This window comes from Schistocerca cancellata, chromosome 5, assembly GCF_023864275.1.
Source record: "Schistocerca cancellata isolate TAMUIC-IGC-003103 chromosome 5, iqSchCanc2.1, whole genome shotgun sequence".
NCBI lineage: Eukaryota > Metazoa > Arthropoda > Insecta > Orthoptera > Acrididae > Schistocerca > Schistocerca cancellata.
In genome coordinates, this window is record NC_064630.1 from 600,934,248 (window position 1) to 601,078,426 (window position 144,179).

A 144,179-nucleotide genomic window follows, 5' to 3' on the forward strand; every position below is an offset into this window, starting at 1 on the left:
ACAAGTTATTTTCGGCCAGGTATCCGGATACTTTTGATCACATAGTGTATATTAATTTTGATATTTTGTGGTCCCTGTAACTCCTGTATTCCTTAATTTGTTCATTTCAACTTTTCGCTCCCATTTCTTTTCTGATATCAGCATTCCTCCTATTGTCCAGCAGTGTGTACCGAGCTACTCAGGAATAACATCTCCCATACTTGTAAGTAGGGCAGCAAGAAGAGCTCTGGTTCAAAATTCTGATTCAGCATCTCTCAGCACTTTTCTTGCAGTGTCATACAACAGCTGAATCAATTGCACATGTCATAATTTTCTGACATCAACATCAGCATTTCCTTATCTCCGAGAGATATGATCTACCATGTGCCAAGATCAAGTAGAAGAGGGCAGAGGAGGGCACTTCCACACTCCCTTCACTTCCTGTACTCCTGAAATTACCATTAGCGCCTCTACTCTGTACCCAAAAGCAGTAAAAGCTCTGAGTTCCTGAAAAATTTGTCAACCATGTTTGCATTACTGACTTCCAAGTAATTCGTTTAAGGATTGGCTCACCAGTCACAGTGATGACTTTGACTTACAGCTATATATAATTCACCTTAGCATACCAGGACGAGTATACAGCATATTTCTCTTTATATAATCAAAACCCAACTTTTTCTTATAAAACGTAAATAATAAAACAGGAATTTGAATTTGTTGAAAATGAGAATTACCTTAAATACTATTTCACAAACACAGAATTCACGAAAAAACAGCTGATCCTCTTCCACCTCTTAAGTTCCTTCTGTCACCAGCAGTTGAGTGCACTGAAAAATCGAGTATAATTCGATCTTTGCAGCATATCAGTAGATGGATGCACTGTTAAAATCACCCTTAGTTTGTTGTTTGCACCACGTGTACTTAGTTCCCATGTTACCCGAAGAAAGCTGTACAGTAAAGAACGCAACAGAGTCGTAAATTTGTTATTTTCCCAGCTAAGTTGTTTCTGTATTCTAAAATCTCTGAAAAAATGCCTTGGCAGCACAAAAAGTCGATGTTTAGAGTCTTGACTGAGGCTACTACATGAAAAAATGCTGTAAGACACAAATAATGTAACTCGTGGTAACAACATTGAAAAAATATGTCTGTAATAGGAAATGTAAGTTAATTTCCACATATACGTGTATCTGCCGAATTAGTGCCCAAAATTCTAAATTAAGTATCCTCAATGCTGGAGTTCAACTACCTGATAACAGTTACCATATGAGAATGTAGGTCTAATAACTTTATTTTGTAAACTAACCTGACCAGGCTTGTAACTGCAGAAAAACAAGTGTTAGCTAAAAAATACTGCCATAAGCAGGCAAATAGACAGACTGTAACGACGCAGACCTACTCTTGATGCAAGTCACAACACACCCTCAAATTAATTATTTTGACATTTAAATTGTTCTGAAGCACCATTTTAGTATGAGAAAAGATAATGCATCATATTACTCACGAGAAATAACATAAAGGACGCTGCTGATTGCCACTTATTGCTGTTACGACAAATGACAGAAGCCTTCTGAAGGCTATTTACAATAACAGTAGTTGGCCATCAGACCTGTGGTGGTAAAGGACAATAGATCGTAAATCAACTACTACCCTCATCTAATACGTTGAGAAATAGTAGACAATCTGCAAAATTCGTAGTCAACACAAAAAGTGTGATGTTTACATTCCTAGTTGAGGTTAATTCGTGAAAAAACCACAGTAAAACTCAAATCAATTAATGTGATGTGCAGTGCAGAAGGGAGTGCGAGCTAATTTCCTTACATACATATGTGCACCAAATTAGTGCACAAAATTTTCAAATATGTATTCCCCTGTTTGACTTCATATCTAACTACAGCTGACATTACAGTAGAAGTTAGGCCTAATAATTACGTGTCATAAAACTATCCCGATCAGGCTTAAAACCATAGAAAAATACGAGTACGTGTTAGCGAAGTAGGAAATAGACTTAACGTAAGTAATTAGGCCTACTCTTGATGTAAGTCACCACACATCCTTAGGGAATATATTCCCACATTAAAATTGTTCTCAGGCATCATTTTAAAAGGGACAAAGATAATGCATCATGTTACTCATTAGAAAACCTATACAGGGTGTTATTTATTGCCAATTATTGCTATTATTACATATGACACAGGCCTACTGGAGGCTATGCGTAATAACAGATATCTGCTGTCAGAAGCCACCTAAAAGATTTATAGACTATTTGTTATCTTTAACATTTCTCAAAATATTCTAAAAATTCGTCAGCAGTGCGAAACGTGACATGTTCACATTGGAGCAGTAGATATACAGGGTGGTCAGAAAATGTGTGAAATTCTTGTAGGGATGCTACAGGGCAGGTTGTACTGAGACATAAATGTTAAAAAATAAATTCGATACGTTGCTCCGTTTCCGAGTTATTTAGCACTGAAGTTAGCCAATCGGGGCGTCGCGCGTGTAAATTCACGTTTCAGCTGACGAGACAAAGCACTCGTTGGACAACACCGCCCCTGGCAGGCCGCTTGATGTGAGCGCGCAATGCCCCGATTGGCTAACTTCAATGCTAAATAAATCGGAAACGGAGCAAAGTATCGAATTTCTTTTTTAACATTTATGTCTCAGTACAACCTGCTCTGTAACATCCCTACAAGCATTTCACACATTTTCTGACCACCCTGTATACGTAAACTGCGTTTCCAATCTGTGAAGTTGTATTTCCAGAAACTATGGCTCACGAAAATAAAAACCTGTAACCAACTGCAGCACCCCATACATAAAAACAACACGATTGTCTTACTCGGGAAGGCAGGAATCAGGTTTTTTTTATTTCAAAAATATCATGTAAACTGCAAAGAGACATTGATTGCTTGTAGGTTAAACACCCAATCAACGACAGTAACAATGAGAGATGTGACATTTACAAATACGATGTCAGAGTCGACATCTCAGAAAACAAATAAAGCTACGTACAATATATTATGAGCTATCTCACACTTTTCAAGCATAAATTAAAATTTTGCCTCATCTAAATTGTCCATATAATTCATTATAACAAATTTTTTTCATATTATGAGCAAAATCGCTGCAAAAATTCATTTTTGCATCCCTTGCAAGGACAATGAGCCATCGACATACGCCTAACAGCTAATGAAAGACATTGTATGACCAGCCTCTATTGCTATGAATGCTAAACAAATGCCTAAGACATATTAAAGTGAGTTATTATCTATAATGTATAGATATATATGTATAGATGTTGAAGTTGATGGCATCTAAAAATTAGCGGATCACAACCAGAAATTTCGTTAGAGATTCTGCCAACCCAAGATTCTAACTCCGCTGAAATATAGGCTTAATATCAAATCATTCATGCTAGGACTTCCAACAAGCAGCGCTTAAACATAATGGCAGCAGGTGTTATGAGGCATGACACCTCAACATTACAGTGTGGCAGTATAACAGTGCCAGTCTGCAGAGAAGAAGTTATCGACGTCGCAGTACATGGGAAACAGTGACAGTATAATGTCATGAAAGCACCAACAGGTATGGAGAATTACCAATAATTCCCAAAGTGAAGTAATTATATTACATAACAGATCAGTTGAAAAGAAAGGTACAAGGCATTGTGTACATACCTAAACAGTCTTGGACAGATATCAAACACACAATCCAGCTTAATTTTTAACTTTTAATTTAAATCTATATTGGCGTCTCCTAATCATTTCTCCAACCCGCATTTGGCCAGGTACACGGAAAGTATATTCTCTGAATCCAATGCATATCTAAGTTCTTTACTGCAAACTATTTCTTTAATTGTTTTGACAGTCAGCTCCGTTACTTCCAACTGTTCTTCCAGGCAAGAGTTTTCAGGGATTTTAAGTTTATCTCTTATTTCCTGCGTCAAACTATGGATATAACATTCCACATCTTCCTGAGTGTACGCTAGCAGCTCTTCTGTTGCTCATTATTGCGGAATTTCCGTATAGCACTTTATGTTTGCCACTTTTACAGAAGAGTGGTAGATAAATCTTGTTATTCCGGTGTTTTTCAACTCTGCAAACGGTTGCTCTGTTGCTAGTGCACAATATCCAGTCCACCACATTTGTATATAATGTACCATCCTTTCTAAGCAGATCCAACTGGATATGGAGCTTCGAAAACACCATTTTTTGTGTGTTCTTTAATGTAGCAAACACGCTCCAATCTATTTTCTTAGGACTTGTGGATTAACATAATCTGTGGGTACCAGTCCCAGTTCGGCGATACCTATATCTGGTGGTATTGTGGAGAACAATGTCCTGGGGGAGAATATTTCCCCTGCTTTGATACAGTACTTTTTTGTAGTACTTCTGTTGCCGTTATTGAACTCAGTGTTAAGAATCTCCAATTAGTTTACAGGTAGGTTATTGAAACTGTACGCAGACAGAACACTATTTATAAGTTTCTTCGTCTTGAGTATCAGGAATGGTTATTTGTACACCACTCAGTTTTCGTCTTTTCTTATTACTCTAATGACAAAATGCAGAACGTTGTTAAACGCCACACAGTACGTATTCGTTAACTGGCACCAAATGTGCGTGATTGGAACAGAGTACTGTGGAGCACATTGTAAATACTGTTTGTTAGAGTTTAAAACACCTGAACAGTCTTACACAGGGTCAAACAGACGATCCACTCTGTTGTTGTCCATTGTAGCCTCGAGCATGGTAATATCACGTTCTTCAGCTAAGGTGGACGTGAAATGTCCTCGAAGGTGCTTGAATGAACGCGTTATAAAATCTGTAAGGTGATTACCAGTAACTTCATTCATGCCTGGGCTTGCGATTTGAGACAGAAAATAATTACGTATCTTTATAATCGCAAGTCATCCACATTAAACAGTCAGACCCAACTGTCTTACCATTGTCCACAATCACATCGCTGTTTCCCTAGCAGTCTCCTTCATGCAGAAGTCTTGGTTTGATATTAGGTTGTCACAAATCTCCATTTATTAGAAATTTCAGCAAAATCTTGAGTAATGTCCAAATTCAAAAGGTAATAGTAATCCACATGTAGCTCTTGGAATATTCCTAACAACTCTTTCATTAGAACATACAATTTAACGTGGTATAGCCATAGCATGTTTATATTTCCACACAATGGTTTCCAGTGCTACCTTGCCGATTTTTCCAGTATTGGTCTCGCTGTCACACTGTTGTTCCCGTGTAAGAGAAAAAGTAGCTTCGCCTGGCATCATGTATCATAGTGACGAACTTGGCGAATTTACTACGTAGATAATAGTTAACTGATCCACCCATCACCTTTTTTTTTCGTTATAGACCGCCCCTTCTCTACATGCTCCTGACGGCCCAGCAACCATAGATTTTGACATTTGACAACCATTATGTTATATCAAAACGGTTCTGCAATCGTTCTAAGCACACTTGAATTCTTCCTGCTACGAAGTGTGCCATTTTTTGTATATCCATAACATTATTGTCCAGGTTCTCCAGTAATAACCACAAACCAAAGCATTCGTTGGTTGGTCCCGTCTTCCTCACTAATAGTTGAAGAATGTTACACAGAAGGCTATTCCGCTGCGACCAATAAGCTACCTTTAATGCTCTAAAGATCAAAGATGTCGGAACTTCTGATCACATGATCTTCCACTCATTCCTTCCAAATTTACTTGTGCTTGCAGTGTAACTGTAAACTCCTAGTTCAATTGCACTATCGTGTGTGCGCATGTGTCAGTTCCTCGCAGAGCTGTCAGGCATCGGGTGTTGGGCATCATGTATTATGCGTCAGGCGTCGTTCTTCATGTGTCAGACATTTGGTGTTAGGCAGTCAGCACACCCGATCGAATCTATTTTCTGTTAATGGCAGACAGTGAGGCAACACTTCATCCTAGCATGGTGGTACAGCACGTTATGACCAATGGTGCAGCAACATAGGCGTAAAGTGGCCAGATAGGGAAAGCATCTGACGTCACTCACCGGTAGGCAGAGCCACCTAGGGAATTTGAAGTTAATGACAGCGTGATTAGCTTAGTGTTAGATACATTCCAGTTTGTAAGGTTCGGGTTATAGAAGAAGGCATCTATCTGTAACATACGTTTCTAGCTCTAATTATGAGAACAGATCAAAACACAAGTGTACTTACAAAAATTAAAATGTATTAAACAACATGACGGGATTCAATCACTATCATTGTTTATTTAGTGTTGTTTTGATACGCACCCGATGATGTTGCCATAAATCACAAAACTGCTAGTAAGATTGGTTCAAGATACAGCTGTTGACGCAGTTCTTCCTGTAAAATGTACTACCACAACTGCAGATGTCTCGACCATCCAGTCGTTCCTGATTTGTCTTCGGAAGGAACATGGACGCAAAACCTGAGATCTGGACGAACTGCAAAAAAAGTTGCTTGTTAAATCCTATATCCGCCTCGATAGCTGGGTGGTCAGCGCGGCAGGATGCCATGCAAAAAGGGGCCCGGGTTCGATTCCCGGCTGGGTCGGAGGTTTTCTCCGCTCGGGGACTGGGTGTTGTGTTGTCTTCATCATTATATCATCCCCGTCGACAAGCAAGTCTTCGAACTAGCATCAACTAAAAAGACTTACACCAGGTGACGGGACGCCCTTGCCACACAACATTTCATTTCGGTACCCCATAAGAAGGTAGTAAGTTCGATATACCGCGAGCAATTACCTTCTGTTCTGCTGGACGGTATTTTAGCCAAGTATCAGAGATAGTGAAAAACTTGGGTGAAGAATTTTGGATGAGTATCCCTAACAAAGCAGAAATTACAGTTGCTATGTGGCCCGCAGCTCGTGGTCTATAGGCTAGCGTTGCTGCCTCTAGATCACGAGGTCCCGGGGTAGATTCCCGGCCAGGTCGGGAATTTTGTCCGTCCGGGGACTGGGTGTTTGTGTTGTCCTCATTTCGTCATCATCGTCATTTGTGAGAGTGACTAGGTTGTGATTGTGAAAAGAAAGTGGACTGTGTAAAAACTGGGACTTCGTAGGGGCGCTGATGACCGCGCAGTTGAGCACCCCACAAACCAAACATCATCGTCACTGCTGCTATGTGCAAGAAGACTTCCATTTGCCTCTGTACCCTCAAAACGTTTCAGAACATATTTCAGCAGGACGTGAATGTAAACTTGTGCAATCACTCGTTCTACCGAAGATTCAGTATTGCGGTGTTATTCAACGCGACGTTAGCAGTGAAAACAGTAGGTGGTTTGAACTAACCAGGAATGCTTGTGTGCTGGACAACATTCGTCTGTATACGAGATCAGTACCTCATACGCACAATTGGGATCGCTGCGGACGGACAAGTTACGTAACTACTATACGCTGTATCTACAGAGATTGGAATATATCCAGCAATAAATGAGGACGTAGGTCTACTCTGGGAGAAAGAGATTGGCACAGGTGAGGAATTCAGACAGAAGAGTGATGACTAAAAATAAAAATCTTCTTCATCGACTCCTCAATGCTCAAAAGCCTAGTACCTCGCACCAGAGATTAAATAAAATACCTGTCAGCTCGTTATAAACGAAACACAAACTTACGTAGTGTGCTAGCTTTTCCCTTTCATAAAACATCCCTGTTACAGGATGATCAGTTTGATTTTACGAAAGATAAAGGCACCAAAAAGGCAGCCCTGACTCTACCTTGGTAATGGAAGCAAGACTGAGGAAAATCTAGATGCGTTTATAACATATGTGGAATAGAAAAAGCTTTCGACAGTGTGGAATGGTACACGATGCTCGTAATTCTGAGAAAAAATGGGAGTAACCCGCAGGGAAAGACGGATGATATACAGTATGTACATGAACCGAGACGGGGCAATAAGACTGGAAAACAAAGAACGAATTTCTCAGATTAAAAAGGGGGTAAGACAGGAATGTAGTATTTCACCCTTACTGTCCAATCCATACATCCAATAAGTACTGACAGAAATAAAACAAAGGTTCAGGAGTGGAAATAAAAATCGGGGTGACAGGATATCAGTGATGGGATTCGCTGAACACACTGCTGTCATAAGTGAATGGAATGAACGTTCTAGTGAGTGTAAAATGTGCACTATGACAGGAAAAAGACAGCAATAATGAGAAGTAGCAGTAACGAGAGAAACAAAGTAGACGAAGTTAGGGAAGTCAGCTAACAAAGGAGCAAAACACCCAATGATGGACGAACTAGGAGGTTGTAAGAAGAGTAGCACGGGCAAAGAGGGCAAACATAGGCCTTAAATTGAGAGAGAAACTTCTGAGAACGTACGTTTGCAGCACATAATTGTGTAGTAGAGTACTACGTATATTGGAAAAGCCGATACAGAAGAGAATCGAAGTGTACGGGATAGGGTGCTGCAGGAAAACGTTGAAAAATCAAGTGGACAAATAAGGGATGAGGGAGTTCTCTGCAGACTCGGCGAAGAAAGGAGCGTAAGGAAAACACTGACAAGGCAAAGGGACAGGATGACACGAAATGAGGTGAGGCATCAATTCGCTGTAAGAAGGAGCTGTTTCTTTCGCTACTATCATTATCCCATCATTACCAAGAGCTTTTCACTTCTCCATGTCCAAATACTTATATAAAATCGTTTGGTAATGTGTTCTCCTGGTAACGTGTCGTTTGCGTTTTCCTTTAAATGGTGAACTATGTGTACAATTCAGCACTGTATTCTGTGGACGTAATGATGTCATCCGATTCCCTGGTTAGTGGAATGTTACGCTAACCCAGAGTAAAAGCCAGTTTAGTTTTCACACTTTTCCAGTTTCGTCGTCATGATTTATGATTTTCAAAGGTTTCTGAATAATTTTGTTTGGTTCGTATATTCTGTATTAGTTTATTGTGCGAAAGAATACAAACTTCAAATGTCTCTGAGCACTATGCGAGTTAACTTCTGAGGTCATCAGTTGCCTAGAACTTTGAATTAATTAAACCTAAGTAACCTAAGGACATCACACACATCCATGCCCGAGGCAGGATTCGAACCTGCGACCGTAGCGGTCGCTCGGATCCAGAATGTAGCGCCTAGAACCGCACGGCCACCACGGCTGACTTAGAAATTTCCTCAGGCTGCACTTTACTGTTATTGATTAATAAAACAACATATATGATCCGCTTGGGAACAAACATTCCGTCATCAGAAGTATCTGAGACACTAATCACATCTATGTCCGCTAAGTTCGTCCTTGTGTAGATAGTAGATAACCACCGGTATCCTGACGTACCACTTCACTTATAAAACTATGTTTGCTGGCAAGCTACACGGTCTGGTTTCTCTTAGATTTCTTATCTGTCGTAAAAATATTAAAAAACTTTCCTCAAAATTTTAATGATTCTACCTACTGGTCAAAGTGGCATGGCTGGATACTAGTGATTATAGGCTATCCACGCAAGGAAGCACTTCGTTGGCTCTGCCACAATCCCTGACAAAAAAACAAACTAAACCACCCAAAGAGGCTATGAAAACGAAATTTATCTTTACAGGTTGAGAGACTAAGTAATATTATTTCAGTGATTAGAAAAAGGCTTCAAATTTACAAAGAACTTGGCAGTATGATCCTGCCTATTAAAAAGCGTTGCACCTCCTCTGGCCGGGTGCATCCACTGAATCGGTTGGGAAGGGTGTCACGAAGATGTTTTATCTGCTCCTGAGGCAACTTAAAAAGGGATATGGATAGGTTAAAGTTAGATATAGCGGGAATCAGTGAAGTTCGGTGGCAGGAGGAACAAGACTTTTGGTCATGTGAATACAGGGTTATAAATACAAAACGAAATAGGGGTAATGCAGGAGTAGGTTTAATAATGAATAAAAAATTGGAGTGCCGGTAAGCTACTACAAACAGAATAGTGAACGCATTATTGTGGCCAAGATAGACCCGAAGCCCATACCTACTACAGTAGTACAAGTTTATATGCCAACTACCTCTGCAGATGATGAAGAAATTGATGAAATGTATGAAGAGATAAAAGAAATTATTCAGGTAGTGAAGGGAGACGAAAATTTAATAGTCATGGGTGACTGGAATTCGAGAGTAGGAAAAGGGAGAGAAGGAAACATAGTAGGTGAATATGGATTGGGGGAAAGAAATGAAAGAGAAAGCCGTCTGGTAGAATTTTGCACAGAGCATAACTTAATCATAGGTAACACTTGGATCAAGAATCATAAAAGAAGGTTGTACACATGTAAGAATCCTGGAAATACTAGAAGGTATCAGGTAGATTATATAATGGTAAGACAGAGAGTTAGGAACCAGGTATTAAAATGTAAGACATTTCCAGGAGCAGATGTGGACTGTGACCACAATCTATTGGTTATGAGCTGTAGATTAAAAATGAAGAAACTGCAAAAAGGTGGGAATTTAAGGAGATGGTACCTGGATAAACTGACTGAACCAGGGATTGTACAGAGTTTTAGGGAGAGCATAAGGGAACAACTTGACAGAAATGGGGGAAAGAAACACAGTAGAAGAAGAATGGGTAGCTCTGAGGGATGAAGTAGTGAAGGCAGCAGAGGGTTCAGTAGGTAAAAAGATCAGGGCTAGTAGAAATCCTTGGGTAACATAAGATAGATTAGATTTAATTAATGAAAAGAGAAAACATAAAAATGCAGTAAATGAAGCAGGCAAAAAGGAATTCAAACGTCTCAAAAATGAGATCAACAGGAAGTGCAAAATGGCTAAGCAGGGATGGCTAGAGGACAAATCTAAGGATGTAGAGGCTTATCTCACTAGGGGTAAAAATTAAAGAGACCTTTGGAGAAAAGAGAACCACTTGTACAAATATCAAGAGCTCAGATGGAAACCCAGTTCTAAGCAAAGAAGGGAAAGCAGAAAGGTGGAAGGGGTATATAGAGGGTCTATTTAAGGGCGACGTACTTGAAGACAATATTCTGGAAATGGGAGAGAATGTAGATGAAGATGAAATGGGAGATACAATACTGCGTGAAGAGTTTGACAGAGCACTGAGAGACCTGAGTCGAAACAAGGCCCTGGGAGTAGACAACATTCCTTTAGAACTACTGACGGCCTTGGGAGAACCAGTTCTGACAAAACTCTACAATCTGGTGAGCAAAATGTATGAGACAGGCGAAATACCCTCAGACTTCAAGAAGAAGATAATAATTGCATTCCAAAGAAATCAGGTGTTGACAGATTTGAAAATTACCGAACAATCAGTTTAATAAGCCACAGATGCAAAATACTAACGCGAATTCTTTACAGACGAATGGAAAACTAGTAGAAGCCAACATTTGGGAAGATCAGTTTTGATTCCGTAGAAATATTGGAACACGTGAGGCAATACTGACCCTACGACTTATCTTAGAAGAAAGATTAAGGAAAGGCAAACCTACATTTCTAGCATTTGTAGACTTAGAGAAAGCTTTTGACAATGGTGACTGGAATACTCTCTTTCAAATTCTAAAGGTGGCAGGGGTAAAACATAGGGAGCGAAAGATTATTTACAATTTGTACAGAAACCAGATGGCAGTTATAAGAGTCGAGGGGCATGAAAGGCAAGCAGCGGTTGGGAAGGGAGTGAGACAGAGTTGTAGCCTCTCCCCGATGTTATTCAATCTGTATATTGAGCAAGCAGTAAAGGAAACAAAAGAAAAATTCGGAGTAGGTATTAAAATCCATGGAGAAGAAATAAAAATTTGAGGTTCGCCGATGACATTGTAATTCTGTCAGAGACAGCAAATGACTTGGAAGAGCAGTTGAACAGAATGGACAGTGTCTTGAAAGGAGGATATAAGATGAACATCAACAAAAGCAAAACGAGGATAATGGAATGTAGTCGAATTAAGTCGGGTGATGCTGAGGGACTTAGATTAGGAAATGATACACTTAAAGTAGTAAAGGAGGTTTGTTATTTGGGGAGCAAAATAACTGGTGATGATGGTCGAAGTAGAGAGGATATAAAATGTAGACTGGCAATGGCAAGGAAAGCGTTTCTGGAGAAGAGAAATTTGTTAACATTGAGTATAGATTTAAGTGTCAGGAAGTAGTTTCTGAAAGTATTTGTATGGAGTGTAGCCATGTATGGGAATGAAACATGGACGATAAATAGTTTGGACAAGAAGAGAATAGAAGCTTTCGAAATGTGGTGCTACAGAAGAATGCTGAAGATAAGATGGGTAGATCACATAACAATGAGGAGGTATTGAATAGAATTGGGGAGAAGCGGAGTTTGTGGCACAACTTGACAAGAAGAAAGGACCGGTTGGTAGGACGTGTTCTGAGGCATCAAGGGATCACAAATTTAATATTGGAGGGAAGCGTGGAGGGTAAAATTTCTAGAGGGAGACCAAGAGATGAATACATTAAGCAGATTCAGAAGGATGTAGGTTGCAGTAAGTACTGGGAGACGAAGAAGCTTGCACAGGATAGAGTAGCATGAAGAGCTGCATCAAACCAGTCTCAGGACTGAAGACCACAACAACAACTGACTTTTTGATCACCTAGTAACTAAGATTCTACAAATATTATGCTAAGGAACTTGCTCCCTTTTTCCAGTATTTTCCTGTCGAGCGCTTGGGCAAAAAGGGTACCTAGCGACTGGAAGAAAGTTCAGGTCTAAAAATGGTTCTGAGCACAATGGGACTTAACATCTGAGGTCATCAGTTCTCTAGATCAGAACTACTTAAATCTAACTAACTTAGGGACATCACAGACAAGTGCCCGAAGCAGGATTCGAACCTGCCACCGTAGCAGCAGCGCGGTTCCGGACTGAAGCGCCTAGAACCGGTCGGCCACAGCGGCCGACAAAGCGCAGATCTCTCCCGTTTTTAAGAAGGGCCGTAGGACAGACGCACACAATTACATACCTACACCGTTGACGTCAATTTGTTGTAGGATTATGAAACATGTATATGATATTCATGGAGAAGGAAAATCTGGACTATAAAAATCAGCATGGTTTCCGCAAACAGAGATCCTGGGTAAGTCAGCTCGCTCTGTTCCTTCATGAGATCCACAGCGCCGTAGATGACGGCGCTGAGATTGATGTCGTGTTCCTTGACTTCAGGAAGTCATTTGACACCGTCCAGTACTGCCGTTTAGCTGACAGAACACGAGCCTATTGAGTATCGGAGCAGATTTGCGACTGGATTCAAGACTTCCTTGAAGACAGAAATCAACACGTCGCCGTTAACGGAACCAAATCTACAGGTATAAAGGTAACTTTCGGAGTGCCCCAAAGAAGTGTGACACAACCATTTTATAAATGATCTAGTAAAACGCGTCAGATGCTCTCTAAGGATGCTCGCAGATGATGAGGTTGTCTATAAGAAGTAGCAAACCCCAGAAGATAGTAACGATTTGCAGAACGACCTCGAGAGTATTCATGAATGGTGCAGGCACTGGCAGTTGACGGAAATTTTTGAAATTTGCGGTAAGGTCTTATGGGACCATCCTGCTGATTTCATCGGTCCCCAAGCCTGCACACAACTTAATCTAACTTAAACTAACTTACGCTATGGACAACACATACACCCAAGCCCGACGAAGGACTCGAACCTTCGACGGGGGAGCCTAATGGACTGTGACAAGGCTGGCAGTTGACCTGAACGTAAATAAATGTAACATATTGCTCATACGTAGGAAAAGAAATTCACTACTGTATACCTACGTCATTGATAACAAATCGCTGGAAATAGTATCTCCCGTAACATAACTAGGAGTTACTATTCGGAGCAACCTTAAGTGGAATGACCATACAAAACAAATAGTGTAAAAAGCAGATGCCAGATTCATAGGAAGAGTCTTCAGGAAATGTAACTCATTCAGGAAATATGTGGCTTATAAGGTGCTTGTTCAGCCGATTCTCGAGTATTGTTCATCTGTGTGGGATCCCTATCAGATAGGAATGATAGAAGAGATAGAGAAGATCCAACGACGAGCGGCACGTTTCGTCACGGGAGCGTTACACAGAAGCTCAAGAAACATCATTAATAGACGAGGCGTTGAGCATCACGGAAAGATTTACTACTGAAATACCAAGAGTGCAATTTCCGGTTAGGATTGTACGGCGTATTACTTCCCTCACATACGTCTCGTGTAAAGACCATGATAAGACAATTCGTGAAATTAGAACCAATACAAATCATTCTTCCTAAGCGCTATTCGCGAGTGGAACAGGGTTGGAGGGCTCAGTTAGTGGTTGCAAAAAGTCCCCTCCACCACACACCATTATGTGGTTCGGAGTATGTAGTAGATGTAAATGTAGATAAAATCTGGATATTGCTTAATTCGACCAGCCGGTCAGATGGGAATACACAACGACGCCCTTTTCCAACATTTATGAGATTCTCATATCGCTGTCTTACACAAGCACAACGCGATCACCCAACATGTAACATCGTTCACGTCCGTTATATACCCTACAACACTGAACACAAATAGTACTAATGCACACTGGTGATCCTTCTACCTATCACACAGAAATGCAAATCTAACCATTTATATCCCACCATTTCTCTGTATAAGTACGAAGTTATTTTGAGATCCGACTGTATCTTTTCTAGTCAGAGTATATAAACTTGATTATATTAATAATCACCATCAGTAGTGTGTAGTGAAGAAGTCTGTAAAATGTCACGTGCCTCCAAATTCCATCGTCAAAAACGATCGACAGGAAAAAAAACTACAGAACTACTCTTTACATGTAATCCTCGTCCTTTTCTCTGATTCGCCACTTGCCGACTTTGCTCGAAAAATTGTATTTGTTTGTTGGATGTAAGGACCGAAAGTTATGCAAAACACCATTTTTTCCAAGTGCCCCAAACATTTTTCAGCACCTCTGTGCCATCATCAGTGGGTTTCTGTTTCATTTAATCTATAATGTGAAAATTTTTAATAAATGATTACAAAATTATGTGAATATTTAGTTCAAACACCAATTCGTTTCTTTTTGTTAATAGCTTTACACTCGGTTGGCATGGTTTTTCAGGACCACTTGTGTATTATTTGTTATATTTAGCTTGTCATCTGCAACCAAACGATGTTCATGAGAAATTTTCTTGGGAATTAACCTTTCATTTTATGTTCGAAACGTAGTTTGTCGGGATATTTCGCGCCTATGTTCGTTTTTACTTACGTTTTTGTGTGGCAAGCCCTTTTATGCTCAGGATCATGGTGAGGTGTTGTATTTTCACAAATAAAGTCGTAAAAGCAATTTGCACTTCACCAAAACACGCTGATGCTGAGAACAAAAGGGCTTGCCACACATAAACGTAAGTAAAAACCGACATAGGCGCCAAATATCGCGACAAACTAAATTACGTTTAGAGCATAAAGGATAGGTTAACTCCCAACAAAATGTCTCATCAGCATCGTTTGATTGCAGATGACCAGATACATGTAATAAATAATACAAAAGTGGTACTGTAAAACCATGCCAACCAAATCTAAAGATACTAACAGAAAGAAACGAATTGTTGTTTGAACTATATATCAACATAATTTTGTAATCATTTAGTAAAAATGGCAACATTACAGATTAAATAATACAGAAACCCACTGATGATGACACAGAGCTGCTGGAACATGTTTGGGAACTTGGAAAAACCGGTGTTTTGCGTAACTGGCGGACCTTACATCCAACAATTTTAACTGCAAACAAGGTAAACACAAGGAGCTGCATATCCATTTTTTTTCTTTATTGAGTTTCGATTCCCCCTAAAGGGGGCGGGCTGGCAGCAGCTTATTACGCCGCTCTTCAGCCTACAGAATTTGGTTTAAAAAGATGAAGATAATAAAAAATAATAACAGTTGGCGATAAAATCGGTGACTTAAAGGTAAAATGGCAGAAAATTCTGGAGCTTAAAACATAAAACACAGGGTTGATGATGCTAATAAAATACACAGGAAGCAGAAAAATAATAGACAGACAATTAAAAAAACACGGCGACAGTCTGGGTTCTGTTCGCAAGAGATATAAAATGCACACCCAGCGACAGCATGATTTCTGTTCGCAACACTGTGGAAAGACGCACAACACTGAACACTCACTTAAACACTGCACTAAAAAGTTGGCACAAATATGACATACCACACCCGAGAGCAGGTGGGGGGAAACTGGTCAGATGACAGGAAAAAAAGGGGAGAAGGAGAGGAAAAGTGAAGGGGGAGGGGGGAAAGGAGCCAATGGAAGATGAGGATCCATAAGAGGGGTGCGGGGTGCTGAGCAGACGTGCCAGGGAGTGGGGAAGGCAGAGGAGGGGAGCACAAAAGGAGTTGGGGGGGGAGGGGAGAAAGGAGATAGGGAGGGTGTAGGCGGGGAGAAAACACAGGATGGAAGGGAGGAGGAAGAGGGAGCCCAGGGAAAGGACGGAGGAATGGAGGGGGGTGAGAATCAGAGTTGATAGGAGGGAAAAATGGAGGGAGAGAGGTCACCATCCGGGAGGGGGAGTTGATGGAAGCCACCTTGGGAAAGGAGATGTAGGGTGTAGAGATGGAGGGTAGGGGGGATACAACAGTGAAGACGTGGCAGGGGGCAGGGATGGGAGAGGAGAGGAGCAACCAGGGGGTGAGGGGGTTCAAGGCGGCGGGAGGTGTAGAGGATGCGGATATGTTCGAGGAAGAGGAGCAGATGGGGGAAAGGAATGAGATCATAGAGGATCCGCGTGAGGGACGGGAGGCATATACGGAAGGCGAGGCGGAGTGCATGACGCTCAAGGATCTGGAGGGACTTATAGAATTGGGGTGGGGGGGGCAGATATTCAGGCAGGACTGGCATAACAGAGGATGGGACAGATTAAAGATCTGTAGGTGTGGAGGATGGTAGAGGGGTGCAATCCCCATGTCCGGCCAGAGAGGAGTTTGAGGAGTCGGAGGCGGTTGTGGGCTTTCAATTGGATGGAGTGGAGATGAGGGATCCAGGTGAGGTGACGGTCAATGGTGAGACCAAGGTAGGTGAGGGTGGGGGTGAGGCGGACAGGACGGGCGCAGACAGTAAGGGAGAAATCCAGAAGCCGGAAGGAGCGAGTGGTACGACCTATGATGATTGCCTGGGTCTTGGAAGGATTGATTTTCAGGAGCCACTGGTTACACCATGCAGCAAAAAGGTCAAGGTGATTCTGGAGAAGGCGTTGGGACCATTGGAGGGTAGGAGCGAGGGCAAGGAATGCGGTGTCATCAGCATATTACAAGAGGTGTACTAAAGGGGGGGGGGGCGTTGGGGCATATCTGCCGTGTACAGGAGGTAGAGGAGAGGGGAGAGGGGAGAGCCCTGGGGCACACCCGCAGAGGGGTAGGTGTGGGAATTAGTATTATGGATGGTAACATAGGAGGGGCGGTGGGAAAGGAAGGAGGCCATCAGATGGATGTAGTTGATAGGAACGGCGTAGGTTTGGAGTTTAAACAGGAGAGCGTGATGCCAGACACTGTCGTAGGCCTTTTCGAGGTCAAGGGAGACAAAAATGGTGGAGCGACGGGAGTTAAGCTGGAGGGAGAGGAGATGAGTGAGGCGGAGGAGTTGGTCATCAGCAGAGAAGCCACATTGGGTGTTGGGGAGGAGGTGGTTTTGGTGGAGGTGGTGATGGATGCGCCGGGAAAGGATGGATTCCAAGAGCTTGCTGAACACCGATGTGAGACAGATAGGACGATAGGAAGAGGCATCAGATGGAGGCTTGTTGGGTTTGGAGAACATCAGGATACGGGAGGTTTTCCACACGTCAGGACAGAAGCCAGTGGCAAGGAAGACATTGTAGAGGGTGGCAAGGATTGAAAGGAAGGAGGGAGAGCAGTGTCTGAGGTGGCGGTAGGTAAGGCAGTCGTGGCCGGGAGCAGTGTTGCGTTTAGTGCCTGCATATCCAAATGATGAATATGTATTTGTTTGATTTACGTTGAAGTCCAGAACAGAGAAATGGTAGGCACAAAATTCTTGGAATAATTTATACAGGGTGTCTCACCTAACGCTGCCACCTCAAGTATCTCTGGAGCAACAATACAGGGTGGTCCATTGAAAGTGTTCGGGCCAAAAATCTCACGAAATAAGCGTCAAACGAAAAAATTACAAAGAACGAAACTTATCTAGCTTGAAGGGGGAAACCATATAGCGCTATGGTTGGCCCGCTAGATGGCACTGCCATAGGTAACATGGGTATCAACTGCGTTTTTTTTGATAGGAACCTCCATTTTTTATTACATATTCGTGTAGTACGTAAAGAAATATGAATGTTTTAGTTGGATGACTTTTTTCGCTTTGTGATAGATGGCGCTGTAATAGTCACAAACATATGGCTCACAATTTAGACGAACAGTTGGTAACAGGTAGATTTTTTAAATTAAAATACAGAATGTAGGTACGTTTGAACATTTTATTTCGGTTTTTCCAATAAGATACATGTACCTTTGTGAACTTATCATTTCTGAGAACGCATGCTGTTACTGCGTGATTACCTGCAAATACCACATTAATGCAATAAATGCTCAAAATGATGTCCGTCAACCTCAATGCATTTGGCAATTCGTGTAACGACATTCCTCTCAAAAGCGAGTAGTTCGCCTTCCATAATGTTCCCACATGCATTGACAATGCGCTGAAGCATGTTGTCAGGCGTTGTCGTTGGATTACGATAGCAAATATCTTTCAACTTTCCCCACAGAAAGAAATCCGGGGACGTCATATCCGGTGAACGTGCGGGCCATGGTATGGTGCTTCGACGACCAATGCACCTGTCATGAAATATGCTATTCAATACCGCTTCAACCGCACGCGAGCTGTGTGCCGGACAGCCATTATGTTGCAAGTACATGGCCATTCTGTCATGCAGTGAAACATATTGAAATAACATCGGTAGATCATTACTTACGAAATCAGCATACAATGAACCGTTTAGATTGCCATCGATAAAATGGGTGCCAATTATCCTTCCTCCCATAATGCCGTACCATAAATTAACCCACCAAGGTCGCTGATGTTCCACTTGTCGCAGCCATCGTGGATTTTCCGTTGCCAAATAGCCGGTTTACGTTGCCGCTGTTGGTGAATGACGCTTCGTCGCTAAATAGAACGCGTGCAAAAAATCTGTCATCGTCCCGTAATTTCTCTTGTGCCCAGTGGCAGAACTGTACACGACGTTCAAAGTCGTCGCCATGCAATTCCTGGTGCATAGAAAGATGGTATGGGTGCAATCGATGCTGATGTAGCGTTCTCAACACGACGTTTTTGAGATTCCCGATTCTCGCGCAATTTGTCTGCTACTGATGTACGGATTAGCCGCGGCAGCAGCTAAAACACCTACTTGGGCATCATCATTTGTTGCAGGTCGTGGTTGACGTTTTACATGTAGCTGAACACTTTCTGTTTCCTTAAATAACGTTACTATCCGGCGAACGGACCGGACACTTGGATGATGTCGTCCAGGATACCGAGCAGCATACATAGCAAACGCCCGTTGGGCATTTTGATCACAATAGCCATACATCAACACGATATCTACCTTTTTTGCAATTGGTAAACGGTCGATTTTAACACGGGTAATGTATTATGAAGCAAATACCGTCCGCACTGCCGGAATGTTACGTGATACAAACTTATACGTTTGTGACTATTACAGCGCCATCTATCACAAAGCGAAAAAAAGTGGTCCATCAAAAACATTCATATTTCTTTCGTACTACACGAATATGTAATTAAAATGGGGTTCCTATTTTTAAAAAACTCAGTTGATATCCGTTTTACCTATGGCAGCGCCATGTAGGGGGCCAACCATAGCGCCATCTGGTTTCCCCCTTCAAGCTAGATGAGTTTCGTTCTTTGTAGTTTTTTCGTTTGATACTTATTTCGGGAGATATTTGGCCCGGTCACTATCTATGGCTATGGAGCACACTCTATATATTAAAAAACGATTTTCACCATCGTATTATTGTGACGCGTGCGGCAATATCTGTAGAAACTCTGCAGTCTATGAAACACTCTCTCATTACCCGTCTGCAAACGTTTATTGATGCAAACGGAGGGCACTTCGAACATATGTTGACATGACACAGTTTCATTCGTCAACATGTGGGTGTATTTTCTATGCCGGATGTAATACACAAAAATACAGTTTCTGTGGGCGACAAGGCAATATTAAATGGGTTTAGCAAAGTGAATTCAAGTGTTTTATCTCTAATTATGGCTCTAGTTGCCATTTCGCTAGAATAAACATACATTTACATTTTGAAAAACGTAACTTTGCACTGGACGTGTCACTTGTTTATTTTTGTGGATTGTGCATACTTTCCCATTGTGTGAGTCTCTGACACAGGCAGCGTGAGGTGCACGCTTGAGTTTCAGAACGTGCACTAGCTGTGAGCTTCATTTATTTCAAGCGTCAACTTCGCTTCGCATTTCCTTGGGATGTAATTGACGTATTGCGATTCAACCAACGACATTATTTTTGTGATTTTTCATGCAACTGATTGCATACGAATAATAGGGGATGTCCACTGAAAAATACACAGGTTCGTGTTGAAAATAGTATTTCTTTACGTTTTAAAATGTTGCATAGTATTTCGTTTCCCGCCGTGCGTTCACGCTGGTGAAAACAGTTTTTGAATATCTATTGTAGATATGTTTGAGGTGGCAGACATAGGTGAGACCGCCTGTATATTAGCCTCAGATGAATTCGTGAGCCTGCTGGTGTGGCCAAGCGTTTCTAGGTGCTTCAGTGAGGAACCGCGCCACCGTTACGGTCACAGGTTCGAATCCTGCCTCGAGTATGGATGTGTGTTATGTCTTTAGGTTAGTTAGTTTTAAGTAGTTATAGGTTTTAGTGGACTGATGACCTCATATTAAGTCTCATAGTGCTCAGAGCCATTTGAACCATTTTTGAAGTCGTCAGTAGATAGGATATCTCATACGGTTTCCAGGGCCAAAGACCGTAGAATCGGAGCACACTCCAAAAGGCCAAAACTGTAGCAGTCAGTACAGACTGTATTATAAAGAGCACGCTCTCGGAGACATTCTGTGCAGCTGTGATGACTTGAAATGAGCACGCCACTGCAAGAGGCGAGGAACACCGTCAAATCAACCAAAAAACTGAAAAATAGTGTTCCGTTAATCAGGAACGATAGCAAAATGCTTAACGACCTTATTGAGCAACATAGCTCACATCAACCATAACTGTCTCTCTTTGTGTTCTACTATTGGATGAGCAGATTCTGCATATTTTATGAAGGAATAGTATACCACAATAATCACTAATGAACTAGCCAATTGTTAGATAGTTCTTCCTTTTCTGGGTTCATATTTTTTTTCCTTTTTTCTTTTAATGTTCGGAGCTTACCGGTGGATACTTCATATGAAACTGTTCGGCAACCTTTAGGCATTCTGGAGCAAATTTCTTATAAAAAAAAAAATTCTTCCATTTGCTTAATGGCCGCTGATAACATCCATTTGATTTCATGTAATTTATGTAGAAAGCTTCTCTAAACTTTTTTTATAAGAGAAACTACGGTAGCCATTCGCACATTTGAACACTGACCTGTCGCAATGAACGTCCCTTACAATAGGACCTGACGTTCATCCCATCAATGATACATCGAATTGTATAATTTCCGCGACACTTTTCAGAATCCACGCAGGTACGTAAATGCTTCACAGACTGTGTCGTCTTCCACTGTTTGCAACTTCTCCCCTCCCTTCTATTTGTATTTCCGCAAAAGAAGACAATCGTCCCTTCACGTGATTGGAATAAATTATTTTCTTCCATTTATCGCAGGATGACAGTCGCCTTACATAGGCAGTAGATAACATGTGCTATAACATGTCGATAACAGTTCTGTGAGGTGGTTATAACAGTTTTGATTGGAAAAGTGTTGTTTATTATTATGATCTCGCCTGTATCAAGAGTGTAGGTCAGAACGAACTGACGGAGGCTACGAAACCCATTATGGAGCGAAATATTGGTCTTTGACTTCAACTGTGTTTTATCATAAAGGCAAAAAAACTTCCAATTTTGCAAATTAAATTTATACTTGTTGAGGGTCAGGCATATTTCGCTTAATTATGTCAAACATCTTCAGTGGACTACAATACACATAAAATTACTTTATTATTCGTATTCTGATGTGACGTTTGTAGTAATCCTTTGGAAGAGTGTTTCGATCTGGCTATTTCTGTTTCGAATGATATGTTTCTGTTTTTTACTTACATTCATTTTTGTGTCCTGTTCAGGCAGCCATGTGTCGTTCTATATGTGAAAACTGCACATGGGTCGATGTCTTTCAGTAAATATTTCTTAGCAAACAATCTATATTGTAGACAACTGCACATGCTTACAAACACACATTCACCCTCCCCCCCATCCCCCCCACACACACACACACTCATTCACTAACGCATCACCCACCATTCCTCCAACCCTCAGTCCAACAACCCGCTCGACATTCCCACGATCCCTCAGTCTGTTCCAAAACAAGTGACCAAAGGATGTGCAACCATGTGCAATTTTCTACACTGTAGGTTATTTGCAAAGAAATATTTACTGGAAGAAACAAATATTTTCTGGAAGAAAACGATAGCTTGTGAATTTAGCACATATAGAGGAACGAATGGCTGCATGAACAAGACACAAAAATGAATGTAACTAAAAAACACAAGCATATAATTGTAAACAGAAGCAGCTAAATCCAAACAAACTCCCGAAGAACCACAGCTAGTCTCACTTCAAAAAATGTATAATTAAGTAAACGTACTCTACCATGAAAGATGCTTACCTTGATTAGGCGAAACTGGTCTTGTACTCAAAAATAAATTTTAGTTTCAAAAGACATAAGTTTTCTTATTTTTATGATGAAACATAATTGAACTTATTACTAGCAACTAACAAAAATGGCTGTAAATATTAATAATAATACAGGTCATTGGTTGGTACGTGTGCCATGTGAGACCAGAGATACACATTTTTATACTCTAAAAGAGCATTATAGATGTAGATGGGGTGGTCATACAGATTTCACACACTGCTTTTAGGGGCATTATTATTGTGGCCAAAGTGCAATCCTAGGAAACCTCTGCGTGAGAGCCACACTTGCATTAAATATTAGTGCGTGAGATTAGCGACTCCTAGATTAGTGCCGTACCTCCAGGAAAGCGCCCTTGTTGAAATATGTATACAGATTGTTATGAAACTCATTACGGCAACATCAACAAATTACAGGGTAATCCCCGTGATCCTCTCACCGGCCGCCTCTGGCTCACGCAACGCCACGCGTCCGCGGCCCACCACCAGAGCGCAGCACCGTATCCGCAGCACACGTCGCATCCACGTGCGGCGCAGTCTGCAAAGCAAGAAAAACTTCACGTGGCACAAAAGTGACCGTGTAACGCCCGAAGAAGGATAACATTGGAAGAAATATAAAATTGAAAGTACAGCGACGAACGCCAAACTATTTACTATTTTAGTTTTATGTGTTGTTCATACGACACATTGTATTTCTGCCCAAACCACATCTTCCTGCTGGCCGGAGTGGCCGAGCGGTTCTAGGCGCTTTAGTCTGGAACCGCGCGACCGCTACGGTCGCAGGTTCGAATCCTGCCTCGGGCATGGATGTGTGTGATGTCCTTAGGTTAGTCCGGTTTAAGTAGTTCTAAGTTCTAGGGGATTGATGACCTCCGATGTTAAGTCCCATAGTGCTCATCAATTATTTGGTGGATATATTCCAAGCTCTGCCTTCTTCTACAGTTTTTATCCTCTAAAACTTGCTCTAGTACCATGAAAGTTATTCCATGATGTCTTATCGGATGTTCTACCACCCTGTCCCTTCTTCTTCTCGGTGTTTTCGGTATATTTCTTTCCATGCAGACTCTGCAGAGAACTCTTATTTCTTACCTTATCAGTCCACCCAAGTTTCAATGTTTGTCCTTAACATCGCGTCTCAAATGTTAGATTCTTTTCTGTTCCCATTTTCCCACAGCCCATGTTTCATTACCATACAATGCAATGCTCCAAACGTACATTCTCAGAAATCTCTTCCTCAAATTAAGGCCTACGTTTGTCGCTTGTGGACTCCCATTTGCCACGAAAGCCCTCTTGGCCAGTGCTAGTCTGCCTCTTACGTCCTCTTTGCTTCGTTCGTCATTGATTATTTTGGTTCGAAGGCAGCAACATTCATTAACTTCGTCTACTTCGTGACTATCCATTTTCATGCTAAGCTTCTCGCTGTTCTCATTTCTGCTACTTCTCAATACTTTCGTCTTTCTTCGATTTACGCTTAATCCATTTTGTCTGTTCATTTTGTCTACCCATTCCCTTCAACAGGTCCTGGGATTCTTCTTTACTTCCCTGGAGACAGCAGTGTATCACCACATCCTGTCATTCATATCCTTTCATCGCAAATGTTACTTTCATTTTTTTACATTTTACCCTCATTCTTTGACATTTCTTTTATTTCTGTCATTGCTTCTTCGGTGTGCAGATTGAACAGTATCGGCAAAAGACTGCATCCTCGTCTTACACCCTTTTTTAATCCCACCACTCTCATTGTCCCCTCTTGGCTCTTTCACATACTGAATATTACCAGTCTTTCCCTATAGCTTACCCCTATTGTTCCCAGAATTTCGAACATCTTGCACCATTTTATGTTGTCGAACGCTATTTCCATGTATACAAGTCCTACGAAAGTGTCTTGATTTTTCTTTAGTCTTGCTTCCATTATCCAACGCACCGTCACAACGGCCTCTCTGGTGCCTTTACCTTTCCTAAAGCTAAACTGATGGGCGTCTAACAGATCCTCAATTTTCTTTTTCATTCTTCTTTATACTATTCTTGTCAGCAACTTGGATGCTCTTGCAGTCTCGAGAATTGTGTGGATGATGTTTTTCCGAAAAACAGATGTTATATCGCATGACGGACTCGCATTTGGGAAGACGACGGTTCAAGAGCGCGTCCGGCCATTCTGATATAGGTTTCAGGCAAATGCCTGGATGGTTCCTTTGAAAGTACACGGCCGACTTCCTTCCCCGTCCTTTCCTAATCCGATGGGACCGTTGACTCGCTGTGTGGTTCCTTCCCCCAAATCAGCCAACTAACCAACGATCTTACACATCAACGTGAAGTCGCTCTGTTGCCACTCCCCCAATGGTATTAGAAATTCTGATGAAATGTTATCTATCCCTTCCGCCTTATTTGCTCTTAAGTCTTCGAAAGCTCTTTTAATCCTGTTTTTTTCTTCTGTCACGTCATCAGACAAGTCTTCCCCCTCACAGAAGCCTTCAGTGTACTCTTTCCGTCTAACTGCTAGGAACTCTGCATTTAACAAAGGAACTCCCATTACGCTCTTAACGTTATCCGCTTCCTTTTAATTTCACCAAAGGTTGTTTTGACATTCTGTATGCTGCGTCTGTCCTTCCGGCAACCATATCTTTTTCGATTTCTTCACATTTTACATACAGCCATGTCGCCTTAGCTTCCCTCCACTTCCGATTTATTTCATTACTAAGTGACTTGTATTTCTGTATTCCTGAATTCCCCTGAGCATTTTCATACTTCCTTCTTTCGTCAATCAACTGAAGTATTTCTTATGTTACCTTCTTAGTCCCTATGTTCTATTTCCAATTTATGTGACTGCCCTTTTTAGAGATGTGGATTGCCCTTCAGCTGAACTACCTACTGAGCTATTCCTTACCATAGTATCTATAGCCTTAGCGTGGTACGCCACGAATCAACTATTTGTTCGATGTATTTAGATCTCTGTCTTCCCCAACACTTTTTACCCACTACAGTTCCCCCTGGTACCAAGTAAGTTATTGCCTGATATCTTCAGACATGTCCTACCATCTTGTTCCTTCTTCTTGTCACTGTTTTCATATTTTACTTTAATCGTCGATTCTATGGAGAATCTACTCATTTCTTACCAGCCCACCAAATTTTCAACGTCTTTCTTTAGCACCACACTCCAGTCGCTTCCATTATCTTCTTTTCCAGTTTTCCCACAACGAGAATTCACTACCACGCTGTGCTACAAACATATGCTCTCATAAATTTCTTGCTGAAATTAAAGCCGAAGTTTAATGGTAGTAGACTTATTTTAGCCAGAAATGCCCTCTTAGCATGATACCATCCGTTTTATGTGCTTGTTGCTTCTTTGCTTCGCCCATTACGTGTCATTTCACTTCCAAAGGACGACTCGTCGTTCACTTAATCTATTTCTAGTCACTACTTTTGATGTCAAGTTTATTGCTAATATCCTTTATGCTACCCCTCTTAACTTTCGTCATCTCCGGTTTACCTGCAATACATATCCTGTACTCATCAGACTGTTCAATCCATTCAACAGGTCCCGTACTTCTTCTGAAGTTTCATCTCACTTAAGAACATTTCTTCTATTTCCGTCACTCCTATTTAGACATATAGAGTGAACAGTAGTGGTGCAAGATTGTAACATTTTGTGAATAAAACCGTCTTGATCGCTACTTAAATTTTCTTTATTTGATATGTCGTTTCCGCTACTGCCATCTTCAGTATCTGCAGTTAGGATTACAGGAATATTAAGAGCGACAGGAGTCTAATATACAACAAACGATTAACAGTTTTAAAAGATTAATGAACTCTAGAGGGGCAAACTGGTGCCATCTCAAAAGCTAATTTCATGAGTAAGTAGATATACTCATATAAATTGTGTTTTATATTTTTACGTTGAATATTGAAATTTTTAAGGCCAGCTGTGTTTTTATAAGTATGAAAATAGACAAAAATATGAATAATATAATGAAATTTGAAGATAACGTCCACTACACTGGCGCCACAGATTTTTGAGCCAACTGTTGGTTGACACCTTGATTAAGAACAGATTTTAAAACCGTAACTTTGTTCTGCAACTTTCAAGGTTTTCACGTGAGTGTCCTTTTAAAACGCTTCTTTTTTTAATTTTTTAATTTTCATCTTTTACAGTTTTTGTTGCATAGCAAAGGCTTGGCTTGATTGCAGACATTTGTTGATGACAAGTGCCGAAAGATCACGGACTCATACAGGAAATTCATTTCCCCTATTAATTAGCCAGCATCCTCGTCCTACTCCCATTTAAATACGAAACAAAGAAGACAGTGATAGTCATTCCTATATTTATCAATCGTATCATCTCTGACGCTTTTCTTCCTATCCCACCGCGCGTCAAGGCTCCTCTTTCCATCTGTATCTCCTCTTTACCATACGGCCTGACTGTTACTTCAGTCTCCTACTGCATCACTATTACTTACCATCCACCCATATACCCAGCCTCGTCTCCACAGCCGGCCGGAGTGGCCGAGCGGTTCTAGGCGCTACAGTCTGGAACCGCAGGACCGCTACGGTCGCAGGTTCGAATCCTGCCTCGGGCATGGATGTGTGTGATGTCCTTAGGTTAGTTAGGTTTAAGTAGTTCTAAGTTCTAGGGGACTGATGACCACAGCAGTTGAGTCCCATAGTGCTCAGAGCCATTTGAACCATTTTTTTTCGTCTCCACATTTACACTCCACCGGAGTACCTTGTTTCTGCGAATACTCATCGACCCTACATAAAGTATAACATATCCCATTCTCAGCTATCCTTTTCCAGTGCAGGTCATTAGGCTTCTGCTGCCTATTTAAGGCATCGCTTTAATATCTTATACAATACATCTATATGTTTTACTTAATTAAAATGATGGAAATTCCAGTCTAAACTGTTTTTAGTGCCATCTATGAAAGTCATTCCTTTAACAATTTGAAAAGAAAAACATATGTAAATATTTTTGACTTTGTGTCTATTTAAACCTACTGGCTGAAGATTGAGATTATGTTTCGCTAAAGCCCACAGGCGGCGAAGTTAATAAAACAAAGATGAAAAATAAAAATTGTATTTACGCCCCTGTCAATAGCTACACATGTTGAAATTCCCTCCTTACATGTGGCGAATCGTAAGTAGGGCACATTGCAGACTTAGTTTATCTGGGAACATACAGTCACTCTGCAAAAGGAGTCTGTTGACAAATTAATTGTGCATCTTACCTTACAATATTGTTCAAGATTGTGGGACCCATGGTATATAGGACTAAAAATAGAGAAGGTATTTAAGGAAGGGAGGCGCGAAAAGTCGCAGGTTTATTTGGTGCGACAGAGAGCGCCACAGAAAGGAAAAACCTGAAAACCACTACAAGACAGATGACGATCATCCCATGGCATATTTACTAATTCAAAAAAACGGTATTGCATGAAGGATATAGAGACCTATTGGGAAGAACCTGTAGTCTAGGGGTGAGCTGGCACGGTAGCTCAGCGTGTTCAGTCAGAGATCTGGCTGGTGTCTGTAATAAAAAAATTGATTGAAGGGATCAACAACTAACTTCAACGGATGTCATGTGACGGCCACTACGAATAAATTAAAAAAAAGGTCAGATCATTGATCAGTGATCAAAATGATGTCGGCCCTGGGTTCGAAGTCCGCCACCGCTTCAATTTTGATTATTAATCGGGACTGTCGGACGAAGACTTCTGGCATAAGAAATCGCCCTTATTTTGTCAACGGCCTTGTAAAAGAGGGCAGAGAATGGGAAAGATGTCTTGTTCTTGGGGTGGAAAACTGCCCCTAAGGCGGAAGAATCAGCAATGATAAACGGCATGAGGATGTTGAATGCAATGGAAACCACTGCATTAAAAGCACATAACGTTCATCCACAGAACATGTGACCTGTAACTGAAAAATGTCATGAGGATCTCTTCATCGGTAAAAGATTCCTGAATAATCCCCCATTCGGATCTCCGGGAGGGGACTGCCAATGGGGGAGGTGAGCGTAAGAAAAAAATTGCAAAACCAGAAGAAGGATAACATACCACGAATAAGGACGTGGAATGTCAGAAGCTTGAATGTGGTATGGAAGCTAGAAAATCCGTAAAGGGAATTGCGAAACCTCAATCTAGATGCAGTAGGAGTCAGTGAAGTCAAACGGAAAGAGGTCAAGGACTGCGAAGAAACCAAGGGTAACAGAATAAATACTTCAGTTGATCAATGAAAGGAGAAGGTAAAAAAATATTCAGGGAAATCCAAAAGTACATAAATACACGTCGTTGAGCAATGAAATAAATAGGAAGTGTAGGGAAGGTAAGACGGAATGGCTGAAGGAAAAATGTGAAGAAATCGAAAAAAAAGAAATGATTGTCGGAAGACAGCTCAGCATATAGGAAAGTGAAATCAACCTTCTGTGGAATTAAAAGCAAGGATGGTAACATTAAGAGTGCAATGGAAATGCCACTGTTAAATGCAGAGGAGAGAACGGTTTGGACGAATGTGTACATTGAAGGCATTTATGAGACGGGAGATTCTTCTGATGTGATAGAAGAAGAAACAGGAATCGAGTTAGAAGAGATAGGGGATCCAGTATTAGGATCAGAATTCGAGAGAACTTTGGAGGTCTTCAGATGAAATCAAGAAGAAGGGATAGATAACATACCATCAGAACTTTTAAAATCATTAGGGGAAACAAAACGACTACTCACGTTGATGAGTAGAATGTATCAGTGTGGCGACACATCATCTTACTTCCGGAAAAGTATCATCCACACAATTCCGAAGACTGCAAGAGCTGAGAAATGCAAGAATTATCGCACAGACAGCTTAACATCTCATGCATCAAAGTTACTTACAGGAATAATATACAGAAGAATGGAAAAGAAAATTGAGAATGTGTTAGATGATGATCAGTTTGCCTTTAGGAAAGGTGAAGACACAAGAATTTCAATTCTTACGTTGAAGTTGATAATGGAAGCATGATTGAAAAAAATATCAAGACATGTTCATAGGATTATCGACCTGGAAAAAGGGTAATGTCAAGTGGTGCAAGATGTTCGAAATTCTGAGAAAAGTTGGGATAAGCTATAGGGAGAGACGGGCAATACATAATACGCATAAGAGCCAAGAGGGAATAATAAGAGTTGACGACCAAGAACGAAGCGCTCGGATTAAAAAGGTGTAAGACAGGGATGTAGCCTTTCGCCCCTAATGTTCAATCTATACATTGAAGAAGTAATGTTGAAAATAAAAGAAAGGTTCAGGGATGGAATTAAACTTCAAGGTCGACGGGGATACGATTCACAGCAGTATCCTTTCTCCCGTCAAAACCTGCAGCTTCCCGAAAAATCCCATCAATTACAACCTAATAATTTCACTACTATCTAGCAGTACTATATATCTCGGAGTAACATTCGACTAAATAACCACCCACACGAAAGCCGTACTAGGTTAAAACTATGAAATATACTAACTCGCGGAACATGGGTCTACACCCTTCAAGTACATCTAAATATGCTTCATCCGAACTGGTCTTACCGTTGGATGTTTTTGGATTTCCATTAAACATTACAGAACTTGTGAAAATTATTAAGCGTTTACCTCTCTCAAATTCTTGGAACGCTTCCCAAAATCATATACCACATTCGAGTTGAGCGTGTAATTCCAACACAATAGGTCGTAAAAAAATGAACAGGCCACATACAACTACAACGAAAAATTAAATATATGGCGAGGCAGAAACTCAGAATTTTCGGGAACAATGCGGTCGCCATCCCAATAGGCAAAAAGTGCGTGGTAGCAGAGAAACAGCACAAAGCACTATCTTCATTAGATGCAGTAATTTTAATTTAAGGGAAATCCATTTCACATTCAAAAAATTACTGTAAACTATGTAGTAATTAAGCACTGTACAGGTCAGTAATGCTAAATGCGGCGTCGTAGCTACGCTAATTCTTTTAGCAACACCCTTAGACGAATCACATCACAGATTATCTCAGCCAGGCAGTTGAAACATGAAAATAGTCAATATTCGGTAGGGTAAGTACCAGGTGTATACCATGCATTCCTATCCTGCATTGAGCCACCGTGAGTTGTATGAATAACATTAGTAGAGAGCTGTTTTTGTAATCTAATGAATTTTGTAGTCTTTTCAACGTACGAAATAAAAGTCCAGAAACTAGTCGTGTATATGTGTATGGATAGTAAGATCTGTTTCTTAATGAAAACAGATGGTTTGGTTCGCATAACTTTACATTTCAGCGCTTTCATGTAGAAAATTTAGCTATCATTTTTAGATATTTAATGAGAACACAGTTCGTACAAGTGCAAAATTTTACCTTAAAATTTCCTTGAAACGTGTTTTTTTTCTTCATTTCAATCTTCAAAATATTGCAGTAACAAGACAGCGGGAGGCCATTAGTATTTAAATATGAAAATAGTAAACGCCACGAGTTCCTTCCTGTGACAACCTCTTCATTTCAGACTAGAGACAGCAACCAGCGTCCTCAATTATTTGGTGGATGTATTCCACTCTCTGTCTTGCTCTACTGTTTTTGCCCTCTACAGATCCCTTCAGCACCATGGAGGTTGTGCCCTAATGTTAGAACGGATGTTCTATCATCCTGACCCTTCCGCTTGTCAGTGTTTTCCATATATTCCTTTCCTCAGCAACACTTGCAGACTCTTCATACCTTACCTTATCAGTCAACCTAATTTCCAACATTCGTCTCTAGCACATCTCAAATGCCTCAGTTTTCTTCTGTTCTTGTTTTCACAGTCCATGTTTCACTACCATACAATTCTGTGCTCCAAACGTACATTCTCAGAAATTCCTTCCTCAAATTAAGGCCTATGTTCTATACTAGCAGCTGTCTCTTGGCCAGGAATGCTCTTTTTGCCAGTCCTAGGCGGTTTTGGATGGTCTACTTGCTTGTAGTTATTGGGTATTTTGATGCCTAAGTAGTAGAATTCCTTAACTTCTACGTCTTGATATTAATCCTGATGTTACGTTTCTCGCTGTTCTCATTTCTGCTACTTCTCACTATTTTCGTCTTTCTTCTGTTTACTCTCAGTCCGTATTCTGTACTCATGAAACAGTTAATTCCATTCAGCAGATCATGTAATTCTTATTAACTTTCACTCGGGATAGCAATGTGATCATCGAATCGTATCATTGATATCCTCTGATCTTGAATTTTAATTCCATCCCTGAAACTTTCTTTTATTTCCATCATTGCTTCTTCAATGTACATATTAGACAGTAGGGGCGAAAGACAACATACCTGTCTTACACATTTTTAATCCGAGCACTTCATTCTTGGTCGCCCACTCTTATTATTCCCTCTTGGCTCTTGTACACGTTGTATACTACCCGTCTATCTCTATAACTGACCCCTATCTTCCTCAGAGTTGCGCAGACCTTTCGTCATTTGACATCTTCGAACGCTTTTTCCAGGTCGATAAAGACTTTCAACATGTCTCGATTTTTCTTTAGTCTTGCTTCCTATATCAACCGCATCAGCAGAATTGCCACCCTGGAGCCTTTGCGTTTCCTAATGCCAAACTGATCACTATCTACCAGATCCTCAATTCTCTTTTCCATTCTTATGTAAAATTATATCTGTTAGCAACTTTGGTGCCAGAGCTGTTAAAATGAATGTGCAATAAATCTCGCACTTGTCGGCAGCATCTGTGGCACCCACCTGGATGACACTTTTCGCATTTTCAGGTCGTCATGCAGGATTGTGTGCACAGAACCCACAGAAATGCCAACTCTGGGGGCGATATGTTCAACAGTCATTCGGCGATCTCCCAAAACAATTCTCTCCACTTTCTTGTTCATGTCGTCAGACCGGCTTGTGCGAGCCTGAGGTTGTTTCAGTTTGTTGTCACACGATGTTCTGCCTTCATTAAACTGTCGCACCCACGAACGCACTTTCGATACATCCATAACTCCATCACCACATGTCTCCTTCAACTGTCGACGAATTTCTAGTGGTTTCACACCACGCAAATTCAGAAAACGAATGATTGCACGCTGTTCAAGTAAGGAAAACGTTGCCATTTTAAGTGTTTAAAACAGTTCTCATTCTCACCGCTGGCTGTAAAATTCCATCTGCTGTACGGTGCTGCCATCTCTGGGACGTATTGACAATGAACGCGGCCTCATTTTAAAACAATGCGCATGTTTCTATCTCTTTCCAGTCGGAGAAAAAAAATCGGAGGCCTTAGAACTTGAATGCACCTCGTATTATTCCTTTTCCACTTTTTGTTTTTATTTGAAAAATGGCTCTGAGTACTATGGAACTTAACTTCTGAGGCCATCAGTCACCCAGAACCTAAGGACAGCACACACATCCATGCCCGAGGCGGGATTCGAACCTGCGACCGTAACGGTCCCTCGGCTCCAGACTGTAGCGCCCAGAACCGCACGGCCACTCCGACCGGCTTTTATTTGAAATGTTTACTCAATATTTAACTGTATGGATACTGGAAGAGACATTGTTTTAGCTCAAGCACAATAATAATAACTGGCTCTGGCTCGACGCCAGCTGTAAATTTTTGAAATGGACGCCACTTCCGCTAGTTGTGTGTCATTGATCTATCCGATTTATCCAACCAGGGAAATGCGACCTACAGTCTCGTACCAATTCCTGGCTAACGTCAGGGAAGTACGGTGTTTCGTTACTACCCTCTTTGCTTAGGTTCATGTGTGAAATGTTTCGGCATTTTGCAGTCAGTAAGCTTTAGAAAAAGCATACCCCCGAAATCTTTATAATTTGATCATTGTAAGTAAGACTTAGTAGTGATTCTGATGTCTCTGGGAAGGTGCGGGGAAGTAAGTTCATCTCCTGGACACTGATTTGCATCTAAATGGCGCTTAACTTTCCAATCCCTTACAGCGTATATGTACGTCATTTGATTTTCCGCTGTACATATGTAAAGGTGACTGGTGTATTATGGGAGACCAGTATTCGATTCAGATGCACCAATGCAGGTTTAATGTAGCCCTTGGACCTTCACACTGACGATGAAACGCAGAAATTGCATCGGGATTGATTACAAAAGGAACAATACAGACTTCTGTCCAGGGGGAGTAACGCTTCAAACAGTCTGTGCTTTGAACCTTTCCTGGGAGTCGAGTAGTAGATTCCGATGCACCACTGCAGGTTTACTGTGACCCTTGCACCTTTACATTGACGATGAAACACAGAAATTGCATCTGGATTGAATACAAAATGCACAATGCCGACTTCTGTCCAGGGGGAGTAACGCTTCAAACAGACTGTGTTGTAAACTTTCCTGGGAGACCAGTATTAGATTTCGATGCATAAGCAGGTTTACTGTAACCCTTGGACCTTCACATTGGCGATGAAACACAGAAATTGTGTCAGGATTGAATACAAAAGGCACAATGCCGACATCTGTAAACGGGGAGTAACGCTTCAAACGGTCTGTGACTTGAACCTTTCCTGGGAGTCCAGTAGTAGATTGTAATGCACCTTTGCAGGCTTACGGTAACCCTTGGACCTTCATATTGACGATGAAACACAGAAATTGTATCGAGACTGAATACAAAAGGTACAATGCCTACTTCTGTCCAGGGGGAGTAACGCTTCAAACAGTCTGTGTTGGAAACTTTCCTGGGAGACCAGTATTAGATTTCGATGCACAAGCAGGTTTACTGTAACCCTTGGTCCTTCACATTGACGATGAAACACAGATATTGCATCGGGACTGAATATAAAAGGCACAATGACGACTTCTATCCAGTGGGGGCAACGCTTCAAACAGTCTGTGTTGGAACCTTTCCTGGGAGTCCAGTAGTAGGTTCCGATGCACCGCTGCAGGTTTACTGTAACCCTTGGCCTTCACATTGACGATGAGCACAGAAATTGCATCGGGATTGAATACAAAAGGCACAATGCCGACTTCTGTCCAGGGGGAGTAACGCTTCAAACGGTATCCTGTAAATCATGGGGGAAGGCCAGAAGGAAGATTCCTTATTCCTAGATTTATGGAAAGCCTTTGACGTAGTGTTCCACTGCAGACTGTTACCGAAGATCCGAGCGTACAGAATAGTTTCTCAGATATGTCAGTATCTCGAAGAAATATTATCGAACAGAAACCAGTACTTAGTCCTGTGCGAGTGCTCATCAGAGACAACGATTTCGCCAGGAGCGCCCTAAGGAAGAGTGATAGACCCCACTCTTGTTGTCTATATACAGTACATAAACGATGTGATGGATAGGGACCAGTCTACAACTGTTTACTGATGACACTGCAGTTTCCGTGAAAGTATCGTCATCCAATGACTATAGGAGTATCAGAATGACCAAGACTGAATTTCTTTTTGTTGTGATGAATGGCGCTTGCTTCAAATGCAGGAAAATTAAAGTTACTGCAGATGAGTAAAAAAAATTCCCTTAATATTCGAATATGATATTAGTGACGTGATACTTGACATAATCACGTCGATTAAATACACTCCAAGACAAGAAAAATAAATAAACCGACGCACCGAAAAGAAATTAGCAAAAATGAACTGTAATTAAGGGCTAGGTATGATGTACATGTACATACATAAACTGATTACAATTTTAGAAAAACTGGATGATTGATTAAAGACAAGAGTTTCACAAACTGAGGAAGTCAACAATGCGTTGGCCCACCTCCGTTCCCTATGCAAGCAATTAGCCGGCCGCGGTGGCCGAGCGGTTCTAGGCGCTTTAGTACGGAACCACGCGACTGCTACGGCCGCAGGTTCGAATCCTGCCTCGGGAATGGATGTGTGTGATGTCCTTAGGTTAGTTAGGTTTATGTAGTTCTAAGTTCTAGGGGACTGATGACCTCCGAGTTAAGTGCTATAGTGCTCAGAGCCATTTGAACCATTTTTACAAGCCGTTATTCGGATTGGCATCGATTGATACAGTTGCTGGATGTCGTTCGGAAGGGTATCGTGCCGAATTCTCTTCAACTGACGCATTAGATCGTCAAAATCTCGAACTGGTTGAAGGGCCCAGCCCATAATTCTCAAAACGTTGCCAACTGGAGAGAGATCCAGCGACCTTCCTGCGCAAGGGAATATTTGGCGAGGACGAAGACAAGCAGTAGAAACTCTCGCCGACATTATCTTGCTGGAATGTAAGGGTGACACGGATAACAGCCAGAGGGGTCCTACTATGAAAATAAATGGAACCCCAAACCACCACTTCGGACTGTCCGGCCGTAAGGCGGGCGACAGTCGGATTTGCATCCCACCGCTGTCCAGGGCGTCTCCAGCCAAGTCTTCATCGAGGCGCAGTTTGAAGCAAAACTCATTACTGAATACAATTCTACTCCAGTCAATGAGATTCCAGGCTGAAGATGTGCCAAGAGACGCCATAGACAGCGATGGGATACCAGACTAAATGTCACCCGCCCTTCCCTCCCTACAGCCTGACAACCAGCGTTTATGGTCTGGGGTGCTTTGCATACCAGGATCCCTTTGGTTGTCATTCACGGTCTCCTTATAGCACAACGGTACGTCGCCGATGTTCTACGACCCGTTTTGTTGCCCTTCATGGCAAGCCATTCTGGGCTTACATTTCAGCAAGGCAATGACCATCCGCACAAAGCGAGAGATTTTGTTTACGCGCTTGAAAAACTGTGCCTTGCCAGAAAGGCCGTCGGATCTCCCACTGCTGAGAACGTATGGAACATTACAGGCAGGACCCTCTAACCAGCTTGGGATTTTGATGTTCTTATGCGCCAGCAGAACTTCTAACAACTGTATCAGTTAATGCCAAACCGAATAATTAACTGCGTAAATGACAGTGGTGAGGCAATGCGTTACTGACGTGCTCATTTTGTGAAGCTCTTCCTCTTACATAAATCATCCAGTTTTTCTGCAATTGAATGATTTGTTTGTTTGTACATTTACGTCACATCATAGATTTCCGTCCCGTTCGGATAGTTCCTTCGTAGTGAGTCTTCCCGTTTTTTTTAATATATTTTCTGTGTTAGAGTGTACCTGGCGTACGATGTCCATGTACGTCCATACACGGATACGCCATTTGCAGATCTGTAAATGATAAAAGTATCAGTTGTCCATGACAGGTAGAGCGACCAGTAGAGAGCATTACTGCTGTCCGTGTTTAGTGTTTTTAGTACGTCTGGTATATAAGACGCTTGTATAGCGTGAGGTGCTGAATGAAGACTGTGAGGGATATGGGGCTGTCACGTAATCCTGTATGACACTGTTATCGGCACCTGACATTCGAAAAGGGTCTCACTGTGAGTCACCATTTGGCTGGCTGTTCGAGTAGTACAATATCAAGATTTGTGGGGCATTCGATGTTACAGTGGCCCTATGGACTGACTGGGTATGTAAGGGCAGGCGTACTTGTCTGCAGCGTCTGTCGACCTGAGGGGGGGTTCGTCGTGTTGTGCACCAAGCTCATGATAACCCTCCACATCTACTGCTGCCATACGAGAACAAGAAATGGACTCCCTGATATATTTTGTGTCATTCCGCACGACTGGTCAGAGACTAGCAACAGCTGGACTACGGAATTACCGCTCCATGCATAGGATGCCCTGAACACTACAACACAAACGGCTGAGTATGGAGTGGTCTCATGAACGAGAATCATGGGCAGCTGACGAATGGTATGTCATTGTGTTGAGCAATGAGTCGCGATTCTGCACTGCCCCACATGCCCATCGTCCGCAAGTACAGTGGTGGCATAGAGAGAGAATCCATTCTTCCAATGACTTGAAGAGGATCAGCGGTATTAGCCCTGACATTATGGAATGGAGAGTCATAGTATATGACTTTAGGTCGCTGCTAGCTGTGACTAAGGCAACGGTATGTTCTGTGTCGTCATATGGTACCTCTCGTGTGCAGTATTGCGGTGCAATCTTTCAACTGGACAATGCTAGTCCACAAATGGCAAGTGTCTCTATGAAACGTCTGTTTGATGTTGAGGTACTCCCGTGAATAGCAATATCCCCAGCTCAGCCCCCGATAGAACATGTGTGCCACCAACTCGAACTCAGTCCCAGCATCAGTGGCTAGGATATTAAACGACCAGTTACAACAGTAGTCGGCCAGCTTGCCTTCGGAGAGGATACAACTGCTTCGTGATACCCTTCCCAACCTAATCAGTGCATGCATCCAGGCCAGAGCGGGTACAATGTAATACTGATAAGTGGGCTCATACTGTCAAGTTCTACTCGATATCGCAACCGCTGAAGTAACAACACATATCCTGTCAAACTGTGAAGTTTCATTTCGTTTCCTCCTTTACTTGTGGGTAGTTAGTTCCAAGCAGTGTAGAACGTTCACGTGAGGTGTGTTCCGGGGAAGACAAATTTCGACTTTTGTTTATTGGAAGAGACGTAGGAAGTGTAACTTATCTGCAGAGCATAAAAACTAGTGTGACAAAGTCTGAAGAACTAATCGTCTCTTTGAAACTCACACCAGGTTGGATTAAAGAAAGCAAAAGAAGTATTTCACAGGAGTGCTTCTGGATTTGTACCTGTTAGGTTCGATCTACACACGAGTGTTGCGGAAGTGCCCGTGGACTCATATGGGAATCCCTGGACGAGAGCGATACTGTTAAAAGTTAGATAATCAGCTTTTGCTACTGATTGCTGAAGGATTCTATTGCCGTCAATCTACATTTCGCTTAAGGACGGCGAAGACAGATAATAGAAATTAGGGCTTGTACAGTCGCTTTCCCCCTCGCTTAATTAGCGAGTGGAACAGGAAAGGGAATGTTTAATAGTGGCAGAAGGTAAACACCGCCGTGTACCTTACGGAGGTTTGCGAACTATGTATGTAGATAAAAATGTAGGTCTATATAAACAATTATGATAAAAAAACAGCGTCTTGGAACTAGCAGTGCAAGTGTTTGATTTAAACTTCTGGTTTGCCACAGCGGACTTCTGAATTCATTCTATAATTGTATTACGTGAGCATACATATTAGAACTCGATAACCTCTGGTGACGTTCTAGTACCAGTGGAAATATGTCTGTCGCTGGCCTGTGTGATAACAGGCGAAGCTGCAGAGTGGCGTCAGCCACGACTTTTTATAACTCGATAACCCCGGGGAATTAGCGAGCAGCTTGTTTAACAGTTGGAGCGCAACGTCGGATGAAGATGCAGGTGGCGGTGATTGGCGCAGGAGCCTCCGGGCTGGCGGCGGCCAGGCACCTGCTGGAGTCTCCACGGGGTCACAGCGTCACCGTCTTCGAGCGAGGCGACCAGCTGGGTGGCACGTGGGTCTTCACGGAAAAGACGGGACTCGACGTGGACGGACGGCCGGTCCACAGCAGCATGTACCGCAGCCTCGAGTGAGTCAGCTCGCCAGCAAGAGGCCTCGTTTTACCATTCTCACCAAAGTTCATCACACCAAAAGCGAGGGGCATTCAATAAGTAACATCCATTTCTTCTGAAAGCAGTTTGGTTCAATTCAGGATTCCAATGCACTGTATATTTCCCGACTCTTATGGCTACTCTAAGGCGCTACAATCATGGACTGTGCGGCTGGTCCCAGCGGAGGTTCGAGTCCTAACTCGGGTATGGGTGTGTGTGTTTGTCCTTGGGATAATTTAGGGGGGGATGCGTGTTCGAGTGGTAAAACTCTACCGGTCGACGTCGGAGCGAATGTCTTGCTGCATCAATAATCTCCCCATAATTCACATACAGTTTCTCGCAGAGAGTGTATCCTACATTGGACCAAACAGCTGGAAGTCAGAAGTTGCGAAATCTGGTCTGTAAGGGTGGATGAGGAACAACAGTTCAAATGGTTCAAATGGCTCTGAGCACTATGGGACTTAACTTCTAAGGTCATCAGTCCCCTAGAACTAATTAAACCTAACTAACCTAAGGACATTACACACATTCATGCCCGAGGCAGGATTCGAAACTGCGACCGTAGCGGTCTCGCGGTTCCAGACTGAAGTTCCTACAACCGCTCGGCCACCCCGGCCGGCGGAAGAACAGTGACAAGAAGTTCGTTTCTTTTTTTGTGGCGAGGAACACGCTGAAATCGTTTCTTCAGTTTCCTGAGGGTAGCGCAATACAATTCGGGGTTGATCGTTGTACTGTGATGTGGGACGTCAAAAGAATATCGCCTTCAGAGTTCCAGAACACTGTCGTCACGACTTTACTGGCTTAGGGTGGGGCTCTGAACTTTTTCTTCGGAGGAGAGGTGGTCTGGCGCCACTCCTTGGATTGCCGTTTTGTTTCCTGGCCGAAGTGATGAAACAATCTTTCATCGTCTACGACGGTATTCGACACGATCAGCCTCGTAACAATTCCGCAAACATTGCGCTTCGCTGCTCTTTGTGATCTTTGGCTGTGAGGAATCCAACAGGCACACTCCTTTGAGTTCACCAGCTGGTGGATGAGTGTGTCAGCACTATCAGCAGAGACGTCCAGTTGTGCCGCGAGATGTTTGACTGCGACCTTCTGACCACCTCGAATGAGAGTCAGCGCTTTCAACACTGCAGTAGTCATAGCTGTCTGCGGCCGACACACGGGAGATAAGCCAGGTTTCGCGACCGTGTTGTGATCATGGCGGCCCCTTCGTCCAACGACTCACCTTGCTTTTGTTCGCTACGAGATCTCCGCAGTCATCATGCAAGCGCCTATGAATATCTGCAATGCTCCGGTTTTCCGCAAGGGAAGAAAAAAAGAAAAACGGGAGATAAGCCTGGTTTCGCGACCGTGTTGTGATCATGGCGTCCCCTTCGCCCAACGACTCACCGTGCTTTTGGCCGCTGCGAGATCTCCATAGTCATTCTGCAAGCGCCTATGAATATCTGCAATGCTGGTTTTCCGCAAGGGAAGAAAAAAAGAAAAAGACAGCGCTCTCCTTGGAGCGTACAAATAAAGGGACTGGAGCGGGAATATTCCGCGATGTCCCACAACAAATTCCGCGTTTCTTCAACCGAAACTGGCTGCGAAATAAAAATGTTGCGTTAGTTATTGAACACCCCTCGCATTATTCATCCCACTTAAAAGAGCGTGCTGGTCACTTTGGAGCGCTGCGAACTGTATGAAAATACACTCCTGGAAATGGAAAAAAGAACACATTGACACCGGTGTGTCAGACCCACCATACTTGCTCCGGACACTGCGAGAGGGCTGTACAAGCAATGATCACACGCACGGCACAGCGGACACACCAGGAACCGCGGTGTTGGCCGTCGAATGGCGCTAGCTGCGCAGCATTTGTGCACCGCCGCCGTCAGTGTCAGCCAGTTTGCCGTGGCATACGGAGCTCCATCGCAGTCTTTAACACTGGTAGCATGCCGCGACAGCGTGGACGTGAACCGTATGTGCAGTTGACGGACTTTGAGCGAGGGCGTATAGTGGGCATGCGGGAGGCCGGGTGGACGTACCGCCGAATTGCTCAACACGTGGGGCGTGAGGTCTCCACAGTACATCGATGTTGTCGCCAGTGGTCGGCGGAAGGTGCACGTGCCCGTCGACCTGGGACCGGACCGCAGCGACGTACGGATGCACGCCAAGACCGTAGGATCCTACGCAGTGCCGTAGGGGACCGCACCGCCACTTCCCAGCAAATTAGGGACACTGTTGCTCGTGGGGTATCGGCGAGGACCATTCGCAACCGTCTCCATGAAGCTGGGCTACGGTCCCGCACACCGTTAGGCCGTCTTCCGCTCACGCCCCAACATCGTGCAGCCCGCCTCCAGTGGTGTCGCGACAGGCGTGAATGGAGGGACGAATGGAGACGTGTCGTCTTCAGCGATGAGAGTCGCTTCTGCCTTGGTGCCAATGATGGTCGTATGCGTGTTTGGCGCCGTGCAGGTGAGCGCCACAATCAGGACTGCATACGACCGAGGCACACAGGGCCAACACCCGGCATCATGGTGTGGGGAGCGATCTCCTACACTGGCCGTACACCACTGGTGATCGTCGAGGGGACACTGAATAGTGCACGGTACATCCAAACCGTCATCGAACCCATCGTTCTACCATTCCTAGACCGGCAAGGGAACTTGCTGTTCCAACAGGACAATGCACGTCCGCATGTATCCCGTGCCACCCAACGTGCTCTAGAAGGTGTAAGTCAACTACCCTGGCCAGCAAGATCTCCGGATCTGTCCCCCATTGAGCATGTTTGGGACTGGATGAAGCGTCGTCTCACGCGGTCTGCACGTCCAGCACGAACGCTGGTCCAACTGAGGCGCCAGGTGGAAATGGCATGGCAAGCCGTTCCACAGGACTACATCCAGCATCTCTACGATCGTCTCCATGGGAGAATAGCAGCCTGCATTGCTGCGAAAGGTGGATATACACTGTACTAGTGCCGACATTGTGCATGCTCTGTTGCCTGTGTCTATGTGCCTGTGGTTCTGTCAGTGTGATCATGTGATGTATCTGACCCCAGGAATGTGTCAATAAAGTTTCCCCTTCCTGGGACAATGAATTCACGGTGTTCTTATTTCAATTTCCAGGATTGTAGTACCACCTAGCCATGTGGATCTTCGCCAAAGATGTGTAGTTCTGTACATATCACGGTCACTTGTATCGAATCAGCAGAGTAAAATGGGTGGACGTAGAGACGCTTTAGAATGACAAAAAAGAAGAGGTATCGCGGTTTTACGCGCCGATTATCGTACTGTGAGTGAAACTGCCAGATTTTTCGGAGGATTAAGACGCACTGTGCACCGTATCTACAAGTAATGGTGAACAACATGCAGAAATGTAATACGAAGTATGAACAGTGGTCGTTAAAGGTTCCTATTCAACAGCGACCAGGGATACATGTCACGCTGTGTCAGTGCCAGTCAGTTTCAAACCCAACATGAGTTAATCAAATATAAAATTATTATAACTTAAAGAAACTTTCTATGAAACATTTTAGAATTTTCAGAAACTTTCAATGTATCGTCTCAACCGTATTTAAAATTAAAAATTTGTACGAAGTGATGACCAGTTTCGAGAGATTAAATAGCATCTTCAGACCACGTAGTGTGATTACCGCAACTAGCAGAGTACAACGCCGTAGCATCTTCCACACCATTCTTATTTTAAATCCTCACGTAAAATCGCTTACATTCTGCCACGTTATCTGTGACAGCAATTGAAACATACAGGCTATACAGAGCTGTAAAGAAAACTTTTGTATATATTGAAAGGTCTGTGTGATTATTTTCGTTAAAGTTAGCGCCTGCAAAAAGTGATTTGCCATGAAAGCTGTACTTGAAGAGAAATATGCAATTTGACTTCAAGCACAGCTTAAACGGCGAATCTCTGTAGTTATTGACTGTAACGATAATAATTATACAGACGTACAATGTATAAAAATTTTACGACGCTGTACGGGCTCTATGTGTCAGTTGCTGTCACAGGTAGCATGGCAGTGCATTAACAGGTTTTATCTAAGGATTTTAAACGTTAATGTTGTGGACAATGCAACCGTGTTGTAGAATGCTTTTCTCTTTTATAACACTGTCTGTGGTCTGGAGATGGCAGTTAAGCTACCGATACTGGTCAAAAGTTTTTAAAAAGTTTTAATGTTGATGCGATTGAGACAACATAGTGAAACTTTTTCAAAATTTTGAAATGTTTTAAAGGAAGTTTTTAAAAATTTCATCATTTTATACTTGATTATCGGTTTACTATCTCCTTCTCCTCGAGGCCCACGAGAAAGACAGGCCGCGGCGCGTAAGTCACGAAGGTAGTCCTTAACTCGCTCGTTCGCTCAGATCAGCACACGAAATGCGTTTCTAAACCTGTTAACTCGCAAATGGTCGTGTAAGTACTAACGAGAATTGCATCTTCCACTGGGATCTGCTGTTATGAAGTCTTACTGATTAACAGTACTACAGAAAAATTTAAGATCGATACTCGATATAAATGATATAACGACTTGTTTATAGCATTTACTCTCTTCTGATTAACCGTACCCATTGCATGCTGGAAGTGGTGCCTTATGCAACTGATAATCATTTTAGCATGATTTTATTTTATTGTACGCCAGTACGGCCGTAACAAGTTAAAAGCCGGCCTATGGACTCCTCATCATTGTAGGACTAACAACAGTTGTTGTTGTTGTGGTCTTCAGTCCTGAGACTGGTTTGATGCAGCTCTCCATGCTACTCTATCCCGTGCAAGCTTCTTCACCTCCCAGTACCTACCGCAACCTAGATCCTTCTGAATCTGCTTAGTGTATTCATCTCTTGGTCTCCCTCTACGATTTTTACCCTCCACGCTGCCCTCCTATACTAAATTGGTGACCCCTGATGCCTCAGAACATGTCCTACCGACCGATCCCTTCTTCTAGTCAAGTTTTGCCACAAACTTCTCTTCTCCCCAATCCTATTCAATACTTCCTCATTAGTTATGTGAACTACCCATCTAATCTTCAGCATTCTTCTGTAGCACCACACTTCGAAAGCTTCTATTCTCTTCTTGTCCAAACTATTTATCGTCCATGTTTCACTTCCATACATGGCTACACTCCATACAAATACTTTCAAAAATGACTTCCTCACACTTTGAAACGTCCCCTTAGAAGAATTTTACATGTGAAACGTCCACTTAGAAGAATTGTACAAGACTGTGCTTAACCTGGCACACAATAATTTTAGCGCAACGCAATCTGACTATCTAAAAATCCCTGCAAAAGAATGGCCCTGACTAACTTTAACCTATACCTTTTACAAAACACTTACCTCACAAAAATCTTCGCTACTCAAGCTACTGCAAAACAGCGAGCGCCACTACTGCCAGCTAAATAAAAGATTCAAACCACTGAAGGTACTAACTACTGATAGGGATAGTTAGCAAATGAAAGATATTAATAGAGAACAAACAATGTATTTACCTTAATATTCATAATTGACATTCAGTCTTACAGATTATCAAAACTCCGCCATCTCTCTCCCCACGTCCACCACTGCTGGCGGCTCACCTCCAACTGCCCAACGCTATCTGCTGTTCACATCCAGCTATAGCAGTTCATGACAACAATGGCAGGCAACAATGCAAACTAGCCACATACTGCACACAGCACAGCCAGTGATTTTCATACAGAGAGCGCTACGTAACGTTGCCAATAAGAAAACATAAACAGCAAACTTACATAAAGAAAACATAAACAGCCTACTTACATAGCCCCCATGCTCCCCACAAAAAATTTTACAAATGTTTTTGGCCAGTGGCCAATAATGATTTGATAAAATTTTTCATAATTACACTAACAAAGATATCCAATGCACACACTTATTGATACAATGTTGGTCAACAGCTAAAATTTTCTCACAGTCCATAAAGACAGTCCTGATCGTTCATCATAATAGTAATTACAGTTTTTTTCACAAAGTCTCATTAGTAAAAGAAATTGCACACAGAAGTAGTGGATTTCCATGCAGTCTTGAAGAAGTAGTGTTGTCCTTCCAACAGAAAGACAGTGCTGACTCTTGACATGCTGACAGGTAATGGGCCACAACAGAGCAAACCCACAGCAGAGTCATTTGACGTTTTGAAGAAGATTGGTAGATAGGTCATCAAAGAGTAGACCCACTGTAGTCCTGGTAGAGATTGTGGTATTTGTGGGCCACCAGAGGTGTAGACCCACTGTAGTCCTTGTAGAGATGGCCAGCAGCCATCTGTTGCGACTGTGCAGGTGCACAATCACCATTGAAGAGTCTTGCGGATAATAGAGCAAGTCCATAACCACCACTTGTGCACTCACAAAGTTTTTGGAATTGTCCTTAGAACCAGCAATGCTGTTATCCAGTCCCTTGCTGAATTAGTAACACACGTGCAAACACTAACAGTCCCAACTTCTCACATAGTGTCCATATACTATGACCAACAGAAATGTGTGCAGTGAAATGAATGCTTTCAAGTTACTTAATTTGATTAACTGGCGTCAATTACAATTATATAACATAAGAATACAATTACAAAGATACAAAATACAACATTAAAGACATAACAATACAGATAATATTTGTAGTAATAGGGGCTTTACAAAAGAATAGAAATAAACATATACATCAGTGTTACAGGAATGATAACATGAGTACATACATAAAAGATCAGAATCACTTTTGAAACGTCAACTTCACACATGAGCATGAAAACAACACAGAATAAATAATGTCTAAGCATCTTTACAAAGTAAATAACATATTATTAGAAAAAGTCTACAACAGAGCTCTCATCAGCTAAACACATAAAGACAGGAAAAACACAAATACACAAGGGTACACAAACACATAGTGGGATAACACCAAAAGGAAAGGACAACACACAATTACATATTTGGAAAAAGCAGCAAAGAGGAAAGGACAGGGTTTGGTTTACTGCAGTATTTTGCTTGGAGATCTCCCTTCATTCCATAGATCGTTCGTCTTATTTCAACCTTTGCTTCCACCAAAAAAAATCCTATCCAAGCATGCTTTCTGTATTTATGTGTTCACATATTTCTTACCTCATTATTTATTTCCAAGATAATCCTACCTATACCTCCTTCCTGTATTCTATTCATATTTCTTTCAAAATAATTATTTCTGATTGTACAATACTCATTGGGGCCCAAATCTTTCTTCGCAATGCATTCTTTACCTATTCTCCATAGTCAGTTTCTTATATAGTCTACCCCCTCTTAAGCTAACTTAAATCTACTGAGCTCAGACATATATACCAAGGGACGAGGTAATGCAGCAAAAAAAAAAAAAAAATAATTAACACAAACATCAATGACAAAATATAGAAATGGCAAAGCAAGCAACATAAATTAGCAAAGCAAGTGCAATATTACAACTAATATAAGGCAATGCAGGAAACAAGAAAAACTAGCTTAGAAGAGTAACACAAAGTCAAATTCAGTAACACTATGCCTGACAAACAGCAGCAACTTATACCTAAACATGACATAGCTCAAGCAGAAAAAATATTACAGTAAAAACAACAATGCAGACAAGGGAAATGCATATTCACATCTTAATGTCTATGTAATTAAAGTGGTGCACCACAACAACTGATTGTAAAAAAAATATTACCATGTACTTGAAAAGAAAATTTTGTTTTACTGTTGCTAGTTCCTTCTTATTGTTCTTTCCTTTCCAAGTGCTCCTTTTTAAAGAATGTGGATCATAAAATAATTATTTAATAGATCTGTTGACAGAAAGTGTTCAAATCTTCGCTACTCAAGCTACTGCAAAACAGCGAGCGCCACTACTGCCAGCTAAATAAAAGATTCAAACCACTGAAGGTACTAACTACTGATAGGGATAGTTAGCAAATGAAAGATATTAATAGAGAACAAACAATGTATTTACCTTAATATTCATAATTGACATTCAGTCTTACAGATTATCAAAACTCCGCCATCTCTCTCCCCACGTCCACCACTGCTGGCGGCTCACCTCCAACTGCCCAACGCTATCTGCTGTTCACATCCAGCTATAGCAGTTCATGACAACAATGGCAGGCAACAATGCAAACTAGCCACATACTGCACACAGCACAGCCAGTGATTTTCATACAGAGAGCGCTACGTAAAGTTGCCAATAAGAAAACATAAACAGCCTACTTACAACTTAAATCTATACTCGATGTTAACAAATTTCTCTTCTTCAGAAACGCTTTCCTTGCCATTGCCAGTCTACATTTTATATACTCTCTACTTCGACCATCATCAGTTATTTTGCTCCCCAAATAGCAAAACTCCTTTACTACTTTAAGCGTCTCATTTCCTAATCTAATTCCTTCAGCATCACCCGACTTAATTCGATTACATTCCATTTCCTCGTTTTGCTTTTGTTGATGTTAATCTTATATCCTCCTTTCAAGACACTGTCCATTCCGTTCAACTGCTCTTCCAAGTCATTTGCTGTCTCTGACAGAATTACAATGTAATCGGCGAACCTCAAATTTTTATTTCTTCTCCATGGATTTTAATACCTACTCCAAACTTTTCTTTTGTTTCCTTCACTGCTTGCTCAATATACAGATTGAATAACATCGGGGAGAGACTACAACCCTGTCTCACTCCCTTCCCAACCACTGCTTCCCTTTCATACCCCTCGACTCTTATAACTGCCATCTGGTTTCTGTACAAATTGTAAATAGCCTTTCGCTCCCTGTATTTTACTCCTGCCACCTTCAGAATTTGAAAGAGAGTAGTCCATCCAACATTGTCAAAAGCTTTCTCTAAGTCTACAAATGCTAGAAACGTAGGTTTGCCCTTCCTTACTCTAGCTTCTAAGATAAGTGGTAGGGTCAGTATTGCCTCACGTGTTCCAACATTTCTACGGAATCCAAACTGATCTTCCTCGAGGTCGGCTTCTACTAGTTTTTCCATTCGTCTGTAAAGAATTCGCGTTAGTATTTAGTAGCTAAACTGAGTGTTCGGTAATTTTCACATCTGTCAACCCCTGCTTTCTTTGGGATTGGAATTATTATATTCTTCTTGATGTCTGAGGGTATTTCGCCTGTTTCATACATCTTGCTCACCACATGGCAGAGTTTTGTCAGGACTGGCTCTCCCGTCAGTAGTTCTAATGGAATATTGTCTACTCCAGGGGCTTTGTTTCGACTCAGGTCTTTCAGTGCTCTGTCAAACTCTTCACGCAGTATCGTATCTCCCATTTCATCTTCATCTACATCCTCTTCCATTTCCATAATATTGTCCTCTAGTACATCGCCCTTGTATAGACCCTCTATATACTCCTTCCACCTTTCTGCTTTCCCTTCTTTGCTTAGAACTGGGTTTCCATCTGAGCTCTTGGTGTTCATGCAAGTGGTTCTCTTATCTCCAAAGGTCTCTTTAATTTTCCTAATAATAGCGGATTCCAGTAGAAGATACAGTTTTCAATTGAACGGACACGCCTCGTTACGAGTTAACGCGTGAAGAAAAGTAGTCTGTCTGATTATTTGAGCAAGCGAGCGAGCGCTGGACTACCTTCGTGACGTATGCGTCGCGGCCTGTCATTCTCGTAGGCCTTCTCCTTAACCTATTCTGACGTCAGATATATTCTCCAAAAAGAGTTGCTGTTCTAAGTTAATGCATTTTGTATCACAGGACGACAGCAGTGGGAACGAGAACTGGGTTACTAAAGCGCAGATTGACTGCTTCTCCTTCTTTTGCTGATGCTTTTGTCCCGCATCGGCGCAGGGTCGACATTGTTGTTTACGGCTTCGAGAAGATTAGTTTATAGGATGTTCAGATACGCTTCCTGTCAACACCCATTCCCCCCCTCCCGCCTCCTTCCTCTCCCCCCCTCCCTCCATCACCGCCCTACCGTCCGGCGGATGGAATATATTTACCCCATCTGTCTGCTTGTAATGTTAGCCGTGTGAAAGCCAGCGATTATTTTCGAAATGTCTGCAAGCCGTGCAACTGTGGTGAGACTTGGGCAACAGTTCGATATTTACCTATTGGGGCGTGGGAAATCACCTAAAAACCACAACCAAGCTGGCCGGCACACCGACACTCGTAACTGGGTGGATTCGATTCGGTACCTGCGTACCTCCACGTCTCGGAACCGATGGATTAAGACGCAGAATTCTTCGAGTGTTTCCGGATGACTAGCCTTCGTCTTAAGGCACCGATTCCGAGACGGGGAGATGCGCCGGTTTATTTACTAAAAATATTACAATTTCTCAGACTAAAAATTTAAGTAGTTTTGTGTCACAATAAAACACTATAGCCAGCTTATCAAGCGAGGTGACACAATGGTTAACACAATGGACTCGTACTAGGGAGAACGACAGTTGGAACCCGTGTCCGGCCTCCTGATTTAGGTTTTCCGTGTTTTGCCTGAAATTACTATAGGCAAATGCCGGGACGGTTCCTTCGAAATGGTACGGTCGACCTCCTTCCTCATCCTTCCCTAATCCGATGGGACCTATGACCTCGCTATTTGGTTCCCTTCCCCGTATCAATCGACCAACCATAGCCAGTTTATGTTTAATATAATGAGCAGATTCCCTGACTCTTTGGAAATAAAAGTAGAAGTAGCCAATCATTGGGTCTTTCTTGGCCACTCACTCAAATGCTATGTATAATAGTTACAGCGCTCACCTGCAAAATAAATTACAATACAATTTGGCCAAGACGTAAGGTTACAATCCTCGTACCAACTAAGCTCTCGCCCCTGTGACGATTACTTTCTACCCACATGATGAAGCTGAGAATTTCAAACTTAACGATATACTAGTGAACAAACAAATAATACTTCGTAAAATAACTAACATGTACAGAACAACATAATTTTAAAAATCACACTCCCAGCTTGGTGTTTAAAGTTTATCAAGCATGTTAATAAACAAACTAAAATGACACACCACAAAATAACTAGGATGTGGAGCTCCATTTAATTTTCGTAACCAGAAGACAACACATCTTGTAACGTATAATTAATAACAACAACGAAGTATCTGTGTGGATTAAATACTTAAGAGAGCACCCCTGTGGTCCATACTTGTGCACAACGCTCACAACGGCCATGAGCTTCGTCAGCAGTGACCGCAGTGATTAACAGCTGCGTCCGTAATGAAGGTAACCAATCCGGTGCGGCGCCTCTTACGAGCTCTGATCTGTCATTTGAACAATAAAAACACTACGAGTCTGAAAACGAAGTCTCGGAACACTCTCCCAAGACCACACGCTATGAGTGGACACACTTGAAACCCGGTTACAACTAAGCAGCCCTCTGTGTATAAAAGGCAGAACGTACCGCTTGCATTGTACATTTCGTTGTGTAGAGTGCACCTATTCACAACATGTACCTGTCTGGATATTCGACTATTTACAAACAGATGGGCCAAAGTTTAGTTGAGAAGCCTGGTTTCGCATACCCACAACACCTGGATGGTAATCCGAATTCCAGGTCAGTTGAAAACCAACGGCGTGCTTCAGATACCGTCGCAAACTGTAACAGTGCTATGGCGGTCCACTTCATGCACAGTAAAATAACACACAGAGCTCACACTGTTAACCCCTGCATTTAAGCCACCGACAAGGGGGACGAGTTAGTTAATGTTCAAACGGATGTGTGAAAGTTCTGAGAAGTCACTTCCTACTATTAACCCTTGAGGAGCCATTTCGTCACGTGAAACACGAAACAAGCTTGATGATATTCCAGTAACGTGCCACGTAAAGTAGAACCAATAAGAAGCAAGAACGCTCCCTACGTCACAAGCAGAAAGCAAGATGCCATACTACTGTATTTGACGTATTCAGCAGAAGCCCATATTCGATCGATTTTATAAGTTACACCCTATGAATATGTGCTGTTTCTTAGCAGCAGCACATTGAATGGCTCGGAAACGATCGTTATTGATACGATTTGTTGTAATGAAAGGACGGGAAGCGTCATATTGGTGGTTAAATAAATGTCGTATTCACTCATTTCCGCTTTAGAGCTCGCATATTATGATGGCAAGCCACATTAAGGCAATGAACTACTAATTATCCATGAAAACTTGTTGTTCTTTCTGGGGTTTGTTATAATTAAATGTCAATAACGTTTCAGCGATTGAAGTCTTTAGAAAACTATAACTTGAGATATGAGGTCAGTGGTAGCAGAGCACACCGTCATTAGCTAAGGCGCCACATTACGAAACCGAGAGTAGACCAGTAGATGATTCATATCCTGCTGCTTACATTTATTTTTTCCCACCATAGCATTTTCTAAAAGTTGTGGGAGTTTCCCAAGAAATTAGTAGAAATAATTTCTGTGATGTTTTATGTTACGTAAAAATAAGTGTGCATTCCGTCAGGAGAGAGTTTGTTCTGTTTGGTAAACTTTTACAAACTGATATCCTTCCTGAGTGGAGACGTATCTCCCATTTTTGTATTTTTACTTTTCACGGCTATTGAATTTTTTATTTACATATACCACAGACAGAGCAACACAACCAGCGTACAGTCAAGAAAGGAAATGTACATTGTAATAGAGCTAAAGTAGGAATATTACGTACGTCCATTTCCATGAACAAACGGTGTGGTTTGCAAGCCAAATAAAGCCGATAACTGCCGCTGGAGAGCGCTGGGAGTACAGAATCGCGTTAACCAGCTCATGTCACGCGCCGACGGCGCTGTGACTCGCGACATTAGATATCCCATTTGCGTTCTTTGACCCATGTGCTGACAGCTTTAACTTACTGCTGCTCCAGATAACCTTCTTGTTCGTTGAATCACACGCGAGATGCCACAGCACAGAGCCAAAAACCACAACACCTCACATTAACGACAATGTGTCGTCAAGGGACACGAATGAGTCCTATGTCAACCAATGCCCGAACGAACATAGTGAAGTGAACTGCATCTTGCTGATATTTGGAATCACGTAACTCGCAAAAGTTCATGCTGACAGTGGCACATAAAGCGGCATTTCGCAGCTCAGAAATTGGTCACTATCTGACTGCAGCGGTGTACTGTGGTTTTTTGAGTCACGATTTTGCCTGTTTTCAAATGATGCAAGGCGTTGATTCCAGAGATGGCTCAATGAGGTGTTCAACATGCAGAGTGTAGAGGACACTGTTGAGGCTGGAGATGGTTCTGTGATGTTTAGCGGAGTGTTTTTCGTGCCACCGAAGTTGCCATCTCCGTCGGGGAGGACATCACTCATGAAGGGATGGAGGTGGTCTGCAATAATATTCATGTCATTGTCTAACCTGTTGCTACCATATCTCTCATGGAATTCCAGGTGACAGTCCCCCAAAGTATATTTCGATACCCACAGGACTGCGTAGGTGGCAGTGTGCATGTTTCGAGCCGCCTTTCGGACAGATGACCACATGTCAAAGAGACAATCGAACTGTTGTAACAAGAAATGCCATTCATGTGATCAGGTGACATGTAGTATATTCTACGGTCCAATCTCGTTGATCCCATAACCACTATAATCGTAACTTACGATGCCGCTGGGTCAACATGAGAACACGTAGGGTTCCAAACTCTTGAGCTCGAACCAGCACTGTGCCCTGTCGATAGGCCTGCCACAGACCGTTGGTTATCCTTATTTACAGTGCAGACAAGTCTGCAACCTCCACACTCTGTGATGACACGTGGACGTCCAACGCCTTGTCACCTTCTCGTGTTTTCACCGTCCTTCATTCATTTGTCTTATATGTTAACTACAGTAAGTACATCTTACTATCGACTGGCTGGTCGGCTAGTTTTGACGTTTCCGAAATGTTCGTTCCCTAGCGCTGGGCCATAACAAACTACCCTTTGCCGAAGTCGCCCATGTCAGTGAGGTTCCCAACTTGTGGCCCGTATCATAGCTAGAACGATTTTCCATGCGCCGCAACTGTGCGTAAAACTTTCCTTCTCGTGTCAACTGCCCGAAACGCCCGCGGTAGTGATTCTCGCGTTGGGCAGTGGTCTTAATGTCTTGGCTCACCAATGTAGATGTAAATATTATAAGCAGTCCTACCACAACACACTGGCATCGTAGTTCTGTAAGGTAGTTTGTCCGTAGGAAAGTGTGAGAGTAAAAGGTGAAAATGGTTAGGTAGAGGTGTGCTCCAAACTCCAAGAATCTGCTAATGGAAATTTCTACTGAGTTATGAAACTTTCCCAGCTGGGTTTAAATATTCTGTACGAATTTAACATGACGCTCCATGACTTTGTTAAACTGATTTCTTCTTCGTGCAACGTTTTTTCTGTTTTAAAACTTCCCTTCTACGATTTATGGAATCTGGTCATACTTGTTATCAGCGATTTCCTTGCGTGGAGTCGTTCTTGAATGGTCAGTGTAACAGCAGCGGCTGCACCGGTAGCATGTTCCAGCCAGCAAAGCCGTGGGAGTTGTACGAAGTATCTGCTGAAAGCTTCTGCTGGTGCCACGGTCATCGTAGAAGTCGTTATAGAATCCAACTTGTGAATCTCCGTAGTATGGACTCGTGTCACATTCCATTGTTTTCACAAAGCACTCAGTGCTCCACAGAGAAGCACACAAAATGACCGTGGCGTGCATCTTGATCTTGAGGTAAAATATGTTTTTCTGCCAGACATATTGCCTACCGTGCTTCAGTTTAGCACATTTCGATCCGTTCGAGACTGACTTACTCATCCATAGCATTATTCCTTTTTTGTAGAAACTGACAACAAAGGTAACTAAGTTAATTTACCGCTAACTACCTGATAATTTTTAAATTACGTTGATTGTAATGCTGAATAAGTTGGTTCTGATGGGAAAATGGGGCTGTGAGAGGTGAATGGAGCCTAGGAGGGCGACAACATAGCGACCAATAGTGTGAGCTGTGGTTGCTGCGTGGGGCTCGGCGTTCTGAGCCCCTACATGATAACAACATCAGGTACAACAACAGCGAAATTAACACTGTTTGACGTCGCTTTCTAAACTCTCCACTCTAACTCCTCCCTTACCATCGTCACACAACAATCACTTGCGTAAATATGATAATGAAGATACCATACGTTATAAACTTTCGCATAATGAATTCTAGGTTAGTAACTTTTCGTCATGTGTACGCAAAAACCCGATGATAGGCAATACATGCTCCAAACGCATCGCACTGTGTTAAAATTAAACAAAATAAATAATGTGACAGGTGGAAGTACAGAACAAATAATTTGTTCCTAACAATCACAGTATATGCACCTATCAACAACAGTCCCTGTTAAATCGATGTGTGTTTATAAATCAGTTTTATTTGCAGACAGAATCACAAACAACTTTGATAACTTTTACGCACTTCGTCGGTTGCTTCTACTTCAAGTAGCCGGACCTCCTGTGGCTCAGGAGACGTCATATTCTATCTTTCGCAACTGTACTTGCAGCCTCTAGGCTGCATATTCGATTGACCTTGCTGACAAGGGCAAGAGGCTATCTACTAGTGATAGAGTCTTCTAAATCTGTAACATATGGTGCAGATCCTTGTAAATAAAACTGCATTTTAATAACTGACATTCACAAATTCTCCATCATCACATGTCTAATTTAAAAACAGCAATGGATTAGTCGCACTGCACACCAGTGAACAAGTCATCGCGCCATGTTACCAACAATAGCATGATACTAATTCGTTCACCACTGTTAAGTTGTCATCGCTTTATGAATAAGTGCCATTTCACCACTCACCTGTAGCTTTAGTTGGTAAGTTCTTAGAGTAAGGATAGCTTTTAATTTCTCTTGTTTCCTGACGGGCAGCTGGTGTCAGGTGTGACAACGTTCTGCGATTTACCGTCACAGTGTGCGTTAACCCGCTTCCTTGCAAGCTACAATACTTCTTTGTTTTGCCAGTTATCACCTGTTCCCCAGAGATACAAGGCTAGATGCTATTCCTATTTGTGAATAAGACAGCCTAGATGGGATAATAATATCTTCAATTTAGAAGTTTTTAGTATATATCTTGCCAGAATCAATAGCAATAATATACGAGATTTTAAGAATTTTTACGAAATGGGATACTTACATAACTCCTTGGGAAATTGTTTCAGATTAGTTATACCAGGTCCGGTTTCAGTACCAGTTATTAATTACGTGCGAAGTCGCCCACATAAAAGATCCAGTTATTATACAGAAAATGCTTCAGATACCCGTAGTCACAATTGTTTGATGTTGCAGGACGAATCTGCCCAAGGAGGTAATGGCATTTCCAGATTACGCTTTTCCTGAGGGCGAACAATCCTATCTGCCGGCTGGCGAGGTACTAAAATACCTCAACGCATACGCAGACCACTTTGGACTTCGTCGTTGCATTAAGGTAAGCATATCACCACGTCCATCTTTGTACGCGTGCACGTGTGTGTGTGTGTGTGTGTGTGTGTGTGTGTGTGTTTGTGTGTGTGTGTGTGTGTGCGTGTGCGTGTGTGTTCTTGTTCTAGTATAAGCAAATGCGACCGAACTTACCTCACAAATGATTTACACCTCTAGCACACAGACGGGTTGAAGGTGAGAGTAGAAATTATGTTCTGAAATGATAATTGTATCTCTGTACACATGTGTGCAAACATCCGCATTTATGTTTAGAGGGTGAAAGGATGGAATGAAGTGGCTGTAATCAAGTAACATAGGTAGCCAGTAGCTGCAGAGTTAGTTCAATAAGTAATAAATGGAATGAATGCAATGATTAGTAACAACAAGTGAATAATCCAAGTGTTCAAATAACTTCTACTCAAGTTGCGTTTCACAGGTACGTTCCTTACAGCAATCTTGCTATTCTATACAGACCGGTCAGCAAAATGTTACCAACATTTTGGCGAATGTTGGCAACATATTTGTTGGACATAGCAATTTGCATCTGTATACATGTTGTTAACGATGTTTCGTGTGCAAACCAAACCCAATGTTGGGTACAGAATGGAAGAGATTGTAATTGTTGTTGTAAGTGCTGCTTTTATGATAATTGCTGCCCGTGCCCAGAAACGAAAACGAAGGTGGCGGCAGAGAGAAATTTTGAAAAAGAGGGACAACCTTTGGCGACTAATTAATGTCTGAACGATGGTAGCTCGTTCCTCAATTTCGTCGGGTTAACAAAACCTGATTGCGGTGAACTTCTTTGTTTGTTAGCCCGTAAAATCTCCAGAAAGAACATAAACAACCTTGCTGCTATTCCACCATCAATAAGACTGGCGGTTACTCTGCCATACTTAGTTACAGGTTATTTGTTTGGTAGTCTGAAACCTTTGTTTCAATTACCGAAACGCTCAGTTCCCTCAACTGTACCCGAAGCGTGCGAAGCCACCACTGACCGTCTTAAAGGATGCTGCCAAGTAAGCATACAACCAAAATACAAATTATGTATTATTAAATATTGTACAAAGAATTTATTGACTTCAAGTGATTGTATTGTAGTGAAAAAAATGATATATTATACTCATAAGGTTTGTTATTGAGAATTCCCTTGAGGAAAGAGGTGTTCGTGAAGGTCTGTCATTACCAAAATAAAGCGAGATTATGGTATATTTTTGTCATTGCAAAGATATATACTGTGGCTGAGGTTGTTGAGTTTCAGAAGTATATAAACTTCATTGTGACAAAGACTTCTGCGATTGAGGCTGTTGATTTTCTGGCGTATTATAATATGAACGTGGCTGTGAAAACACTTCTGTCTGAGATTCTGAATTACAGGTTTGAGGGCTTGACGGATATTTTGGTTGAGCCGTAGAAAAAGAGGGCATTTACTGACTTGGCGTAAACACTGACCGATAGGGTGCTGACGTTATTATTATAGATGACGGCAGTGAAGCTGAAGACACTGTAGCTAATGCTGCAGGAGAATAGCAAACTTCTCAATGGTGTCTATTGTCTTTGTTCCACTGATAACTTGGTAACTGATCGAAGGAGATTTTTAAGGATTAGGCGCTATCAATTCATGTAAATTCACCCGTTACCCGTACGAAGAGAAAGCTACCTGTGCGATTTTTTGCTGTACATTGTTTTGAGCCCCGCAGTCCGCTGGCTACGTTTTCACCGTTAACAGTAAAACCACCTTTTGATTTCACATTTTCTTGAATACGTCGTATAAATTTGTCGGCTTTGTTTACCATGGCACAACAATCTGTTCTTATTTTGCGTTTCTTGGCAGCTGAACGTGTGGGTTGAGCCGTTGTAGCTTGAGATGTTATAGATGCGAATTGTTTATTTGCAATGAAATCATCACTCTCCTGTGGTGTTCCATCTTTCCTGTCTTGTTCGGTGAATAAAACAAACGCGCCGTCGCTGTCGTCATCGTAGTTGCATCTTCAGCCGCGTCTTCCTAAAAAGCGTAATTGTCATCATTTATTTATTTAATACACAACGTGTGGAAATTGTATTTAGCAACAAGTTTCGTCAGCAAAGAAGAGGATCTACCTGAATCTTTTGTACCTAGACGTATGTATTCTGTACTGTTTGCAGACCCCATGTTGAGGAAGAGTGGCGAGAAATTGCAAACAGATTTAGTATAAAATGGAATTTTCCCCTCTGCATTTGCACAGTTGATGGGAATCATGTACTGACTGAAGTACCGGGAAACAGTGGAAGCATATATTACAACTGTCATGGAACATACATCTTAAAGATGCTGACTACAGAATTCGGTATGCCGGTGTGGGATCCCAGGGGAGAATACAGGATCGAGGATAAAACATTTTATAAGAAGTTTATTAAAAAGAACTGTAACATCCACAACTTATGTTTATATCACTGAAAAGTCAAGAACTTACTCCTTTTGTGTTGGTAGCAGATAAAGCATTTACACTATGCCAGAACCTCACGATACACTTCCGAGGCCCATATATAAAGGGTTCCCTAGAAAGGACTTTTAATTATCGCATTAACGAGAATGTATCTGGCTTGCTGGCGATTTTTGTCAGTGTATTTGGAACTCCTGTTTCATTACATCCAAAAACAGTTGAAAATGTAGTACTTGCTTGCGTTTCTCTACACAACCGTCTTAGACGAAATACAAAATCAGTACTGACATACACACCGCCTGGTACATTTTACAGTGAAGACGGGTTTGTGGGGGTCAGAAGGCAAGACATGTTGCCCTGGAACTGTGGAAAATCTCTAGAAATGCTTTTCAGGGAGACCTACATTTTATTTCAGAATAGAGGGTACAGTGAAGAATAAAGGGTACAGTGAAGACAGGTTTGTGGGGGTCAGAAGGCAAGACATGTTTCCCTGGAAATGTGGAAAATCCCTAGAAATGCTTTTCAGAGAGCCCTACACTTTATTTCAGAATAAAGGGAAATACCGTGGCAAAATAAATTTGCCTTTTTAAATTTTACATCATTACTACTTTTTGTCTTACTTGATTTAAAATGAAAGTAAATATCTGCGTGATTACAGCTTTTATTGGTCGTCTATGCAGTATGTAGTTGCGTCTAATGGAATAACACAATTGTTGTGGCATTAGTTCTTTTTAAACCTAAGTCAATAAAATAAATAATAAGTATTTGCCTCTATAGTACCGCCCTTTCTATGAGAAATGTCATCATATTGTATATAAGCCATATACTATCTTCAGAAATTGTACCAGTTCCAAGTTTACTTTTCTCCTGTATTTTCTTTCGTTCCCGGAAATAAAGTGTTTTTACGGACTTAATTTTCCTGGACATTTCACACACATTTGTTTTAAAGTGCGAATCGTTTTCGACGTTTCATCGTATTTTAGATTTCTGGTCTGGTATTTCTTGCATTTAATGTCTCACAATCCGTGAGCAGCTCTCAGCATTTCGTCCACATCATGGCTGCTACAAAAGACTGTTTATGACTAGGTCACGTCGTCATGGACCAAGGTTATATTTAACCTTTAGCGAAGGTAAAGTTTAAACATGTTGCTGAATGACAGTCCAAGTCAGGAACTACATTACAAGAATAACAAAATATGCTCGAAGAATAACGTACCTGCTAGCCTGCTGAAGCTTTACGTTCACCGCTTGTTGAATTGTTGACAACTCCGTCTACACTGGACGATGTTTTGCATTTGAAATGGAAAACATTTGTACAAGCAGCAGTAAACGAATTTCCTTGATCGTATGCCGCTCCATGTTGACAAGTATCTGTGACCTTATTGCTGGTTGACGGGCTACATGTTGCTAGCACCCATGTGTTGCTACTATTTTGTTGGCTAGCTTGTACTAGGCTTAAGGACGAAACTATATGTGTACTGCCTACTTACTCTCCCGGAGTTGCTTTTAACCAAAATATCGTGGGGACACCACTTTAAATATTCCTTCTATCATGGGATCAAATGAAATTCATTGTACGTCAGTATCAATGATGGAACTAAGGTTGACTACAAATGAGTATTCCAGAAATTTAATTAATTTTCGAATAAAGTGTCACGTTACATGAATTATGTGTTTCCTGAGTAGTTGCCTATACAACAAAAATACATACGTCTATGTTTATTTACTAGAAATATATTTATTCTTACTCTAGAGGAGAGTTACAAAAATTAATAAACAAAAGTTTGTGTTAGTATATAAATAAACTAATGTCATAGCGAAGGTGCGAAAGATTTTACTTTAGTTTGTTTATAGACATTTAGATAAAATTATTTCCACTTTACATTACGGACGGATTTCAATCGATTTATAACATAAGATTTGGTCATGTATGTGACCCATCAGTGAGGTCAATCAAATACAACAGATAACTAATAACAACAATAATAATAGATAATCAGAAGAACGATCTATTTCCGCAGTTCCGGCAGCACGTGGAACGAGTGCAACCACGTGGCTCTGTATGGGAAGTGTCAGCTACAAATGTGGATACAGCTGAAGTCACAACTTACCATTTTGACTCTGTTATGGTGTGCAGTGGGTAAGTCATGTTAATGCTGAATTAAAAACTGCTGACTGAGATATACCTGTAACATGTAATAAATTATATACTAAGCATTTATAGTGACGCTGGATTTCAACATTGTTGCAGTTTATGTATAGATTCATGATGGTTTCCTATCCGAAGGTACCTAAGTGAAGAAATTTTTCGTAGCCAAGATCGCCATCAAAACTAGTTTTTACTGTCGGATTTCGAAAAGTAAGACTGGCACCTTCAGATTTTCAAAGATCTGAAGAGGACAGTCTTATACGTCGAAACTGGCTAGTAAAATTTGGTTTTGAACGCGTTATTGGCTATAAAAAATTCTTTAAAGTACATAAAGATGGCTCCTTGTCATTTCTCATTATGAGAAACTTTAATCCAAGTACCTACATTAATATTTTTAAGGTGTAAACCTTCGGTAAAGGCTTTATTACAAGTGACATTTAACAAATGATAGCAGTAACCAAAGAGTACTATCGTCATTCCGAGGACTGACTTGATACCACTCTCCAAGCTAGTCTGCCCTGTGCAAGTCTTCTCTTCATCTCTGCACAATAACTGCAACATACATCCATTTCAACTTACCACTACACTCAAACCGTGCTCTACAGTTTTCAGTTTACATATACACCCCTCCTTTTCCCCCAACGACCACACTTGCCTGAGTGACCAAACTCACTATTCTTTGATGCCTTAGGGTATGTCCTATAAAATGAGAGTTTCTATTAGTGAAGTTCTTCCATAAACTTCTGTTTTGCTCACTTCCGTTAAAAACCTCATAATCGATCCCATCAACCCATCTACTCTACAACATTCTTCTACTGCACCAGATTTCATTTGGAGATTACAAGTACGACGTAAGTGTATCGTTTTCGACATAGTCTCCCTGACGTTTATCACAAGTCCTGCAACGCAGCAAAAGGTACGGATTCGTCTGGAAAAAAATTAGTGTGGTCATGTGCGCTGCCACTCGAGCACCACATGGTGCACCTCTTCATCGAAATGAAATTTATTTCCTCCCATCCCCTGTCTGGATAGGCCAGACATGTGATAATTACTTGGTACGAGGTCTGTCGAAAATAGTGGAAGTGGGAATGAAACCGCAGGTCAGTTATGCACGAGCAATATAAGGTCAAGCATTGTCGTTTTGCAAAATCACACCTACAGTCACAGGTTCACGTTGAATTGATCGTATTTGAGTCGGAAGATGAATCCAACAAATCGAAATGTGAAGTTCTGTGAATGGTGTTTCTCCTAGGCCTATTGTTTTCCGAAAAAAAGCCCATTTCAACCCAAAAGAGAGTCTGTATAACTCTTCCTAATTGTGTTTACGGCAAGAATTACTTGGTTTTTGGCGGTGGGAAATGATGCCATTCCATGCTTGCTCTCTTGATTTAGGATTGTTTGTAGTGAACCTGGGTCTCGCCTCCTGTAACGATTTTCTAAAGGAAGCCGTGACATTCAGCTTCACAGTGCCGCAGAAGTTCTTCATGGACGTCAAGGTGTTACTGTTTCATTTCTGGAGTGAGATGCCGTAGCATCTGCCTTGCAGACACTTTGCAAAACCCAAGCACACCACGAACATTTTTATGTGTTGAGATGTGGCTAATTTTCAGATTTTCGGCTATTTCATCCATCATCACACGGCAATTGCCCATCACAATGGCGTCAGCTCTGATATCAGAACGGGGTTTACTTGACCTAAGCGGAGACCATCCGCCACCCAAGTCACGACGTTTGTAAACTTCCCACTCCAATCATGCTCTTCCTGCACTGATAAATATGTCAGACAGTATTATCATAAAAAAAAAAATTTCAATATGTTTCGTAACTTCACAGCTCAGAAAACGTATAACGGAATATTGTTCTTCGTTGATGTCTATTGCAAGCAAGACAGTCACTGCAAACTGCTATTGTAGCAGTGCTTCACTTGTCTACAGTATCCTGCCACCTATTGAAAGTTCTTTGAACCACATGTAAAAACGCTGCCAATATACAGAACAATAGCGCAGGAAATAGAATGTTTATGACAGTTTTAAGGTTTTCATTTGACAACCCCGTATCTCTCAATAAAACTGTACAATTCCACAAAAATTGATTCGTGACAGTTTAGTAATGGTATTATACTAATTAACCCTTTAACTGCCCTGGACGTGTAAACGAGAGCGCCCTTGTGTCTTGTGTCAGAGCACACAGGGACAGGTACAAAGGCGCGCCGCTTAACCCGTCCAGAGCAGTTAAAGGGTTAATAACGTTCATCTACGATTTAATAGCTGCAAATGCCATTACGAACTCGTACAGACACTACTGGAAGGAGAAGAGGCCACAGCTGAGGGGTTCGCGCGAGTTCCGTGGCCGGCAGAGCCACGCCCACAACTACCGGCACCCAGACGCCTACAGGGGGCGGCGAGTGCTCCTCATCGGCTCCGGGCCTTCTGGCATGGACCTAGCGCTGGAAGTCGCATCTGTCGCTCAGCAGGTAGGCCGCACTGCAGGCGACGGTAAATTTTTCGTAACATAAAAATAATTTCAATCAAATAACAAATGAAAAGACTGCCTCTGTAGCCGATATAGCTAACATATCTACATCTAATTCCATACTCCTCAAACCACCTGACGGTGTGTGGCGGAGGGTACCTTGAGTACCTCTATCGGTTCTCCCTTCTATTCCAGTCTCGTATTGTTCGTGGAAAGAAGGATTGTCGGTATGCTTCTGTGTGGGCTCTAATCTCTCTGATTTTATCCTCATGGTCTCTTCGCGAGATATACGTAGGAGGGAGCAATATACTGCTTGACTCTTCGGTGAAGGTATGTTCTCGAAACTTCAACAAAAGCCCGTGCCGAGCTACTGAGCGTCTCTCGTGCAGAGTCTTCCACTGGAGTTTTATCTATCATCTCCGTAACGCTTTCGCGATTACTAAGTGATCCTGTAACGAACCGCGCTGCTCTCCGTTGGATCTTCTCTATCTCTTCTATCAACCCTATCTGGTACGGATCCCACACTGCTGAACAGTATTCAAGCAGTGGGCGAAAAAGTGTACTGTAACCCACTTCCTTTATTTTCTGATTGCATTTTCTTAGGATTCTTCCAATGCAGCTCAGTCTGGCATCTGCTTTACCAACAATCAACTTTATATGATCATTCCATTTTAAATCACTCCTAATGCATACTCCCAGATAATTTATGGAATTAACTGCTTCCAGTTGCTGACCTGCTATTTTGTAGCTAAATGATAAGGGACCTTTCATTCTATGTATTCGCAGCACATTACACTAGTCTACATTGAGATTCAATTGCCATTCCCTGCACCATGCGTCAATTCGCTGCAGATCCTCCTGCATTTCAACACTATTTTCCATTGTTACAACCTCTCGATACACCACAGCATCATCTGCAAAAAGCCTCAGTGAACTTCCGATGACATCCACAAGGTCATTTATGTATATTGTGAATAGCAACGGTCCTACGACACTCCCCTGCGGCACACCTGAAATCACTCTTACTGCGGAAGACTTCTCTCGATTGAGAATGACATGCTGCGTTCTGGTATCTAGGAACTCTTCAATCCAATGACACAATTGGTCTGATAGTCCATATGCTCTTACTTTGTTCGTTAAACGACTGTGGGGAACTGTATCGAGGGAGAGGTTGGAATCTGGTGCCAGCACGTAGTGTATTCTTATAGAATAACACCAGGGGGCCGCCGAGCTTAATGTTCACAACCAGTGGACAGATCACCACCAACAGTATCACTTGGCTACGACACTGACATAGGCCTGTGCAGGGCGCTCGACACCAAAGTAAGCCGGTTCGAATCCTTGTTGTGGATGAAATTCTCACTGTAAGTATTTCTCCAGCAAGTGGAGCAGATATGCTGAAGCAAAGTTTCCCCAATTTTCCGTCAGTGTCGTAGCTAAGTGGTACTGTTGATGGTGATCTGTTCATTGGTTGTTAACATTAAGCTCGGTGGCCCCCTGGTGTTATTCTATAAGAATACACTATGTGTTGGCACCAGATTCCACCCTCTCCGACATCATACAACACAAACGTAATATTACACTACACAAGTATCCATTGCACTCACCTACACTCTACAAACACGCGTACGACACAACTCTCAACATCCACAAGAAAATGGACCAATGCGGAGGAAGACCACGGTTTCCGACAGGCGACTGGATCCACGCGTTGGGATATCCCAACAAATTAAGCAATACATAATTACATTTTCAAAGAGTGAAAATACGAGGGCCTGAACTTAATAGTGACAACACTGCTGCCGAAAATCAGCGAATATGAGAACGCTGTTGCAGTGCCGCGGTACCAGTGTTACACGGACACAAACAAAAAAGTAGCTTCCATTTGGTCTGTGTCGCTCGACGTTTTTCGAGCATTGTTCACTCAGAAAAACCATATGTCTTCACCAGTCGAGATAAACTAGATATGCTACTTCATTATAGAGAATGCACTAGGTACGTGAAGAGTACTGTTGAGTTGTACGAACAAAGCTATCCCGATAGACGATGAACAACAAGAATGATAATGCAGCGAACTTGCAAAGCTTTTGTTATTGGAAGACAATTGAAATAGTTTCCAGAGGGTAAGAAGCAAGTCTACAACAAGCAGAGCGAACGTAATTGATGATCTGGTAGCTGTTGTTCGTAATTCACATGTTAGTTCAGAGAAATTGAGACTGTTTCTGAAGTAAGTCAGTCAATCGGAGTTCACATTTGGTCGCAGGTAGCTTCCATCCATGTCATGCGTCACTTCGCCACCAGATTATTCAGCAGGATTACCGAAGACACGTGGAATTCTGTCGACTCTCAAGTGACATCAGGACAATAAGATAAGTTCTTTCTTCGAAGAAATCTCTTAACTGTAGAAGCTTCCCTTATAAATCACTGACACTTGAACGTAAGAAATGTACATTACTAGAATGGCTAGGACGAATCTGGCCCACGTTATTTACATACGTACGTAACGTCAGTTACATAGGCCATTGTCTTTCAGTGAGCCTTGTCAGCGCTTTTTCAGTAATTCGATCATTCTACTACAACCCAAGCAAATCGAAAAATCGTCTGTATTAATTACGAAAACACAGATGGCCCTACTGGTCTAACAAAAGGTGAAATTTCACTTTGAAGCACTGACTTATGCTGTGATGTAGTTGAAATAATGGTAATGTCAATGAAATAAAATGATAAACAGGTGTCATACACATTCGTATAGACAATAAATAAAGACTGATTCACTTTCAGCTATACTTCTAACAACTTTCCGAAGCCACCCAGTTGCTATAGCATCTCCGTGTTAGAACATAATCTTGCAGTAAAAAAGGTTTCTTCTGCTGATTATGCTGATATACAACTACACAGTCGAAACTAGATGCTACTTTGAACCAATATAAAGTTATTTTACAACAAAATTATAATACATTGCACAATATATCACTCTTTTACAGAAGAATTCTAATGAATCGTCCTGTTAAATCAAAATAAGAACAAATTAACCAATACGTCGCTTGGTTACAGTAAAATAGTAACAAATTGCCCCATATATTGACATGTTATAAGAAAACTGCACGATATTGCTGCATACATCATCATGTTACAGTAAAATTGTTGCGATTTGCCCCTGTTACATCAAAACTGTAACGAATTCCCCCTGATACATCAGATTTGTAACAAATCGTACTACATAACCATGTTGCACCTAAGCTTCAAGTGCCATTATCTATCGCTCATGCTAACTGCCATTACGACAAATATATAGTGATAGTATATGATAACCTGACAGTTGGTATCAGCTTTTGGATATTAAATATTTTGTTCCATGAACACTCTGGCTAAAGCAAGCCTAAGATCGAAATGTCAGTATCTTTACTTATTTTGATAAATATTACAGACAAGTTAGGTATGGAATTACCATGGTATCACTTGATTTAAGAGTTCACGGTTATGCTTTTAAGGCACCAAATTAGTCATTAATTGCACTCTTCCAGTAGCTAGCAGTTACAGAATATTAATTCAGACTGCCTGTTTGTTTGAATCAACTATCACTGCTTGCATGTTTGGGATAGTGATTAAGCCACTATCTGTTTTTCGCAGTTTTAGGCTTAACCAGCTTCTTTTTTGCACAGAGCCTCATTTAGCCATAAATCTAAGAGTCAGCAGCCTTTTTGGCATGTTATTATTAGCCACAAGTGTACTGTACTATTATAGAACAATTCAAATACGGAAATAGGATTGTAACGCTTAATTTGAAAGTCCACAATCATGTTTTAGGCAGCAGCTGTAAGTTAGAAATTAACTACAATTTTCCCATAGCTTATAAAACAGGAATTCAGAATGCTAAACTCTCCTTTAGGCCTAAGATGACGTGTCAGCTGCCTGCTAAGCGTGTTATTTTTATCTACATGTGTTTTGCACTGTCAGAGAAAGTAATCATTGCAGAAAGAAAAGAAATTTACTAATGAGTCAGCATGGTTTTTGACATAAACATTTCTACTGAAGAACAAAACAGAGAGAGGGAAATAAATTTACGGACAGGACAGTACAGTATTTTACATAATAGATATAACAGAGTTGGAACATTATGCTATGTGTGCGTGTATATTTATGAATGAATAGGGCAAATTCTTCCGATGCCTTTGAACGTGGCCAAGATGGTGACTACATACTGATTCTTTTATGTTAGTGGCTGGTAAAATACTGCACTGTGATTGACTTTTGATATCAATGGCTCATAAAATACTGAACTATAATTGCCTGTTTTGCAGGGGTGTAGCTCATGACGTCGTTATGATGATGATGGTATCATAGGTAACTAATTATTGTTTGGGGGTTTCACTTTGTAGTAAGTGGGTGTAGCTCATGACGTCATTTTGACGATTATGATATCATAGATGGCAGGCCATTGCTTTGGAGTTTCACTTGGTGATAAATGGGCTGTATAGTAAGTAGCCACATCACTTACTAACAACTTTACATCTCGTCTGACAGTAGTTTAGAAGGCCCAATAAGCTGGATTCAGGAAATGGGTACTCGCTTGAACAATTATTTAAATGAATATCCCGCCTTCTGAACCTCCATCTGAACACATCCAATTAGGTTCAGGATGTGGTAGGCACCCCTAAAACTTTGGACGTTTCTAGCTCATAATTAAAACTGAAAAAAATTGGACTTAGATAGACATGTACGTTGTGATTTAAATACATGTCCTACATGACTTAAAAAGTTTTTGTTCTGTGTAAAACATTATAAATCGTTCTTGTCACTCTCCGTAAAATAGCTAAATAAATTATGTCCAGAAATCTGTAGAACAAGTAAGTAACCTCCGTTGAACTTTTGAAATAAATTTTCTGTTCACAAAAATCTTACCTGAATCAGGCATTGTGTATTCCTTCAAGTATTAATTTTAATGACAGTATAGAAAATATCACTAAAACAGTCTTAACAGATTTTATTTGGTGATTCTGCAGGTCATTCTTAGTCATCATCTTGATAAGTCCATTGGTCATTTGTTTCCATCGAACGTGATTGAAAAGCCAGATGTGACATCAATCACAGAGACGGGTGCTAACTTCAGAGATGGTACATTCTGTGAGGTGGACGACATTTGTTACTGTACAGGTAAACTTCTCAATTAATTTACTGTCTCTGCGGATTTTATTCACGATTAATCGACATAGCTATGAATGTGCCACTGATATGCAAAAGTAACATATTTTACCTCAGTATATAATGGCTTCAGCCCACATCTGTGTAAGTGACTTGCATTTACACTTAGCTATGTGTTCAATTTAAGATCATATACCAAGGATAGAAGTACTGCATTTTTTAGTGATAAGCAGTGTTGCCTTTATTGCTCACAATGAACCAGATTTTGAAATTTAAAGGTAATTAACATTAATTTTTATCACTGGAACACACGATTTACTATAGGACTGTGACATGAAAAATATGACACATACATAAAATAAGTTACTGTTATGATGTAATGAGCGAAGTGAAGTTGCACCATGAGCAACATAGGTAATCCAAATTAGATGTGTCTTCCATTTGAAAACATAATTACTCCACTCGAAGTTGAGACGCCTCCTCTAGACTTATTTACTTTATTTTCTAGTACTATGACTGCTTTTAGCTACCAAGGTTGAGCCTCCGTTAATAACCAAATGTAAATGGCCTTGGTGTCTGTAACCGGTCTTGATGATAGAAAATACAATTGAAGCTGGTGCTGTTATTTGATGACAGAAGAAGCAAAACGTTCTAAGGGCCAAACCTAATATTTGTCAGGAGATTGTAAGATCAACGTATCTCTGTTTGTACGTAACTGATTTGTATCCAAAAGACTGAACAGGTATTCCGATACCATAGGGTTATGCTGCTCATCACATCACTGCGAAAAATAATGAGACAAATTACAAAAATTAAAATTTTCTGAAACATAATTTTTGCAGGCGTAATCGGTCTTAAGATAATTTTAGAAATACAATAAAAACAGTCTACACCAAATAAAATAGAAATTTTTTGAGAAGGTTGCCGCTTTCGATCAATGTTCGCTCATCTTCAGACCATTGGTGCTCCATGTCACCATACCCAGCAGTCGGCAAGGAGCAATGGTGTGAAGATGATCAAATATTGATCTAAACCGGTTACCTTTTTTGAAATATAGTTTTTTGTGAAGTCTAGACTGTTTTATTATATTTTTTAATTAGAAAATTAATATTTTATTAACAACCTTCGTTCCTGGAATATGACTGGTTTTAAGTACTGACAAGAAAGTTTTTGCAAGTTGATTCTTGCAAAGACGGAAACAGCAACCAGCCACTGATAACAAAAACAAAATGTATTTATATAAATAGCGTCGTTACAGTTATCGAACCGACAGGTTCATCTTCAACCGACTGCTCATGTTTATATTACGTTTCTGTTGTTGTTTCCTTTACTTTTAGGCTGTTTTTACAACAAATAATGTAAACAACATTACATTAGTGTTTCGATGTTTTTTCAACAGTTAACGTAAACAACAACAAAAACTTAATATAAATGTGAAGAACCCTCTGAAGAGGAACCATCGGTTCGAACTCAGTAACGATGCTATTTGTGTAAATAAGTAGCATTATTGACAGTGGCTGGTTGCAGCTGTATTTTGTAGACAACCACGGTCTCAAAAATGTCGTATTTCCACAAAATAGTGGGAAGAAAACTTTTCTTTCAAGTGCCATTAATACTGGCATGGGGTTTTTCACACGCTGAACTGTAGTTAACAAAAATCACTTTTCGTATCTTTTAAATTTTGAAATGCGGAGGGAAGCACGCCGTCTACTAATGCATGTCTGAAAGACTTTTCCTATGGTTTAACACTTGGATGACATCAAGGGACATGCAACAGAGTACTGGGAACAAAACAGAACTGAAAACGCACATTAGGAAAAAATGCCACTTACAATGCTTTCCATTCCCCTCATCATTTTCTCCAAGTAATTTCTACACTTAAGGGCCCTGCACCATAACGTTCAACATGCTGGACAAGAATGTTTTTACATGAGTGCTTGCTGTCGAATCTTGAGAGAGGTAGAATTGTGAGAATATCAAACTCTTATCCAGGAAAGCTACAGTCTAAACATTTCTCACTGTCAAAATCCGGCAATTCCGTGCTTGATATCAAATATAAAGAGTGAAGTACTCACGACAATTCTCACACAATAAAGGTGCGAGCGTAAAATTTTGAGACGTTGTCGCAATAAACCCTAAATCTGTAATGTTGCACGACTTACTTACATTTGTCTTTCGCTGACAACGTTATACCAACTGTGCCATCCAAATTGGACTCTCGTAAGTCTCAGTTCGGAAGAAACTCGTGTGTTCTGGTAATGATATCTCCATCATATCCATTCCTCCATGGTTGCACGTTCAAAAGGTCCACACAAACGTGTTAGAACACGTTACTCGTAAGTTGAGTCTTTGAATCGCGTAGTGGAGTCCCCGCTTGGGATTGATAGAGTGATGGGCATATTACTTTGCCTGTGTGCGACATATCTTTGTAAGTTATTATATCTTATAACGAACTTAGCTCATTGTTTACTTTACTGCAGACCTAATATTGCTACATGGTATAAATGTAAACATACCTTTGTTGGTTTTGCAGTCTAACCTCTTGCTACATTCTTTCATCTTTCTTCGTTTTGTATTTCTTAAATGTTGTTGTTGTTGAGGTCTTCAGTCCTGAGACTGGTTTGATGCAGCTCTCCATGCTACTCTATCCTGTGCAAGCTTCTTCATCTCCCAGTACCTACTGCAACCTACATCCTTCTGAATCTGCTTAGTGTATTCATCTCTTGGTATCCCCCTACGATTTTTACCCTCCACGCTGCCCTCCAATACTAAATTGGTGATCCCTTGATGCCTCAGAACATGTCCTACCAACCGATCCCTTCTTCTGGTCAAGTTGTGCCACAAACTTCTCTTCTCCCCAATCCTATTCAATACTTCCTCATTAGTTATGTGGTCTACCCATCTAATCTTCAGCATTCTTCTGTAGCACCACATTTCGAAAGCTTCTATTCTCTTCTTGTCCAAACTATTTACCGCCCATGTTTCACTTCCATACATGGCTACACTCCATACAAATACTTTCAGAAATGACTTCCTGACACTTAAATCTATACTCGATGTTAACAAATTTCTCTTCTTCAGAAACGCTTTCCTTGCCATTGCTAGTCTACATTTTATATCCTCTCTACTTCGACCATCATCAGTTATTTTGCTCCCCAAATAGCAAAACTCCTTTACTACTTTAAGTGTCTCATTTCCTAATCTAATACCCTCAACATCACCCGACTTAATTCGACTACATTCCATTATCCTCGTTTTGCTTTTGTTGATGTTCATCTTATATCCTCCCTTCAAGACACCATCCATTCCGTTCAACTGCTCTTCCAAGTCCTTTGCTGTCTCTGACAGAATTACGATGTCATCGGCGAACCTCAACGTTTTTATTTCTTCTCCGTGGATTTTAATACCTACTCCGAATTTTTCTTTTGTTTCCCTTACTGCTCGTTCAATATACAGATTGAATAACATCGGGGAGAGGCTACAACCCTGTCTTACTCCTTTCCCAACCACTGCTTCCCTTTCATGTCCCTCGACTCTTATAACTGCCATCTGGTTTCTGTACAAATTGTAAATAGCCTTTCGCTCCCTGTATTTTACCCCTGCCACCTTTAGAATTTGAAAGAGAGTATTCCAGTCAACATTGTCAAAAGCTTTCTCTAAGTCTACAAATGCTAGAAATGTAGGTTTGCCTTTCCTTAATCTAGCTTCTAAGATAAGTCGTAAGGTCAGTATTGCTTCACGTGTTCCAGTATTTCTACGGAATCCAAACTGATCTTCCCCGAGATCAGTTTCTACTAGTTTTTCCATTCGTGTGTAAAGAATTCGTGTTAGTATTTTGCAGCTGTGGCTTATTAAACTGATTGTTCGATAATTTTCACATCTGTCAACACCTGCTTTCTTTGAGATTGGAATTATTATATTCTTCTTGAAGTCTGAGGGTATTTCGCCTGTTTCATTCATCCTGCTCACCAGATGGTAGCGTTTTGTCAGGACTGGCTCTCCCAAGGCCGTCAGTAGTTCCAATGGAATGTTGTCTACTCCGGGGGCCTTGTTTCGACTCAGGTCTTTCAGTGCTCTGTCAAACTCTTCACGCAGTATCGTATCTCCCATTTCATCTTCATCTACATCCTCTTCCATTTCCATAATATTGTCCTCAAGTGTATCGCCCTTGTATAGACCCTCTATATACTCCTTCCACCTTTCTGCTTTCCCTTCTTTGCTTAGAACTGGGTTTCCATCTGAGCTCTTGATGTTCATACAGGTGGTTCTCTTACCTCCAAAGGTCTCTTTAATTTTCCTGTAGGCAGTATCTATCTTACCCCTAGTGAGAGAAGCCTCTACATCCCTACATTTGTCCTCTAGCCATGCCTGCTTAGCCATTTTGCACTTCCTGTCGATCTCATTTTTGAGACGTTTGTATTCCTTTTTGCCTGCTTCATTTACTGCATTTTTATATTTTCTCCTTTCATCAATTAAATTCAATATTTCTTCTGTTACCCAAGGATTTCTACTAGCCCTCGTCTTTTTACCTACTTGATCCTCTGCTGCCTTCACTACTTCATCCCTCAAAGCTACCCAATCTTCTTCTACTGTATTTCTTTCCCCCATTCCTGTCAAATGTTCCCTTATGCTCTCCCTGAAACTCTGTACAACCTCTGGTTCTTTCAGTTTATCCAGGTCCCATCTCCTTAAATTCCCACCTTTTTGCAGTTTCTTCAGTTTTAATCTACAGGTCATAACCAATAGATTGTGGTCAGAGTCCACATCTGCCCCTGGAAATGTCTTACAATTTAAAACCTGGTTCCTAAATCTCTGTCTTACCATTATATAATCTATCTGATACCTTTTAGTATCTCCAGGGTTCTTCCATGTATACAACCTTCTATCATGATTCTTAAATAGTGGAGCATAATTTTTTGTACATCAGACAAAGCTAGTGCACCTGATGCGGGACATATATGAGAGAGACGAAATACACTCATACATAAAAAAGAATGATTCCAGTTCCAAAGACGGCATGTTTTGACAGTTGTGAATGCTACCGAAACATAAGTTTAATCATCCATGGTTGAAAAAAGCTGACACGAAATATTTGCAGGAGGGAAACCGACACCAAGAAACACCAGTCTGTGTTCCGAAGAACTGCAGGTATAAGTGAGGCGATACTGACACTAAGACTTCCTTTAGGAAATTTATTAAACTGTGGCAAACCTACATTTATAGTATTTGCACGTTTAGATAAATCTGTTTAAAGTTTTGTCAGGCATACAATGTCTGAAACTCTGATCTTAGCAGTGGTAGAATACGAGGAGCATAAGATTATTCACAACTTTTATAGAAATCACATTACAGTTATAAAACTCGCAGAACATGAAAGGGAATCCTAGCCCTGATGTTATTCAGTCAGCACATTGAGCAAGCTGTAACGGAAACCAAGGTAAATTTGGAAGAGAAATTAAAGTTCACGAAACAGAAATTAAAACTTCAAGATTTCCTGTGAAATAATTCCCCCAGGATGGTAAAGGGCATGGAAGCTCATTTGAAGGCAACGAATAGTGTCATTAAACCGGTTTTCAAGGCGAACAACAAAAAAATTGAAACACGAGAAATGGATTGTAGTCGAATTAGATTAATCGATTAAAATGTTACAAGTAAAATTAGTGGACGACTCTTGCATTTTCAGCTGTAAAATGTCTAACTACGGTGGAAGTAGAGTGGATATACACTACTGGCCATTAAAATTGCTACATCAAGAAGGAATGCAGATGATAAACGGGTATTCATTGGACAAATATTCTATACTAGAACTGACATGTTTTTACATTTTCACGCAATTTGGGTTCATAGATCCTGAGAAATCAGTACGACCTCTGGCCGTTATAACGGCCTTGATATACCTGGTCATTGAGTCAAACAGAATTTGGATGGGGTGTACAGGTACAGCTCTGCCCATGCAGCTTCAACACAATACCACAGTTCATGAATAGTAATGACTGGCGTATTGTGACGAGCCAATAGCTCGGCCACCATTGACCAGACGTTTTCAATTGGTGAGACATGTAGAGAATGTGCTGGCCAGGGCAGCAGTCAAACATATTCTGTATCCAGAAACGCCCATACAGGACTTGCAACATGCGGTCGTGCATTATCCTGCTGAAATGTAGGGTTTCGCAGGGATCGAATGAAGGGTAGAGCCACGGGTCGTAACACATCTGAAATTTAACGTCCACTGTTCAAAGTTCCGTCAATGGGAACAAGAGGTGACCGAGACGTGCAACCAATGGCACACCATATCATCACGCCGGGATATACGCCAGTATGGCGATGACGAATACACGCTTCCAATGTGCGTTCACCGCGATGTCACCAAACACGGATGCGACCATCATGATGTTAAACAGAACCTGGATTCATCCGAAAAAATTACGTTTTGTCATTCGTGCATCCAGGTGCGTCGTTGAGTACACCATCGCAGGCGCTCCTGTCTGTAATGCAGCGTCAAGGGTAACCGCAGCCATGGTCTCCGAGCTGATAGTCCATGATGCTTCAAACGTCGTCGAACTGTTCGTGCAGATGGTTGTTGTCTAGCAAACGCCCCCATCAGTTGATCAGGGATCGGTACGTGGCTGCACGATCCGTTACAGCCATGCGGATAAGATGCCTGTCATCTCGACTGCTAGTGATAAGAGGCCGTTTGGATCCAGCACGGCGTTCCGTATTACCCTCCTGAACCCACCGATTCCATATTCTGCTAACAGTCATTGGATGTCGACCAACGAGAGCATCAATGTCGCGATACGATAAACCGCAATCGTGATAGGCTACAATACGACCTTTATCAAAGTCGGAAACGTGATGGTACGCATTTCTCCTCCTTACACGAGGCATCACAACAACGTTTCACCAGGCAACGCCGGTCCATTACTGTTTTTTGTATGAGAAATCAGTTGGAAACTTTCCTCATGTCAGCAAGTTGTAGGTGTTGCCACCGGCTTCAACCTTGTGTGAATGCTCTGAAAAGCTAATCATTTGCATATCATAGCATCTTCTTCCTGTCGTTTAAATTTCGCGTCTGTAACACGTCATCTTCGTGGTATGGCAATTTTAATGGGCAGTAGTGTAACATAAATACACCATCAGCAAGAAAACCATTTCTGAAGAAAATACATTTTGTTGACACTAAATGTAAATTTAAATGTTAAAAACTATTTCATGAACGTGTTTGTCAGGAGTGTAGCCTACTGCGGAAGAAACGTGGATGATAAATTGCTCAATTAAGACAGCAGAATCTTTTGATAGGTAGTGCTACAAAAGAAGACTGACAATTAGGTGGATGGACAGAGTAATTACAGAGATGAAGAAAATAAATTTATTGCAGTTGAGAAAAACAGGATGATACATAGGGCACCCACAGGCATCAATAAATCGTCAGATTCGTATTATTTGTGGAGGGAGGAGGTAAGAGGGACGGAGGACTAGCATGCGGAGTAGCTGCCTCACGCCAGTCTTCGGACTAAAGAGCACAAAAAACAAGAGTCTGAAATGCGAGCTACAGCCTGCTACGTTGATAACACCTAGCGGCTTTTCATTGTTTTCCCATACGTACAGTTTTTTGCGTTGTTTCGGACGTTCTGCCATCTCACTTTTCGCCTCTGTGGCTTCTGTTCTCCCGGCGCAGGCTACAGCTACTCGTTCCCGTTCCTGACGCCGGACTGCGGCGTCCAGGTGGAGGCGGACGAGGTGCACCCGCTGCTGATGCACGTGGTCAGTGTGGAGCGACCCACGCTGGCCTTCATCGGCCTGCCCTTCATCGTCTGCCCGTTCGCTCTCTTCGACCTGCAGGTGAGCGGTGGCTTATTGTCTGCTTTTCCCTAAAGTAGTGACCAGTGTACGCCAAGAACAGATTTCATTTGCAGACGAAGGCGTCTCTTTCATATGATAGATCACAGCAATCAGTCGTCTTTTCCTTTCAGACTGTATTAGGCAAGTTTCTGGCCATTATCAGTGTACTATTTCATAGTATCAATGCACGTCCTAGTATGTCAGTCACCTGTTGTTCGGGTTTCTGTCACAGTTTGTTGAAGACGTCTTGAACGAAGTAAGACAGAAGCCCGAACAACATGAAACTGATGTACCAGAACATGCATTGATACTGTGAAAGCCGGTTGGAGTGGCCGTGCGGTTCTAGGCGCTACAGTCAGGAGCCGAGCGACCGCTACGGTCGCAATTTCGAATCCTGCCTCGGGCATGGATGTGTGTGATGTCCTTAGGTTAGTTAGGTTTAATTAGTTCTAAGTTCTAGGCGACTGATGACGTCAGAAGTTAAGTCGCATAGTGCCCAGAGCCATTTGATACTGTGAAATAGTGCAATGGTAATGTCTAGGTGCTAGCCAAAATGTAGATTTGCTTAATAAAACCAGAAAGGAAAGAACGACTTATTACTGTGCTGTATCGTTTGAAAGTCACTTCACGCTGTTTGAGTGCACCCACATTCCTAATGGAAAGTGGTTTGATGAACGTGACTTTGTCTCTGGTTTTCTTTAATACTTCCGTATTCCAACAGAAACTCTGATTTCCCTACCAAAAAGAAGTCGTTTCACCATCAGTGATATTTTCAGTGACATAATGGTTAACTTCCATTTTCGCTTTTGCCTTCTTTAGTCGTTTTACTGCATACTGTATTAACCCTTAATAGCGCTGAAATTTATATTAGATGTTACCGAATTTCGGTTTTTGAGAAATGTGTATTATGATATAGCAACTCTGTAGTTTATCTCCTCTTACTTTTGACCACAATCAGTTGTTTCTCAAAATCTATAAATGTAGAGTGGAAATAAATAACAGGTTAGGTGACGAAAAGATATTTTTTAGTTAGAACCGAAAAACCAAGCTAAGTGCTGTTGAAAACAACCTGAAAGCTACGACCATTTCTAGTAGTGCATATATGACCCGAAGTATAACATGAGCAGTTTGTGACGGTCCACCAGTGAGACTAAAGATGGATAAGTGCCACAAAGTTTTGTAGCAGTTTGAAAAACTTAGGAGCCTGAAAGAATGTTAGAATGTCAAGTACATAAGGAACTTATGAAACTTACGGTCAAAGCGGTACCAAGCAATCCATTTGTGATTACTAAGCTCCCACCTGACGACAACTTTATTTTAAATAATCATCCGATGCATATATTGCACAACGAAAATAAATGTTTACAAATGCAGTCAGATTCCAGTTAAAAAATTACACCTGGTGTTGCCGAGACGAGAACAATGTCTGACGAACTAGAACACTGGAGTACCTGCATGATTTTCAAGAAAGGAACTTAAACAATTTTGCAGTAGTTGTGTTGCTATTACTGTAGAAAAATCAAAACATATTGTGGAGGTTTCTTCATTAAAATATTTTTGTCAAAACAAAAAAAGCCGAATAACTGGGAAACAGTTGTTTAGCACTTAGTCTGTTATTGATTTCCATTCTAAAAATATGCTTTACTGATAGTAATATCCATCTTGCAGTGTGGATAATATTTATGAGCAGAGATGGATGAGAATAATTAATTGAGTTAGCTGTCCAATCTGTTGCCACTTCCCCATCAGCCGATAAAAGACATTTTATCTGCAGATCTGTGCTCTGACCATGGCAGCTTCTGAGATCGAACCTACAGCAGGTGTTTCTTCCATAAGAAGTTATATCATAAGGGACAGGAGGAAGGCCACAAACTAGCCACAGAATAACTGTAAATCAATGTAATAATTACATACTAAACGTTAAAACACTCCTGAATGCGAGGTAGCTTTGCTACAGCATGGGAAGACACCAGTCCAAAATTCTGGGTTACTAGTTTGTTGCGCAGCCTTGCACGGGGATTTCATCCAGACCACGTAGAGTCCTAAGCAGTGGAACGTGAGAAATCGTTATGAGAAAAAGGTACGGGAGATTGTTGTTGACACTGGAATACCAACGACGCTAATCACGGCAACTGTCACCCCATGAGCATCGATGACTTGTTTGTGGACAGTTTGCAAAGCAAGCTGTGTACGCGCTTATTTAGGTGGTCCTGAAAGATGACGTGCATACTGTAGCGCTGCAAGGGGATTCCTACCACTACATTTTACAAACAACTGATTCCTAAGAAATGGAAGCCCGTTCGTGCTAACTAAATGTGACAGCTACTTCTGCATTAACGATTTAAAAACACTTTAGAATAAATAAAGCAGCGAATGGGAGTCGCTAATGAGTGCTAGTTGAAGTACATAATGATGTAGAACTACTGAAACGTGTCAAACAGGTGATGTAATATGGGTTTACGAATATGACAGCAATACTAACACTTATTGCTTCCAGTGACTGCATCCCGGATCACCAAGATCGAAAACAGCTCGACAAATGCTGGAAGATGAAGGTTACGCGCACTGTGTTCTTCGTTTCGTGACACAAGAGTGAGAATGTCTGTCGTTTCATGTCGTCCGTTATGCTGAGACCAGAGTTTGAGCTGACCATCTCTACCTGAGAGGGGCATGTGCAGACCCAATTGGATGGGATCCTCCAGTACCGCTGCGAGCGTGAAGTTCAGAATTCTTCTCAAATGACAACAGTTTAATCGTTGCTTCCGTGCAGGGAGTCGAGGTCGACGACCGAGCTCAGGAGCCGCGCCTTAGCGCGCATCGACTGTATTCACAAAGACAGCAGACGCTGCTGCAGCGAAACAACAGCCGGTACCGTGTATAGCCTTTAAATGTGATATATACGTATGACATTTTTGGCTGGGAGTCCCCTTCTCGGGAGTTCAGCCACCTGGTGTAAGTCATGTTATTCGACGCCACTTCCGCGACATGCGCGTAGATGATGATAATGGACTCGCATGCCGGAGGATGATCGTTTAAATCCGCGTCCGGCCATCCATATTTAGGTCTTTCGTGATTTTCGTGTTTGACTCACCGCAAATGCTGCGATGGTTCCTTTGAAAGGGGAAGGTCGATTTCCTTCATTATCCTTGACACAATGTGTGCTTGTGCTCCATCTCTAATGACATCGATGTCGACCGGACGTTAAACCCAATCGTCCTTCCTTCTGGCGAAAGACTGGAGTGAGCTTGGCAGCGAGTAGCTGACGCCTGGACACACGTATACAGCTAGTAGCCCCAGGCCGCTGGTAGGGATGTGCAGACGCCCCACATTGAAGCCAGGATCCTCAAAGACGGACTAGTGTGTCAGACAATGGCACTCAATGGACGACCTCGCCTCGCCAGTACCATCCTGGAACCATCAGGGCTAGCTGGTGGCTCTTATACCAGAGGCTTCACCTGTTTGAGGAGCCAGCTGCAAGTGGCTCTAACTGCTTGGTCAAACACTCGGAGACACGGTCGTGGCCTTGGTGATAGCCAGAAGTGCAAGTTCTGCTAATAGGTGAGTGGGAAGCATTTATACTTGCTCGGGTTGGCTGTGTGTGGCAGGAGCCCACTTCTCGTCACATAGCCAGACAGGAAAGGGCAGCATAGTCCTATAATTTGTAGCAATGTAGGCCACTGCTGATGGTGCAAAGCTTTGGTGCAGAAAGCTACGGCAGAATTACAGTGAGGCGACAAAAAGTAAAGGGATAGCGATATACACATATGCAGATGACGATAGTATCACGTGCACAAGGTATAAAAGGAGTTGCATTTGTATTCAGCTGTACCATGTGAAAAGCTTGCGACGTGTGTCTGATTTTGTTCCCAGCTAGGCATACGTTACAAGGCTGGAACGTGTTTTACTTTGTTTTTGATTTGAGCATAGCTGCTCTAAATTCTGTCCATTGCTTTCTCGCATCGTAATTTTACGCTTTATCAAAATTTCATACTGACGAAGACACCCTTAGTCGGTGTCGAAACGTAGGTTAGTGTATCAAATAGTTATTTTCAATCGGTTGGCCGTATAAATCCTGTGTTTGAAAAATTATACACGGTTTCTAAGAAACAGCATGTTTAAAACTGTAAAACTTCCAAACAACAAAAATTGACTTTTTTTAACAATACTTCGTACAGTTTGTCATGTGAAAATGCAGTTTGTTCTCGCGCCAAAGAAAGTGGCACATTGAACTGGCCATATATCTCTGCTCACTCAGCGCCCTCTGTTGCAGTCGCGGTTCTTCGTTGCCGTGCTGGACGGTCGCTGCAGCCTGCCCGACACCGACACTATGCGACGCGACGCCGAAGCGGAGAGGCGTCGGCGCCGAGACGAGGGCATACGGCCACACTACCTGGGGCAGGAGCAGGTGCCCTACCTCAACCGGCTGGCAGACCTGGCTGGGGCGCAGCGCCTGCCGCCGGTGGTTTTTAAGCTCTTCGAGACCGTCGCCTACCGGCTGTACGATGACCTGGCCAACTACCGCCGTCATAATTTCCGCATAGTAGACAGTGAAACTTTCCAAGAGATTGCTTGATTACAAGCGCCTGTAGGTTTTCTTAGATATTAGTTTATTCTTTACATGTCATGAAAGCTGTAACAGTCTGGCAATGTACCTGATGCTAACTGAATTCAAAAACACAAGTGGAGGTAGACGTGTATAATCGTTGAAGTAGTATGCCTCCAAGTAAAAGTTATCAGTTCGCACAAATTTACGTTTTGAAAACGATGCGAGGAAGATTGCTCGTTAGGAAATAAGTATATCTAGATGATAAACTTGAAGCAGTAAATTTCGAGAACTTGAAAAGGCGCATTTTGTTCAATGAAACTCGATCGGTGGAATACCAAATGGAGATACGAATCTTCTTCTTCTTCTTCTTCTTCTTCTTCTTGCGCTACGGCCTCTGTAAGACCACGGATAGCCTCTTCGTGGAGTGCATTTTCCTCTTTGTCTCCCAGAACCTCTTCATTGTTTCTCTTCTTCTCTCCCGCTCTTCTTCAGATATCTTCAGCGTCCTTTTCTCCTGTCGGCTCCACTGGTGACGCTCGAATCTTTTCCCGTATTCTTCTCTGTCGTTGATCTCCGGCATATTGGTCGGTGTATATTTGTTCCTCCTATTTTCCTTTCCTTCGGCCTTGATTCCCAGTTCCATGCAGTCCTTCCGAAGTTCAACAACCCACATGGTTCCTATCTTTCCCCTTGTCCTCCCTGTTGTTTCCCACTCTCTCTTCTTCATTCTGTCCATACTCATCCTAACTACATGTCCAGCAAACTTTGCCCTTTTGAGTCTTATTTCCCCATATATTGTTCTCATATTCCGGTACAACTCTTCCCTAGGTCTTCGCAACCACCTCTTTTGGGACCCAGTATTTTTCTCTCTTCTTTCTCTAGTTCTTCTGCCCCATTTCTTCCTAGTGTCATCGTGTCAGCAGCATATAATGCTGCATTCCTCACCGTTGCCTTGCAATGGCTTATCTTTGCCTCTGTTGGTATCTTCTTTTTATTGTATATCTCTCTCGTCATACAGAAGGCCGACTTCATCTTCTTTATCCTATGTGTTATTCCCTCCTTGCTCCTGTTCCTTCCTGTTATAAATTCACCCAGGTATTTAAATTTTTCCACCATTTGCACAGTGCCGTCCAGTGTTTACCAGTCTGCAGTGGTATTTAATGTCTTTGTCTTGTTATAGGCGATCCTCAGGCCCATCTTTCTGGCTACCTTACTTAAGTTGTCGAGTTGTGTCTTTGCGTCTTTTTCCGTCTCACTTACTATTGCTATGTCGTCTGCAAAGGCTAGGCAATCCACTTGAACCCTGTTGTCCTTTTTGTCCCCCACATGGGACTTTGGTATTCCCATTTCCTAGTTTATTGCTCTCCACTGCCTGATCACTTCATCCAGTGCTGTATTGAACAACAATGGTGACAATATACAAGATACGAATATATATAATTAGTTCCTTTTGTATAACCTCTCTCCAGGAAGTTAGGTGAATGTGCCTATACTGCGAATTGATTGTTAGCTTACCTGACGTAGAAGTTACACAACTTTGAAGTAATCGCTGTCGACGGCAGTGCACTCCTGAGAATGGCTGACTAAAGCCTGGAAATTCTTGGCGAAGTTGTCTTCAGGATACCTCTCAGTTGATTGTTACTGTTAAACTGGATATATCGCGCCCGGTGGTCAAGTCTGTGTTTGCCTGCCGTGGCGTGTGGACGTTCGCTGTGGCTATGGGCAGCGGAGGGCTTGTATACTACGGAGTGTCTTTTATGCTGCAGGGATGTCTCCACCAAACTCTATCATTCCTTCCTGGAGGAGCGAAACACTGAAATTTAGTTGTGATTGGCACACGGAAAAGCCTGTCTCCTCTCGCTATTTGAAAATTGATGGACGGTCGCTCGATGTGGTATTCAGACTGAAAATAATATAAAATTTCTATATTCAAAATGTAACAGTAACGCACGCCGTTCTTGGCTTCCGACCTGTCAGAGCCTGTAATTTATCATCCGAAATGTCGCTCGATGAAATCGCAGAAATGCTTAGTTTATACGGGATAGTTTGCAGTATCAGAGAAGAAGTCTGGTCTGAACGCTTTTGGCATATCAAGCTGCCTTCATATCTCAACGATGTGAGGAGTCACCATAAGCGGAACATGCTTTGGATTCCACTTAAAAGTGTAGGTCCCCTTTCCCCGACTGTTTAGCGACACATAAGTAAACGAAGTGGCATCCAATTGAAAGAATTTCAGCAGGTATTTGAACCACACAAATTATTATTGTTAATATTACTGTTATTATTATGTTGTATGCCTGAAATGTTCAAACCTCTGGCTCTTCAGGACTGATTTTAGTTTGGGGCACAAAAAAAAATTCCAGGATAGTCAAGTCTGTGTAGAGGGGTGTGTGTTTGACGCCAGTCCCCTGTTGGTCAGGAACAGCTATATCAGACAGGCTGTGTGTGGCCGAGTATTATCGTCGAGAATGGTCCAGTCCTCTTGTTTGGTGTACTAGGGGCGCACTTGCTCGACCTGTCTCTCGTTCATTTCCCACTTCCTCTGCTTTCATTCGCATTGTTACACCACTATCCTGGGACAAAGGTTGTCTCAGTTTTTGTACGTTGTGCGGGGTGATTGCAGCTGCAGGCCAGTCAATACGGGTGCGTCTTCTATAGTGTTTCGCCCTTTTCGGAAGCGTTTAAATCACTCATAAACACACTTAGCGTGACAGCACGTCCTTGGTAAACTGTTATAAGCATTCCATGAGTCTCTTTCGCTGATTTTCCAAGTATGAAACAGAACAGCATATTCGTTCAGTGATCCATTTTGGGTTTCGACGGCCCATATCATTCCTTTATTCTACAATGCGCTAGTTACACACGAGAAGGACTCTCACAGTGCCACCGCTCGACAACTTACTCAGATATGACCTGCCCAGGGCGGGATTCGGCGGTGACGCATTCTTATGACCATGAACAGCATGACGTCACTGATCATAACTACTAGATGGAGACTGCATTTTGTCATGTATCAAAAACAGTACATCGTATTTAAATGCAAGACTTCCAGGCTCCGTACCACCACAGTACACTATTTCGATTTTATTGGGGATATCCAGCTTGAAAGCAGATCTCAGAAGAGGCAAAGTAACTTCACTTCGGTACAGGGTGACTAAATAAAAAGAATATGATCGTGATACACATACCATGAGAGTATTTCAGCATTTGTTTTCCATAAATGCAAATATTTTCCTTCTGGACATCAATTAAAACTGCAACTCAGATTCTAGAGTGGCTCTGGTCAACTTAACCCACCAGCCAACATGAAGAAGTATTGAGAAATGAATGCGTACTTGGCAGTCAACAATAACCCACAAGCTTACGGCTTACATTCTCACATGACTGTAAAATATAGTTGCAGACTTCGATACGCAGGCTCCGTTCTCGGTATCAGTCAGAATTATGAAATTTTCCATTTTCTGGTAAATATGTTGTCGCATATTGTTGATTGTGGACTATAATGCTGGCTCAGTTCAGTAGCGATCCAAATTATTGTTTTCTTTGCGATAACGATTTCGGATTTAAAGTTCTAAAACCTCTTCTTTCGTAAAGCCCAAAATTTTTGAAATGTCTGATGAGCCCACATTTAAAACAGAGGATTTTCCTGGGATATTACTGTTACGACGAGCCATTTATTTTTCATTGTACTCTCATACAGACTATCTGAGAAGTAACTGGGAAGACAGTAAAATAGATCTCCACCGAAAACACAATTTTTGCCGCGAAGACTATGGAACGCTTGCAGCGAAATGTGTTGCTATAAATTACTGGTGTGAGACGGGAATATCGTTATTCAGTCGCTATGACTTTCTTTATAACAGCGCTTCTCTGTCGTCAGTAAATGCCATCTCGAAAATTTTCTATTATAACTTAGTTCCATCTTTTGTAGACATATTCACATGCTTTCGTAGCATACCAATGTGTGAAAACCTTAGATTTGATAGGTTTAGGAGAACTGTTGAATCGAGAATTTTTCACATTCACTGAGCTTTCGTAAACGTTCTGCTCACTATGGTTACTCCCAGCTCATTCGCTCACTAAATTGAGTGTTCATATGCAGGTATATTTACGGCTAGTATTTTACGTATATACGTTCTCATTATATCGTCAGTGTTATTCTAATGCAGACATGCAATCATATAACTTCACAGCTCACACTGTCATGTTCTAATTTTAGTAAGTTAGGAAGGAGTAGCTCGGGAGATACTAAGGCATTTGAGAGAGTAGCAAAGCATTTTGTGGCCGAAGTAGTACATTGCAAACGCAATACACGCAATCCGCTTGCATCAGAGACACGTCTAGGAGCAGGAGGGTGCTTCCTCGTGCTGCGAGAAGAGTGAATTGGATCAAATAGCATCCATCTATCATACGCCACCCGAAATATGGAACCCATCAATCAAACATCCTTAAAACTAGGTCGTGTCTGTATCTGGAGAACGATTACGTCCACGTTTCCCCATCTGGATTTGCTATAATAAGATACTTAGAAAATATTTTTGCTGTTTCTGAATATCTGTGCATTAGGTAACTCATTTATACTATAGGAACGTCAACATCTATCGTAAATGTTGATGGGTATTTTCTGCAATAATAAATTCAGGGTCTGAAATGCTCAACTCGCTAACTCAAACTAATTTCCATAGAGTGTGTCCAGGATGGATGACCTTAATCTTGGGAGCCTTCTTATAGTCCACAGCTATTTCCTAGGAGCTCTGGAAAAAGTTTTGTAGAAAGAACTTCGTTTAATATGTATGAAACTCACAAGCACCGTTGTCAACAGGATTCTGTACGTGACGGTTTTCTGTTCAGAATAATCCTTTAAGATATTAGTCATGCCACGCCACATAAATGTACTCATGTTTTTAGATTTAAAAGTGGTACTACGTTCATAAATAAATAAAAATCTGTTGAATTTGTTTCTATATTTTACATGTTTGGTATCATAAGTGTTTTTTTTTTCTAGATTACATTTTACTTTACATATTTTGAGTATTTATTTATGTAACTTGTGCTTGATTTGCGGACACCAATGAATAATATACATTTAACTCGTTAATCACTGTCAGATACGAAGGCGTGCTCATACTGAGTAATGAGGGAGATTCCCCAACATACTCTCTATGAGAGAACGATTCAGCGAAGGATGAAGATTGTCGTAAATATCGTATGCCATGATGGGTACCATGCTCAGAAGTTTCTTGTTTTTCAGATTCAAAACTTCAACTTCTGCCTTTGATTCTCGATTTCTCTGTATTTAGACTCACATTATTAATCTGTAACCCACAACTGGTAACGGTGGGAGCTAGCAGGTATGAGTATTGCCAAACCATCAGTTTAATAAATCACGACCGATACGCGCTAAAATCAATTGCCTACAGAAATGAAACAGTTGTTGAAGCTATTATCAGAGAATGTCAGTCTGGGTTCTGAAGAAATTTAAGAACACTTGAGGCAATATTGATTCTACAATTTATCTTAGACGACTGGTTGGAGCAAGGGAAAATTGCATTTATAGGATATTTACAGGGTCTGCAGATCTCGAGAGAGAATGTGACCATTTTGTCAGGAATACATTCTGAAATTCTGAGGGTGGGGCATAGATACGAAGGAGCGATATATCTACTACAAATTATACAGAACCCATACTGCAATTGTAAGAGGCGAAGCACATGATACGGGGAGTGAGAGAGTATTGATTTCTATCCACTTTCCACTCAGTCTGAACGTAAAACAGACAGCAATGGTAACTATGAAGAAACATGGAAAAAGGATTAAATGTGGTGAGAAGAAATACAAGCTCTAAGTTTTACCGATGTCAGTGTAATTCCCTCAGAGACAGTAAAGAATTTGAAATGGATACTGTCTTGAAAAGAAGCTATAAAACGAAAATCAGCAAAACTAAAGCACGAATGATGACATTTAGCCGAATTGTATCGTAAGATGTTATGACGTTGAGGGAATTCGTCAGGAAATGAGACACAGTGTTGTAGACGAGTTATGTTATTTGGGGAACTAAACTATTGATGGTGATAAAAGTAAATATAAAAAGCAGACTGTAAGAAAATTTGTTTTTCTAAAACAAAGTGGTATTTTTTCGAAAACAAATTTTAGGCTTACGAAGTCATTTCCGAAAGTAATTGTCTGCAATGCTGATTTTTACGAGTTTGAAAAGCCGATACTAACAAGATAAGAACGGAAGCTTCTGACGTGTGGTGCTAGAGGAGAATGCTGAAGATTAGATGGTCGATTGGATAACTAATGAAGAGGTACTAAGTCGATTCGGGGAGAACATAAATTTATGGCACAAGCTGGTTAAAAGGAAGGATCGATTCATACAACACTTCTTGAGGTACCGAGCAATAGTTAATTCGTTAATGCATGATGGCACTGGATGGTAAAAATTGTAGAGGGATACCACATTTGACTAGAGTAAGGTGGTTCAACTGAATGTATATTTTGTAACTAAAACCGTTCGGATCCCTAAACAGATTTATTTATTCATTTATTACGCCACTTCGAGGAGTGTCACATCAGACATCATAAACTTTGAACTTGCGAAATAGGTTCAGTGTCAGTATTCAAGCCTATGCCTAATCGGATCTGATTGTAGACCCATACAGGAAATTTATTTCTCCTTATAAATATCAGTTTGATGTATGTTGCAACAGTTATGTGGAGACAAAAAGTTTTCTCACAGGATAGGACAACGTGGAGAATTGCACCAACCATTTTCTGGAATAAAGACCATAAACGAAAAATTCATCTTCTTTCATCGTTCTGACATAAATTATACGTATCTTAGAAACAATTAGCACAGTTAAGACAGCTATATATATTCAGGTCACAACCACACTGAAGTCCAATTCCGAGAGTAGGGGCGTCAGTGAAACGGAACCCTTAGCACTGAACGACTCTATATTACGAGCACCAAAGTACAAACACAACAGAACTGAACTTCTGAACGGAGATTGTTGCTATTCATACAAATGTAGAATGTTACACAACGCTGATATTTACACAGACATCTAACGCTACAGACTATCAAACACCACTTCCAGAAATGTTTACTACTAACTAAATAATAAATAATTGATGGTGATAGCCGTAGGCACACGGGACGAGTTAGCTTGTGCTGACGTGGCGCTCTGCGTGTTTTCTTACATCACTTCCCGCAAATTCATGTTGAGGAAGCATTTCCCCACATGAAACACAAAATAAGTTCTGCGACATTTCTGCAACGTCTCATGTAAAGTAGAACCAACATGATGCCAGAACATTCTCTGACTTACATGCAGAAACATTAGCGTCGAGGAGCCGATTCACAGCTGTCAAATATTTGTGAAACTTCATTGTAGATGACAATCAGCTGTTTATTTTTATTCTCATTGCTACCGGTTTCTTTTCAGAAGACCATTATCAAGCCGAAGCAAAGCGTAACCAGGTTGTCAGTACAACATTTGAAGTGAACATCTTTGATGTCGGTAGAAAGAACATAGCTTCTGTTACAATAAATAATAAACAGTTGACGGTCATCTATAATGAAGTTTCACAAGCAGAAAGCTTGAGGCCAGCGGGAAGCAAGCTATCATAATGTATTTGTAATATCCAGTAGAAGCTCATATTGGATGGGCTTTACGTTATGCCTTATACCCCACGAACATTGCTAACATTCTAAGCACGAGCACATTGAATGTCTCAAGGACGAATCGTTATATGTCCGATTTGTTGTAAGAAATCAGCAGAAAACTTAATATTGTTGGTTAAAGAATGTTCATATTTAGTTACTGTAGCATTATAAGACGCGTGTTATAAGAGTAAGCAGTTTTAAGGTAATGGCATATTGAAGAGTCATGAAAAACCTGTCGTTGTTATTTGTACCTGTTATCATTAAATGTAAATTAAGAAACTGAAGGCTATAAATGACTATAACATTAAATTCTAAGTTACTTAACACGAAGCCTTGTGTAACAGGCAAAAGCATCACATTACAGAACAGACAGTAGGTAGACAGAATCCTGCTCTATCTAAATTCTTTTCCACCTTTGCGTTTTCTAAAAGCTTGTGGGACTTTCTTACGAAATTAATAGAACTAAATTCTGTGACACTTGGTATTATGAAAATACAAGTACAATCGCTATCAGGAGTGCGTTTGTTCGATTTGGTGAACTTCTATAAGATGATGTCCTTACTGAATGGATATGTAGCTTTCCTTTTTTTGTCTTATTGCCTGTTCATGGATATTGAACTTTTTATTTATGTATTTCACAGACAGAACAACATGACGTGTATATGCACAAGGGAGGAACTGTGTGTTTTAATAGAGTTAATGTAGAAATTTTAAACGCGTCAATGTTTGTCACCGAACTTTATTGTTTGCAAGCCAAATAAAGCTGACAACTGCCGCTGGAGAGCGCTGAGAGCGGAAAATGACACTGACCACACCGTCCCGCTTGCGATGGCACTGTGTCTCATGAGGTAGGACATTCCATATGTGTGCACGTCAACGTTAGCTGCCGCGTCCATGAGCCGGTGCCTTAACTCACACACAACTTTTTCTATTTTTCTTCTTTTTTTTTTGTAGTTTTGTTGTAAGTTCCTATGGGACCAAACCGCTGAGGTCATCAGTCCCTGGGCTTACATACTACTTAATCTGACTTAAACTAAATTATGCTACGGACCATGCCCGAGGGAGGACTCGAACCTCCTACTGGGACTGTGCCTGAATTGCACTGATTTAATATTTGCACTATGTGCTGAAATTAAGGACAGGACTCTTTCAAAATCTATTCCCTAAGTTTTAAGTTTGACACCAGTTATATTGTACACAATCGCATCACGCAACATAATACCTGTATATAAAGCAGCGCAAGCACATATGAGTTTCAATTTGCTCATCATATCCTGCAACTCGCGATAAATTTGTTCTGACCGTTTCTTGCAATTAAAGAATTTATACGTAGCTGCCTGCGGGTCTCCCACATCGTCCCCTGCGCTCCTCGGAGTATGGGACCTCATCATCATCACATAGCTGCTAACACATACATTTGTTGGTCATAATAGTTATTCACTGAATCTTCAACCTGATCATAAGAAAGTTCACTCGGAGTTGTATTAGGGAACAACTTCTGTATGTGGTGAAACACTGCGCTTCCTACCACTTGCAATAAATAATGGCGTTTCACAGTCCCTGCTACCTTGCGAGCAATTACTTGGGCTTCATATTGTTGCAACCACTCGAGCCATTACTCTTGCTGTTCATTAAACTGGAGAAAAGGCGCTATGGCACTCAGAGATGCTGTAGGTGCCTGCTGCGCTGCATTGGTGGCTTGAGAGGTGAGTAGCTGCCGTAATGTATTTAGTAGAGTTGCAATTTTTTGACTCTGAAACTGAACCATCTGCGCTAGCTGCATTGCATCTATCGCTTGCAGCTGTGGCGCCTGAGCAGGTCCATTGTGAGAGAGGCAAATGCAATAAACAGATAAGGCAAGCAATAAAAGTAAGTACAAAAGCAAAAAAAAAAAAAATCCTCAACGCCCACCTGAAAACTCTGATTAGCAAAAATACTATAAGAAACACTATCAAAGCAAGGAAACACACCCCTGCAAAGAAAAAATGTAGAATTAAGGCGCCAGAAAAACACAATATTCCACAACAAAACAAAATAGAGAATCTGTGGCTGCTGTCGGCCCTGGGTTCTTTCAATAACTCGTCGCCAAAGTTTTATCCTGTCTACTTGTCAAATAGGAGGTATCTGGGAAACCTGCTTCTTGGATCGCTAGACAACAATTCAAGCAAATCGTATTAAAGAGTTTTATTATAAAAGAATCAATGACAATACTTAAATTTGAGAATAACACAGAAGTGCCGCAAGCAAAGGGCGACATGCAAATAAGAAATCTCTGCAGTATATACAACTCCTAATACAAGTGAAGTAATGCAGTTGATGCCTCTGTCCGGGTCGCGGGTCTTGACGCTTCTGTAGAACTGGCTGTGGTCAGTCGTGTGCAGCGCTTATGTTGTCTTCAGACAGAGGGCGCTGCGTCGCGTTGTCGTTCTGGAGAGGGATCGATCAGCGTGCTATTGGCTGACGTCTTCTTCACAGCCCTCTCTGCTCTAACGTTCCCGACTAGCGTGCCGGCGCTTGACTTCACACCATAACATAGTTCTTGCCAGTGCTCCTGTATAGCAGCACTGGCGTATCCTTGCATTCCAGTCGCTGCTTTAAATCTTCTTCACTAGGAAAAGTACCTAAGGTAGCCATTCCCGTCAAAGCTTAGCGATCGACGAGTGGATCTACAGTTTCTGTGAAACCCCCGTCGTCGATCTGCGCTTCCGGACTGCAGTACGACTTCATACATAGGAAGTGAACGACGTTTCTGCAGTTTTTCAGAAGCTTCAAATGGCTTTGATCACTATGCGACTTAACTTCTGAGATCATCAGTCGCCTAGAACTTAGAACTAATTGAACCTAACTAAACTAAGGACATCACACACATCCATGCCCGAGGCAGGATTCGAACCTGCGACCGTAGCGGTCGCTCGGCTCCAGACTGTAGCGCCTAGAACCGCACGGCCACTCCGGCCGGCTTCAGTTTTTACTTCTTCATGAAGTCATAATCTTCAACGTCATAAACGACATCCAACAAGCGATGACGAAAGTAATGAAACGCAAAGCAGCGTTTTAGGAACTTTTACGGCAAACCGACTTTCTATATAGATGCATGGATACGTACCAAGTCTTTCAGGCCGTACCTCACTTGCTGGTGTCTGGTGTTATAGCACACTTCGGCTTGTCTCATGGGCGTTTAGGGTCTGCAATGCTTCTTTTGTCCTAGTGGAGACGTTTTTATGTAGTCATCCTGATTAACATCCATCTGAAACGGTAACAGTGCATCCGTTGTCGTTTCCGTCTCATGACCGTCGAACAGAAAGAACAATGTGAAGGCTGCAGTGTTGGGCTTCGCTGCGTTATATGCGAATGTCACAGTGGGCAGTATTTTACCCAAACGTATGAATCTGTAATGGATAATCCTGAAGGCGTAACGCCCCAAAACAACTATGATATTTGTCTAACGAATGATTCTGACGTTAAATTAACTGATTTTGGAGGAGAGTGAGGCACATTGGCGTACATATAAAAAAATTAATACACACATTAGTTTATGGAATACTTCAGACATAAGGTACACTGTCAATTTTCTAGTAACTATGTCAGGACTAGATAACAGCACGTAGTAGCTATCAGAAGACCCCTACTAAATCATTTCATAATGCATGAGAGTAACAGATGAATACAACTTGAAAATATTATAATGTATTAATTAAAATAACAGTTAGGGGCTGCTAACCTACCTGTGTAATTGAGGCGTCAGCTTCCAGTCCACGTATGCAGTGGAACCGATATCGATGTTCACGCACAGGTAGCTATGAGAAAGACGTCAATGCATACCAGGTACTTCTGTAAACGTGCAATATGAAGTGAAAGCACTCTGGAAAAAAAAGAAACGAGACATCTTGTATGCCTGTATGTAAGCTGATTTTTCTTATATGATCAGCACTACTATAATCAGTACTCCCTCCTTCAGAGTAGCTTTCCGTTACCTAAATAAGTAGCAACAACAGACTAAAGTCAGTAAAATAGATTTGCAATTATCTGTATCCTTCTGACAATCCTCCTTAAAGGCTTATTTCCATTGCATATTCTATATACAAACTCATCGATTCAATCACGGTTGTTAGTCGTGATCAGGCTCTCACCATGTACCAGCTTGTTGTATAATTGTCATTGCTGATCTCCCAGAACAGTTTTTAGTTCATTCGACCTAAAACATTGTTACTTTGTAGCAGGACTTTGCCAGCATGTCGTACGTTAATAATAATTTATTACTGGAAATATCCTCAACAACTGGGCAGACACGTAATGAAAAAATATCAGAGTGGTTTAAGACCAAATGCACACATTATCGTTCTCTGTTGAATGCTAAACACATCTGTAGATAACAGTGTGTTTCTCTCTTATCGAGTTCACTGCTTCAACCGGCAAGATAGTGATAATTGTGAACTTGGCGTTACTGGTATACTTGGTTGGCTGCCATCTCATTTAATGGTCAGATAGCAACCGAGGCGTGAAGGGTAATTCCCGAGAATACCTGAAATGCCTTTCTTCATCTACCAGACGCCTAGGCGATTGTGGCAGTTGCTGGACGGTGGAGCTAAGGCGTGTGGGGCCTGCTACTTGAGTCCTGTATGCTATTATCAAGGCTTCAGCTTCTGCCATATGTGGCGGCCAGCATTCTACGGCAAGCTCCGTGCGGACACGTGTGGGTCTTGCTGCATTTTTTTTAGTTTCTTTTTCCAAATAAAGTGATTGTCTGTCCTACTCCTATCTAGTTTGCATGGCGATGGGAGTTATTGTTTACAGCGGATATTTACCGATCTGTTGCGAGCAAATTTTTTTCCATCGTTATTTACAGGTCTGTTATAATCCTGCAGTGCCACGCTCCTCTAGGGCAACCTCATAGTGATGCCATTCTTTTGTGATACAGTAATAATGCAAGGGCGAGTTCCTCGTAGATTTGGTAAGTATTTGTTACAGTGTGCTACGTGTATAACGTGGGATGTGGGTGTGCCTGTTAAATTATCGTGTTGTGCTAATTGTTCAATTCCATATTGACTTACGCCTTTGGGTGATGGTCTTAAAAATTGGGAAAAATTAGTCAAAATGTAAATAGTGATAGAGGGTGCTCATATGTTGGCGTTCAGCAGAAAACATTGTGACATAATTAATTTATAGTAATTCAGCAGTGCCCCAGCCACACATTGTAATATCAAAGAAGCCTATGTCAGAAATTATGTTATTATTTCTCACCATTTTGCAGAACATGCCATGATGTCTTTAAATTATAGTAATTCAGCCACGCCACAGTCACGCTGTGTTATTGGTAAATTCTATTAACACTTATTTTCGAATGTGACAGCGTCATTATTCTTTTTATTCTTGCTGCAGGTGGTGGCTGGTCTCTGCTGGAGCTTCTTGCTCCTTTCACTACAGCGTATTCACCTCAAATGATGGAACACAGACAACTGGAACAGTAATGAAGGGAGAGGGAAAATTTATTTAAGCCTACAGAGAGAAGGATTGGGGGGGGGGGGGGGATTAGCATTGTCTTAGATCGTTGTCAGAGCCAAAACTCTGGCAGAGAATGGGTGACTTTTATTTAGACGTCAAACAATTGCTCCATAGGCATGGGCCACGTTATTTTGTCACGTAAGAGGTATTAGATTACATAAAAAAAAACTAAACTCCTCCCGAACAGGCCACGTAGGCCCAACGGTACCGACCGGCCGCCGTGTCATCCTCAGTCCACAGGCGTCACTGGATGCGGATATGGAGTGGCATGTGGTCAGCACACCGCTCTCCCGACCGTATGTCACTTTACGAGACCGGAGCCGCTACTTCGCAATAAAGTAGCTCCTCAGTTTGCCTCACAATGGCTGAGTACACCCCGCTTGCCAACAGCGCCCGGCAGACCGGATGGTCATCGAAGTGCTAGCCCAGCCCGACATCGCTTAACTTTGGTGATATGACGGGGACCTGTGTTACCACTGCGTCAAGGCCGTTGGCGTATCAGGTTACATAGTGACCTTAAATATATCACAAACAATTGCCTTTGAGGCGTGGACAATGAGCTAGGGTGGTCCGTCACGGTACAGGTAACTACTATTACATAAATCGAGAACCTACTAGGAATTATCAAAACAACAAATAAAGGCAGGTGTCGGGTCTGAACTGTCAGCCAGCATCTCACCAGCCACCGACATTAACCGGTAAGTGGCAGTGCATGCGCCACAGCTTTTGGCAATATTACTGTCCGTAATTTTTGTCACAGTTGTATACGAGTACGTCTGACACCGGTCAACTACTAGCTGCGTTTCTGAAAATTTTACTGTCCGTATTCCATTCATTTGACGTGTATCTTTTCTGACCTTTCACTCGATTTTTATATTCACTTGGATGGCAATCTATAGTTTCTTCTATGATGACTGAACGTCAAAAACTGTACCTGCAAAATCTTGCAACTTACTAAGACTTTTCGGTGTGTAAGTGTACTTTTCTTGTTGTGTGTTCAATAATCAGAAAGCAGCTCCGACGTTCTGATGGCACAGAAACTTCTTTTAGAGAAGAAAGAGTACGAAGTGTATTTTTGTCCCACGAGCACAAAATTTTAATCAGTTGCTGCATTGTGGAACAGCTCAATACTTTGGAGTTCTTCCCCGTTGTAGACGATACAACGATCGTTATCTTGTCAGTACCCATTTTTTGCAAAACTGATTAATTAATCAGCCTAAAGGACACAGTTCATAATCCTCTGAAATTTCAAAACGTTCAGATTAAATAATCTAATTTTCATGGAAAAACAAAAACCGAAAATATATTAAGATGAATATTTCCTACCTTTACCGGCACAAATGATCCAACGAAAAAGTTTAATTATACAAACACTGTCATTGTGTAAAGGGGTGTGTACGTTCAACCAAAAAAGTATGGAACATAGCAGAGTTTCCAAAGACGTAAAAATCTGAAGCAGCAGCAGGGTCCGACAGGAATGATTTGAAACTTAATTTTTAGAACTACTCTGTTCGCTGAAGAGATTCCCCTCAGTTACGAACAGCTTTTTCGACCGCAACTTTGTTGATTTTTCTTAATATGTATAAATCCCGGTATAGAAAGGCAACATGGTGTTCTGTAATGGTGGCCATACAGAAATATGGCTCAGCTTTCGTTGACAGCAAATAAAAGGCCTTTCCCTTATTTCACAAGATGTCGTGACAGTAACTGCGGACCTATTTGTTACATTTGTAACGCAACACAGACAGAGCTGCTAATTAAGGCGTAAAAAGTTCATTGTGACATGCGTACTTTAGTTACAATATGTAAAATCACTTTACACAATATGGTATATCGACCCATTGTTTACTTGCATCACTTGTATCTCAAGTAATATCTCATACTTTCATCTCTTACTCGCTCAAAATCAATTGCTACTTGAAACATCAGCGAAACCTGTTGTAGCTAATCTCGTACGTCTTGAGTACCTAAGTCTTGAATATGTACGGAACACTAGAAACACGTACGATTCAAAGAGCATTCGTTGTTAAGAAAGCTTATGAAAAGATATTCCTGCAACATAATTCAAACTTCATTTTCGTATTTCTCTACATTAGAAGCCGCTACCGCGAGATTTAATTGATCCCTCAGAAATCTTTAATTTAGGTGAGTGATGCATATTGCACCCCTGCAAGAACCGTGACACAACTTAAAAATGCAGTACTTGAGAAATTCGACTACGAAAACAGAACTACATGTCCATATTACTGATGTACATAATATAATGGAAGCCGAAACATTATGTTCATCTCCTTAACAGCGTGTCGGTTCATCTTTGTAACCAACTTAATCTATGATTCTGAGTGGCATGAATTCCCCAAGTACTTCTTCGGTTCCAGGAGGCATATGGTTCCAGAACATCGCGCACAGGGCAGGCAGTTACTGTAAATAAGGGCCCGGTGATTTCTGGGTGCAAAGCTATTGCAGGTGGCGTCTCGTATGTTCCATTGGGTTCAAATTGTGTGAATTGATGGCTACGACGAGTGCATGAGGTCAGTTATACTACTGGAATCTTTCATAGCCATCGGGGAAGACACCAAGCATGAAGAGATGGAGGTGGTGGGCTATAATGTTCACGTAGTACAAGGACGTTAAGAGGTGGGATTACAATTCAGGGTGGAAGGATACCAGAGATAAGATTCACTGATAATATTGCTATCCTCAGTGAAAGCGAGGGAGAGTTAAAGGATATATTGAATGGAATGGTATAATGAGCACAAGCTACGAACTGAGACTAAACAGAAGAAATTGTCAATGTCAATAAATTTCATTAACAGCCCTGTACTTTAAGATATTATTTTATTTTATTCTGAAGGCAACCAGTTTCGGCATTTCATTGCGCCATGTTCAGGCCCCATACGCTTCTAACCAAATAAACGAATTTTACATATTGCGCTATAAATCACTGGATATCGTTAATTAAATTGTTATAAAATTGCTTCATTCAAAGACGTGACAGCAATCGAAGAAAGACGAAAATTAAAGGCAGTAGCAGAAACCAGATTAGCGATAAACATAACAACTCAACTGGTGGCCACGGCGTAGACGAAGCTCAGAAATTCTGCTACGTTGGAGGCCAAATTAAGCATTGCGGACGAAGGGATGATATCAGAAGCACACTAACCCAGCAAGGAGGTCCTTCCTCGCAAAATGAAATCTACTAATATTAAACATAGAACTTAAAGTGAGGAAGAAATTTCTGAGTATATTTGGAGTACAACATTGTATGGAAGTGAATCGTTGAGTGTGAGATAATCTGAAAAGAAGTGAAGTGGTTCTATTGAAGGACGAGAAAAATAAGATATACGGATATGAGGAGGTTCTCCGCAGAATCAGCACTGAAAGGAACTGTGTAAAACACTGACAAGAAGGAAGGACCGAATGATGGGATATATGTTAAAACATTAAGGAATAACTTTCACTGTATTCGAGGGAGCTGCAGAGGATTAAAACTGTAGGGGAAGGCAGACATTGGAATATATCCAACAAATCATTGAGGTTCTTGTGTGTGCTACGCTGTAATGAAGAGGTTGGTACAAAAGAGGACCATTCAGAAGAGTGATTACTCAAAACAAACGTCCATAGCTGTGATTGGAACTCAGATTACTACCATAGGTGACACGTAAGCCTAGGTCTGTATCTCCCGTAGCGCAATACTGCAACCCCCCACCCCCCACCCCCATCCGCCTGTGTCACCGAGCGAGGTGGCGCAGTGGTTAGACACTGGACTCGCATTCGGGAGGACGACGGTTCAATCCCGTCTCCGGCCATCCTGATTTAGGTTTTCCGTGATTTCCCTAAATCGCTTCAGGAAAATGCCGGGATGGTTCCTTTGAAAGGGCACGGCCGATTTCCTTCCCCATCCTTCCCTCACCCGAGCATGCGCTCCGTCTCTAATGACCTCGCTGTCGACGGGACGTTAAACACTAATCTCCTCCTCCTCCTCCTCCGCCTGTGTCCGTAGCATGGTGCATGTTAAAAGAGCAACTGTTCCCTGGATGGTTCCTCGTTCTCATGATCTGAATTATGTACACCGAAACACTTCTCCAGCACTGCACTCCTACGACAGATCTGCCACAAATCGCCACCTGTCGTGCTATAAAGAGTGGACAGCCCTCGGACTTGCACCTACTGCGATGAGGCATGCCAGTCCAACATCTCGTCGCCTACCAGTGGTTTCACCGCCGTTCAAACACTGTGAGAAGATTCAAGCCGTACCCGACTTTACGTTTCTCATTTGTAATAATCAAATCCAATTAATGATCGATTAAACTCATATGATTAATCAAACATTTTAATTCAAGTTACGAGATTAACAACAATAATTGTAAAGGTCACGCCGTCTTTCACTCTTCTTCTCTGTATTCTAATCGGGTTACCTGTAAAATCCCGTGGCGTAGAATTTCCCTTAACCTCATAAAATTAATTGTGGACAGGCCTCCTCTTTAAAAACTAAGTTCCAAATTTGGCGCACAAGTGTATAAAGCAAAATCATGGCCCTCGACACAGCTCTTAATGCAGGGAAATTGTAAAATAAATATCTGACTCTGACTAAAGTTATCTGACTGGAGTTATATGTCGATTATGATTTTTACCTGATTGCTAATATCTTCCTCGACACAGAATATAAGTCTACAGCTTAAAGTGAAAGGGTCAGACAGAAAACATTATTAAATGCAGAAGTACCATTTACTCGCAAACACAATTGCGGAATCAACAAAGAGGATGAATAATCAAAAATCTCTGACAATTATATCTATCCAAATTTGAAGATTAAATGGAACGCAGTAGCACTACCCTATCAGTTAATGTACTGTCTCCTAAGTTCACCGGTAACTGACATCTATTTAATACCGTAATTCTCAATTGGAAAAGTGACTGAAAGCTGCTGACAAAAATCCAGAAGTCCATGCAGTTATTACCAGTGCAAGAGAAGACAGACAAGCGATCGTCCTGGATTCCACAAGTCTGAAATGAAATGGAAGTACTCTACCGGTGTGGCGACGTATGCTCATCATAAGTATGACTGCGGCGTCGAGGTGTGTGCTGCAGATGAGCTGATACCTTCATGAAGGCAGAGTCGTCAAACCCTTTGTGAACTCACAGGATATGGCTGTCGCTACCACTCTGCTACGCCAAGTCTATCAGGACACCACAGCTTGCTATCCTGAATTTTATACGAACAGTCTCCCACCCTACACTGATCTGCTTCTCTCAATACGCCCACTTACGCCCTCCGTATTGCCTGCCGCCAGAGAGTGCCAGTTGCCAATCGCAAAATTACGAACGACTGCGGTCCAGTCGTGAGAATGTCGTCCAGCAGAGAGTCCCACCAAAAATATCGCGTCTTTTTCAACCTCCAATGATAACGTGAATGTCTCTCTTTCCCTACTACCAAAAAATTCATTTATTTCAGCGCTGCGATCTGATGTCTTTACGCCAACTGCAAGTTCTTACGCCAATGTCTAGAGCCTCACGACTGGGTTTCAGAAATTCAGAGAGGACGCTACGAGGCTAGACATTGTTTCCTGTGTCCCTCGCTACCTATAAGAGGCACGTGGTTATCTTGAAAAGAAGTCAGTAAAACTTGGAAATGGCCTCAGACTCCCCCACACGGCGCCGTACTGCTCTCCAACTAGACATGCATTCATGTGGGAGGACGACGCCTGCCGTCCCTGTGAGTTCCGAAACGACTTCATTTCCAAGACTTCTACGCCACCCAGGTCGCGGCCCTATCCACTGGTGACCGACCTGCTTGAGCGAAGCGTTACCTGTTGCTCTGTCTCAACTCCAAAGCTCTGCACATTTGCACGCACCACAGGAACATTAATAATCCACAAAAACCGTCACCGAATTAACAGTGAGAGACAAGCAAACTACACAGGGCACTCTACCGCCAGTCATCGTGGTTTATAATATCAACAACATTTTCATACATATTTTCTCTTTTGTCAGACTCAGAATGATAAATATATTCTAATTTTTCAGGAAAGCAGTATGAACTTGTTTAAAGCATTGCGCACTGTGCGTTTAATGGTTGTATGGTTGTTTTCCCGCCTGAGTGGCCTGAGGTTTTGGAAGTCCAACACTTAGACCAGAGGATGTGAGCTCAGATGCGCTGTTCTGTTACTCTCTAGGGACGAGGAGCGACTTGTGAAGAACTCGCCGAAAGGCGAGATGAGTTGTTGACTCCAACGAGACGTTGTAGCCATGTTGCCGGTCCATATCGTTTTGGCTTAGCGTCGCTCTGGCGCCAATAGCAAACTTTCCCTTCGTGCGTTAGAAGACAGTGCACAGTACGAGAGTCCAGCAGAGCGCTAACAACAGTGCCCCGTAAAGACTTGCCATAGCCAATAAATGTCTATTTTGCAACTAGTTTCTTTGACCAAAGCACTTTCTGCTGAAGGCATTGTATTTTTACCAGTGAGTTCTCAGAAGACAGATGCAAGGGGAACCTTTTGAACATATTGTTATCTGTTTGCCTCTCCCGAAAGCAGTCAAACTACGTATTTAGACTCATCTGTACTTTTCACCGCTTGATGAAAGTGCGTTGTCATACATACACCAAGACCCGATGGAATGAAAGATCTTTTCTCCATCCTTGGAAGAGAAACAAACGTATTGGGTATTCTTAACAAAAAAAAAGTTAGAGTGGTCGGTACTCTAGCCAGTACGATTCCCTATTGTTCTCCGATACGTTTACATATTTTCTTTCCAACGTAAGATGCCCGCAACGTCACCAGGTAGCATTCACTCCCGTGCCCGGCACTGATCAAATTTTCTGGTTTATCTAGTGTAATGTGTCATCACATATAATGAAGCTCTGTGCGCATTTCAGTTCCTAATACATAAGGTCAAAAAGGATAATCTTATATACATTTTATGTATCACTCCTTAATTAATACAATAAAGCAAAGAATCACGATCCAGTGACACATACGGAGAAACACTGACCCAGTACTGCCCTCATTCACGTTAAAGGAAAAGTTAGAGAAATTAGTGCATCATTTCAGTTTCATGTCCTTCAATAGGAATTTAATACCTTTCATTCAATAAACAATTGCTGATCCTTGCCAAAATTTACGTCAGTGTTACTGGAAAATTCAGATCCCAGCAAGTTTAGCCGGTTGAGAGTTTTTATTCGATTCCTTATCCACCAGATAATTAAAAACACACAATAAAACCTCATGGAAGATGAAAACTGTGCGCCGGACCGAGACTCGAATTCCGAACATTTGCCTTTTTCGGACAAGCGCTCTACTGACTGAGCTAGCCAAGCACAACACGTGCGCTCCTCATAGTGAAGATATGAGGACCGGTAGTGAGACGTGCTTGGGTAGCTCAGTCGGCCGAGCACTTGCCCGAAAAAAGGCAAAGGTTCCGAGTTCGATTCTTGGTCCGGCGCACAGTTTTCATCTGCCAACAAGTTTCATTTCACATCAGCGCACACTCCACTGCAGAGTGAAAATTTCATTTGAAAAGCACTCAGTGTTCACACTTTGCGATAGCGTAATTGTCCATCATGCGTGGCAGTAATTATACCTGGGAGTAAATTTAGTTATCTTCATTAACAGTCAATAATACGTATAAACGAACATTATTACATACTGCCCTCACAAGTGTTAAACGAAAAGTTATGGAAATTTGTGAATCACTTCAGTTGTTTATCTTTCTGTCTCCATTTAACGTCTTTCACTAATCAAATAGTTGTTGACCTTTTTCAACATTCACGCCGACGTTAGAGTAAGATACAAATTCCACGATCGCTTATCCAATGACAAGTTCTCTTCGGTTCCGTATCCACCTGATAACTGAAAGCAAATAATGCCTAAATATCACAGAGTCGCAATTATCCATCACACATGGCAGTGGTTATTCCAGTGAATGAACTTAGTTATCTCAACTAACGGTCAGTGCACTGTAGTTATTAAATTCAGCTTCATACCAGATAAGCAGACTGAATAGCTGTAACTTAAAATTAATATCTCAGTGTTCATAGTACATTATAACTTGTGTACACTGCGCTTACCCACTTCCAAAGTAAATACTATTTACGAACTGAGACAAGTTTCCAAAGCACTTAAGGACGATCATTCCGAAGAATATTTCGACTTCACATAATGCATAAAAAAATGGTTCAAATGGCTCTGAGCACTATGGGACTTAACATCTACGGTCATCAGTCCCCTAGAACTTAGAACTACTTAAACCTAACTAACCTAAGGACATGACACAACACCCACATAATGCATAATTTAGCTCAGATTCTCTTCTTTATTTGCAAGCATTCCTTAGTTTTTGACACATGTGTGCCTATGTGGTAAACGCATTTCATCACAATTTTTCCTCAATTAAAGGCGTTTCCATGTCTGGTTAAATTTAAGTCAATACGTCTGTAAACTGAACTTTTCTCCCACACGCAACTCGCTTTCTCATTTCGTAAGAAGATGTTCCCTTTTTCCTTTTAATAATGATTTTACTTGTCATAGTATACTGGCTAGAGATTTATACAACGGGCACAGTTTTTGTTGTACTGTTAAATAAATACATGCAGTTTCAGTAAAATTTTTACTGTGATACCATTAAAATCTTGACATTAATCCCGAACGGGTTAATTAATTTGTACTTAACATTTCACCTTTTGCCTACCTTGAAGTATGTGAGGTAGATGTTTGATTATATACCTAAAAGGTGGTTTATTTATTTTTGAACTTACTTTTCTAGCATCACAGCTTTTGTGATTCTTCAGGTGTGAGCATCGGGCCGTGGGTCACCGGATTTTAACATTAGCTCGAGGTTAATTAATACAACACATGAGTAGAACGTAATGTTACAAACCCAAAACATAATTTTAACCATTCTACTGATAAAGGACCGTAGGAAAAAAACTCCTATAGGAGCACAGAAAATGCGAATAAGTTTCTGTTTATTTAAAAGCCTCTGGCTGAAAAGTGGGATACCATCTGCCTCATTCTACCTTCGGCGGTATCTTTAAAATTCTTTTGCTGAGGCTGTTTATTATGTAGATTTCGCCTCATGCCGGATTTTCCGCATGGAAGTAGGATAACTTTAAATCTCCATATCTTAGAGACGGATAAAGATATCACGAAAATTTTCGAGGTTCTTCGAGATCGGGATCTTCGGAATATGTTGTAAAAATTTCATCCATTTGCTGTGCGTAGCCCGCCTCGGGATCCCCGGATAGGTTTTGGATCGCTGGTGACATTGAAAATGTAGTAAAAAACCTGTGTGTTTCGTTTGGAAACAGACTTTATCCATTCGGTCACTGTACTTATTGCTAACAGCGGTTTGGCCACTATACTATCGTTCTCAAGCTTGCATTCCTTACTGCTCGGTTCAGTTTTCTGGTCTGCCTCTAGGCAGTGTTAGTTGTGCGTTAACAGTGATACATAGCAGTATGAATTGGTTTACTGATGAAGAACTGACCAATATGCACTTTGTATATAGCAGTGTTAGTTGTGCGTTAACAGTGATACATAGCAGTATGAATTGGTTTACTGATGAAGAACTGACCAATATGCACTTTGTATATAGCAGTGTTAGTTGTGCGTTAACAGTGATACATAGCAGTATGAATTGGTTTACTGATGAAGAACTGACCAATATGCACTTTGTATATAGGTTCGCCGTAGGAAATGGAGGAGCGGGCAACGCGGGTATGCTGACAAGGGGACCGTACGAAGTTCTCGCCGATTTCATTCATTGTGTCGGGATGCGTAGACAGAGACTAGAACTTCAACATACGTACACAGGAAAACCAATTCTAAACGGTATTCGAGAAAAATCGATTTTCAAAATTTTATTTTACGAACTTTGTATTGCTGCTAGAATCTAGACAACCCCAGCCAAGCGAATAAGCTCTTAGATTCAAAAGTGCAAGGTCTTTGGAGCGAATTTCCCTGCCGGTATATCTTTTTTTTTTCATTCACATGTAATTCTACGAACAGATTTGTTATAACAGCGCAAATTATCAGTATTTAATGATTCATTTGTTGTTCTTATAATCCCTATCTTCAAAAAAGGAGGCAAAATATTTTCATAAGAAGACTGGAAATAAAAAAAATGATTCTCAAGAACATTCAGTTAAATCTGTACAGTCATTTTATTTATACTGTTGTACTTACATTTGTGACAGGGTAACATATGGTGCACTGCACGAAGAAAAAAAAATAATTCAAATGGCTCTGAGCTCTATGGGACTTAACATCTGAGGTCATTAGTCCCATAGAACTTAAAACTACTTAAACCTGACCAACCTAAGTACATCAAACACATCCATGCCCGAGGCAGGATTCGAACCTGCTACCGCAGCGATCTCGCAGTTCCAGACTGAAGCGTCTAGAAGCGCTCGGCCACAGCGGCTGGCTGCACTGCACGAATCACGATTATAATCGGCGGAGAAATGGGGGAATCAATCAATATTGCAGCGTACGGGACTTGTAATGAACGCCGAAGTTTCCATGTGCATAATTCTGTAATGTGACTATTGCAAATAAAACTGGTTTACATTAGTAAACAATTCTCTGTTATCACACAGTTTCCTTGCGTACCAAGCAAGGTGGGAATGATAAAAGGCATGTGCCGGTAGGACTCGAGCACTAAGGGTTCCCAAGAAACGTAATTCATCCGTCCTGGAAATCGAGATTGTTAAGTATTTTCTTGATGGTATTTTTGTTCCGCAATTGCAAATACAAAAGAGCGTAGTTTTGTCACCGGACTCGTTTCAGTTTTTTGAGGTAAAGCATCATCAGTGATCTGTAATGAAGTTTTTACATTTTGATTTGCCTTAAGATCTAAAATGTAAATAACTTAATTACAGACCACTGACGATGCTTTACATCAACAAAGCGAAAAGCGTCTGGTGAAAAAACACGCAGTTTAGCAGTTCCAACGACAGAACAAAAATCCCCTCAAGAGTTGTAAAGCAACTACGGACAGCATGGCTACACAATGAAGAATTAACTGTTTTTGCCTGTTATTGATAGCGATACTGACGGGATATAGGTCCCGGGAATTCCAAGACCACATCAAAATCTCTACAGTGTCTAAATCGCAGAGTGTTCTCCTGTGGAAATATCAGCGGTTGTCGAAGGCGTCACCCTGCTGCATAACCCTAAGTCATTTGAACACTGCACACGTCGGGAGAAACTCAGGTCTCATCTCTACGGTACTCCTCAGACAAGCCCGAACATACAAAAAGAAGCGAACAGAGGACTTAAGTTTATATGGGTAAAGAGAGAAGATTTATAAAACGTTTTTTATTTGCTTACTAAAATAGGATAACAGCTTACATTTCATGTCTGCTTGGAGTAATGTTCGTCTATTATGCTTTTGGCGGACGATAAATGCAATGTTCATTCAGATAGCAAAAAAGATATTTTTCATGTGATGTAATCAAAATTTAACAAATTTCAATTTTTTTTACTATTCTTATACTGTGAAACTTTGCTTCTTGCCGAATTCGTGATTCTAGGTCAACGGGAAGTATTCTATAGGTTTCGATGAGTGAGTTTCCGAGTTCCAAAATATTTAACATAAGTAGCCATTCACATAACTAACGGTATCCGTTGATTGCATTGACTTAGAAGCACAAAATTTTTACAGCGCAAGGGACCTTAGGACTTAGTATATGACATAAATTGTAATTTCATAGGCTAACCTGCTCCAGAGAAAAAGAGTCTTAACAGACGTAGTTATACGACTACAAATTAACAATTGTCGGATTTTTTCTTTTACTTGTACTGTGAAATTTCACTTCCCGTGAAATTTTATGATTATAGTCAACGAGAAGCACGCTATAGGTCTCGATGAATGACTTTTCGAGTATCAAAATACGTGGCGTAATTGGCCGTATCTTCTAACTACGTTGACTTATAAGCTAAACTATCATTGCTCATAATACACTATGTGATGAAAAGTATCCACACACTTGCCTGAAAATGACTTACAAGTTCATGGCGTCCTCCATCGGTAATGCTGGAATTCAATATGGTGTTGGCCCACCCTTAGCCTTCATGACAGCTTCCACTCTCGCAGGCATACGCTCAATCAGGTGCTGGAAGGTTTCTTGGGGAATGGCAGCCCATTCTTCACGGAGTGCTGCTCCGAGGAGTGGTATCGACGTCGGTCGCCTGGCACGAAGTCTGCGTTCCAAAACATCCCAAAGGTGTTCTATAGCACTCAGGACTCTGTGCAGGCCAGTCCATTACAGGGATGTTATTGTCGTGTAACCACACCGCCATCGGCCGTGCGTTTTGAACAGGTGCTGGATCGTGTTGAAAGATGGAATCCCCATCCCCGAATTACTCTTCAACAGGTAGGTGCTTACGCTTAAAACATCAATGTAGACCTGTGTTCCGACAGTGCCACGCAAAACAACAAGGGGTGCCAGCTCCCTCCATGAAAAACACCACCACACCCGTTACACCACCGCCTCCGAATTTTGCTATCGGTGCTACACACGCTAGCAGATGACGTTCACCGGTCATTCGCCATACCCTCACCCTGTCATCGAATCGCCACTTTGTGTACCGTGATTCATCACTCCCCACATCGTTTTTCACTGTTCAGTCGTCGAATGTTTACGCTCCTTGTACCAAACGAGGTGTGGTTTGGCAGCGGCTCGATCATAAAATTCAAGTTTTCTCACCTCCCGCCTTTCATAGTACTTTCAGCGACCCTGAAGCAGTTTGGAATTCCTGCGTGATGGTGTAGATCGATTTCTGCCTATTACACATTACGAACCTCTTCAATTGTCGAAGGCCTCTTAGTGAACAGGCGAGGTCGGCCTGTACGCTTTTGTGCTGTACATGTCCCTTCATGTTTCCACTTCACTATTACATCGGGAACAGTGGACCTAGGGATGTTTAGGAGTGTGAAAATCTCGCGTGCAGACGTATGACACAAGTGACACTCAATCACCTGACCTCGTTAGAGTTCCGCGGGGCGTCCCATTCTGCTCTCTCACGATTTCTAATGACTACTGAGGTCGCTGATATGGAGTACAGGGCAGGAGGTGGCAGCACAACACATCCAATATGAAAAATGTATGTTTCTGGGAGTTTCAGGATACTTTCCATCACGCAGTGTATGTGACACAAATTCGAGCTTGATACTTTGAGGTTCGCCGATGACATTGTAATTCTGTCAGAGACAGCAAAGGACTTGGAAGAGCAGTTGAACCGAATGGACAGTGTCTTGAAAGGAGGATATAAGATGAACATCAACAAAAGCAAAACGAGGATAATGGAATGTGGTCGAATTAAGTCGGGTGACGCTGAGGGAATTAGATTAGGAAATGAGACACTTGAAGTGGCAAAGGAGTTTTGCTATTTGGGGAGCAAAATAACTGATGATGGTCAAAGTAGAGAGGATATAAAATGTAGACTGCCTGTGGCAAGGAAAGCGTTTCTGAAGAAGAGAAATTTGTTAACATCGAGTATAGATTTAAGTGTCAAGAAGTCGTTTCTGAAAGTATTTGTATGGAGTGTAGCCATGTATGGAAGTGAAACATGGACGATAACTAGTTTAGACAAGAAGAGAATAGAAGCTTTCGAAATGTGGTGCTACAGAAGAATGCTGAAGATTAGATGAGTGGGAGAAGAGGAATTTGTGGCACAACTTGAAAAGAATAAGGGACCTGTTGGTAGGACATGTTCTGAGGCATCAAGGGATCACAAATTTAGCATTGGAGGGCAGCATGGAGGGTAAAAATCGTAGAGGGCGACCAAGAGATGAATACACTAAACAGATTCAGAAGGATGTAGGTTGCAGTAAGTACTGGGAGATGAAGAAGCTTGCACACGATAGAGTAGCATGGAGAGCTGCATCAAACCAGTCTCAGGACTGAAGACCACAACAACAACTTGTAGTCGTTCCCGAGAAAATGGGTTCTTAACGTACGGGCAGATAGACAGACAGACAGGCCATAGAGCTATCCTATAAGGGTTCCGCTTCTACAGATAGAGGCACGGAACTCTAAAGAGAGTACCGGCAGTGGGATTCGATCCACACACTTCACTTTTATGAAATAAGTGCTCGCTCGTTCGAATTCGGAATCGTCTAACAGTCTCGATGATACGAAATATGTAACCACGCCTAAAATTTTAAAGTTCGATTTTCTTGAAAACAGGTGACAGTTTCGTCTATTTGCTTACATAATCTAGCTTTGCCCCACACACTCTGTCAATATGAATCAAATTGTCGAGGGGTATCTCATACCGTACCCTTTTCACTGTTCCCGTAGTGACGGCAACCACCACACAGTACCTCTGTGTCGTGTTGAGAGCTGTCGCATTACTTTGGGCTTCCTGTTGTACGCTTTGATAATAACATATTAATTGCTTCGCCCCTGTTATAGAGGTATCTTCACAGAAACAAAACATTCTGGAGTAACGAATCGAATAAATCGTAATCCCATATTTACTCTGTAAGGAGCCTCCGGAGACCCGTGTCCCTTATACCAAATCTCTCATAAAACATATCAGTACAAGCTCAGATATATAGTCAGTGGAGTTAACGTTTATCGAGGATATTCCAATCCTTTTTTAATGTACCGTCCGGCTATCTGTCATTCGGTGGCGAATGGATTCGATAGCATACCATGCTGTTTCGTCATAGGATCGGAAGCATATTTATCCCAGTTCGTATTTCAGGCCTCAGAAAATTTAAGGTTCACTGTCACCGAGGACTGAACAATGGAATGAGTGTGCTGGAAAATTGGCAATTTTGTTCCCTGGGTGTTATCAATAGTTGAAATAGCAGTATTAAGTTTAGAATCGCTTCCTATATTTACGTACTGCTCCGGTCGGATCGCTCTTTTATTCACAAATATATTCATCGGAAGTTTTCTCTCTGACTGAATACGAAATAATTTGTATTTGAACGATGAACTATGATGTCATCACTTATTCGCACACATCGTCTGTCAGCATTGCGGTAATTATGGTTATATAAGCGTTTTTGCAGCCTGTCTCAGTGTTAGTGGATTTCTCACTTCTGTATTTTAGGGACGAGATTCAACCAATGGTCTTAATGTTCAGCAATGACAACCGTATGCAAGGGAGGCACAATTAATTTTTGTCTGTGATTGCTGAGGTCTTAATTGGAACCAGTGATCGGAGCCAGCGTTGTCCTCGGACTGCCGTTGATGGTTGCTTTTCGTTGCATGTTATTTCGTACGTTTTAACACTCTTACTTCGACACTCTTCGTATAACGTCGCCATTCATTATTGACAGTATTGTGATGAGTCTGCGGCTATTACTCTGAAAGAGCACATAACAGTATCTACATGTACGAGGGCGTGCTGAAAACTAATGCTTCTGAATTTTTGATGTGAAAACTCAAAGATTTTTAAATAATACAAACGTTATTAACATCTTTAACCTTCATCTCTACATATTTTCAGCTCTGTGCAGCTAGAGGCGGTCCGAATTGTAGCATGTAAGATAGCTGTGTGTAACATAACCACATCGGTGCGTGAGGAACAGCGTACCGTAATCGAATTTCGAATTCGAAGAGTTTGTTCACACGTGGAACGCTCTCTCCTTCGGCATGACAATTCCAGACGCTTTGACATCTGCAACAATCCGAAGCGTTGGCTACACCGTCATCGAACATCCTCCATACAGTCCCGACTTGGCCCCATCCCATTTTCTTAAACATCACCTTCGAGGACGGCACTTTGGTAGTGATGAAGCAGTGCAAGCAGTCAAACATTATATAGCGACGATATCAACCGATTGGTCTCTCGTTGAGAAATATGTGCTCGTGGCCTGAGAACTAAAAATGTAGGCATACAGAATTAAGATGTAGTATGTTAATAATGTTTATTTTATTTAAAAAGCCTTCAGGATTTTCACACAAAGAATTCTGAGGCATGAATTTTGAGCCCGTTCGTACATTCGTATTTATCATTCGAAAGGCCGTTTTTACTCATCTGGTTAGGCGCTGGTGATTTCTCGCAGCATGATTCGGTATAGCCTGTAGGTTATCCTACGTTTTACACTAGTAATAACAAATTATCTTATCAAATGGCTCAAAGCACTATGGGACTTAATACTCTCCTGGAAATGGAAAAAAGAACACATTCACACCGGTGTGTCAGACCCACCATACTTGTTCCGGACACTGCGAGAGGGCTGTACAAGCAATGATCACACGCACGGCACAGCGGACACACCAGGAACCGCGGTGTTGGCCGTCGAATGGCGCTAGCTGCGCAGCATTTGTGCACCACCGCCGTCAGTGTCAGCCAGTTTGCCGTGGCATACGGAGCTCCATCGCAGTCTTTAACACTGGTAGCATGCCGCGACAGCGTGGACGTGAAACGTATGTGCAGTTGACGGACTTTGAGCGAGGGCGTATAGTGGGCATGCGGGAGGCCGGGTGGACGTACCGCCGAATTGCTCAACACGTGGGGCGTGAGGTCTCCACAGTACATCGATGTTGTCGCCAGTGGTCGGCGGAAGGTGCACGTGCCCGTCGACCTGGGACCGGACCGCAGCGACGCACGGATGCACGCCAAGACCGTAGGATCCTACGCAGTGCCGTAGGGGACCGCACCGCCACTTCCCAGCAAATTAGGGACACTGTTGCTCCTGGGGTATCGGCGAGGACCATTCGCAACCGTCTCCATGAAGCTGGGCTACGGTCCCGCACACCGTTACGCCGTCTTCCGCTCACGCCCCAACATCGTGCAGCCCGCCTCCAGTGGTGTCGCGACAGGCGTGAATGGAGGGACGAATGGAGACGTGTCGTCTTCAGCGATGAGAGTCGCTTCTGCCTTGGTGCCAATGATGGTCGTATGCGTGTTTGGCGCCGTGCAGGTGAGCGCCACAATCAGGACTGCATACGACCGAGGCACACAGGGCCAACACCCGGCATCATGGTGTGGGGAGCGATCTCCTACACTGGCCGTACACCACTGGTGATCGTCGAGGGGACACTGAATAGTGCACGGTACATCCAAACCGTCATCGAACCCATCGTTCTACCATTCCTAGACCGGCAAGAGAACTTGCTGTTCCAACAGGACAATGCACGTCCGCATGTATCCCGTGCCACCCAACGTGCTCTAGAAGGTGTAAGTCAACTACCCTGGCCAGCAAGATCTCCGGATCTGTCCCCCATTGAGCATGTTTGGGACTGGATGAAGCGTCGTCTCACGCGGTCTGCACGTCCAGCACGAACGCTGGTCCAACTGAGGCGCCAGGTGGAAATGGCATGGCAAGCCGTTCCACAGGACTACATCCAGCATCTCTACGATCGTCTCCATGGGAGAATAGCAGCCTGCATTGCTGCGAAAGGTGGATATACACTGTACTAGTGCCGACATTGTGCATGCTCTGTTGCCTGTGTCTATGTGCCTGTGGTTCTGTCAGTGTGATCATGTGATGTATCTGACCCCAGGAATGTGTCAATAAAGTTTCCCCTTCCTGGGACAATGAATTCACGGTGTTCTTATTTCAATTTCCAGGAGTGTATCTGAGGTCATCAGTCCCCTAGACTTAGAACTATTTTAACCTAACTAACCTAAGGGCATCGCACGCATCCATGCCCGAGGCAGCATTCGAACTTGCGACCGTAGCAGCATACGGTTCCGGACTGAAGCGCCTAGAAACGCTCTGCCACACCGGCCGGCTTATGTTATCAACAGTGTTTATGGTTGTGACATCATAACTGTACGGATAAAAAACATCATTAATGCAGAAGTGTGGAATACTTTTAGAATAACGATGTGCTATGCTTCTCAGCCTGCATTATGTTTTCATCTCAGAATGCTGCATATATCTTGTAGTTCTTTTACATTAATCGCCCTTTGTCTATCTACTCGCCGTGACACATCTGTAAATACAGTCGTTCAGCCGTTTGTTATAACGAGTTACATACGCAACGGAACGTCCCGGTCACTTAGCATGGTGCTGAAAAATTTCTCTTATTTTTCACTAACAACAGTTGTGAAAAAATGGCCCACGACCTAATGACATGGGCGTAGCTTGCTAAACGGGTGTTACAGCCGATTAAAAAAAGAAAATTAATGCTGTAACTAAGTCATATATTGCAATATATTAACTATTTTCATACGGAGGTCGATAGGTCATTACACTAACTTATCATTAACCCTTGTACTCAGTGACATAGTACAGTGACATTAAGAATGCTCCGTGTTGTTCCCAAGTTAAATACTTGTTGAAGTGTTTTATAGTTGTCTTCCAGTCACCTGTCGATAACTATGTGACCTGGGTGTGCTATAATGGCTTAGTACTGAATCACAGAGAGGAAAATGGTAAAACCCAGGGCGACACTCCAACATGGAGCACTGATATTGGCACCCTTATGCAGTGGACGATTCACAATCAACAGTTTAGCGACGAAATACATGAAGTTTTATATCACCTGAACGAAACTAACTGCCTAACAGCACGAAATAAGTAACATGATGACAATCCGTAGTTACATCTTTTCTGGAGAATATTACGTCCACAGTGCCAATGACAGTCCATTGTACGTTAATTAACGCCGACTGTTGTAACGTTGCTGCGTTCCTGGAAGCGTTTAGAAGCGCTTTGTCCGGTCGCGTTCGTTTATTGCGCCTGTATCCGCTAATTAACTGGGAAGTGTACTGCCGCAATTACACCATATGTTATCACCTTCTCGTTTCTGACAATGGCATTTAATTACAACAGCTGAGTGGAATACTGTTATGCCAGTCTGAAAGTTCATTAACAACTGTCGGACATGAAATGTGAGACAAAATGACGTTAGCTCCATATGAGAAGTCTATTAACTAACAAACGTTGTTAATTATGGCAGCGTCGACTGGTTCGTGAATTATCCTGAAAGCTTCTGTCTCACTGCCATTTGACACTGTTTTAGGCCACGATTCGTTTTCATCGTCTTCGTCATCGCAGCTTTCATAAAACACCTTGTCTCTGAAACACAGAAGTAAAAACCTCAACAGCCAAGTTGGCTAGTAACAGTTATATTTATACTGACCGATTTCGCAAATCTGAGTTTTCATAACCGACTCTTGTGTAAATACACCTCAATACACCCCTATCACATGTACCATATAACGCATTAAGTCGTTACACGTAGTTCCAAGAACATTAAGAATGTGATAGATCGGCACGTCAGTTACAAAACCATATTTACGTAAAATGCCATACATATTGCACCGACTGTACAATCTCATATTATCTGTATGAACTATACGAATCTACGAAGCCATTCGCAATTTGGGTTTCCAAAGAGCATAAAGGATTCAGCTGAGGTGATGAACAATTACAAATTTTTTCAGGTAAAACAAGACCTAAATTCGCTCTCCTTATGTCTATTGGAGTCAAGCAAGAATCATATCTTCACACGAATGGATTGTGCGTAAACTTACACAGGAAAACCGAGCATTTTCTTTAAAAAAATCATTATTGTGGAAGGAAAAATAAATAGCTTCTAATTTCTGTCGAAAATTAGGAACCTGTGCGTCAAGCATTGTACAGTCAGTGAACAATATTATCACTGGTTGCGCATTCTTAAGGACGAGTGTAAACAGCACTTTCTTAATCTATGTCCATCTCCGTAGTGACAGCTTCACACAGAGCAGGTTTCTCCATCAGTTCATCTGAAGATGTACATACCCACATACCGACTCTCCTGTAAACGACGCTCAGTGAAATTTGCCCCAGAGAAGTCGAGGAGATGGATTTATTCTTCTTTCTTTTCTTCCGTAAAGGGTATATACCCTAATCTGTGTGCAATTTGTCAATAATTTTGATGTTCTATGTCTACATTGTCTGGCAAACATTTGATCATTCTTTCTGATACTCGATACAATGACAAATTACTTTCTACGTTTCTTACATTCATCATTGGTGCTAGTAATCCCGTTTCTTATTTATTTTAGAGACGTCTCCGTTATCCATTTTCTCTCGCTATTTTTTAGTAACTCTAAATTCTCTTTGCCATCTGTCTTCTATGAGTGGCAGTCTGCGAGCTCTGTTGAACATGGCTTAAAAGTATGCTCTCTTATATTGGTCTAGATGGCAAGAGGTTTATCGTGTCTTATTGTCTGAGCAAGTATCTTTTATAAGCACAATGAAAATTTGTCTTTCAGCCTCCTTTTGGCGGTAAAATCTACATCACGTAGGTAGCCTCAGCATGGCGCTACTTTGGGCCTCGCACTTAAGTAGCTACCTCTGAAACGGTGTAATGGGAATAACGAGGACACATGCACATGTTTAAAAGTTTGATGATGACTGGCTTCAGAATCTTTAAAAAAATAATTTCTCTTCAGAATGTTAAAACATTACTTTTGCGATTGCAGTTTCGACAAGTGCTCATTTTCAAGCATTGCGGATTATTCTAACCCACTCAATAAAATAAAGTTATGACATCCTGTGTAAGAACAGTTGCATGTGGAGTTGATAATTTATCTGCTATTCCATATACCACACACGTTGCAAAGTTAGTGAAGTAAATACATAAACACGTAGGTTCAAATCTCGTGTAGCGTTAGTTTAAATCTCGTATATCTTTATTTAATCAACTTTTTAACGTGTGTTTTACATGAAACAGCACGTAAATTCATACCACCACACGTGATTGCTCTTACACAGGATATGGGTTGTAACATCCCGCAAAGATGGAAAATTGTCATGTCTCGAAATGTTTTAACACCCTAAACCGGAAGGATTTCATTTAAGAACATGTTTAAAAGCTTTTCCCTTTAATAAAGAAAGGGTCTGTGTATCTCGGAAATCTTTACTAATGTATTATGTTTAATATCTTGGATTATTTTATTATAAGTTATTTTTCTCTTGTAGTGTAAATCCGTTAGTACACGTAGAGGACACTTTCAACATAATACACCCGAGTTTTTGCAGCAATTAAATTTCTTTTAAATTTTAATACACAACTACAGCAAGCAGGTATGCTTGGGTATATGGCAGCGGAACTGACAGTTCCGTTAAGACTGGTTACCCTGTAACTACGAGATATGGTATGTCATACCACTTCTGTAGAGTGATCATACAGAAACGTTTTTAGCTTTGTAATACTATAAACACAGCAGTAGGGCCCAATTGAAAATTGTTTTAATTGTTTAACACATCTGAAGACGGTTTAATGGCCCAGAACCGGTTATTTTGAAATAAAAACTGCTATTGACAAACAGAAGGCAAACACGTTTTGTACGAATAAGAATCGCACATTACCCTCTGTGACACTTATGTCCAGCTGTGATAAGTTTATTTCATTTTCTATCAGATGCAATTACAAAAATTTTAATCATGACCAAGACTTGAGAAACTAAAATGTAAGATACTGACTTACAAATGAAATTTTAAAATAGTATCTTTCGTACTTGTCAAAAATGCTTTAAAAAATATAAAATAAAATGTCAAACATACCCATGGATCAGCATATACAAAAGATGTGTTACCACACTAACTAAAAAGCCAGGATCAGCCATATATACAGGAGACAAACTGTATAAAGCCTATCTTCCATTACTAGCTCTGTATGTGCACGAGTGCTATAAAATTTTATATTATGTAAAGAATTCTTGAAAATGCTCCACAAAACAATTTAGACCCTAACAAACAAACAAAATTTTAAAGTGACAAAGACAGATGGTGCAGCACTTGCCCACGAAAAGCCAAGGTCCCTAGTTCGAGTCTCGATCCGGCACACAGTTTTAATCTGCCAGGAATTTTCATATCAGCGCACACGTTGCTGCAGAGCGAAAATTTCATTTGGGAGAAAAATAATAACATTGTTTTTTCGAGTTACGACATGGTGTGCATCATAAAAGAACGAAATGCAGCATTCAGCCGTTAAATCATCTAGAACCAGTGCAGTGGATGTAAAGAACGTTACGTGGAGCATTGGTGACGGTTTTAAGGTGACAGAAAAGTAAAGAGAGATAAATTTAAATTGCGATTTACTGCCGTGAATACTGAAATATTAAAGTTGGAATCGGTGTTACAATAAGTTAAATGTTAATGTGCTTAATTAAGAGTGTTTTAAAATGGATCTAAGCGTTCAGGACCGTCCAGCTATGCCCATGTTTCATAAGTTTACTTGTATGATGTAGGTTAGTGCAGTCGCCGCAATGATCAAGTGGCAGTGGTATCAAGCTGTAGTTTCCGCATTCTGCACCGCTCCTGTTGCACGCCGCTCTTTTGAAAAGCTTATTTAAGTTTATTTCTCATGTTAGATATTTGTGGCCACCTACACTCGTAGCACACTTTTGGCTATATGAATTTAGTCGTCTCAGTTTTTTGGGGGAGAAAATATTAGTACACTACAGTACCAGGGCTAAGATGGCCTATTGCGACGGAACAAGACCGCGTGCAGGCTCGAACTAACACCCATAAAGCCGCAGAGACGATGGTCTAACAGTGCGTATACGTAGACTGATATACAAATTTCCCATATTTCTAAAATGATGAAGTTGCTGCTCACTTGACTAAGATTTGTTTAGACGATAGTTCTCTTTAACAAAATAATCGCTTTGGTATTTCTATTCACAAGATATTACACTTCTGCCCTTAAATAAACATAATTTCTAACTAATTCCATAATGGCTGCCGTGCAACAACATTATTAGATTCGCTCTGAGAACAGGTCTTTCTATTCCACGATCCCAAGGCATAGCAAAAAGTGTATATACGAAGATGGTATCTATTCTTTCGGACATGTCCGAAAGACCATCGGTGACCATGCAGCTCTTTAGAATGAAATTACAATGAAATGAATACCCCTAGCTGCATATAGGCGTTGATATAAGTCAAGGAGGTCAGTTTGAAATGTGTGCCCCGATCGGGAAACGAACCCGGGATCTCCTATTTACATGGCAGATGCTCTATCCATGTGAGCCACCAATGGTACAGACGAAAGCGCGACTGCATATACCTGTATGCAGCTAGAGGTATTCATTTCATTGTAATTTCATTCTGACGAGCTGCATGGTCACCGATGGATCTGTTCTTTCGGAAATGTCCGAAAAAACATATACCATATTCATATAGATAAGGCTCACCGACCACCGGCCATTTCCGGCCATTCGAACATCTTCTTCTGTGCGAATGCAGAAACAGTGCTCGAACTATTACGGGAATCGGCAGAAAAGCCGCGAGTAATAAGTATAAAGGGCAGGGGCGCTATGAATATAGTGCTTGACTTAAGTTGCGAATGTGGGTCTCACGGGACGTGCCATGCAGTCGCACTATCCTCCGTGTCCTCGGTGTTCCAGATGGATAGAGCGTCTGTCATGTAAGCAGGAGATCCCGAGTGCGAGTCCCTATCGGGCCACACATTTTCAACTGTCCCCACTGACAGCTGACGCCTGTATGCAGCTAGAGGTATTCATTTCACTGTAACTTCTTAGTAATAACTATTATTCGTCTAGTGTCAAGGATACTACATCAGCAAAGAGTGGCATCACCTATACAGAGTTTATTCGCAATTTTTCCTTTCACTGCAGCAAATACGTTAATTCTCAAGCGAGCATAGCGCCGAGGTAATCGAACTGCAGTCTGTGCCGTAAAATACTGTCAGCACAGCTAAAATACACAATCTATCTCAAAATCAGCATATTTATCATCTCTTAAATTGATATGTGTCTCCTTCCGGCTGCTGGAGGTTTATGCTGGTGGTATTCTGCATGGCGTCACCACAGCAACACACTGCTGGCATACGGAGCGTTTAAGGTGGCCAAGGCGTTTGGGGCTGCAGGTAGGTCGTGCAGGGTCATGGAGAGAACATAGCGAAGCAGGGTGCAGGCACAAACGGGGTGCGGATCTGATCATACTATGTAAAAGAGCAACAAGAATGATTGTTATGACTGGACAAAACTACAATCGTCCTGTCATAACTGTGTATTCTTCGATAGCTCAGGCACATGACCTATAGGAACTACAGCATATGAAATATTAGTTCAATTTATTACATGAAGGAATAAAAACATTTACTTAACTTTATACAATCTTTTGCCACAGGAGTACTTGATAATTTACCATTGTCACTGACTATTAACCCTTGTGTCCACACTCGAGCAATTATACTTTGCTCCATAACCGGATTACCTGGATAATCCAATGGATTTATTGTCGTACACTCACGTTTGGCAACACTCATCTCTGTGTATATACGAAATCGTTGCAACAAGACATTCTAATTATTGCTGGCTACTCTTGCTACTGCTGCACAACATTATGAACTGTTCATCACTATGTTAGCTTTTCTATTGTGAACCTCAAGTCTGAATTTTCGTGGATGATGAACGGGATCTCTCTAAATCTCAGTACAGCAAATCAAGCTATGAAGCGAAAGATGATTATACAGGTATTAGAAAGTTATTGTATACTGTTTTACAGAAGAGGATGACGCTACAGATTTCACCGACGAATATTCTACAGATAAATGAATCCCGCGTAAGGAAGATGCTGCTGCTACAGATGTTGAAGATGCTATTGGTGCTTTTAGTGATATTGAAAATGAAAATAGCGACGAAAATGACAGAGCTGGCGAAAACAGTTAAGCGATTGTGTTTTCTGGAGACATTCTACGTTGTAGAGATGGAACTGAATGGCATAGGGAATCTTTTGACGTAAGAAGGTTGCTGAAGCATAATATTTTGCGGGAAAGGGATGATCCAAAACATACAACAAGGCTGCTTTCTACAAAAGACACCTTACAGAGTATATTTACGGAAGAAGTTTGTGATATAGTAGCACAGAAACCATCAGGAAGGCAAATCAGGCAATCACAAACAATAACTTCAATTTAGAACGAGCTGCGAAGTATGGAAGCCATTAACAACTGAAAAACTTGATGCATAATTTGATATACTGATAACAGCTGGAATAAGATTCTGTAACACTGAACACACAAAAGAAATGTGGAAAACAAATGTATTCACATTGTATCGTGCAGCCTTATTCTTCAACAAATTTTCGCATATAAGTATATTTTTAAGACCAGACAGTGTGAACAGCAGGGCTGAGTGTTTGAAAACTGACAAAGCTACCGCAATATCTGACATATTTGAAATGCTAAATTCAAATCTTCGTAAAAATTATGTGCTTTCTGATTGCCTCACTGTTGATGAGCAGCTTTTTTCCTACAAAGGAAAGACAACATTTACTCAATACACGATCTCAAAGCCAGCTAAATACGGCTTGAAGTTTTGATGGGTTTATGAGTCCCGAAATTCTTATCAGTAATTAGCCAAATTTATACAGGTAAATCTGCTTCCGAAAGATAAACTAACCAAGGGAAGAGGGTGGTAAAATTTTTATGTTACGATTTCAGCGGTACTTAGTTATAGAATTTTGGAACACGTATTGTGTTCGAGTATAATGACTTTTCTGGAGACTAGAAATCTACTCTGTAGGAATCAGCATGGGTTTCGAAAAAGACGGTCATGTGAAACCCAGCTCGCGCTATTCGTCCACGAGACTCAGAGGGCCATAGACACGGGTTCACAGGTAGATGCCGTGTTTCTTCACTTCCGCAAGGCGTTCGATACAGTTCCCCACAGTCGTTTAATGAACAAAGTAAGAGCATATGGACTATCAGTCCAATTGTGTGATTGGATTGAGGATTCCTAGATAACAGGACGCAGCATGTCATTCTCAATGGAGAGAAGTCTTCCGAAGTAAGAGTGATTTCAGGTGTGCCGCAGGGGAGTGTCATAGGACCGTTGCTATTCACAATATACATAAATGAGCTTGTGGATGACATCGGAAGTTCACTGAGGCTTTTTGCAGATGATGCTGTGGTGTATTGAGAGGTTGTAACAATGGAAAATTGTACTGAAATGCAGGAGGATCTGCAGCGAATTGACGCATGGTGCAGGGAATGGCAATTGAATCTCAATGTAGACAAGTGTAATGTGCTGCGAATACACAGAAAGATAGATCCTTTATCATTTAGCTACAAAATAGCAGGTCAGCAACTGGAAGCAGTTAATACCATAAATTATCTGGGCGTACGCATTAGGAGTGATTTAAATGGAATGATCATATAATGTTGATCGTCGGTAAAGCAGATGCCAGACTGAGATTCATTGGAAAAATCCTAAGGTAATGCCATCCGAAAACAAAGGAAGTAGGTTACAGTACGCTTGTTCGCCCACTGCTTGAATACTGCTCAGCGGTGTGGGATCCGTACCAGATAGGATTGATAGAAGATATAGAGAAGATCCAATGGAGAGCAGCGCGCTTCGTTACAGGATCATTTAGTAATCGCGAAAGCGTTACGGAGATGATAGATAAACTCCAGTGGAAGACTCTGCAGGAGAGACGCTCAGTAGCTCGGTACGGGCTTTTGTCAAAGTTTCGAGAACATGCCTTCACCGAAGAGTCAAGCAGTATATTGCTCCCTCCTACGTATATCTCGCGAAGAGACCATGAGGATAAAATCAGAGAGATTAGAGCCCACAACGGAGGCATACCGACAATCCTTCTTTCCACGAACAATACGAGACTGGAATAGAAGGGAGAACCGATAGAGGTACTCAAGGTACCCTCCGCCACACACCGTCAGGTGGCTTGCGGAGTATGGATGTAGATGTAGATGTAGAAATGTAGTCGCTGATAACTTTTTCACAACTCTATTATTAATAAAGCTGTTGATGACTTAGGCTTAAAAGGAAGGTGAGCGTTGGCCGTAATATTGATTGATTATTGACAGTAAAACGATTTTAAATCACACAGTGATCATCTTAAGAGCTGTTGTGTAGAAATTCAATTCATAGGCACTGGTATCAAGTTATTAACAGTAACGAAAGCTGAGAAACGATCACAATAACTCAATTGGAATTTGTACACAGTTGATACTGTGAAAGGAAACAAAGCCTATATACCTCCATAAATGCAACCTTCCTCTTCAAACCAAGAATTGTCCTATATATTTGGATTCAGTGAAGATAACGTTTCTCTCCGTTTATGTTTTCCACAAAAGAAGGAAGCATGTTGTCCACAATAATTTATATTGCAGCGACTTGTGCCCTTTTTCAAAGCCTGATATTATAGACGATTATAACAGCACAAAAGGGAGTACTGATAATATGGAAAAGTTGTGTTCTCATTACAGAGTAGAAAGGACACAGGACTTAACGGCATTATTTATTTACACAGCAAACAATCCACAAACACAAAATGTGGCTCATAGACGCAGACTGTTTCTACTAGATCCGGCAAAACATTTGGCAATGCCTTCCATTATCTCTAGATCATCAAATCCTAAGTGCCTGAGAAATTTTCTGTGAAGTCGGGTATTGAGTACATGGTAGGAGGTTCCTGAACAAGTGGAGGCTCCGCTAAAACGAGATGCTTCTGGACGGCTGAAAATCGTTGGTGACCGTTTTCTTTACCGCTCTCAAGTAAACAAAAAGAAGTGGAAAACAAGAAAAACTTGCAAGAAATGTAAAACAACTATATGTGATGAACATTGCATTATAACAACAGTGTGCGGACTTCACGAATAAATAAGTTTATCCTTCCACTGTAACGAGCAGCAAATTTTAGTACCCATACAATGTTATGTAATTTACTGTGTCACAAATAGGAAAAAAGTTGATATATTTTGCACATATTTATGACTGTATCTGTGGTATTATGTGGTTTCCTGGATAACACGAATATATATTCTTTCGACCTTAAATGCTCTTTTTTGACTGTGTTTAAATTTTGCATTTATTATGACATTTACTGTACGGTTAAATGATGACGGCGTCCTCTTGGGTAAAATATTCCGGAGGTAAAATAGTCCCCCCTTCGGATCACCGGGCGGGAACTACTCAAGGAGACGTCGTTATCAGGAGAAAGAAAACTGGCGTTCTACGGATCGGAGCGTGGAATGTCAGATCCCTTAATCGGACAGGTAGGTTAGAAAATTTAAAAAGGGAAATGGGTAGGTTAAAGTTAGATATAGTGGCAATTAGCGAAGTTCGGTGGCCGGAGGTACAAGACTTTTGGTCAGGTGAACACAAAATGCTTCAAATGGCTCAGAGCACTATGGGACTTAACTACTGAGGTCATCAGTCCCCTAGAACTTAGAACTACTTAAACCTAACTAACCTAAGGACATCACACACAACCATGCCCGAGGCAGGATTCGAACCTGCGACCGTAGCGGTCACGCGGTTCCAAACTGACGCGCTTAGAACCGCACGGCCACACCGGCCGGCCAGGTGAATACAGGGGTAATGCAGGAGTAGGTTTAATAATGAATTAAAAAAAAATAGGAGTGCGGGTAAGCTACTACAAACAGCATAGTGAACGCATTATTTTGGCCAAGACAGACACGAAGCCAATGCCTACTACAGTACTACAAGTTTATATGCCAACTACCTCTGCAGATGACGAAGAAATTGAAGATATGTATGATGAGACAAAAGAAATTATTCAGATAGTAAAGAGAGACGAAATTTTATTAGTCATGGGTGACTGGAATACGATAGTGGGAAAAGGAAGAGAAGGAAACGTAGTAGGTGAATGTGGATTGGGGTTAAGAAATGAAAGAGGAGGCCGCCTGGTAGAATTTTGCACAGAGCATAATTTAATCATAGCTAACACTTGGTTCAAGAATCATAAAAGACGGTTGTATGCATGGAGAATCCTGGAGATATTGACAGGTTTCAGATAGATTATATAATCGTAAGACAGAGATCTAGGAACCAGATTTTAAAATGTAAGACATTTTCAGGGGCAGATGTGGACTCTGACCACAATCTATTGGTTATGAACTGTGGACTAAAACTGCAGAAACTACAAAAAGGTGAGAATTTAAGGAGATGGGACCAGGATAAACTGACTGAACCAGGGATTGTACAGAGTTTTAGGGAGAGCATAAGGGAACAACTTGACAGGAATGGGGGAAAGAAACACAGTAGAAGAAGAATAGGTAGCTTTGAGGGATGAAGTTGTGAAGGCAGCAGAGGATCAAGTAGGTAAAAAGACGAGGGCTAGTAGAAATCCTTGGGTGACAGAAGAAATATTGAATTTAATTGATGAAAGGAGAAAATATAAAAATGCAGTAAACGAAGCAGGCAAAAAGGAATACAAACGTCTCAAAAATGAGATCGACAGGAAGAGCAAATGGCTAAGCAGTAATGGCCAGAGGACAAATATAAGGATGTAGAGGCTTATCTCACTAAGGGTAAGATAAATACTACCTACAGGAAAATTAAAGAGACCTTTGCAGAAAAGAGACCCACTTGTATGAATGCCAAGAGCTGAGATGGAAACACAGTTCTAAGCAAAGAAAGGGAAGGAGAAAGGGTTAAGGAGTACATAGAGAGTATATACAAGGGTGAGATAATTGTGGGCAATATTATGGAAATGGAAGAGGATGTGGATGAAGATGAAACGGGAGATATGATAATGCGTGAGGAGTTTGACAGAGCACTGAAAGACCTAAGTTGAAACAAGGCCCCGGGAGAAGATAACATTCCATTGGAACTACTGACAGCCTTGGGAGAACCAGTCCTGACAAAACTCTACCATCTGGTGAGCAAAATGTGTAAGACAGGCGAAATACCCTCAGACTTCAAGAAGAATATAATAATTACAATCCCAAAGAAATCAGGTGTGGACAGAGGTGAAAATTACCGAACAATCAGTTTAATAAGCCACAGCTGCAAAATACTAACACGAATTCTTTACAGACGAATGGAAAAACTAGTAGAAGCCGACCTCGGGGAAGATCAGTTTGGATTCCGTAGAAATACTGGAAAACATGAGGCAATACTGACCTTATGTATTATCTTAGAAAATAGATTAAGGGAAGACAAACCTACGTTTCTACCACTTGTAGACGTAGAGATAGCTTTTGACAATGTTGACTGGAATGCTCTCTTTCAATTTCTAAAGGTGGCAGGGGTAAAATACAGGGAACGAAAGGCTATTTGCAATTTGTACAGAAACCAGATGGCAGTTATAAGAGTCGACTGGCATGAAAGGGAAGCAGTGGTTGGGAAGGGAGTGAGACAGGGTTGTAGCCTCTCCCCGATGTTATTCAATCTCTATATTGAGCAAGCAGTAAAGGAAACAAAAGAAAAATCGGAGTAGGTATTGAAGTCCATGGCGAAGAAATAAAAACTTTGAGGTTCGCCGATGACATTGTAATTCTGTCAGAGACAGCAAGGGACTTGGAAGAGCAGTTGAACATGGTTAGTGTCTTGACAGGAGGATATAACATGACCATCAACAAAAGCAAAACGAGGATAATGGAATGTAGTCGAGTTAACTCGGGTGATGCTGAGGGAATTGGATTAGGGAATGAGAAACTTAAAGTAGTAAAGGAGTTTTGCTATTTGGGGAGAAAAATAAGTGAATATTGTCGAAGAAGAGAGGGTATAAAATGTAGACTGGCAATGGCAATGGCAAGGAAAGCGTTTCTGAAGGAGAGAAATTTGTTCACATCGAGCATAGATTTAAGTGTCAGGAAGTCGTTTCTGAGAGTATTTGTATGGAGTGTAGACATGTATGGAAGTGAAAAAGGGACGATAAATATTTCGGGCAAGAAGCTTTCGAAATGTGGTTCTACAGAAGATGCTGAAGATTACATGGGTAGATCACATAACTAATGAGGAGGTATGGATTAGAATTGGGGAGAAGAGGAATTTGTGGCACAACTTGACTAGAAGAGGGGGTCGGTTGGTAGGACATGTTCCGAGGCATCAAGAGATCACTAATTTGGTATTGGAGGGCAGCGAGAAGGGTAAAAATCGTAGAGGGAGACAAAGAGATGAATACACTAAGCAGATTCAGAAGCATGTAGGCTGCAGTATGTGCTGGGAGATGAAGGAGCTTGCACAGGATAGAGTAGCATGGAGAGTTGCACAAAACCAGTCTCAGGACTGAAGACCACAACAACAACAACATGACATTTACGAAGATGCAAATTAGGAATAATCTGTGACTTGTGTATACTAGTTTGAATACACCTGATTTGTCGGTTGATTTGAGGGTAGTGTACCAAAGAGCGAGGTCATCGGTCCCATTTGTCATAAACTGCACATTAATTCAGTCGTTGTTTCTTGTCCACGTGCTTCTGCAAAGAAGTTAACCGTAGGTGTGTCTTTTACTGTTTAGACTAGTGGTTAGAAAATTAATCACAGTTTTTTTTTTTGATAGTCTTGCTACTATCCTTGTGCAGTCTTGCTACTATCCTTGTGCAGGGCGGCTTCCTAGTGTAAATTTTCCGTGTATAGAAATTTATTTCTGTTTAATAGTTCGCGGTGTCAGTGAGAAATTTGCACACCAACTTTTAGTGTTACTTGTTCTATTTAGTATATTTTTAAACTCAGTAGCGCCATTTGAGACCTTATATCTACACTACTGGCCATTAAAATATGCTACACTAAGTAGATGACGAACTAAAGACGCGAAATTTAACCGGCGGGAAGAAGATGCATTGATATGCAAATGAATAGCTCTTCAGAGCATTCACACGAGGGTGACGCCGCTGGCGACGCCTAAAACGTGCTGACATGAGGAAAGTTTCCAACCCATTTCTCATACACAAACCGAAGTTGACCGGTGTTTCCAGGTGAAACGTTGTTGTGATGCCTCGTGTAAGGAGGAGAACTGCGTACCATCACGTTTCGGACTTTGGTAAAGGTCGGATTGTAGCCTGTCGCGGTTGCGGTTTATCATATCGAGACATTGCTGCTCGCGTTGGTCGAGATGCAATGACTGTTAGCAGAATATGGAATCGGTGGGTTCAGGAACTTAATACGGACCGCCGTGCTGGATCCAAACGGCCTCTTATCACTAGCAGTCGAGATGACAGGCATCTTATCGGCATGACTGTAACGGATCGTGCATCCACAGATCCCTGAGTCAACAGATGGGGACGTTTGCAACACCACAACCATCTGCACGAACAGTTGGACGACGTTTGCAGCAGCATGGACTATCAACTCGGAGACCATGACTACGGATACCCTTGACGCTGCATCACTGACAGGAGCGCCTGCGATCGTGTACTCAACGACGAACTTGGGTGCACGGATGGCAAAACGTCATTTTTTCGGATGAATCCAGGTTCTTTTTAGAGCATCATGATGGTCACATCCGTGTTTGGCGACATCGCTGTGAACGCATATTGGAAGCGCGTGTTCGCCTTCGTCATACTGGCGTATTACGCGGCGTAATGGTATGAGGTGCCATTTGTTACACGTCTCGGTCACCTCTAGTTCGCATTGACGGCACTTTGCAGATGTGTTACGACCCGTGACTCTACCCTTAATTCGATCCCTGCGAAACTCTACATTTCAGCAGGATAATACACGACCGCACGTTGCAGGTGCTGTTCCGGCCTTTATGAATACAGAAAATGTTCGACTGCTGCCCTGGCGAGCACATTCTCCAGATCTCTCAACAACTGAAAACGTCTGGTCAATGGTGGCGGTGCAATTGGCTCGTCACAATACGCCAGTCACTACTCTTGATGAACTGTGGTATCGTGTTGAAGCTGCATGGGCAGCTGTACCTGTACACGCCATCCTAGCTCTGTTTGACTCAATGCCCAGGGATATCAAGGCCGTTATTACGGCCAGAGGTGGTGGTTCTGGGTACTGATTTCTCAGGATCTATGCACCCAAATTGCGTGAAATTGTAATCACATGTCAGTTGTAGTATAATATATTTGTGCAATGAATACGCGTTTATCATCTGCATTTCTTCTTGGTGTAGCAATTTTAATGGCAGTAGTGTATTTTATACACAGTAGGATATGGCTAGGGACTGTGCTTGTTGTGATCGGACACAAGGAGGGTTGGCTGCTGTCCGTAAACAGCTGGAAGCTGCGGTGGCTACCGTCGACAAGCTTCTAGCTAATGCTCGAAGTTGCGGTGACGTCGGGGCGCAAGTGACGAGACCTGTGTGGTGGCCCGGACGTCACTGCGGCTTGTTGTGCGCAACATCTGAGCGGTCCGTCCTCACTCCAGAGGGGGTACAGACAGTGGCGTGTCGCTGGGCGGAAGGCGAACGAGGGAGCTCTTCGCGCGGCTGGCTCCCTACATCTTAGCAACGGGTACGAGGTGCTTCCCAGTGTTGATGATTGATCCACCGCGGGATGCCTCTCCTGTTGGGCTAGCGGTCGATTTTCCTGTACAGTCCGGATGAGTACAGACGGTGAGTATGCTAGTCGTTGGGAGCTCCAATGTTAGGTGGGTGATGGACCCTCAGGGAGATGGCAGGCAAGGCGAGAAAGAATTCCAGTGTGCATTCGGTATGTTTGCTGGGAGGTCTCATCCGTGATGTGAAGCAGGCCCTGCTGGCGGCTGTCGAGCGCACTGAGTGCAACCGGCTGTATGTGCTGGCACATGTCGGCACCACTGACGCCTACCGCTTGGCATCTGACGCCATCCTCGGCTCCTTTCGGCGGCTGGCTGATTTGGTGAAGGCAACTAGCAACGCACGCGAGATGTAGGCTAAGCTTTCTATTTGTAGCATCTTACCCAGGGTTGATCGCGGTCGTCTGGTTTGGAGCAGGGTGGAAAATCTAAACCAGAGGCTCAGACGGTTCTGCGACGGTATCGCATGCGAATTTCTCGACCTCCACTATCGTGTACAGAATTGTAGGGTTCTCCTTAGTAGGTCAGGAGTGCATGACACGCAGGAAACGGCTACTACGGTAGCGGAGTATGTGTGGCGTGCACATGGGGCTTTGTAATGTTACTGGACCCCTCCCTTGAGAGTAAACACGATTTTCCTGTTAAATCAGCCACAGCTGATCAGAAATACAAAATATTAATATGATTTTAGTAAACTGTAGGAGCATCCATGGAAAGGTCCCAGAACTAGTATCGCTTGTTGAAGTTTATAAACAGTCTGGAACCGCGCGGCCGCTACGGTCGCAGGTTCGAATCCTCCCTCGGGCATGGATGTGTGTGATGTCCTTAGGTTAGTTAGGTTTAAGTAGTTCTAAGTTCTAGGGGACTGATGACCTTAGAAGTTAAGTCCCGTAGTGCTCAGAGCCATGTGAACCAATTTGAAGGTTATAATGCACAGATAGTATTGGGAAGAGAAAGCTGGTTGAAGCCAGACGTCAATGAAAACGAAATCCTAAGTTCAGGCTGGAATATTTATCGCAAGGATAGATTAGTCACCAATTGTGGTAGCGTGTTTGAGCCGTGCACAGCTCCTGTTCATGCCATTTATTGTTTTCATCTTCTGTTACGGTACTGCCGCCTCGTTTCTCTAATCCATTTAGTGGCGTCACTAACTTCCTGCCTTACTTGCCCGTGAGGGGCATCAGCAGCGCGTATCGATAAGTGCACTGTCCTACTATCTCTGGAGCGACCGATAGTATTTCCTGGTCGTCGTGTGTCTGGCAGTCAGTTCGGGACGGACCAGCAGTGCAGTCGGGACGCAGCATCAGTGAAGTCGGGGACGGAGCGCCGGTGAGGCGCGGACAGCCAGTGCTCGCCGACCGCTGGCGACACACATAAATTGTCCGAGGGAGTGAGATTGGAGTGGGACGACCGTTGGTTGGTCGTTTGGTTGGTCGTCTCATCGGCCGTTGTATATTTGGTTTTTACACCGTTTCTGGGCCTGGGCAGTGGGTCAGTTGTCGTGGGGCAGCGAAGAAGTCCCCGTCGGGCGTACTCTGGCCGGGGCTGCTGGCGGTGTGCACACGCAGTTGGAGTGTGAGGTGCTACTTGCGAGTGCTACGAAGTTCGTCGCCCACCGATCTCGGACATGAAAGTTAAGTCCTCACTTAACTTACTATCGAGCCTCAATTCTTTATATTTCTTCGTTTGTTCCTGGTTGTCGCTTTTGGGGCATTCCCTTGAGCAACAACGTGTGCGTATTCAAGTCAGCTAAGATTCCAGCTGTCTTCCTGTGGAGTTTAACTTAACTTTATTTGTTCCCTGTTATTGAAGTTGACCAGCGGTATCTTCTGCCTTGTGGACGTTGACGTTCCGGTTACCTGCCCTGGTCACTGACGTAACTTTCGGCAGTGTATGTTCCTCGTCGTGTTGTTGCTGTCCAGCGTGGCATGTAGTTCGATAGCTGAGTGGTCGTTGTGGGCGCCAATATTCTGTGTGTCGCTGTACTGAAATCTTGTGGTCGTTTTGCTGGTTGTGTGGAGCGGACCTGATTTTGTTGATTGGCCAGTCGGCTGTCTGTTGGTTGGGGTGCCTTCAGATTAAGAAGTCTTCGGACAGGCTGCCTGTCTCATCTAAACGGGCATTAGAGTTACAATCCCAGCTGACTCTTGGTAACTTGTGAGCGCCATTCCTTGTGTGTTACATAGTAATTTCCCTGTTTGAGTATTAGTTATTTGACTGATGTGTGGTCTTCAGCCGGGTATTAATATCTCTTAAATTAATGTTCTTGTCTTGCCCTTAAGGCATGAGATTGTTATTCTTTTATATGGGGCCTTCAGCCGCTTGTTACTTGAGATGTTTTAAGATAGGGCCTTCTGCCTTTTAAATTGCAACTTCTTTTCTAGGCGTTAAGCCGTTATACATATTTTGTTGATATGTGGCCTTCAGCCGAGTATTAATATCTCTTAAATTAATGTTCTTGTCTTGCCCTTAAGGCATGTTATTGTTATTCTTTGTAGGGGCCTTAAGCCAAATTTTATATGAAATGTTTTAAGATACAGTCTTCTGCGTTTTAAAGTTGAAACTCCTCTTTCTAGGGCTTAAGCCGTTAAATTATTTGTTGATGTACGGCCTTCAGCCGAGTTTTAATATCTCTTAAATTAATGTTCTTGTCTTGTCCTTAATGCATAAGATTTTGTATGGGGCCTTCAGTCGAATGTTACATGAAATGTTTTAAGATAAGGCTTTCTGCCTTTTGATTGAAACTCTTCCTATTGCTTAATATGTGGCCTCCAGCCAAGTTCTGTTAAAATTAAATTGCTAAGGCCTTCAGTCTGTTTAGATTGAAGATTTAGAAAATATTTTTGGGTGAAGCCTCCAGAAGAACCTTGTATTTCAATTTCTTGCTTAGGCCTTGCGTCTTGGATTTTGAGTGTTAATCAAAGGAGGTCGATTAAAGGTTTGAGTGCTTTGTTTCCTTGTTGTAATATTGTGTGTTGATGAACAAAGTTGGTTGAGTGCAAATGACAGCAGCTTATTTTGGCCGCTTTCCACAACCTAATCCACTCTGTCCTGCTAGCCCAGGCATTTCAGTGTTTATTGCAGCACAAAATTCGATAAAATCTAGCGAGATTATCAGGGATTCCGAATGTGAATCAATCGGGGTGAAACTGAGTATCAAAGAACGGTCAAAAATGGTGATCGGATGCTTTTATTTACCACCTGGGTCAGAATCTGTAGTTGTAGAGCACTTCAAACGGAGCTTGCAGAATATCATTAATAATTTATCTGATCATGCTGTTGTAATAGAAGGTGGCTTCAACTTGCCAGGTATGGAATGGGAGTGTTATGCCATCAAAACTGGTGCCAGAGGCAGGGAATCGTGTGGCATTGTTCTGGATATTTGGTCCGAAAATTACCTTGAGCAGATAGAGAACCAACTCGTGAGGGTAACGCCTTAGACCTCCTGGCAACAAACAGACCAGAACTTATCGAATAAGTTAACATAAAGGAAGGCATCAGTCATAAGGCTGTGATAGCTTGTATGACGACGGATCCTACAAGGAATGTTAAGAAAGGTAGAAAGACATATTTGCTCATCAATGGTGATAGGATACAAATTTAAGAATAGCTCAGTAGTCAGCATCAAATATTGTGTGATAAGGACGAAGATGTGGAGAACAAATGGAAAAAATTCAAAGGCTTCGTTCAATATGCCCTAGAAAAGTATGTTCCGAGTTTGGTTTTAAGGAATGGGAAAGATCCACAATGGTTTAATAGCCGTGTCAGAAAGGCGCTACGTAAACAAAGAGCACTTCATCTCAGATTCAAGAGAAGTAAAAACCTAGCTGACAAGCAAAAACTGAACGAAGCGAAAATGAGTGTAAGGAGAGCAATGAGAGTAGTGTTCAATGGTTTCGAAAGCAAGACGTTGTCAACCGACCTGAGTAAAAACCCTAAGAGATTCTGGTCGTATGTAAAATCAGTAAGTGGGTCAAAATCATCTACTCATTCTCTCAGCTACCACACAGGCACAGAAACGGGAGATAACAGAGAGGAGTCCGAAATACTGGCTTCGGTCTTCCGAAGTCGTTTCACAGCGGAAGATTGTAACACTGTCCCTCCTTTCAATCGTCTTGCGAACGTCGAAATGGCAGGTATTGAGATAACCGATCGCGGAATTGAAAGGCAGCCACAATCGCTTAGTAGTGGAAAGGCTTCAGGACCAGGTGGTATACCTATAAGATTGTATGAACATTGGAGGTATAAATTAAACAACGCCTTCAGTCACAACTTTTTCTTGTTTTATTAACTACACGATGCATTTCGGATCCCGTGGGTCCATCGTCAGGTGTAATTTGTCTCAATACATGTTATATTTCTTCTCTGAATGAGGTGAAATGCTTGTTCCTGTCACGAAAAGGTTTAATGTTAGGTTATGAATTTCGTAAGTCGAACGCGGAAAATATGTGCAAAATAGTGGAAAATGAACAGTATAAACTTACCACATCGTCCAAGGAAAGCATTTTTAACGTTTTAATACCGGCAAACATTCTTTTCTCCGTCGTTTTAGTACATGTCACTCCATTCAATATGTACATTTGCACACACATGTTGATAAACACTTCACAGATGTTTTTGTACATGGTGCTGTCAAAGATGAATTTATTCGTATTGGTAAAGATATAACTATTAAACAATTGACAAATACAAGAAATAACTTTAGAATAGGCCCTTTCAAGGAACAATTCCGGAATTTACCTGAAGTTATTTAGGTAAATCACGGAAAACCTAAATCAGGATGGCTGGACGCGGGTTTGAACCGTCGTCCTCCAGAATGCGAGTCGAGTGTGCTAAATACTGAGGCACCTCGCACGGTTCAGTACCACTGAAAAACTGGCTGTTATAAAGGTTAACCAGATAACCCAATGTGGACACAAGGGTTAAAGCATCACGTGATGCACCAGTTAACAAACTCATCTCTTCAGGTAAAATGTTCAATATTTACAAGAGAACAAATCCATCTAAGACTTAAATACCACTTTAATCCTACTCAATCAGGTTGACTGCTTCAACTGAGGTCACAAATTGGGGAAGAGCGCTTTCATGCTCGGCTTTATATTGACATCCACGTGATGGCACTGCTGTGCTGAGAGAGAGGGCCTGTCTTCACAATGCCTCCCATTCCTCATTGCGGCCATCAGCGAGTCATCGCTAATGTCTATGATGTCGGTGTGACTCACCGACAATGGTGTGGCATTGTGATCTCTGGATTAGACCAGAAAGACCGTTAGGAATTAACTTGTCTTCTGACCAAAATAAGAAGCCTATCCATCAGCCCCAGACTGTAAACGCTCGCTGCTGTCAGACTGTAATTTCTTCAGCACCATTTCATTCATCATTTCTATAGTACTCTTTCGTCCACATAGTATAAAGAAACGAAAACTTTCGAACAGATGTTTATCGCTAACATGGTCTTATATGGCATGATTCCACCCGGTTCAAACATCTGCCGCCCACGCAGCTCGCTCATCTTATGCAATGGCGTTATTGTTGCTGCTTCGCTACGGTATTGTTGGATATCAAAGATCGGCTAGCGAGTGCGGGGACAAATATTTTATTTGCTTGAAGGTTTCCGACATTAGATGATATCTGTCGGCTCACTGCTTGAACTATGTGGTAAGACTGGAAGAGCTCGACACTAACTGAGACGGAGCAGTAGCGTATTTCACAAATGCGCCGCTACAGAGACTTGAACTGTGTGGTGAGTCTGGTAGAGTTGGAACTAACTGAGACGGAGCAGTGGCGTATTTCACAAATGTGCAGCTACAGAGACGCTCTCGCTGTTCGCAAGAAAGCTATTTTCTGAACAAACGTGTTGCAAAAGTGATGCCGTCATTTTGGTGTTAGTTCTGGAGGAAGATCACGTTCCCTGTTCCGGTAAGCCGAAAAGGTTTGTCATGTTGCTACATAATTTTAGTATTACCACTTAGTTTGCACAATGTTGATGGAGTTTTTTCTTTTTTTTTATTTTTTTTACTGCGAACTTGAAACTAATCTAAACTGGCCACTGAGTCAGCTACATGCAGACAGAGGTCGGGGTGGTCCATCTCTCCCAGGCAACCAGTGTTATTTGGGACAGGTGGACCACTTGTTTCAATGTGGAATAGATGGAGCACAGTTAAATTTTGCTTCAAGGCATGTGAATTAATCTCAGTGAAGACGGCCGCAGTCTCGGACGCTCCTTATTTGTCGGAAGACAGTCTGTGCCAGCAAACGGAAGAGCAGTATCTCACACACACAGACCTAAAAACCTCTTCAAAGCTCATCAATAGACATATTTTTGATCTCAAGCACATGAAAAGATTGGAGTTACCTGCTGCCATAAATAAAAAAAAGTTGAAAAACTCACAAATTTTATGCTGGAACAAAGAAAGTGGTCCAGCTTTCCCGGACTTATCCTATTGCTTCAAAGAATTCAGAAACGCAAGGTGATATTGAAAACAGATCTCGTTTGTATCATTTCACTTCACCTGACTTTAATTACCTGTCAGGAAATTTCTTAAATGAAAGTCTATATCTAACCTGAAAAACGTCCAGCCGATTTTGGTGTCAAGTGTGATGTACTGATACAGCGCAGCTAGTTAACTAAAGAGCTGCTTCAAAGTTCCAGGTAAAAGAGGTGATCAAGAGCATTGACAGGGATTCATGTTTAGATACTTTGAAATTGGTTTTAAAGTATGGGTTGCAATACACATGTTCAGACATTAAGGACACCAGTAACTGCAGCATCTTCTGAACATAGTTTCAACAAATTATAGATGATAAAAGCTACTCGAGATGAGGTATAGTTGAAAGCAAGCTGCCAAATTTTGTCAGTAGAACAGGACATAACTGCTATACCTCGCCACAACGACACAATCAATCAGTTTACTCCGCTCAAAGCATGGAAATGCAAAGTAAAACTACAATAAATACAATTCCAGGAATGGGATGTTATCTCACCTCTCAGTTACAACCCTGTTCTTTTAATTCTAAGAAATAATTTATGCACTACCGATAAAGAGCAAATAAATTATGTTCTTCATTATATTTCATATTAACACCAATGTGCAGTAGTCGCCCAAAACGATAAGATATACATTTATTTACTAGCAATATTTTTAGAGAGTTCTTAAAATTGGTAAATTGTTTACTATAATTATACATTTAATTTGTTGTGTGGAACAGTTTTTATCATTGTGGTTAGTTCAGTCCAGTAATTTTTTCAGCAGTGAGTCATTTGTATTAAAACCGCTTAAAAATGATAACATTTGTTTACTCTGCTTAGAAAACATTATAGAAAGGTAGTTGTGTACGGAGGGAAAAGGTGTGGTTGAGAGGGACGAGAGAGAGGGGCCGGGCAGCTTTGACAGTTCTTCCAAAGGAACCAGGATCACCTCGGTACGATACTGAGGCAGTGATTAGAGCAGGCAGTTTACAGGAATACCGGCCATATTTCACAGATTTTTGGATGGGGGAAAGTTTCATTGCACGGTGTTTACATTTATCCAGCCGCTTACTCGTGCGTTATTCTTGTAAATGCAAACAAGTGTGGTTGATGACGAGTTCGGTGAAATCCATAGTAGCGGAAAGAGCTTGGGAAAGACAAAGGTTATAATACGGAAATCGGTTTGCGGTGGATGTTGGTTGTAGTTTGTAAATACAAAAAAATATTATTACTACGTGATGATTGACTGAGAGACGAAGGACGTTATTATAATCGCTGTCGAAGTAATGATTTAACAGATAAAAATTGAAAATCTTTTCTTTGACATATAGAATCTGGTTGTTTCTAGTGATTCCAAGCTGAGAGCAAACAGGATTGCGGCTAATGTATATTTCAGTTACTTCGGGAGAAAAATAAGAAAGAGGAGAAGGCACGACGTTCTTTACTGTAACTTGTTTCGTGAGCAGCAAATATGATTTTAACACTCGATCCGTTAATCTCCGAAACTAATCCGTGTAGTGGCCTTGACAATAGTATTTCTTTTGCATTCTGTTTTGATTAAACCTGAACGTACGTAGTTTAATCAGTAGTGTCGTTCCATCGGTTCATCTTCTAATACGGATAGACACCTAAGTACGAGTAGAATGGAAAAGTCGAAACCAGAAACGAAACGTGATTAATGCTGTCAATGATGCCAAGGAATTCGGTTGTCATTTAAAGAAACATATTGCTGACTGCTGCAAATTAAACACAAATGTGAACTGGATACACAGTATCGCCACTCTAACAACTGTTATGTAACACATAGTGTCTGTGTTCCTAAAAAATGTGCTTCATCCTTCTTATCTACTCAGTACGCAGCTGTGCTTGGTTGTTATTACAAATCTTAAGTGGTTACCGCTATCTCTTTTCACATACAAAACACAGTAGACTGCTTTCATCTTGACGTAGCTACTGCCAGTTACTAGATAAGCTAAAAAACGCACGGTCACTGTTATCTAGCTTCTCTGCTTGTGCAGCCGCAGAAATCTGAAATACTAACGATATGCCCGTATGTGTCTAGCTTAAAAGATCCATTCGGATCTTCATAAACGTCTGTCCAGAGAGTGGAATTGTTATTATGTAATCAAATGGAACATTTTCATCAGAAAAGTCACGCGATTGAAAACGGAGATTATTAGTAGAGAAATGATTTAAATTAGCTCACGTAGTGTCACGTGATAAGGAACAAATAATATCTAGAAATGCAACAAGCAAAGAATATTCTCACAGTTTCCTGCAATATTTATGCGATTTTGATGCGCTCTAACACCATTAAGTAATAACAAAAATGATAAACCGTGTGTTATTAATACTGTCACAAAAAAAGGGATACGTTTCTAGCCAATATGATTTGCTGCAGTATGGAAGAGCATTCTGGGTTCCTAAGAAATGTAGGAATTCATGAAGAAATAATATAAAAGGATATGAAAGGGAATTAGTAGTTGAGAAAGGACTGAGAGATGGTTGTAGCCTATCTCTGGTGTTATTCATTTTGCACACTGTTCAAGCGGTACGGGAAACCAAGCAGAAATTCTGAAAGTGAACCGTGCATTCAGGGAGAAGTTATAGAACCTTTGAGGTTTCCCGATGTAAACCGTAAATCTGTTAGAGACAACAAAGAGCTGGGAAGAGCAGTTAGTCGGCGTGGACAGTGCTGCCCCGAAAAGAGATTTAAGATGAACATCAACACAAGTAAATCAAGAGTAATGGATTGTAACCTAACTAAAACTGTTATTTATGAGTGAACTGATTAGTAAATGAGACAATAAAATATTCCTCGAATTTTATAATCTGAGCAGAAAATTAACTAACCAAGGCGGATATAGAGAGGATATAAACGGCAGACTGGCAGTAGCAAGAAAAGTATTTCTGCATAACAGAAATTTGTTAACATTCAATACAAATGCGAGTATTAGGAAGTCTTTTCTGAAGGGATTTGTATGGAATGTACCTTTGTACGGAAGTAGAGCATGGACAATAAAAAGTTCAGACAAGTATAGAAACGAATAGTCGTGCTACAGAAGATTAGATGGCAGTTCTACACTAGGCGCCAAAGAAACTGGTACAGGCATGCGTATTCACATACAGAGATACGCAAACAGGCAGAATATGGCTCAAGGTCAAAAACGCCTATATAAGACAACAAGTGTCTAACACAGTTGTTAGATCGGATTACTGATGCTACAATGGCAGGTCATCAAGATTTAAGTGAGTTTGAACGTGGTGTTATAACCGGCGCACGAGCGATGGGACACAGCGTCTCCGAGGTAGCGATGAGGTGGTGATTATCCCGTACTACCATTTCACGAGTGTACAGTGAATATCAGGAATCCGGTAAAACATCAAATTCCGAGATCGCTGCGGCCGAAAAAGACCCTGGAAGAACGGGACCAACGACGCCTGAAGTGAATCGCTCTGCGTGACAGAAGTGTAGCCGTCCCGCTAATTGCTGCAGATTTCAATGCTGGGCCATCAAAAAGGGCCAGCGCTCAAACCATTCAAAGTAACATAATCGATATGGGCATTCGGAGCCGAAGACTCACTCGTTTACCCGTGATGATCACACGACACAAAGCTTTACACCTTGCCTGGGCCCGTCAACACCGACATTGGACTGTTGATGACTAGAAACATAATGCCTGGTCGGACGAGTATCACTTGAAATTGTATCGAGCGGATGGACGTGTACCGGTATGGAGACATCGTCATGATTCCACGGATCCTGCATGTCAGCAGGGAACTGTTCAGGCTGGTGGAGGCTGTAATGGGGTTGGCCGTGTGCAGTTGGAGTGATATGGGACCTCACACACGTGTAGATAATACTCTGATAGGTCACACGTACGTAAGCATCCTGTCTGGTCACATGCATTTATACATGTCCATTGTGCATTCCGAAGGAATTTGACTATTACAGCAGTGCAATGCGACGCCCCACACGTCCGGAATTGCCACAGAGTTGGTCTAGGAACACACTTCTGAGTTTAAAAGTTTCCACTGGCCACCTAACTCCCCAATCACGAACATTATTGAGTATATCTGGGATGCCTTGCAACGTGCTGTTCAGAAGAGATCTCCATCCCCCGAACTCTTATGGATATATGGACAGCCCTGCAGTATTCATGATGTCAGTTCCATCGAACTCTACTTCAGACCTTAGGCGATTTCATGCCGCGTTGTGCTCTCGAGGGCCCTACTCGATATTAGGCAGATGTGGCAGCTTCTTTGGCTCTTCATTGCAATAAGTAATAACGATAAAAATGGATTTAGACACAGCCCATGTTCCAGGGGCAGCGTCTTTAATTGATAATCAAAACATCATTTTTCGGGCATTTGGAATAAGCCACTGCTTCATTTTTTTGGACAGAAATCGCCAGCAACGTGAGCCGAAGGCTCTACGGCCTTCTCAAAGAGAGAAAAGCAGCCCTTTGAGTGGGAAACTGTCCCTAAAGGTGGAAGAATAGCAATGACCAGGGGCATGAGGACGCTGAAGGCAGTGGAAATCACTAAACCCTTGCATTAAACACACAAGAGATGTATCCACAAGACGGGTGGTATGGAAATGAAAAAGGGTCATGATGATCTCTCCATTGGCAAAAGTTTTGCCCCGTTTAAATCTCACGGAGGGGACTGCCAAGGGGGAGGCGACCATGAGAAAAGAACTGAATAACCAACGAAAGCCTACGTTCTTCGAATCGTGGCGTGTAATGTCAGGGGTTATAAAGTGGGAAGAAAGCTAGAAAATCTGAAAAGGGAAAAGCAAATACTCACAATCAGTCTAGATACATAGGGGGTCAGTGATGAGAAATGGAAAGAAGGTAAGGATTTATGATAAGATGAATATAGGATAATATTAACAGCAGTAAAAAATTATATATCTGGAGCAGATTTCCTTACGAAGGGGAAGGTAGGACAGAGAGTGAGTTAATGGGAACAGTTCAGTGTTATGGTTCTTCTCATCAGATTCGACAGAAAACCAATACCGACAATACAATTCAGGTATTCATGTGTACGTGTCAGGTTGAAGATGGAGAGACAGACGAAGTATATGAGGATACTGAACAAGTGGTACGTAAAGGGAGGTGAAAATCTAACAGTCATGGAGGATTTGAATGCGGTTGCAGGGGAAGGAGCAGAAGGAAGGCCAACAAAAGCAGTTCAAATTTACTTGCCGAGATCGCGAGCGAAAGATGAATTGATAGCGGAAGTATAGGACAATGCTGAACGGCTAATTTAGTACGTAAAGGGAGATGAAAATCCAGTAATCATAGAGGACTGGACACGGTTGTAGGGGAAAGGAAAAGATGAAAGCGTTGTGGAAGGATACGAGCATGATATTAGAAATAAGAGAGGAGAAAGACTAACTGTGTTCTGCAATAAATTTCATTTAATAATATCAAATATGCTGTTCAAAAACCACAAAAGGAAGTGATATATTTGGTAAAGGGCTGGGGATTCGAGAAGATTCCAGTTGTATTACACCACGGTCAGACAGAGTTTCCGAAATTAGATACTGAACACCAAGGCGTAACCAGGGCCTGATATAAAATCTGATCACAATTTATATAGTAATGATGAAGAGCAGACTCAAATTTAAGATAATCTGTGTAAAAGGAAGTGAGATACTAAAGTACTGACGAATGACGAGTCGCGTTTAAAGTTCGCTAAGAATGTGGATACTGCGATAAGCAATACCATTGTATACAGTTCAGTTGAAGAAGAGTGGACATCACTGAAAAGAGCAGTCACACACTTTGTAAAGACAGAATTGGAATGAAAAACACAGCTACTAGGAAGGTAGCTGTGATGAAGCCTTGGGTAACAGAATAAATATTTCAATTGACTGACGAAGACGGATGTACAAAAATGATCACGGCGAGACAGGTACACCATCACCATATAGGTCACTCAGGATTGAAACAAAGATCAAGTGCAGGTAAGGCAAAGTGAAACGGAAGCAGGAAAAATGTGAAGAAATCTAAAATGAAATTATCGTTGGATGAACTCACTCAACATACAGATACGTCAAAATAATCTTCTATGAAATTTAAAAACATTGGGGAAAGCAGCAACCATACCATTCAGATTGGTGTGTGGGATCGAGGAAACTGGTGACATACCATCCGACTTTCGGAAAAATACCATCCACACCAGTTCCTAAGATAGTAAAAGAAGAAAAGCGTGAGAATTGTAGTACAATCATCTTAGCAGCTCATACGTCCAAGTTGTTGACAAGAATAATATACAGAAGAATGGAAAATAAAACTGAGGATCTATTTTATGACTGTAATTCTGGCTTTAGCCAAGGTAAAGGTACCAGAGAGCCTGTCCTGACGCTGTGGTTGATAATGGAAGCAAGAATGTAGAAAACTGAAAGCGCGTTCATAGATCACGTTGACGTGGAAAAAGCCGTCGGAATGTAAAATCGTGCAAGATGTTCGAAATTCTGTGAAAAACAAGAGTAGGCAACAGCGAATGACGTGTAATATATAATATGTACAAGAACCAAGAGGGACCAACAAAACTTGATGACAAAGAAAGATTTGATAGGATTGAAATGTGTGAAAGACAGGGATGCAGTCTTTTGCCCCTGCTGTTCAATGAAAATGTCGAAGAAGCAGTGCCGGAAATAAAAGAAAGGTCCAACAGTGGCATTAAAATTCAGGGTGATTGGATTCCAATGATAAGATTCGCTAATGAGATTGCTATCCATAGTATAGATTAAAAAGAAGTACGAGATCTGTTGAACGAAATGAATACGCTAATGAGCATAGAATATGTAGTGGGAGTAAACCCGAAAAAAAAAAGACACAGGAAAGAGAAGGAACAGAAATGAGAGCAGTAAGAAACGTACAATAAAAATTGGTCATCACAAAGTAGACGAAGTTAAGGAATTCTGCTACCTTTAACACGTGATATAACAAGCAAGAAGGACAGAAAAAGCAGACTAGCACTCTCAAGGAAGGCATTGATGGTGAAAAGAACCCTATTTACATCACACAAAGAGCTTAATTTGGGGAAGAAAATCCTGAGATTGTACGAGGTTTGGAGTACAGTATGTATGGCAGTGTATAATGGACTGTGGGAAAATCGGAAAGGATGAGAATTGAAGCGGTTGAGGTGTGGTGCCACAGAAGAATATTGAAAGTTAGGTGGAATGCTAGGGTAAGAAGCCAGAAAGTTTTCCCCAGAATCGGTGAAGAAAGGAATATACAGAAAGCATTGACAAGAAGATGGGACGCGATGTCAGGACAAGACAGAGTTTGAAATATGTCCAACAATTAATTGAGGACGTAGAGTGCAAGTGTTACTCTAAAGACGAAGAGGTTGGCACAGGAGAGAAATTCGTGGCGAGCCACATCAAACCAGTCAGAAGACTGATGACTCAAAAAAAAAAAAAAACACAAAAAAAGGGTCTCGTCTTTGCCACGTTACAATGTTCTGGTAGCACTTGTGATCGACTTATATAATATAGAGAAGCAAGCTATTTTTCACAGATTTCTTTGTCGAGAGCCTTTACCGCTATCTGTGGCAAGGAAGTAGCTTTCAACATACACTCATGAGCCAAGGATACGAGCATGATATTAGATTCCCACAACGTCGTTGGCGGCGCCTGGTGGCTTTGCGGGCACGTGACACGGTAACAAAAATACACTCCTGGAAATGGAAAAAAGAACACATTGACACCGGTGTGTCAGACCCACCATACTTGCTCCGGACACTGCGAGAGGGCTGTACAAGCAATGATCACACGCACGGCACAGCGGACACACCAGGAACCGCGGTGTTGGCCGTCGAATGGCGCTAGCTGCGCAGCATTTGTGCACCGCCTCCGTCAGTGTCAGCCAGTTTGCCGTGGCATACGGAGCTCCATCGCAGTCTTTAACACTGGTAGCATGCCGCGACAGCGTGGACGTGAACCGTATGTGCAGTTGACGGACTTTGAGCGAGGGCGTATAGTGGGCATGCGGGAGGCCGGATGGACGTGCCGCCGAATTGCTCAACACGTGGGGCGTGAGGTCTCCACAGTACATCGATGTTGTCGCCAGTGGTCGGCGGAAGGTGCACGTGCCCGTCGACCTGGGACCGGACCGCAGCGACGCACGAATGCACGCCAAGACCGTAGGATCCTACGCAGTGCCGTAGGGGACCGCACCGCCACTTCCCAGCAAATTAGGGACACTGTTGCTCCTGGGGTATCGGCGAGGACCATTCGCAACCGTCTCCATGAAGCTGGGCTACGGTCCCGCACACCGTTAGGCCGTCTTCCGCTCACGCCCCAACATCGTGCAGCCCGCCTCCAGTGGTGTCGCGACAGGCGTGAATGGAGGGACGAATGGAGACGTGTCGTCTTCAGCGATGAGAGTCGCTTCTGCCTTGGTGCCAATGATGGTCGTATGCGTGTTTGGCGCCGTGCAGGTGAGCGCCACAATCAGGACTGCATACGACCGAGGCACACAGGGCCAACACCCGGCATCATGGTGTGGGGAGCGATCTCCTACACTGGCCGTACACCACTGGTGATCGTCTAGGGGACACTGAATAGTGCACGGTACATCCAAACCGTCATCGAACCCATCGTTCTACCATTCCTAGACCGGCAAGGGAACTTGCTGTTCCAACAGGACAATGCACGTCCGCATGTATCCCGTGCCACCCAACGTGCTCTAGAAGGTGTAAGTCAACTACCCTGGCCAGCAAGATCTCCGGATCTGTCCCCCATTGAGCATGTTTGGGACTGGATGAAGCGTCGTCTCACGCGGTCTGCACGTCCAGCACGAACGCTGGTCCAACTGAGGCGCCAGGTGGAAATGGCATGGCAAGCCGTTCCACAGGACTACATCCAGCATCTCTACGATCGTCTCCATGGGAGAATAGCAGCCTGCATTGCTGCGAAAGGTGGATATACACTGTACTGGTGCCGACATTGTGCATGCTCTGTTGCCTGTGTCTATGTGCCTGTGGTTCTGTCAGTGTGATCATGTGATGTATCTGACCCCAGGAATGTGTCAATAAAGTTTCCCCTTCCTGGGACAATGAATTCACGGTGTTCTTATTTCAATTTCCAGGAGTGTATATAAGCGGAGCAGATATGGACGGGTATCACCCTAGCGACGATATGGGATGCAGATAGGGAAATCCATCGAGATAAGCGAGTGTGACAAAGGGTACATTATTAGTATGCTGAGTATCTCGAAAATGGCGAAGCTGGCCGAATGTTCACTTACTACTGTCATGAGCATCTACAGGAAGAGTTAGAAGGGCAGAGAAACTACCACTACGCACTAAGTAGTTCGACGTGCACGACTCTTCACAGAACGTGGGGCTTGGTGGCTTGTCCGGTCTGTAAAGTAGGACAGATAGCGACCTGTGGCATCTCTGCCAAAACGGCACAATGATAGCGCACGCACGTGTTTCGGAGCACACCGTTCATTGTACGCTGTTGAACATGGAGCTCCACAGCAGGCCACCCTTACGTGATCGCATTTTACGATTGCATTGGGCACGGGACTATTGGGATTCGGCTGTCGATCAATGGAAAAGCGTCGGCTCTTCGTGTGAATAACATTTTCGCTACACTAGGCCGCTGGTCGTCCCACAAGCAAATCAGGGGCCCCTTATTTACGTGAATTATATGACTTGTGCGTAGATACATACCTCTACAAAGCTACCAACATACTGTCGGATCCCTAATACGCAGAATCAGTTATATATTTCGTTCTAAAGAGGGACAAACAAGCCATTAAACAGTTGATCATAAGGTTTCGGCTCATCAGAGCTTCTCTACGCACCCAAATCGGTCATACCTGATGTCTCGACAGGAACGTGTCATATCCGGCACCATAAAATCACAACCGAGGTAGGTAGTATCAGGCATCCCCCAGGATCTGGTGTTAGGGCTTACATGCTTTTCACTGTATGTCAGTGTGTGACATCAGCTTTGTCCTACTTGATGGGCTCCAGTTGTATCTTTTATTAAGCAAGACCTTCCTCAGGAAAGCTCATGGTGTCTGGCACTGTTTATGAAAGTCTGTGTTCGTTATATCTGTGATGTTTGACTCTTTGATCCTGTTTCACCACAGAATGCAAAACTCATCTGGCTACTTGCACACAAGAGCAGAGATTTCAATACCCTCTGTCTTCTCTATTTTCTTTTCAACGAACACTGACCCCTCGACCTTAAAGCTCTTGTCTGAACAACATAGCACTCCCATATCAGAGGAAAATCCTTCCTGTCCCAATCCATCGTTCAGTTATTTTCTCTAAGTCCTTCTCAGTAGCAGGATGCCGACTCTGGAATAACTTCCTGCATCATATTGAAGAGCTGAATAACATCTCCAGTTTCAGAAGACAATTAAAGACATATCTACTAAAGCAATAACAATGGTTACCGTTGCCTCCGTAAGGACTTGTTGGGTTTTTATATCCTTCTTTCAAACCAGATCTTCATTTCCCAGAATATTTAGCTGGCGCAGTCTCCTTAAATTTCCTTTTCTCGGAATTCGCTATATTAGAAAACATCTATTTTATACATCTATAAACTATTTCAGTATCTGCCGCTACCGTTACTGACGTTGTTATTGTTATTATTACTGTCACTATTAGTGGCAGCAGCAGCAGTAGAACACATATTCTCAGTATTAACTATATTACTTCTTACGCAGTATCATTTACTCACATTGTCCCGATAGGCACTCAATTTTGAAACCATTTGTCATATTAAAATGTTAGTTCTTAGTTAACTCTGATATAAAAAAGGCTATGTATGTGTAAAACTCTGATCGGATGAAAGAGAGGGCCTGATGGGCCTTAATCAGATCAGGCGAAACAAATAAAAATAAAAAAAGTGAAAGGAAACTGAAGATAATTTTCGCAATCAGAGGCAAATTTTTCTAAGCTCTAATCACACGGATGTTTTCCTGCCATGGAAAATTCAAATGAATGTTGCTGTATTCACTATAAGGATCATTTCCCACAGTCTCTGATACAGGTACACGAAATCTTGTTAATTTTCTTATTTTCTTTCTGTTATGTCATATAGTGTTACGCTTTGGCCAGGACGCAGGAAGAATGTTCTTGGGCCATAAATGAGCTCTCAGGATGAATGGCGGTGTCATTTCACGAACCTCGTGGAGGCTGCTCTTCAGTTGTCATTGCTGACCAAGTCAAAAGATATTACAATACTGATTCAGTGATAAACAGATATAAAAACGATATACACTTGGGTAACAGCTCCTTGAGCATTATACAGGAAGAAGAGGAATATTCAGAGTGTTTCAATTATAATGGGCTTGCAGTAGAACCCAAAGCATTGAGTGATA

General features: G+C 41.9%; 1 protein-coding gene across 1 annotated transcript; it reads left to right on the forward strand.

Moving 5' to 3' along the window:
- Positions 1-38,881: 38,881 nt before the first annotated feature.
- LOC126187915 (senecionine N-oxygenase-like) lies at positions 38,882-85,237 on the forward strand. The gene is made up of 7 exons (XM_049929272.1): positions 38,882-39,088; positions 55,325-55,463; positions 59,898-60,016; positions 62,321-62,498; positions 67,501-67,651; positions 75,318-75,481; positions 79,752-85,237. The coding sequence occupies exons 1-7, from the start codon at positions 38,889-38,891 to the stop codon at positions 80,052-80,054; spliced, it is 1,254 nt and encodes a 417-aa protein (XP_049785229.1). The 5' UTR covers positions 38,882-38,888; the 3' UTR covers positions 80,055-85,237.
- The last annotated feature ends 58,942 nt before the right edge of the window (positions 85,238-144,179 follow it).

What these genes read in the sequence shown, in the direction of transcription:
- LOC126187915 (XM_049929272.1), top strand. Translation starts at nt 38,889, where the DNA reads ATGAAGATGCAGGTGGCGGTGATTGGCGCAGGAGCCTCCGGGCTGGCG. An exon ending in TCTGTTATGGTGTGCAGTGG is followed by an intron (nt 60,017 to 62,320) that starts GTAAGTCATGTT and finishes GAACTCGTACAG; the next exon opens with ACACTACTGGAAGGAGAAGA. An exon ending in TCGCATCTGTCGCTCAGCAG is followed by an intron (nt 62,499 to 67,500) that starts GTAGGCCGCACT and finishes GTGATTCTGCAG; the next exon opens with GTCATTCTTAGTCATCATCT.